Source organism: Tauraco erythrolophus, chromosome 1, assembly GCF_009769465.1.
Source record: "Tauraco erythrolophus isolate bTauEry1 chromosome 1, bTauEry1.pri, whole genome shotgun sequence".
Lineage (NCBI taxonomy): Eukaryota > Metazoa > Chordata > Aves > Musophagiformes > Musophagidae > Tauraco > Tauraco erythrolophus.
This window is the reverse complement of record NC_141465.1, coordinates 109059937-109177863: the sequence shown is the minus strand read 5'-3', so window position 1 is coordinate 109177863 and position 117927 is coordinate 109059937. Positions and strand designations below refer to the sequence as shown.

The 117927-nt window shown below is 40.9% G+C and overlaps 3 protein-coding genes across 8 annotated transcripts; 1 reads left to right on the top strand and 2 right to left on the bottom strand.

Moving 5' to 3' along the window:
• Nucleotides 1–32126: 32126 nt before the first annotated feature.
• On the bottom strand, nucleotides 32127–56309 carry ALG5 (ALG5 dolichyl-phosphate beta-glucosyltransferase). Of its 3 annotated transcripts, none has more exons than XM_086612657.1 (10): nucleotides 56232–56309; nucleotides 55164–55359; nucleotides 53472–53518; nucleotides 52714–52782; nucleotides 51370–51462; nucleotides 49725–49838; nucleotides 48382–48441; nucleotides 45020–45171; nucleotides 34059–34144; nucleotides 32127–32874 (listed from the first exon to the last, which is right to left on the bottom strand). In XM_086612657.1, exons 1-10 carry the CDS (start codon nucleotides 56307–56309, stop codon nucleotides 32762–32764), a joined length of 1008 nt encoding a protein of 335 aa, XP_086468783.1. In that variant the 3' UTR covers nucleotides 32127–32761. The 3 variants fall into 3 exon arrangements, with proteins under 3 accessions (XP_086468783.1, XP_086468793.1, XP_086468803.1); XM_086612667.1 differs by having other exon boundaries at nucleotides 55164–55335; XM_086612677.1 differs by lacking the exon at nucleotides 56232–56309 and adding an exon at nucleotides 55607–55625 and having other exon boundaries at nucleotides 55164–55335.
• Nucleotides 56310–56539: 230 nt separating this feature from the next.
• Nucleotides 56540–70883, top strand: EXOSC8 (exosome component 8). The gene is made up of 11 exons (XM_086620954.1): nucleotides 56540–56592; nucleotides 61340–61376; nucleotides 62479–62542; nucleotides 64301–64374; nucleotides 64939–64984; nucleotides 66012–66117; nucleotides 66205–66250; nucleotides 66505–66601; nucleotides 67609–67729; nucleotides 70145–70251; nucleotides 70658–70883. Exons 1-11 carry the CDS (start codon nucleotides 56576–56578, stop codon nucleotides 70771–70773), a joined length of 831 nt encoding a protein of 276 aa, XP_086477080.1. The 5' UTR covers nucleotides 56540–56575; the 3' UTR covers nucleotides 70774–70883.
• SUPT20H (SPT20 homolog, SAGA complex component) lies at nucleotides 70799–109882 on the bottom strand. Of its 4 annotated transcripts, XM_086620919.1 has the most exons (26): nucleotides 109305–109329; nucleotides 108223–108320; nucleotides 106979–107014; nucleotides 103115–103173; nucleotides 102965–103031; nucleotides 96063–96192; nucleotides 95293–95396; nucleotides 94639–94755; nucleotides 94468–94521; nucleotides 93456–93595; nucleotides 91999–92155; nucleotides 91856–91912; nucleotides 90731–90802; nucleotides 89631–89788; nucleotides 88054–88086; nucleotides 85780–85897; nucleotides 82795–82903; nucleotides 82403–82561; nucleotides 80314–80626; nucleotides 79065–79219; nucleotides 76615–76670; nucleotides 76425–76431; nucleotides 75110–75225; nucleotides 72878–72983; nucleotides 72213–72340; nucleotides 70799–71349 (listed from the first exon to the last, which is right to left on the bottom strand). In XM_086620919.1, the coding sequence occupies exons 2-26, from the start codon at nucleotides 108223–108225 to the stop codon at nucleotides 71215–71217; spliced, it is 2589 nt and encodes an 862-aa protein (XP_086477045.1). In that variant the 5' UTR covers nucleotides 108226–108320; nucleotides 109305–109329; the 3' UTR covers nucleotides 70799–71214. The 4 variants fall into 4 exon arrangements, with proteins under 4 accessions (XP_086477045.1, XP_086477064.1, XP_086477054.1 ...); XM_086620938.1 differs by lacking the exons at nucleotides 72213–72340; nucleotides 75110–75225; nucleotides 76425–76431; nucleotides 109305–109329 and adding an exon at nucleotides 109852–109882 and having other exon boundaries at nucleotides 71202–71346; XM_086620928.1 differs by lacking the exons at nucleotides 72213–72340; nucleotides 75110–75225; nucleotides 76425–76431; nucleotides 109305–109329 and adding an exon at nucleotides 109852–109882 and having other exon boundaries at nucleotides 71202–71349; nucleotides 82795–82900.
• Nucleotides 109883–117927: the final 8045 nt, after the last annotated feature.

The window sequence follows — 117927 nt, the reverse complement described above, 5'->3', positions numbered from 1 at the left end:
CTGGGGGGGCTGCCTGAAGGGTTATTTACACAGTTACGGTGTTAACACAGCAGGCAACTTTTGCAGAAGATTTAGCATCAGACAGCTTGGCAAGTGAAATATAGATCAACAGATCATATAGATCATCAGTAAAACACTCAAAAGGAACAAAAGGAAGAACTTCCAGAAGTGCTTCTTCTCTGGCTGACCGCAGGCCTGGAGAGGAAGCAGCAGCACCGCCGGCCATCTCTGCTTCCTCCCAGGTGAGGAAGCCTGCTCAAATGCATATGGGGGAGATACGTTTCACACACAGAAGGCTTTCATTGTACATCGTGTTAGCAGTTTTCCATGGAATCACATTAGCATTTCATTGTGCTCAAACCCTATCACATTCAAATCTGTTTTCCCTAAAAGGCTTTCATTGTGCATCACTGTGGGAAATTGCTAATGCAATATGATTGACATATAGGTTCTCCTGCATGAACATCCGCAGTAATCTCTGCTAATTGAGCCCTCCGTGGCTTGTGAAACCCTGCAGGGGGGAGGAAGGGTGGAGCATCCACAGGGCCTATGTCTTGGAGAATTGCAAAACTAAGAGTGTGAAGGACAGACAAGCACGAGTATTAGTGTGTTTCGTCCACGTAAAGATCCGATTCAGTGGCAGGGATTGCCTTGGACAAGGGGCCAATGCTCCCAAGCAACAGAACTGTGGCGTTTTCCGTGAAGAGTATCTGGATACGCTTGGCCTCTCTGTGGAAGTTATTTCACAACAACAGGACTAAGAACAAAAGGAGCAAGAACTTGTCTATTTAGTTCCCTCCTGTGGGGGGAAAGGAGGAGACAGCTGGCCATTCTCAGTGACTTAAGCCGAAGACGTGGTTCTCGGCTTCTCTGCAAACCAGAACACTTGCTTATGAGATTAAACAGGCTTCATGCACCTACATTTGAGCCTGGGAGTATAAAACGAGGGCTGGATTCTCTTTAGCATGTAAGATGACATGCCACGCTAACAACTAGCTTCAGAAAATGTGGGCTACTGAGCAAAAGGCAGAAATAGGGCCTTGAGTCTTTTAAAGAAACATCTCTCTCTTCTGCAGACCCACTCCAGGAGTCCGAGGAATATTCCATCTGCCCAGGGCTGTTCTTCCCCTTCATCTCCCCTCCCAGCACCCAGCTCTGCTCCACACAGCCCCTTCAGCCCAAGAGCCCCAAGCAGGTTCCCACAGAAGCCTTGATCTCAGCATCAATCCTGCAGAACATGCAGCAGGGCGGGCATGGGAGCCACAGGCGGCTGCCTCGCACAGGAATGAATTTTGGTTTCTCTACTCTAGATGTCCCTCTGGAGGCCTCATGCCCTGCATGAAGTAATTCAAGATCTGTTGATGAGAGAGAGATAAATTAGCTACCTCATATGTGCTTCAGGGTAAGAAACTGCACATTGGCAGCTGGGCCAGAGTAATTTGACAGAGACAAGTAGGTTTGGATAGACCAGGCCAGCAAGAAACCATAAGGGAGTCTTGAAAAGCCATGTCAACTGCTTGTGCCTCTGGTCAGTTCTGCGCCTACTGTGCAGTGTGTGGGATTGCATCCTGCCACAGGGCTCTGGGTAAATGGTTTTCCCTCAGGTGCCTCGATTTCTGCATCTGTCATACAGGTACCCCGATGAGGACGGCTTTGTAAAGCACTATGAACTCTGCTGATGAGGAACGCTGCACAGGAATGCTTAAAAAAAAAAAAAAAAAAAAAAAGGATTTTTTGTTAAGGAAAGGCACAGCAAGAAAAGACACACACAAAAAGATTAAGTATTGTTGAAATGTGTTGACCTCAGCAGCAGGGTTATTTGCGTTATAAAGGATTCTTCATTACATGATGCTTAGTTATTAGCAGACACCACTTTCTGGAAAGGGTATCACCACCACCACCAGCTCCCTGCCTCCTGTTCTTCACAGCACGGTCGTGTGACTCAGTACACCACCAGACCGAACAAATACAGAACCACCGTTATCAAGAAACGGCCAATCTGGCTCCTATTGTAGCCAGGTAATGAGGGCAAAAGGAAGCCTGAAGCAGAACAAACTGTAATGACCCAAGGGTCTGTTAATTTTCTTTCCTCCTCATTTCTCCCTTTCAGTGGATGGTGAGTTTGAGGCCAATAGTTCTGGGGAACTCTGGAAGTGAGGAACATTTTCAAAGCCTAAACGAAGACCAGGTGTATAGAGGGACTCCAGAACAGGAGTCTGCATGGAGACGTTTCAGAAAGAAACGCCAAAGATGCAGGATTTTGGCAGGGGTCATGCTGACTGGGAATGGAACGTAGGTGGGAGAAAAGAGTTTGTTGGGAAACAGAAGGTTGCAGTATCAAGCTGGAAGGTTGCCACAGTGTGGACTAATGCTTTGGCAGCTGCAAACAAAAGGAAGGAGGAATGTAAGAAGTAACATGAAGAAAAAGCGTCAAGAGATATCTGGGATTTACCAAGACCTGTGAGGAAACCGAAGAGGCAAAGATGATGCTAAGTTTGGCAGAGGGGAGGATGGTGATGCTGCTGACAAGGAAAAAGAGTGGGAAGGAAACAAGTTCTGGAGAGAAGGATGTGGGAAAGATAAGGCTTTTCTCCTCCCAGCGAGAAACAGACCTCAATCTTAATGTTGTCTCAGAAAAACAGAGATCAATTATCAGATTGCCTTCTTCTGTTTTGTTTTGCGTTTTCACATAGGGGTGACTGCTTAAACTGTGAAATCAACTCCACTCTGCGTCCACCTCCACCGTGTCCTTGCTGTGCCCTTGTCCAGAGGAGCTGAACCTCAAAGCAAACTGCCTCAAACCTTACATCTGTCTGAGATGTTGCAATAGTTCTTGCAGAAACCTGCAAGTGGTCCTGCAGAGCAATCTGTCTAAAAATCACAGGTATCTGCACAAAACTTTGGCAGATAACGTTTCTCCTGCCTCAGTTTAAATGCTTACACACACCAGTCAGGATCTCAGCCTGGGCTCTGATCCTGCAGTTTGTTAGATCCACTCACCTGGAAAAGCACAGCAAGGTTTTCAGCTGCTACAATAAATACAAAGGGCCCTAGACTCTTTAATTCATCTCTTCATCTGTAAAATTCCCACAGTATTAACCATTCAAGCATTATAGACAAAATATAAAATGGGAAATAATTTGGGATATTTTTGAAAAATTAATTTCATTATACTGTATTCAGAGTCTAATGCTTCCTTACAACAAATACTCCCAAAGACAGTAATAGAACAGCAATGATTCTCTCAAATTGTCATTGCTATTACTATCTTTTGCTGTTAATGTACAATAACACTAATGATTCTTTATACCTGCCTGCAGCAGGAAACCAGGCAGTCTACCGTAACAACCTTTCCTATGTATGTTTCTGCTGTGCCATTTTCAGTTAAAATATTTACGATTTTTTTTCTTCCTCATCCCTGTAATTATTATTTGTAAGGGGTATATTGCACATGGAATCTCTGTACACTTTCACTATATTTCTTGAAGCAGACAAGGTACCCTGAGCACATACATATTTTTTTTTCTCTTCTGGTTCCCCTTATTCTGTCAAGTTTCTTTGAAATGAGGTGCCTAGTGCTGCTGATGCTGGAATTACTATTAGCCCGTATCAGCACCGGTGATAAACTCTAGCTAGTGTTTTGGTTAGAGGTCACTTGTAATTAGTAGTCATTGTCCTTTGAATTTAACAATGGAAAAATAAAACTTTATCGAGACAGATTAGCCTGGCCATCAAAATTACAGCACTTTAGCATTCAGGAGAAAAGATTACGTGACACACTATCTCCCGGGCTGATAACAGCAGATAGCTAAGGATTCAAATGTGAGATGCAGAAAGTCTGTAAAAGAATAAAAGGAGAAAAAGGAGGATTAACTGTCCAGATGTTATGTGATACGTTACACTGACACTTCTACACCTCTGTTTCAGTGAGTTAGGCCTCGTCTTGTACCCACTGAAGACAATGTGGGGCACTACTACCAGTTTCCATGAGACCAGCTTCCGAACCAGAGGTGCTACACGTTCCGACCTTCTGCAGATATTTGGCACGTGTGTGTGTGTGCCTTTTAGCCGTGGGCAAGTGTGTTAATAAAATATTAATACTCCACTTGTCCACAAAGTTGTGCAGTTGACAGCTTTGTGCGTATTCGTTTCAGTTGCTCCACATGAATAAAAGCTTGTATCTCCAACTCCTATCAATTTACAAATCCCGATTATCATAAGGATTCATGATAAAATACACTTGACCCTTATTCCAGTCATTTTTGCAGAATTACTGTTTATCATTTTACATGCAAATTAACAAACTGAGGTACAAAATGTTTTTAACTCCATCACAAAGGACAGATGAGAACGGGAACTACTGCCAAACTCAGTAAATATAATACAAGATATCCTTCTTGACACAACTCACTTTAAATGTATTTTTGGGCACGTTTATTTTAGCTACTATGTCAAATTAACTCAATATTAAAAGAAAAACAACAAACAAACCACAAACATCCCCAGCTTCTGCTTTAAAATCTAACAGGAAGCAAACACGAACCAGCCAGACACTGGTACTTATCAAATCTGAAAAAAGGGAGTTGTCTGGCTGGATTAAAACGGATGAGGTTTGTCTGAGTGATGACATTTGTCCTACCATTGCTGAGGGGAAGAATTTTGCAGCGCTTTCTTCAGCTTATGCTCCTGAAGAGAGAAGATTACTCCTACCGCACAAATACACGCACGTATAAAGACCCACATTTCCACACATCAGAGATACGAAGTACTGAAACTCGCGTCATCTGCAGCATCCTTCCCAAACCTCCACAAACTTGAATATGTTCCCCAGCTGTGCACATCGTTTCCCACTTCTGCCCAGAGAGAGCTCATTCTTTGAAAAGTTGACCATTCCTGGCTGAATTTTTTTTTTCACTAATTTATAAAACGCGAGTAATTAACAGCGCGCCTGTGTGCGTGCGTGCGCGCGCGTCCATGTGTGTGTCATTTATTTTTATTCCCACTAATGCCTCTTTTAAAGCAGACCTGGCTAGCATCAAATAAATTTACCCATAAAATCAAAGTAGGAAAACACAGAGTTACCGCACAATATCCGAATTGTTATAAATGAGCCGAACTTTGAATTCCCTCCACTTAGAGCTGCCCGGGCATGGAGATAAAATTACAATAATTCATAATTTGCCATATCGTTTGCCATACTGTTTTTGGAAATGTTGGTTACTTGTTAACAAGTATAGTTTTAACTTCAGACCCGCCCCCCCCCCTCAAAAAAAAAAAAAAAAGAGCTGGAATACAAGCCCAAATCCCAGCAATTCAGCTCCGTTTTGCTTGGGAGCGTGTCCAGGAGCGGGATTTTTTGAAGAGAAAATAACCTCTGAAAGGAAAAGTATTTCCAAACGTGTCATGTGGGTTTGTGATGTCGGGTTTTTGTTGCTTTTTTTTTTTCTCCCTTCTACTTAAACGAGAAGGAGAGAAATCCTAACAGCGAGAAGACTTGTCAGCGTTCAGCCATCCATAAAAATTTTTTTTTTTTTTTTTTCTCTTTCCCCGCGCTCCTCCTTTCGCTCGCAGTCCTGGCGTCGGTTTGTCTCATCCAGCCGCTGCCCCGGCCCCAGCCCCCGCCCGCTCACCGCCCGGGGAGCCGCGGGGACACCGGCCCGGGGCGCCGCCGGGGCTGCCCCGCTGGGCGCACGGGAGGATGCTGCGGCCCGCCGCCGCCCCGGGAACCGACACGGTTCCCGGGGCGGCGGCGGGCCGCAGCATCCTCCCGTGCCGGGGCAGGATGCGGGGCAGCCCCGTCGGGAAGTTTGGGGCGGCGGCGGCGGGACTGTCCCCTGTGTATGTGTGTCCTCCCCCCTCCCGGGACGCGGCCGGGAGCCCCGGCTCTTACCTGCCACCGGGAGCGGGCTGGGGTCTCGGCGCGCCGCGGGCGGGAGCGGGGCTGCAGCTGCGCGGCGGGGCCAGGGCGCAGCGGCAGCGGCAGCGGCAGCGGCAGCAGCAGCCCCGGCCGGCGTCAGCCAGGCGGGAGCCGCCAGCCTGTATTAGTGCGCCGGGCTGGAGCGCGGCCAGCCGCGCCGCCGCCGCCGGCCCGCCCCTGCGCGCCCCCCCCCCCCCGCCCGCTCCCGCCGCGCCGCCCCGCGCTCACACGGCACACGCGAAGGCAAGGAGCGCGCCCCGCCGCCGGGCTCGCACCCGCAGGGCACGGGAACGGGCACGGGCACGGGCACCCCCTTCGCAGCGTCCGGCCCGCGGCACAGGCGCGCTCACGCACCCTTCGCACAGCCCCGTCTCGCCTCACGCCCCTCGTCGCACACACGGGCGCTCACGCTCGCCCCCCGGCCCGGCGTCCCGCGGGAGGGCAGCCGCCTCCGGCGCCGCCATTTCACCGCCCCGCGGCTGCCCGCTGCGGGGGCGCCCCGATCCCTGCCCGGCCCGGGGCTGGCGGCAGGGGCCGGGCCCGGGGCTGTGTGGGGTCGGCGAGGCGCATCCCGGTGCCTCCGCAGCCAGCCCTTCCCCTGTGGCCGCTCGCACCAGCCTCCGAGCACCCGAGGGTGGCCACGGTGGTCAGCTGGGGTGTGGGGCGATTTCGCCTCAGTCCTGCACCACCCCAGGTGGTGCCGACTCGGGTTTGGGGCGCGGGAGACAGACTCCGGCTGTGGGGAGAGACTGGGAAGATGCCCCTCAGGGGCGGCTTGACAAGAGCAGAGGGATGCGGGAGCCAGGCTGCGCCTTCCTATGCTGGGCTGCACAGAGGCCCCCGGCTCTCCCCAGGTGTGCCCTCGGCTTCTCCGCCTGGATCCCACATGGGGCTGGCACCACATGGGGCATCCCACAGAAATCACCTTTGCCCGGTATTCACGCCAGTGTTTGGGGCCATGGCAGCCCCAAGTGGGAGCTGGGCTCCCACTGACTGTGGAGTCAGCGTCTTGAATTCCCTGTCCTGAAAATCCTCCTGATGATTTCATGAGCTGGGCTTGTAGGACCTCCATTTAGCTTTTAACAGCAATGAAAAAAAAAAAAAAAAAGAGTAGTTTGTAGATAGTATCAGTAGTACCTGCACAGAAGTTTTGAATGGTCCCATCAGTTCATCGGACTGGTCAGAGAACAGCGAACTGCAGCTGTTACTGGTGAACAAATGTATTTTCTGCTCTAGATATTACCTGTTAAACCCTTGTTATTACCCACGAGTAGCCATTTCTAACTATGCAGCACGTTTTAGTAGCTGTAATAAGGAGAGGCTCAAAAAGAAACATCGGGAAAGTCAAGTGGGTTTAAGGACGCTAGAAATAAAAGGTACTCGTGAAACTGGGGCTCCAGGCAGTGCTGGAAATAGGCATTGGCTGAACTTGACCCTGGTCACATTGAGGGGTTCCAGTTAAATTGCGCTGAGCTTTTTGAGGTCAATCAATAAATATGATTAAAGATACCATCCTGCTGACATTTTTGCCAAAATTTTTTACTTTGTAAAACATGACAGAAAATCTAATGTTGTTTGAGTAGACATCAGAAAGCCACAATGGAATTAGAGCTCCACAGTACAAATTTATTGAGGCATGTGTGTGTGAGGGTTGTAGGGGAACAGGGAGATACAATGTAACATCCCAAGTACCGCTGTTTCCCGCTTCAGCCCCAAACATCCTAAAATACCAACAGCTTTCCCACTCCTGTCTCGCTTCTCCTACAGGAGACTTCTTGATAGATGAGTGACAGAAGAGGTGCCGTTATTTATAAATCACTGTAAACATTTATAAAGTGACAGTCACACATCCTAACTCAGCATGACTTGAGATTTTTTTTTCATAATGCTGTTTATTTTTAACTTACACGCTCAAGACATTGCACTGCAAATGCTGTACGGGCGGACAGCTAGGGTGTCTTTGGCTGAGGTGTGCTGTGTAACTTACTGAGGCACGGCTCTTGATCATGGATCTGAGGGCTCTCATACCCAAGTTCTCCTGGGTCTCACTGCATCTTTTTCAGGTTTTGAAACCTCTGGGTTCTCATGCCTCCGCTCACCATTGCTGCTGCCAGCAAAGAGGTGGTGGGGCAAGGTGAGTCTATACTCTCACCTCTCTGGTGCACAGCCTGCTGTGCTAGCTCCAGCCCATCTTTGATGGCAGGGTGAATTAAAATGCCAATTCTGCTACTGGAGTGATCCCAACCAGTGGGGGATAGCGGCAGAGCCACCATCTAGCTTCATCAGTCAGTTCCTGAATCTGTACTTTGATAGTAGCTTCAAGTTAAATAGGCATAAACTATTTGTGAAATGACTGAATTGCATTCATATTTGTGTGGTGCCAATTTTAACTGCACCACTTAGAAAAAGTCTAGCTACAAGAGATCACATGGGTATATATATGCCTAGAGTTTGATATACTACAGATTATGCAGCAGGGAACTCTTTTTTTTTTGCTTACAGTTGTATTTCAGGTCATGTGGCATGTATGCGTACGATAGCGTCGTGATTTAACCCCAGCCGGCAACTAAGCACCACGCAGCTGCTCGTTCACTCCCCTCCAGTGGGATGGAGGAGAGAATCAGAAGAGTAGAAGTGAGAAAACCCATGGGGCTGAGATAAGTACAGTTTAATAGGTAAAGCAAAAGCCACGCCAGCAAGCAAAGCAAAAGAAGGAATTGATTCACTGCTTCCTATCGGCAGGCAGGTGTTCAGCCTTCTCCAGGAAAGCAGGGCTCCATCGCAGATAATGGTTACTTGGGAAGACAAGTGCCATCACTCCGAATGTCCTTCCATTCCTTCTTCTTTCCCCAGCTTTTTATTGCTGAGCATGATGTCATATGGTATGGAAAATCCCTTTGGTCAGTTGGGGTCAGCTGTCCCAGCAGTGTCCACCCCCAACTTCTTGTGCACCCCCAGCCTACTCGCTGGTGGAGTGGTGTGAAAAGCAGCAAAGGCCTTGACTCTGTGTAAGCATGGCTCAGCAGTAACTAAAACATCCCTGGATTATCAACACTGTTTTCATCACAAATTCAAAACCCAGCCCTGTAGTAGCTACTGTGAAGAAAATTAACTCTATCCCAGCCAAAATCCGCACAAATGGTTGAATATATGCTGTCGTAACTTGTGATCTGCTAAACCTATTGAACTATGTATCTTCTCAGGAGCAGGGCTCGTATATCCTACCTCTCCTTTCCTCTCTCTCCACACGCATTTTCAGACCCATCCCTGGGTCTAAATCCTCGTCCGCGTGGCTTTCAAAGCCTGTGCCCTCGTTGTGAGGCTCCACTTTCCCCTCCTCCTGCCAGCGTGACTCATCACCTGTCACTCCTCTGCACCGCCTGGGCTCTGCTAATTCCATTTCTTATTTGCCATTATCCCTCTTGAGTGCCTCATTTCTCATCCTGCCCCTTGTAAGTGCAAACACCCTCCCTTAGCCTGTACACGGTATAACTTTCCTTCTCAAATCCCATCTTGTAAAACACAGACCAACCTTCTTTACACATAAACCAGAACTCGATCTGACAGTATTCTCCTTTTTTTTTGGTCTGTATTTTGTCTTTTTATGCTGGATAGCTCTGTAAAGAAAATCATCAGTACAAGGATATGTAGAAAATAGTAAAGACTGGGTGTAGCTGTAAAAGGGAAGGAAGGGTTCTAATTTCTTCTGGTGCTGAAACTGTGTAAAACACATAGAATAACATGAATTTTCCACTTGGAGGGAACTGCAAGTTCCTAAGAGCTGTAAATATATTGACTCTGTATGTTCTGCTCCAGGGCTCCAGTGAAGTGCTGGCACTGTCCACCGCTGGACAAGAAATAGCTGTTACAACAGCAGTGTCGTATGCTGCGCGATGGAGGTACCTCCAACGGCTCCAAGCGTGCTGGCGCGGGCACTAGAAGACTTCTACCGCAGTATCATGCATTTACTGTGTGAGTTACATTTTCCTCCTGGGCTTTCTCTAGGTAAAGACACAGCCAGCACTTGCCTCTGGCAGCAGATTCTTGGGAACAGCAACATAGCTGTGGTTCTGCTGCCCGCTTTGCCTGTGCCAGAACCTGGAACGCGAGGGCTGTTCCTGTATCACAGGGTGCAGTCAGACATGCAGGGCAGCGTTGCCGAGAAGGAGAAGCTTATTATTCAAGCAGGAGCAATCACCATCTCACTCCCTCAGTGGGTGCATGAACAACGAGACCAAACTCTGCCAGGATGCCTAACTCCACACATTTTGCTCCTCTTCCCAGGGCAGGACTGGGCCAGCCCCAACCCTTCTCCCTTGGGTTTGGCTAAGTTTGTTTGGTAACAAACAGCACAAGTTGTTTGTGCGGTCTAGAAGCTTGGAGATTGCTCAGTTCTCCTTACTTCTTATTCACAGGCAGTTTGGGTATCTCAGTATCATAATTAAGGTCTGAACAGCTTAGACACACCTGTATCAGGTTTAACAATAAACACTTGAGCCATCAGGGAGTCTTCTGTCACACATCTTTTCCAGCACAAGCAGGATAAAACATTTGCTCCGTACAAATATGTTTCATGTTACTCACATCAATTTCCTGCATGTATGTGGCTTAAGATGCTAATTCTCAGAAGAAAAACAGGTGGAAAAAGCAGCTGCAATCTTGCACAACATGGTGGTGAACACGGCATTGCAGAGACCATGCTGGGCAGCTGGGTTCTCTGTTCCCTCACAGCACAGGCATTAGGATTGCTCATCTCACTACTCTATGCTTCAGACTCTAAAAGCGGAGCTATAAATTCAGAGAGGCAGAAGGAGGAGGTAGGCAGGCAGGTTTGGAGATGGATGCCTAAAGGGAGAGGAGGAAAAAAGGGAATCAGCAGTAGAGTGGACATGTAGCAAGGAGCACCTGAGAAGATTGTAAAGAAATAGTTCACAAATACTGGGAGACACAGAGGTGAGCAGGCTGAGAGGCTTCATGTACTGCCATCGGAATGTAGATTCTGTCCCTTTTGGGTCAGACAACCAGTAAGATCTAAAATTTACCATTTAGCTTCACTTTTCATCCAGAGTCAAAAGAGGTGTAAAGAAGTCAATGAGCACACTCTGATATGGACAAATGAGCTTAAAATATTCTTCATAATTTTCAATTACCGACGAAAAAAGACTCAGGAAAAGATTTGAACTGGCCAGGTCACTACAGTTTTTAGAATCAGAAAGGATAATTTTCTGCCCCGCACTGCAATAGAGCTAAAGATTTTTGTTATCATGTGCAAGTACCTGCTGAAGCAGCTGCACAAGAATGAAGTCATATTATTTGTGATTAAAGATTTTGGGGGCAAATTCTACTCTGAGCTACAACAACATATATTTTAAGTAAATCTGCTGAAATTTGTCATCGTCACCTTATACCAAAACTCTGTAGACTCTTGTTTTTTTTTCTTTTGTTTGATCCACATAAAAAGACCTGACTTTAATCCACCAAAGTTTTTAATGCATTGAGATCCAGCTACCTGTCTTGTTATTTGTGCTGAGTTTGTTCTCTGCTGCAGAGAATAGGACTCTGAGATACTCAGAACAACATGACTCTTGGGATGTCTTTTTATTCCAAGAGATGTGGATTGACCACAGACCAGCTGAGATTAGTTTAAAGTAAAAAACCTTCCCATTGACAGAGTCTATTGCTTTCTCCTCAAAGCTGTGAGACCATGTGGAGGAAGAGGAAAGAGGCAACTTACTTTCGCATTTGTTGTTCCTTTTGCATAACAATATTGATGACTTAATAAACCTTAGAAGGCAAACTCCAGAAGGATTCTGTTCCTCTTCTTTTTAGCCAACACTAGCTGAAATGTGTAATGAGAAATCACTTCCTTGCTGCTTGCTTCACCTGGCTGAAATATTTATGTGCCTCGGTCTCAGATGGCATTGGTTCAAGAACCACTGTAATCCCCTGCCTTCTCTTCACCTTCTGAACTTCATACCTGATGTTGGGAAGAATCAGATGAACTGTCAGCTATTTCACCTGAGTCCACTCTTTATCCTACTAGTTTGAACAGTTTTCTTGTTGTTGAGGATTTGCTTGGATGAAAAGAAACTATGGAAAAGAAACAGTATGTAAGAATTCATAAATGACAAGAATGAACCATTGTCCTCTGACTTCACAGATACCCAGAGGTCCCAGGATTTCCCTGAACTTTGGCATCAAAACCAATAGCCATGGTTGTGCTAGAGCAAATCTTCTGGAAAAACATAGATTTTTAAATCTTTAGTGATGGAAAATCCATTACAAGCCTTGCTAAGTTGTCCTGTGGTTAGGCTGATCCTTGCTGTAAAGGAAAACGGCTTTCTCTGCTCTGAATTTTTCTAGCTTTAGCTTCTAGCAATTTGATCTTGTATCTTTACACGAGGCTAAAAGCTCATTATTATTACATATCTGTTCCTTTACAGCCTGTGCTTATGCTACCTTTTCTTTCATACACTTGAGAATGGACCTTAAGTATCAGGTGATTGAATCATCTTAAGAGTTGCTGGGCTTTCCTTTGAGCCCTTTTCAAATTCTCAACATCTTTTTGAGTTGTGGATACCAAGAACCCCTGGTTCTCCAGCTCTACCAGACATCAGGAGACATACACAGATCTCAGCCAACTTTGTCAGCCTTATTTGTTATGTCTGTATTTCAACCTATCGACATTACATTAGTGGTTTGATAGTTTTGACTCTTGCAGAGATGATGCCCAAGATCTCTTTAGATTCTAGATTAGACTCTCCATCTTCTCATACCTCTGCCTGCAACATTCTTCACTCCTGCATGTCACCTTGTTTTTGAATCTGCAGAAACACTCAGTTTTCTTGCACCAGGCTTACAAGCAAGTACTGGAATAACTTCTCCATGGATGGGGGAGAATTTTTGCTCTTGAAGAGCAGATTAGGCAAAAATCTGTCAGAACAGCTGGTCCTTCCTTGGAAATGGGGAGGGATGGAGTGACCTTGAGGTCCTCACCTGTCCTATTGACAATCTAACTGCATCATCGACTTGATTTCTTTTCTCTCCTCTTTTTATCAATGCCATAATTTGTGTCATTGGCAAAATTCTCAGTAACAGCTTCATAGTTCATTCTGCCTGCCTGTTAAAAACATAGTTAACTACTGCAAGGTCAAGAAACGATCTCTTTGTGCCCTCATTAAAAACCCATCAGCCTGATAAAATTTTCCCCATTAATGGTGACGTTTTCAGACCTAGGAACTAGTCAGATTTTAATCAACTTAGAATAATACAAATTCAATACAGCTTACATTAATTTCCTAATTAAAATGTCAGGTAGCGTGAAGCTGAGTACTTCTGAAAAGTCTGTAATATCAAACCCATTTCCTTTACCAGCTAAACTTTTAATTCAGTTTTAATTTCACCAGGTATTTTTGTTGACTGGTGGTACTTACATTGTCCTCCCTCAGTTCTTTAGCGACTATGACCTGTATAAGCTGTTCCAGTGGTTTACCTGAAATCGCTTTTAGCTCTGAAAGACCTCTAATTATACCACCCATTCCATATATCTCTTTACAAACGCTGGCATAGTATTAGCTGTCTTCCACTATAGTGTTCCCAGTCTTCCCAAATCTGTTGAAACAATGCGCGAGGGTCAGAGAGCTCCTTGACGTTCACTTTTAAAATTCTTGATGATTAAAAAATGTCTTAAGTTAGGATTTGCTTTTCAACATCATCTTCAGTTATTGTTAAATTAGAAAATATGTTATTACCTTGCAGTATAAGTAATGTATCATTTCACTTTTTCTTCCAGGTACTTTTTGAAGTATCTGCCTTTGCTTTATTATTCACAGTTCTCTCATTTTCACCTGGTACTGATACAAATCATTGTTTGAGTTACTTTAATTTCTGGAATGCTTAATTCCTTTCTTACTGTTGATTCTGCTAGCTACGGATTTCTCCTCCTTTTATCTCCATTTTCTTTTTCATAAAATCTCTATTTCTTTTTTATCTCCTGTGTTCTATAGAATATATTTGCCTTCATACCCTTCTGAGTCCGTCTGTTCTCTGTTAACCAGAACAGCCTCCGTTCTCAGTTGGATTGTGGTTTTTAAACATCTCCTAGAACATTTTAAGTACTTCCTATTATTATTCCCTTTTCTATTTATTTTCTTTCTTTTCAGCTGACTTAGCTATTAACTGTTTTCAGCTTTGTGAGACTGGGTTGCTTTGTCTTTTTTTTTTTTTTTAAATTACCAAGAACATGTATAGCTGTCTGAACTATCTTTTGGTCACACATCACAAAAGCAATCAAGTCATGATATCTTGCACTTAAGCAATCTCTTTAATTTAGTGATAGATTTCTCTACCAGTCAAAACTGAGTCTAACACATGTTCCTTTCATGTTAGATGGTGAATTTTTGGGGTTAGGGAAGCCATCCCTAGCGAGCAGTACTTTTCACAAGAAATTATGAACCTGGAAGGATATCCTTCCTGACCCTTCCTGAAAGCACATTTAAAAGCGAGTCTATAGAGAAATTTTTCACTAGGCCATATTATCAATGAAGAAGAGGTACGACAAAGATGAACGTGTTTTGAAAATACTAAAAGTGGAGTCATCTTAACGTGCTAATTTCAGTTCTTGTGGGCCTTTTTCCTTTTGAAACTCAGATTTAACAGCTCCATCTACAGAATTTTGATGTAAAATACTTTTGTCTTTATAATGCTAAGGGATGGGCACACGGAATCCCAAGCTTAGTTGCCTATGAACTTCTTAATAGTTCTCACCATGCTTTATCTTCATAAACCAGCCATAGTGCAGCAGTGTGAAGGTATGGTTATTTGGATCTTCACATGCTTATGTGGTTTCTTCATATCCTTGCTGTAGAACGGGGAAAATAATGGTCACAACAGGTCACTTAACATTTTTTGGTTTAGTTTGGTTTGGTTTTTTTCCTTCCTTTTTTAGTGGACTTACTACCTCATTAACAAATGTCTCTAAACAGAGACTGTAAAGATGTGTTTCACTTTCTGAGAAAGCCCATCTTGGAATGTCATTTGAAACTCTCTTCATTAAATGGTGTCCTCGGCATTCCCTCTCCAGATGAAAACATGAAAAGATGTTCACAATTAATGTTGATGGCAAACATCTTCTTAATATTATATTAAAACACTCCCATGGTTTAAACAAAGACAGTATATATGTCTTCAAGGGGGCAAAAAGACATCTTTATAAACTAGATTATTTAAAACTCAAAGTATGATGAGAGAAAAAACCAACCTCAGTGATATTTGACAGACAAGTATACTGTACTGATAAGCACAGCTTATTTGTTCAGTGTTGGCATTAAAGCCGGATGCAGCGAGTAGAAGGGAAAATGCCATTTGTATTAGAAAACTCACTGTATTTTAATTAAAAACGTGATTTATATGGATCAGATTTATCTGTATTTTCACTATCTGGCAGAAGTAAAAAGAGCCTCATAAACTTAAAGTTGCTTCAAGCAATAGGGGTCAAGCAATGCATCATTTTACCATGTGTTTGCTTTAAAACAAGTTGGGGACTGACTGGATATTTTGCCTAGGGGTTCCAAGAAAACCGTTGTGCTCCAATCCACTCCTTGCAAATACACTAATAACAGTTGTCTTGGAGATCATGAAGTTATTACTACTCCATAAGACCAGTAGCAATGGTCTGTTTGGAGGTCTGCACCTTTCAAAGGGAGATGCATTTGGTAATTTATGCCCTGATTTAAAGTTGACTGCAGTTCATGGGAACTACCCCCATTTTCAATAAGCCGTAGATCAAGCAGTTATTGAGTAAAGATTGCAAGAGTAAGCATGTGATAAATTCACTCCCCTGGGAATCACCTGGCAGCAAATACCAGGTCTCACATTTAGTCAAGTGATCAGAGAAGCTGAGTTAAATGAAAATCTGTTTTTCTGAGTGTCAGATCAGTGACTATTTGTTAGACATCCAAAATGTACATATCTTAAAGAATATATTTATACCAACAAATATCTTTTAACCTACTCAATGCCTAAGACAAAATACTTTGAGATAGTGCGATAGTCTTACAGCTTCTAGTCTTACCATAAAAAAAAAAAAAAAAGAAATAGGGCGAGAAGCAGCAGTTTTCCTATGGAGGAAAATAGATCAACATTTAAAGATGGTCCACTAAAATATACCTCTAGGTATATCACTTTGGACAAAAAAGTATTTATTCCTTAAGTCATGAAGCAGCTATGTATTTTCTAGAATCTTACCACATTTGCATTACAGGAATGTACAGAGGTACATATACTGCTGTTTTTTTATGATGTCTCTTCATCTTTTTCCACCTTCCAGACCATATTCTAGAAAAAATTCCTTATTCCTTCCACAGGGACATCTGCTCAACTGAGTGTAAAATGGACCTTTTTTTTTTTATTGTTTTGTGGCTTCCGAAGTTTTACTTCCCTCCATGGCAAGACTTAAAGGCACCATATTCTACAAACTAACACGTTTAGATTCAGTGAAACCCTATGTTACTGCACACTAATGTAATAATGAGAAATGTAATTAAAGTCACTACTATAATAACATCTTATCGGAATGCACAATGAAGATAAACTTGCTTATTCCAGAGACAGAGGGCTTATTGCATAGGAAGCAGATTGTTCTGATGGATTCTTTGATCTACTACCGGTATCTTTGTTAACTGGAGGGGTGGGGAAGGGCTTGGTATATATTGCCACATTTTCCTTCAGCTGCCAAGGGAAGAATAATTAAAATAAGGGGGGCTTCAGTATCAAAGAAATGGAAAAAGTTACGCTGCCTAGTGAACAGGCTGAGGGAAAAAGTTTTTAAAAAGATTTTCATTAGTAAATATTTAGAAGGCACGCATGCTGAATAAACACCTCATTTAGCTACAGACTTCGGCAGAACAATTACTGTATGAAAAAAATCAAAAGACTCAGGAGAAAAATAAAACTAGGTTGGTGGCAAGTATGTAAACCGTGTATAGAAATACCACAACTATGCACAAGGTATCAGGTTTTCTTCATAAAGGGCAAGAAATTACTCTGACTCATCTCTCCGTATTTTGTACACAAATGAGACTGGCTGGCAACTGAAAGCCTCAGAGACTTTTCAGAAGTCAGTCCCTGGGAACTGGGTGAGATAGATTCAGCATACTGGCCCTTGGCACTGCGTATCTCAAATTGAGATGTTCTACTAGCTCCAGCCTCTTCCAAAGGAGGCACTAACAAGCTCACGGAAATAAAGAAGAAAAGGAGTGATTTCTTTTTTCTGCTTAAGGCTTGCCAAACCTAGAGCACAGCATTAACAGTTTATTCCAAATACTTAAACACTCAGTGCACGGGTCCGTGTTTGCAGAGTCCAAGTGGAAATGACTCAGCATGCAAAAAAGGAAAAGAGCAGGCTGTCCTGTTGTAATTCACATAATTAAAATATTCTGCCTAAGTGCATTACATCTCCCCCCACACATCAAAGGCTTGTGTTTCCTCAGACTCTCCATTTACATTTAGGGAAGCCAGAGTTCTTAAGCTCTTACCAGAGAGAAAATATGACGTGGCTGGGGCATCTCTGCCTTGGTGTCGATAACAAATCTCAACACTGTGTAAAATAACAGGTCCCAGGCAAAGGTATTTATATATAATATACACTGCAGCAGTGCCACAACTCAGTTACCCTTTGCTGCACTAATTGTTGTAGGTCTAACTCAGTTTGTGTGTTAGCTTGTATTGACATATGCCTGCAAGAGGACATCTAGGTCCTCTAACGATCTAGACCATCGGCAGCCCAGCTGTGTAGGAAAACTAGGGTGCAGGTGTTAAGGAATCGGCACAGGAATTTCTGTCCTAGCTGGAAGATTTTAAAGGCTCTCTTTTAGTGAGTGATTTTTTGGTTTACTTGGTTTTTGACAAGTGTGTGGGGAAGTCCTGAGAAGTCCTGAGAAGTGGAGGGCTGCTGTGAAGGGTGGCACTTCTAATGTGAATGGGGCAAGGGCCTGCTGTGCTGCTGTTGGCATTTGGATGGGGCTACCCTCTTCTCCTGAGTGATTAGATAAAATTGACAAAGACTTCCTTCACCAGCATGTGAGGTATTTGCTGTCTTGCCTAGCAGCCTCCACATGGTGGAGAATGCAGGTTGAGAGGTTGCAGTTTAGGGAAATAGAGACTTGGAGATCCTGATGTGGGTTTTGGTCCAATAATGAGAGCGAAAGTCATTGCAGAGGTCCACTGACAGCAATGAGGAGCCAGCAGTAATTCTTGTCTGGGCTGCCTGCACTATGACTAACAGGCAGTGAGGTGGGTCCAGCCTTGTGGGGCTTTGCTGGGATGAGAGATGGATAGGAAAGATGAGGGGCAGGCACTTATCGCTTTTTGTACCCTCTTGTATCAGGTCCAGGACGCCAACTGATGTAAGCAAGGAGAATGATCAAAAGCCTTAGAAGAAAAGTTGGATGCTACTTTCCCCTTTACAGCCCAGTTAGCTGGGCATAGACTGGGGTGGCACTAGGTCAAGGATGCTAAGAACATGAAAAGAGTGAGGGTAGGGGCCAAGGTGTGCTGGTGATACCCTCCATCTCTGGATGGCAGGTCAGATCTTTGCCTTGGCTTAGGGGGCTGTGTTCTGGCTGACTATGTGATGGATAGAATCAGGAGTCTTCTAGTGGGGGCAGCCACTCCATGAGTTGGAGTCTGTCACCAGGCCCATATTCTCCTTGGCTGAAGCAATTTCTCCCTTCAGGTGTCCTTAATGCTATTTGGTACTTCCAGTGGCCTGGTGCCATTTACTGGGTTATTGTATTGTGTATCTTGGGAAGACGAGCCTTATGACTGACTACTATAAACAATTACTGCCCGGTGGTTCTTCAGGGGATGAAGAAATGAGGCCAGGGGCTGAACATATTTTGGAAAAATTTCCTTGCTCAGCTTATTTTTTTTTTTCCCATGATACTCCCAATCTAGTTTTCTCTAGCAGAAGTAACTGATGATTCTGTTGCTTTTAGTCTTATGCTACAAAATAATGGTTTCCCAATTAATTAGGACTTAATGAAGAGTTTGGGAATAAATCTCATTTCCACAACACGGCTGTATAATCCCCTTCTGGTAAAGTTTTGATGGCAGTTCTAACAGTTCTCCTTGCCTGCCTTAGCCCCTCAGTTGAAACTGTTGAGCGTAAGAGTAGGTGCTTGGTTACAGTAGGGTGATTTTCACAGCTGGGCTCCTCACAATGGACAAGACTGGGTACTTCCACAATGGGGTCAGTGCAGTGTGTGTGCAGCTCCATGATGGTCTTCAGCTGATCAAGGCAGGGCTGCTATCAGCAGGTACTGTCCTACCTTCCCTGGCTGTGCCCTCTTGTCCCTTCCCTTGTACATGCATTTATAATTGGGTGTCCATGTGGGGACTTTGACGGGTAAAAGGTCCAGCTGAAAATGAAGCACACTTCAAATGTGTCAGCATTCAGCTGGACAACATGCTGATGTAGGTGTGGTTGTGCAGTAGTGACATGAAGGAAGAGATGAGTATGACAGACAAGAAGATCAAGACCACACCTTACAGCAGTAGGAGAACCTTATGTAGGCTTAGTGACGTGGCGCTCTCTCTTGATGGTATGAGGGCTCCATACACCTCTGTATGGCAATTTCTGGTTTCGTTTTTACGTGTGTGGAAGCAAAGCCATTTGGAGTCAGCTGCTAGAAAACCCATGATACATTTGAAATGCATGTTTCACGAGGCACTCGACTCAGGACTTCACAAGGGACTTGCACCTCTTCGCAGGACAGTAAACACCAGACCATCTTCTAAGGAAGGTAGGAAGTAGGGACTATGTTACCACAGCAACACAGTGGTTACAGCAAAATGGAGCAGAGGGGTTCTGGGTCCTCCTTAGCTTAAAGGAAGTTAATCGGTGGTACCTCCTTTCTGAAATAGCCACTGAGCTATGGAAAGGTCTAGCATGGGGTCACTAAACTCTTGTTGAAATTGGGCTGCTGTTCAGCAAAGAGCGCAGGACTCCTGAGGACACAGATTAAGCGGAGAGGTACACAGCCTGCTTGTTTACAGAGGAATGTGTCTGAGAACGGGAAGTCTTGGTTCTTGTCCATGTGTTGGGAACTACTTCACAACACTTGCCTGACAAGCCGTTGAATAAAATGCCTTTGCAGCACTGGAAACAAGACTGAGGACTCCTTTCCCAAGTGGATATTTAAACTTTTTATTGGAAAAGATTTAAACTTTTCATTGGACGTATTTTGTCAGCAATGATTTTATTACTCAGTGGCTATTAATCATGTGCCTTACTGTGGCATTCATATTTCAAGTCATTAGCCTTTTATTTTCTGGCAAAAATGTAGTAGATCTGTAAGAGTGACTGTTCTCTACTGTTGAGAAAGCCATGGCATCGTAAAACTTGAGAAGCCTTGCACTAATGTAATCAATCTACTAAATGACATCTCTATTTGAAATGCTGCGTTCGTGTGTAATGCCTCACAACAGAAAGAAAAGTACTGGTAGCACTGCCAGGTTGTGGCTCTGTTCCGGCGTTTGGTGAAACTACTTCTGTGCTGCAAACCCTTCTTCTGTATGAAGGTCTGTTTCTTCTGAGTTAGTGGCGCTTATCAAACACAAATGGTGTGTTGCCTCATAACATTTTGATGTCAGGTTTGCATCTTCATTTTTTAAAATTACATTATCTGTTTGATATGAAAGATAATGTTTGCCACTGACGTTACATCCAGTGAATGTTTCCTACAAGCGTTTTTGCTGTGTAAAGCAAAGCCCTGGGAAATGTGAGCCAATTTATTTTGAAGTTCTTTATTGTCTTACTGTCTACAAAGGCAACAGCCATCTTAAGTGCTTTGCTCACTTTGATCTGTCCTCTTCTTCAAGATTGAAGAATTAGTCTATAGAGGACACAGTCCTATCTAGGACTGTATGAGATTCAATTGTGAGTGAATATAAATGCAGATTAAATTAGGGGCAAAACGTTGACAAGTCTGCAGCAGAAACATGGAAAGAATGAACCTTTTGCAGAGCGAGGAATATGAGTTTCCTAAGAAAATTTTAGAGTCCTTGTAAATTATTACCTAGGCACAGCTGAGAATAGCAGTCTACATCCTTGCTGACTTTTCCTAATTCTTAAATATCTGACTTAGTGCAGTAGTAACTTTATGAATGACCATTCTGCAAATGTTTTTCCTAAACATCTTGCTTGATGGAAAAATAAAAGCTCAAAATTGTGCAACTATATTATGCATTAGATTTGCACGTAGTAGCAAAGACGCTATTCTCCACCAAGTAATCACTGTGCATAATAAAACTTTTTTAAAGCGGGGAATGTAATTCCTTGGTGTTGACTGCAGAGCTATATGCATGACGCTTATATTAAGAGAACATCTTAGGAGGAAAGGAGCTAAAACCCCAGGATTTTTAGTGCAGCCTGCAGGCAGGGGAATTAGGGTCCTAGATAATCAACAAAATCACTTCATACCCCCCCGCAATGTTTTGTTATTCACAGTGAGGAGCTTTTATTCTACCATATTAAAATCTTTTGCCCTAACACTGGAAAATTCAGTAGGGGTTTTTTGAGGGTAAATAAATTATCATGCCCATCTTCCAGATTAGGGCTAGACTGATGTACTGTGTAATCTTGAGTAAATCAGAAGTATCCAGGAATAGAAAGAATGCTTCATTATTTTACAACCCAGAAAAATCAGTGCATGTAAAATTAGATTCCCTTAAACATGCACGTCTGTTCAAGCCACTCCTGAAATTCCTTCAGGATGGGGGAGGGTGCCTGCAGCAAGATCAATCTTCTCTCACTACTTTGTCCAAAACTGTTTCAGTATCAAGAGGCACAGCATCCATGGTTTCCAGGAATGGAGTGGGCTTTGCACTGGATTTTCCTTCCTTCCTTCAGTTATCTCAGTGTAGGATGTGACCACATGCTCTCTCCTTTGAATGATTGTTCAGGTGTAATTCACTTCTAGGGCACCTGTGCAGTGACCCTGTATTTGGGATTTTATCATGATCCTCTTCTCTTGTCTGGAGAAGGCAATGTCCAGGATATGAAGTTAGCTCTTCCTTGGTTAGCATGAGGCTTAGGAAGGCACTGGTGAGTACACGAAAGACAAACATGACACATGTAGACAAAACGGTGTTCAACCTCTCTATTCAGCAGTATTTCTGTAGGGTCTGACAAATCACAGCATTCCTTATTCCTTGTTTACCACTTAAAGATGAATGGCTCTTGTAAGTTTTCTAGCTATATTTATTCATTTTGGAAAACAGTGTTTCCCAGTATTTAATCCATTTAATAAGTGAACTGAAAAGATCCAGATTTTTTTTTTGCCATGAGATCATTTACACTATAGGCAGATACGGGCGAGGGTGTAAGAATTTCAGAGGTATCATGGAAGTCGAGGCAATGCATGAAAACATGAATAGTGCACAAAGAACTTCCTTAAATCTAATATATTATTGTGTAGTCAATCTTTCTTTTTTCCTAGCTTTCTAGCAAATACTGGAATGAAACTGCTTGCTGTCTCCTTTACAAGAGTAACTGGTCCTTTTTGCAGTCACATTGCAGTACTCCTGCAGAAACCTGGTTATTTTTCTTCTATTCCTGTTCTTATGAAGCATTTTATTGAGAAAATAAATTGCCAAGAAGAGCAAAATTAAGACATAATATCAGAAAACATTTTTGTGAGACCAGAATTTTATTGTTTGATTAAAAAACAGTAAAGGCCGTTCTAACCTCATCTATGCTTAAACTCTCATTATCATGAAACCTTCTACCAGGCAGAATCTAGCCAGACTTGTAAAACTACCAAAGGAAGAGCTGACACAGTTGATTACCATTTCCAAAACTTATGACTTGGCTTAAAGACTGGAAGATGGCCATGGATACGGTTTTGGTTTTTTGTTTTTGGCAACGAGATACGAAAGTTATCAGCAGTTCTGTTGTTGAGACCTTAAATGGCATCAGACCTAGTCAGCCAAACGGAGTTAGAAATTCCTTGTGGTTTTGACCTAGTTCTTAGTTTGACAGCAGATGACTGAGAGCATGCAACGGGGTAGTTTATGACAGCCTGTGCAACTGAGGTTGTAATCTGGTTACAGGACTAAGCCTGTCCTTGACATAATTAGCTAGATCTTTCTCTACTGTACAAAGATAGGAAGATAAAGATTTGTCCCACATGTGGAAGGCTGCTTTCCAGAGACCACGCAAAGTGAATTTGCCAAAACTGTTTGCAGAACTTAACGATTCTTCATCATCCTGTGGTTCAAACAGCTCTTCTGATCTCCAGTCCAAAAGCTGACATTCAGTATTTCCCTTTGTTTTGTAATGGATCTTTACATAGCTTCAGAATAACCCCAGATGAAACATTAGAACATGGCAAAAAACAGATGGGAATTCCAGAGTTAACGTCACCTCATTCTGAAAGAATATCGTATAGAACATGCCAGAGACAAAGGCTTGGATTCAGTCTAGATGAAGAAGTCCACTCAGCTAAAACAAAAAACTGCTGAAAGTTGAAAGGAGGACAGTGATCTTGGCAGCAGAACACGAAGACCCAAGGAAGGCAGAGCCTGACTGATGCAAAGACACGTACCTGAGAGGGAGTTAAGGTCATGTAGGTAAGAAGGATCACCTGTGGCTAAGCCATTTTGGGACCATATTTGGTCTGCAGCTGTTCCTTGAATATTAAGTGTACATGTAGAAAGAGACTGTGAGTATAAGTTCTTTATATAGTTTGCTGCTTGCATGGGATTGCTGGGAAGCGTGGTAGAGTAAATGTAGACAAAGAATAACCACCTACAGCCTGTCAGAGAGCTTATGGCTGAATACTGCTTGCTGATGGTAGACTGTGTTCACAGAAAATGTCCGAGAATTAGGAGGCCTTAATGCAATACCTGGAAGCTGCAGGAAGTCCGAAGAGGAGTACTCCCTGCTGGCGTGGCTTTCCTCAGGAGAAGCTGAAAGCATTTGCCCTGGGCCTGCTGAACTGCTGTAATAATGCTTACTTTGCAGTTGGCCAACATTCTATGCCCAGCTGACCCACACCCTGTGCTGCTGCAGCCTGCTGGTGGCTGTTTGCCTCAAGCAAGTCAGATTACTTCTAGTAACTGTGAAGTCATGCATTTACTGTGCATGGAAGAGCTACTACTGAGCAGGCTGCTGGTTTGAAATGGGCTACACAGTTCAACTGCTTTCTTTTAAAATGGGTGTCCTATATTTGTCAGGTACGGAGTGCTATTACCAGTGGAATCCACATCCAGCAAGAGTCATCTCCTTCTGCAGAAAGGGAGACATGGAGCACATTGCTTTAGTAAAGAAAGATCTAGAAAGATCTACCCTTTGCACTAACGTGCACATAATAAGGCTGTGTGTGTCTATGTGTGTAGCATAAGACTCTGGCAGATAGATGGACAGCTTACAGACTGATTCACTGTTATGTGTAAAAGTGTACCGGTACTTGGAAGACTTTGCCAAGAAAGAGAGGCTGGAAAAGTTTGGATTGTTTTTTTCGTTTGTTTGGCTTTTTTCACATCAGGGAGTTATCTAATTATGCAGTTAGGGCAGTTGAACAGATCTATGAACAGTATACAGAAAAATGGATTAAAAAACATCCAGGAAAACGGATGCTAGTTAGCTCTTTCTTTTCTGATGGATCTATTAAATAAAATCATATTCTAGTACACCCCTCTCAGCTATGATCTCACAACTATTACTTAAGCTCGGTCACATAAAAATATCATCTCTTTTTCCCGTAAGAAACAAAGGTTTGTCTGTAGCTTCTCCCCTGAGCCTAGATGACCCCTTGGGCTAGTGTGCTTGAGACTCCCTTATGTGCTGTTGGCTAACGCAATAGGCACGACATAGTAGCATCCAATTCTTAACCTCTGGATCCCTATCCCAAAGAGGCAGATAACTTACGGTTCGGCTGGCAGGGTGCAGCCTTCAACAATGCTGGAACACTACTTTAATTCATGTCCCTTGAGCTGTAACAGACATGCTACTGCATCCCTAAGAAACATACACGGATCATAAATAAGGTTAGATGTTATTTTAAGTAATAAACACTGAGATGCAGAAACTTCATCGCAGCCTTCTGTCTTTGCCTGTCTCTGCATTTGACTATTTTTAGTTTCCAGTCAGCATTATGACTACGAACCCAAGGAACATTTGGACAATAGGTACATAATTAATTATGGATAGGTCTCCAGAGCCTCGAACATTAGCGGAGGATTCAAGTTAAATACTGGCTGGGACTATTCGATGGCTTGGAGATGTTGCTGTGCTTATACATATTAACACAATTTCATTTTCCATGGTGAAAAACTAACCTGGACTCCTCTGTATTATCACACGTTGAAGAGTTACCTTGCTTTATGACAATGCTGCAGTGTCACTGAAATCAGTTAGGGATATTGAGTTAACTGCTAGAGCTGTCACGGAAAACATACTGTGCATCAGCAGAACATGTCTGAGAGTAAAAAGAGAGAAATTTTACTGTTTTTTCCAAAAACATGAGTTTAAAAAAATGGCTTGTAAGGATAAAAGCTAAGTGTGTATCAGGAGATTTTACATTGCTTTGGGTTGTGATAAAAAATCGTTAACAGTGAAGAAACTTTGTGTAAACTACTGAACCTTTTTCAGTAACTTGGCTTTTTGCATGTGTTTTGCAAAGAGAAGTCTTTGATATTAGGTAGCCTATTGAAAAAGTCTGTTATGAAGTTCCAATAAAGTGGTGCAGAAAAGTACTTTATGCAGAGATATCAGAACTTTTTTTTTAATTGAAATCCATAGTTATGAAAGCACTAGCTATGGAGGCATTAATGTTGGTAAGAATGTTGCAGAATTACCATGCAGATTTTCTCTACTTGTCTTTATTTCCTTTTCAAAGTCTGTGAAATTACTTTGTTTTGACATGCCTTTGGAGGGCTAGCCCATGCAGGACAGTGAGTAATCTAGAAGACTTGCATCTCCACGGGTCATCCCTGCAAATGCAAGGGTAGGAGGAAATAGTAAAGGTTAAGATTCCACTGAAATACAAACGAGGAGACCTTTTTTATCTCTGCAAGCCTATAAAGAGTAGAGTGAGGACAAGTTAAGCAGAGCGCTGGTTTGAATGGCAGGCTTTGTGATCAGGGAAGTTGCCTACTTACGCTCAGAGGAACTTGGTTCTCTACAGTCTCTGCAATTAAATAGGACTACATTAAATGTGAATCAATCAGCCTTTCTCCTAGTAGGAATGACTGGGAAACGTTCCACTAAAGCCTCCCATTCCATGTTGTAGCACTCCATAAAATGAAGTGGGGGCTCTGGAATACATCAAGAGATGGAGCCAGGACTTTCTTGCTGGAGCTTTGTAATTAAAGGTCTTATTTTGAGAAGGCAACAAGACCTCAGGTCTTTTCTAGGCTTAAAAAAGGAGGAATTTAAATTCACATCTCCTGCCTTAGAAAAGTGTCCTAGCCTCCAGGCGACAAGTCATTCTTTGAGCTTGTGGTGAGCTCACAGCTGTGAGGGGAAGTCCTCCTTTTGCTGCTGTACCCTGTGCCTGCTGGACCACTCAGTGAGTCATTTTGAATCACTGAAATGGCAGAAAACTCTCTCAGAAGAAAAGAAAGAAAAAACAAGTGGAAGATGGCATCCTGCCATTCTAGTGAGCTGAAATGCCTTGAGGGAGACTCCAAGCAGTCCCAGAACAGGTGTAGAGGGAGCGGAAGTGCTTTTCTTTACGGCTTTGTGTAATTCAACCAGCACAGCTGCTTCTGAAATGGTGACTAGGAGCATCTTCCTCTGCTTCTGGGATTGCTGTGCAACAGTTGAGATATGTGGGGCTGAAAGAACACAGAGGACAGTGGTGCTCTCAGAAATGTATCACCCAATATCCCAAGTAAGTACAGTAAATAGACAGTAAATATCCCAATGACAAAGGCTGGAACCCAGGTCTTCCTCACTCTCAGGTGAATGCTATGACAAACGATGTGGAGTTATGTTTCACTACTGGGCTTTATGCGTATCAGTGCACAGTGGAACAGCTTAAATAGAAAGCAGTTAGACAACACCCCATGGGACATACGGGTTTGATCTCCCTCCAGTGTGGGAATCTACTCTTGGTCTCCCATTTCTTACAGATTTGAAATGGCAGACTAGTAAGCAGGCTCCTGCTCTGCTCAGGGAGCTTAGACCTGTTTTCTGAAAGACTTCTACACCTTCCTACCCTAAGAGAAGGGTTCTGGGCTGTGCAATGAGCAGAGAGAGATCTCCTTGCATGCCGAACAGTCTGATGTTAGACAACTCTGACTCAAGACAGCAGGTTGGCCTGGGATGCGTAGTCTAATTTCATGCAGGTAAAAAGTGCCTCGTTCAGGATTCTGGATTCCAATAACCTTAAACGTAGGCATCTGGGAACCTGATGCTTAACTTCTGAAGTCACATATTGGGTCTGGTCCAAAACCTCTGTCACCTGATGTGATCTTCATGGGAAAATCAAGATACATGATTCCAAACTTCCCATTGGTTCAGACAGCTACACTGAAAAATAATGGTAATAAATTAAATAAACTTGGAAATAAACTAAACTGAGTAACTAGTAATTATCTACAAATGTATGGATTTAACAAGAACAGCTACCTCTTCCTTTTAAGGTAAAAGTTTGGGGAAGATCAGGATGTGAATGACTGTTAGATTATGTATTTCACACGAAGAAAGGGTATCTCTGATCTCTGACAGCTACAGATTTCTATTAGATGGGTTCTTAACTTTTAAAGGATCTGATTTCTGGCAATTCTAAGTGAGTTATGTTTCCCATTGCTCTGCCTCTGACATTTCTATAAAACTCTTAGGTTAGTGTAAAGTGTTTTGGTGTCAGAGGCTGCTGCTTGTGTAATTAACATGGTAATTTGGGGTCTCTGCCACGTGGTCATGTCTTACTTAAATAATTCATAGCCGTTGTGAGGCTGCTTTTCAAAATATCTGATTATCCTTCACATTTGCATAATAGTTTTCAGTGCACACTTGTCATTGTGCTTCCTTTTATCTGTATTCAGTAAATATCTGGATTAAGTTAATGTTGACCTACATATTGATACAAGGCTCAAGACACAAGTGGACTTGAGACCTCTGACCCTCTGAAATTTACCAGTGTTCAAAATCTTCACTTTCCTGTAGACTCACCTGAAGAACATGTAAAACCCATGGACTTCAAAATCTTTCGAAGTTTCTCAAATGTACTAGATTTCACTAGGGACAAGCACTTGCACACTTGAGTTTTGATGGTGAAAAGCCACTTTTTCTAATCTTTTATTTGCTCCTTGTTGGGATCCACAATGCAGGCACACCTTTGCTTGAAGAACGTGATGTTTACACGTACCTGTCCAACACAGAAGAATGCCAATAACTGACCGTAAGCAAAAACCTAAACCCAAGCATGAGTCTAACCATGTGCCTGGTGGATACCTAGTCTCCTCTGACAGCCTGTGTGTCTTGTATTTCATAATCTGCAAATACAAGGAGTTGAGTATGCTGCGCAGAAGACTTTTGATCACTACATGAGTGACACAAGGCAAAGCCACCCATCCTTCTCAGCTCAAGTAAATCCTTTGCTGCCTCTGCTTCAGAGAAAGCTTGAAGCAGTTGGTTCAACAAGTGCAGGTAACTGTTCCAGACCTGAGATCATTCCACACAAAGAAAAACAGCTCTCAGAAAAGGAACCAATAGTGTTCTAACCCCAGAACACACTATGGCACACTTGGAACTCTTTTTTTTTTAAACTCTGATCTGCTGAAAGATAGGGATAGTGCCATACCTGCATCACTGAACTGTCCAAATATCCCTTTGAAGTAATTTGCAGAAGGGTCTGGGAATTCTTTCACCATTTCTTAAGATGTGGGCTTGGATGTGGACTTAAACAATAGAGGAACTGAATCTGTACCTCTAACACCCCCTTTGAATGCGTTGACCATTTGGGCAAGAGCGAAAAGAACCATAGCCTGTCTTATTTTAACTTTGTTTGATAAAGGAGAATATACTGCCTCTCTTTAATCCTTTGTCTCATTTATACCCTATCCAAACTCCTATCTTCTAAACAGAAGGAATCAATCAGGTTGCCTTTGCCATACAACTCACTGATTCCAGAACGAGTCCCCATGCCCTAAAAGTAGGTCTTTTAGGAAAAGTAGTCCCTACATAAGCAAGTATCTCCTCTCATCGCACATATACACAACGTGAGAACAAATCAGAAAGGCTACTTTTGTTTCTCATGTTTTTCATACCTGGCTCTCTCACTCTGAAAAGTGAGCTTTCATTGAAATTTAGTTTATATCATCTCCCACATCTTTGTGAAAGATTCCATTGCTCCTGCATGCAGTTCAGAACTGGAGCCTGTAGATCTACTACAGACTTCAGTAACCAGGGCTGGAAGAATAAGTGATATTGGAAGCCAGTAATTCTCTTTATGGACCAGCACAGAAAGAAGATGAGATATGATTTACCAAAGGATTTTGTAGAATCATAGAATCATAGAATCGTTAGGGCTGGAAGGGACCTTCAAAGGTCATCTAGTCCAACCCCCCTGCAAGGAACAGGGATATCTCCAACTAGATCAGGTTGCTCAGGGCCTCATCCAACCGGGCCTTGAACGTCTCCAGGGATGGAGCATCCACCACCTCTCTGGGCAACCTGTTCCAGTGTTCTACAACTCTCATGGTAAAAAATTTTTTCCTAATATCCAACCTGAATCTACCTCCCTCTATTTTAAAACCATTACCCCTTGTCCTATCACAAGTGGCCCTCCTGAACAGCCTCTCCCCATCTTTCTTGTAGGCCCCCTTGAGGTACTGGAAGACCGCTATAAGGTCACCCCGGAGCCTCCTCTTCTCCAGGCTGAACAGCCCCAACTCTTTCAGCCTGTCCTCATAGGAAAGGTGCTCCAGCCCTCTTATCATCTTCGTGGCCCTCCTCTGGACCCTCTCCAACTGGTCCATGTCCTTCTTATGTTGGGGCCTCCAGAACTGGACGCAATACTCCAAGTGAGGTCTCACGAGGGCAGAGTAGAGGGGGAGAATCACCTCTCTCGACCTGCTGGCCACGCTCCTCTTGATGCAGCCCAGGACGCGGTTGGCCTTCTGGGCCGCAAGAGCACATTGCCGGCTCATATTGAGCTTCTCGTCCACCAGTACTCCCAAGTCCTTCTCCTCAGGGCTGCTCACGATCCATTAAATAATGACTGAGAAATACTGAAAAAGGCATCCTGGGTTCCAGCTCAGACACTGAATATCACTATATCCTCAGTCCCAACTTGTTTTAGACAATTTCATAGAATTTCATAGATTTCTAGGTTGAAAAAGACCTTAGAGATCATCCAGTCCAACCGTCCCTAATCCCCTATTAAACCATATCCCTAAGCAGTTCATCCGAACTGTCCTAACTCTGTGCTTGTGGAGGACTTGGCTTAGCAAGTCCCTTCAGATTCCCCTTCCCTCATTAGCAGCACTTCCTTTTTTCCATCCTTAACTGATCTGTCTCCATCCCCATTCCCTTGTTCCAGACTCTTTGCCGAGGCAATTGCTGTTCCACCCCATTCCTCATGCAGTCTCAGCACTTCCCATCTTCCATTTCACTCCCTGGCTTTCAATGTCAGTCCCAGATCAGTCTCCTTTTCTGTTTCTCCCCATTATCCTTCTGTCTCAGTCTACTCTTTTTGGTTTTTTTCATCCCAGTTCAGCTTTTAGCCCCACTGCAATGGAACACGTCAGGCTATGCCTACACAAATGAACTACACTGTGCCAGGTGTCCCACAGCTGCCTATCCCTGCTCTCAAAATATTTTCGGACACAGTGTGGCAGTCAGTGCAGGTCAAGGACTATCTCCAACAGTTTAGATGTAGCAAGCCTGCTTTGAAAGGCAGCTGAGAAGGGACACGTAGGCATACGGATGTGACCCCACTGTCGTGTCTATCAACCTCAGAGCCAGAGAGCAGACTCTGGACTATGAAGACATGGAGTGACCTTTATCCATGGTTTAAATCTGTTGAAAGCATAAGAGAACTTCCTGCCAACAAGTTCTAGCATCCAACTCCACAAAGATCAAAGATGGTAAATCTAGCTTTACCTCTGCATCTCTGAAGTGGAAAATACCAAGTATTTTGTTGGAATGACATATGCAGAGTTGCTAAAGGAGACTGCTCAATAAGAAGAGAATTACTGGAGAGTTTACCTGCAAAGTTTTGAAAAAACTTTGTAGAAAATGCACAAATTAATTAAAAAAACCCCCATAAATTTAGCATCCCCCTTCCAAGCTTTGGCATCCAATTCAAAAGCAGAATTTGTTTGAAGATGTCACCAGATCTTTACTTACCATGCAGAAAATAATGCGTGACCTAAACCTCACCATTTGAGAAACATGAGCTATTTTGGTTAAAATTTCAAATAAACTCAATTTTAAGGTAAGACATGAAGAAAATTTTAGGAATCTGCTTTTGAGAACTGGTTGGCAACTTTCATTAATTATAGGCAGAGCTGTCATTGTCCAGGGTTGATGAGGGCAATTCACTTTACCAAAACTGCGAAGCTGGTATTTTATTCTAGCAATGACAATGAAGTGTCATGTGACTGATTCTGCAGAAAAGATAAGAGATATAAATGGACTAGGCAAGAGAATAAAGCCTGCGAAATCAAACTGAAGATACTTTTTGAGAATTTATTGCAACACTTCAATTTATAGAAAACTGAGGTAACCCTAACAGGGGCAAAACTCAACTCAGCATTGCAGAAGGAATAAGAAAAACCACCAGTGAAATCATATGTGAAAGTACAACCATACACTGTTCATTCTTCAAATCTATTCAAATTTGTACATGTTTCTGAAAGAATGGCTTAGTTCGTTGGCAATCCACAACTCTTTTGAAAGCACTATTGAAACTTGTGCACTGTCACAGAGTACGACATCACTAAGAAAGACTTGAGACCCCTCCCTCTCTGATCTCATTTGAAGCATAAAAACTTAAAATTGGCATTGCTAATGCACAGGCCCCAGTGTACACTGGGTCTCATTTTTGTGTGCTCTGAATTAGCTTTCCATACCTTTTCACTACAGATTTGGAGATGCCAAGGACTCCTAGCCTTGAGCATGCAGTATTAATTAGTACATATGAACAAAACATATTTATAAAAGACGAACATTTTAAAATGAAAAATGCTTTTTCTCTTGGACCTTCTACATTCTGGAGATGATCTGCAGTTTGATCTCAGACAAACTACTTCAGCTTCAGACAAAAACCTCTGGAATGTCAAGGGACTACTGAAAGTTCCTATAACAGTCTTACGAACATTACTGTTATAATTCAGTTTCCCATAACATTTAATGTTTCCCATAACATTGAATCTAAACACACATCAGCATGAACCATGATTGATTATTCCAAGCTGCAACATGGCCACAAATTTCCAGATACTACAGAAACAAATGGTTGTGGTCATTCACAACACAATATTGCACCTTGCAGAATAGAGTGGCTCTTTCTGACACGTATAAGGAAATTCCAAATGTATGATGAGGCAAAGGCAGATATATTTATTTGAATTTATAAGACATGTTAAAGCTACTATTTAATAAAATAAAATCCTGATTACCAGATAAGAAAACCTTTTTGGAAATGCTTTCTCTTTTCAAAACATTGTAAAAATTCCCTGCTGACAATCTTATAAAACACATACATGCTGCAAAAGTGAAACATACAAGAGCAATGAAGAATTACCTCAGCTTTCATCACCACTTCACTTGATTGAAACTGTTCTCATGTTCCATTAAGTATAATAATATATTTGGGAAATGTAAATAACCTAATTACATTTTCTTGTTTCTAGCTGCCAGGCACCAGTCATATATCGCAGTCGTATAAAAAGAAGATCCCTGCCCATCTGCAGCCAGCTCCAAAAGGGAACTAACTTAGAACCTGTGATTAATGAAGAAGAAAATCAGAAGGACATTGTTAGAAAAAATGAGCATCGGCAAGACGCACATTTAATCGTGAACCTCTGCATTCTCAGCACATTCACCCCCACAACCAAGACCCTAACATTAATAAAAATTTATATTGCAAAAGTTATTACCTTATAGCAATTACACTATACCATAAGTGGGAGATTCTAGCATGCAAGCAGCACAGTAATTCCATGCATGTCACAGGATGCACAGTCTTCTCTGCGACAAGGCTTTGTTCAAGTAAATAGGAATTTGAATACCAATAATTAATCAAATGGTTTCTTAGCGACTTTGGAGAAGAGGACCACCACTTGCTGTCTTACAGCAATAACATGAATGTGTCAATCTTCAAGCAAGGTAAGGAACCCACACTGTGAAACCAAACCCTCTTCCACATTTGAGTTAGGTGCAATATACATGTGGGACCGCACTCTAGTATTGGCTTAGGATGTTCTCTACTTGCTTGCACCCTTCATCACCACTGCAGTTTATTATACTTTCTGTTATTCAGAGGTTGTATTGAGGAGAAGAGATTCAGAATAAAAAAAAGAAAAAGCATGAAAGGGAAAAAAAGAAGGAACTGCATTTGATAGGAGGGAGGAAGTGAGCAGAAGCAAGCAGTATCTCTTAGGCTGGCTTTGCTATGAAGAAATATGTCTGGAGCTATACTTTCCAGTAAGCCAGTAACAGATATCTCCCTACAGGTCTGAAAGAACATCACATCTTAAGAAGAGAGGGTGCACTAAAGGAGGCCTTAGTAGATGGGCTGAGAATTTTGGAAGGCAAGACACAGTAAAATGGAGTTCAATCAAGAAACAATGATGGTCAGACTTCCTGCACAGTGTTTTACAATTGCAATATTTTTTTTAACACATTACAGCACGAGGATGTGCCAAAGTAGTGCTTTGTCCTAGCAGTGTAACTACCTACTTTTGTCCCCAGTGAGAGTGCAGAGTTTCTCTCCCTTGCTACTCCGTCATCTACTCTCCCTGGACCATGCCATGTCAGAAGGCTGGCAAGGACATGAAATTGAAAATTTGTACAGAAAGAAGGCTGTTTGTTATCGAAACTGTGTGAAGTATGGGAAGATCCTCAGACATTTTATTCTGGATTGACATGTAAGGAATCTTACAAGAGTACAAACAATTTCCATACCTTCAATTTCAGTCCAGTTGACAGCAACTTCTGCTATAGGTATTCTCAAGCGCTGAGCTATATAAAGAAGTTCCACATCAAACGCCCTGAAGGAGAACAGGAAAGAGCAAATACAGTCACACTTGTTTCCAGAAGAAAGATGGTGGCACTGTTAATTAAATCCCTAGCCTGATTTAAGGAGGTTGGTGTTCTGTTATGAGGTTAACACCAATGCTCTACAGACCAGATACACATGAAAGGGAAATTAATTTCCCTGACTGAACAGCTCAGAACATAGGCAATATACAGATTGCAATCATAGAATCATTTAGGTTGGAAAATACCTTGAAGATCGAGTCCCACCTGTAAACCTAACACTGCCAAGTCCACCACTAAACCATGTCCTTAACCACCACATCTGAATGTCTTTTAAATACCTCCAGGGATGGTGACTCCACCAGCCTGTTCCAATACTTGACAACCCTTCCGGTTAAGAAATTTTTCCTAATATCCAGTCTAAACCTCCTCTGGCACAACTTGAGGCCATTTCCTCTTCTCCTATTGCTTTTTACTTGGGAGAAGAGACCAACACCCACCTTGCTACAACCTCCTTTCAGGTAGTTGTAGAGAATGATAATGTCTCCCCTCAGCCTCCTTTTCTCCAGGATAAACAATCCCAGTTCCCTCAGCTGCTCCTCATAAGACTTGTGCTCCAGATCCTTCACCAGCTTTGCTGCTGTTCTCTGGACACGCTCCAGCACCTCAAAGTCTTTCTTGTAGTGAAGGGCCCAAAACTGAACACAGTATTTGAAGTGCAGCCTCACCAGTGCTGAGTACAGGGGAAGGATCACTTCCCTAGTGCTGCTGGCCACACTATTGCTGATAGAATCCAGGAGGCTCTTGGCCTTCTTGGCCACCTGGGCACACTGCTGGCTTGTATTTGGCTGGCTGTTGACCAACACCCCCAGGTCCTTTTCTGCCAGGCAGCTTTCCAGCTACTCTTCTCCAAGCTTGCAGCATTGCATCAGATTGTTGTGACCCAAAAATACCTCACCATGTCCTGTTTTTGAGGGTATATGTCATGCTGCGCTCAGACCACTGCTCACTTTTCATTCTGCCACAATCATGATTTAGACATTTTTAAAGACAAGCAGTCTAACGTGCAGTGTCAATCTACATCTCTAGTAGCTCATCAAAGCGGACAACTACCTGCTGTGGTTTTACACTGATCTGATGCTTTCTCCTTGTGCTTTCTAAGTCAGGAATGAAGGCAGCAGCACAGAAGTGATTTAAGAAGTGATTTATTTTACTGTGCATAACAGAACCTGAACAACAGTTGTACTCTACCTGGTGACCACCTAATGTACAACACAAAAACCCTCTTAAGACATTTGCCTTTTTTGCTGTCACAATTGTTTGCAGTTTGTGCAGCAAAATGAACTGGAGAAGTGATCCTTCTCTAAGGCACATACTCCCCCCTGTCCACTTTGTCCAAAACATGCTTTAATCCTCTCAGTTCTCTGCACAGAGAATTGTTTGTGTGTTTCATGCTTGAACTGCACGCTCAAGTAGGCCTTCTGGATCTGAGGCACCAAGGCTTTTCATATTAGAAGAGTGTTTTGGCAACTACAGCTTGTAATGCTCATGTAGAAACCAGCATATAAAACTACCAGTAGCTACTACTGACAAGGGTGAACACAAATCACAATTATGAAGATTCTGGTGATTTTGGTTAAATTGCTTACATTCATTGATTGCTAGATCTTTTTTCCCCCCTCTTCTAATCTTCAAATGCCAGTAGGCATGTTCTTGTTCCTTAAATTAGTTCTAGTAATTGGAATTTAAGCTAAGCAGCAGCCTCCCTCCCCCAGTAAAAAGCTTTTTAAAAATACTAGTTTGTATTGGAAAATACTGTCAATGGTCATTCACATCTGACTTCTACTAGACTCAATACATATTCAAACACAGAGTTTTTTTCCCAGGGAACTAAACCTTGAATCGTAAGGAATTTGAAATGTTTTAGCCAAGCTGTTGGTAAGGTTTCCAGTTTGAAGTCAATGGAACAGATGTTCCAAACGAGCTTACACAGGTCTTGAAAATGTGTCTGTGAGGCAGTCAAGTACAATTAAACACTAGTCCACATTTTCTCTCAATAACTTCATAAGTTTAGAATCACCATAAATTCTCACTGCTAAGTCCAAGACAAATTTCTTTTGAAATGAAAAAAAAAATCTTTTGACACTGGAGAAAATATATGCAACAAAAATAACATTTTTCATTCATGCTTCAAGGGTTGCTTGAATTCAAGTCATTGGTAAACTCATCTAACACTACAGAAAGGGTAGAAAGGGACAGATAGGTGATCAAGAGCAGGCAAAAAAACATACTTCAGCAGGTTGCTAGCCAGGTTCAGATGTTAGAATCATACAATGGTTTGAGTTGGAAGGGACCTCAAAGATCATGTAGTTCCAACTCCCCCTGCCATGGGCAGGGACATCTTCCACTAGATCAGGTTGCTCAAAGCCTCATCCAACCTGGCCTTGAACACTTCCAGGGATGGGGCAGCCACAACTTCTCTGGGCAACCTCTTCCAGTGCCTCACCACCCTCAGTATAAAAAATTTCTTCCTTATATCTAATCCAAATCTCCCCTCTTTCAGTTTAAAGCCATTGCCCCTTGTCCTATCACTACACACCCTTGTATGTTATGTTATCTGATGTTACGATATTTCCTTCTACTTCAAGCCACCCTCTCCTTTTAAGCAGTGCAGTGCATTTCTGCAAAACTATTAATGAATGCAACAATAAAAGTCCACTTTGAAATGTGCACTTAGATGTGACACATACACAGAGGTTCCCACTGAAGTACAGACCACAGCACGCTGGCTTGCTGGTGAAATCATTACCAAACGTCCATCAACCTGAACTCACACTGTATGTGTACATCACAGGAGAGCTATTGGTATCACTCTGGACAGCATTAAAACATGCAAAGGCAGCATAAAGAGAGGTTATCTACAGAGATTCCAGTTATTGTGCACAGAGAATTTAGAACCACTTTGTCAATCTGATTTTGATTAGGACACAGGCCTTCTAATTGTCACAAAAGTTGTTACAGGAATAAATGTGGCCTTGCCATTTCACTGTTTTCTTTAAATGAAAGAAATAGTTGAATACTATTTTATTAATTAGGCCATGGTCTCTTCTACTGAAGTTTTAGTATTTAATATTTTGCTGACATTTTACATTTGTAAGCCAAAAACCTCATGTATTCACCTTTGAATGTTTATGAGTCGTGTATTAAGACTAAATCTAATTTTGTAATACTTACTACTTAACTGACTAAAAATCTTAAGAGACACAGAATAATTGCCTGATGAATTATTCTATATGAGCCGCTCTAAAAATATTACTCCATAAAGTATTAGCCTAGTGAACTCATAGTTATTTGCAACAATTTCTATGGACAAATGATTACTGGAATGTCAGCATATACATCACAGTACAATAACATTAAACAGTTTGGTGAACTACAGCGCTCAAAGTAAAAGATTAAAAGCACAGGAATGAATCAGGTTGAACACTAATATTGTTACATGTGTTGCCATTTGTGTAACAGTGCACATATCCTGAAATTAAAAACCTTCTATTCAAAGTTGAAAGGAGAATGATTTTTGTAGCATACCGCTAGGGTACCTTTTTTCTTCCCCTATTCCCCACCACTTCCCAGTACACCTCATACACATATCACAATAGTTAATCAGGGAATATAGACCACAGTGTACTCAATACACCGAGAGTATTACATCCATACTGCAGACCACCAGATCCAGATGGTACAGAAGAATCATACAGGAGTTTCCATTGTCAGGATTTAAGCTGGAGCCGACCACAGAGGAGGTCAAAGCAAGACCAGTGGATGAGCTGGTGAGTGCAATACATGTGTCTTGACACGAAGCCACTTGTGCCTAGTTAACATGTGACAGAACCGCTCTTGGAAACAGCAGGGAATTATTCACATCATGTACTTCACAGGATCCCGCTGCAGAGAGAGAAAGCAGGTGCCTCTGGGGAGGGGGGACACAGCTCCGAATACCTAAGTATGGCTCCAGCCTGAATGAATTTAGGCTCCAATCTAAGTACCCAAAGTTAGACACCCAAAAATATATGGTGTGAACAACTTCCCCATCTATTTCTAATAGTGGATCCATGATGTGTTAACTAACACAAACATGAAGTGTAAAATACAGAAAGAGAAAAGCTTCTCCATGTGGTTGTGTTTATGCTAAGCAGTACTTTTGGTTAAGTTACAATTTAAGATGATGCTGGCTAAAATTCAGTTGAACGCCAAGTTTAATTGAATTTAATTGAACTCAATTCTTAAACTGAACCCTTAAAATGCTTCAGCTTATAAAATATCTATCCTGAAAAACTATTCTGTATTTTAAATTGCATTAAGACTCTTTTTTTTTTTTTCTGGTCCAATATCGTGTTTCAAATATCAAAATTAGGCCTTCAGTTATACTGTTTTAACCAGAATTTAGAATTTTTCTACACCCAAGAGATGTTGTTCCAGCACACTCTTAATAGGCAGAGAAAACTTTCAATGGCCAAAGAGGTCTAAGAATGAAATAGGATGTCAAGAGGGTTAGACTGCCAGTACTGCTCTGGCTGTATTGGGGCTTTTGAAAGTCCACAAAGATCTGCCAGGAGCACGACTTTTTTACAAGACAAAACAGACATAGTTATAACAGCAAAATATTTTTGCATTGATTAGACGTTCATAAACAATTCTACTTCTTGCACACAAAATCAGGAAAAACAAATTCAATCCTTTTAGCAATATGAATGCCTATTTTTCTGTAATTTTTATATAGAGACTCACATTGAGAGATTAGTGACAAAGTGGAGAAACAAACATTGATTTTTTCATATTGAGCTTTTGAGTTTTAAATGTGAAGCAACATGGCTTGTTCAGTGCACAAGGCAATTTTTACAGACAAAAGTAATAGCAACAATTTGATCTAATCAGTGATCTGCTGAGTTGTGTAATATCATTATAAATTGCCACTTTACAAAAACATGTCAATCAAACCAGGAGTAGAATTGGGTTTTGAATTTCCTCTCATTTTATCAACATTCCAGGTAGGACAGCAACCACTGCTAGGTCCAGTTCTCCTAGGTAAGGAAAGACTTTTTCTGGCTGGAAGAAAACTTTGATTTCTTCTGACAAAAAAAAAAAAAAAAAAAAAAAATCATATCATGAAATTTACGACTGGAAAATTCTGCCCATGACACCATTTAATTTTCCAGTTTTCCTCCTGTGCATTAAAATTTAGCATAAACAGTTACATTTCTCAGGTCAAGACTCTAGATGCAGAACTAGAGCTTCTTTTGGAGTCTGCAAGGGAGTAATTCCAACTGTCTCTATTATGTTTTAACAACATCCCTTTTAATTTTAAGTTTTAATTTAAAAAATGTGCTCCATCCATTTCTGAAAAATAGATTAGTCGTGTAATCGGATTCAGAACCTAAAATGCAAAGCATATGCTCTCTGTTCAAAAGGTTGCTCTCATTTCAAACTAATGTCAAAACTCTGCTATTTAGAAAGTAAATTTCAAGAACGTTTGGTTTGTACTTGTATATACACAGCCAGCTCTGCAAAGGACAGTTAAACAAAAAAGTAAACGAGAACACTCACAAAAAAACCACTAGTTTAGGATGTAAGCATGATTTCTTAGTATCAAATATACAAACAGTTTCTAGTATCTATTAATTTTCAAATGCTTACTAGACTTTAGGGTTAGATTAACAAAATATTTTAGGAAATATCTTGATCTCTCTTTAAAAAGTGTTACATCATCCTTATCACCATAATAATAAAACAGTATTTTTCCTTCTGTATTTCAGTTTGCTTTTAAGATTTCCTAAATATAAGCATCTATAAATCAAATTCAGCACAGTAAGAAGAAAAATGTGGTCTCAGTTTTCTAGTATTTTTAACATTTAAAAGGTGATACTCAGTTCAATGTCAACTGGAATAGAAAGAGCATGAAGAAAGCAGAAAAAAGTGAAGGTCTAAGCAATCAGTTTTTCATTCTTAATGCAGCTGATACTGGGTTATTTCCTCACCATTAAACCAATATTGAAACTATCAAAGATGAACATAAGATCATATAAAGGAAGATCTTGATGTTCTCCCCTTCGTTTTCATATGAAAGGTGAATAGGGAAATATAAGACTCCATTTTATTGGTGGTGCTGGTGAAACACTGAAAACACCATATGCATTTATTTTTGGTATCTCCAATAACTTCTTAAGTAAAGAAACACAGAAATCTTTCAGTCTGCCCAGCCTCGCAGCAGGACAGTTATGCTGTTTACATTGACATATCTATTACCAGAGTGCAAGATGCTCAGCTTCTAACAAAGAGACCATGCTCCCAACACTTGCTTTTTGAATGAGGTATGTTATCAGTCTGCTGAGACACAGAAATAAAACTTGTATTATTTCTTGAATACGTACTGCTCTGCCTTTTGGGGCGGCATTGACAATATCCAGCACTTCAGAGGAGTCTCCTACTGCCCAGTGCTAATTCAGCACTGGTGGTCTCTTATATGCAAAGACACTATTGGATTCCTTTATCTGAAGGGAAGAATTCTCTGGGCTTTTTGTCTACAGAAACAATAAGCACTGCCTATACAGCCCAGAAACTGAGCTGCCTTTGATAAAAAACTGCTTCATGTTTTTCTTCTAACCCATTACTTTCAGGATTTACTGAATAGTTTATCCTTTTGATGCAGTTGAGGCACCAGCAACATGATACGTGTTTTTTCCTACATACTACTATGCTGAGTCGAATTTACCCATCGACAGCAGAGAGCTCCTTCTGTACAAATGGTCTAGAGTTCCTTTATAGTCGAGCGCAGGAAACAGGCATTTGTCAGCTGCATACTGTAGAGGCCTATACTAGGATGAAATTAATTATACCCTAAAATTGCCCCTGCTTCTATTGTCCAAGAACCAAGGCTAGATGACAAGTAGATGCATTCTAGATGCGATGAAGCAAATCCTGTCCATTGTGTGTGCGTGTTTATGTTCTAACTGAGCAGTAAGCTTAACAGTTCAGGGCAGGAGTTATCAGATAGTTAAATTTATAGCTGTTTCGTATTAACATCATGAGTAAATATGTTATATATTAATGGTTAGTCTAAATATTTATTATGTCCTCACATAAGAATTCACTTAACACCGCAGTACCTCAAAAAATTTGAGCCTGACAAAAATTGAGCAGACAAGACAGAAGAGGCTTCTGCAAAAACAAATCGTGTTCATTGTCTTCAACAGCTCACCACACGCCCCAGTTCAGCAGCAGGGGAGGCCTTGACAGACCCAATGACTAGCATGCTGGCTCTCAGATGGCTTTTATCCTATTAAATTCTGCTTGTTTGTTGAATATTTTCTAGCGCTCTCCTCTGTTATTACCAGAATAGAAAGAGGATACTGAAAGAATCAGAACTGAAAGAGGGGAGATTTTGATTAGATATAAGGAAGAAATTTTTTACACTGAGGGTGGTGAGGCACTGGAACAGGTTGCCCAGAGAAGTTGTGGCTGCCCCATCCCTGGAAGTGTTCAAGGCCAGGTTGGATGAGGCTTTGAGCAACCTGATCTAGTGGAAGATGTCCCTGCCCATGGCAGGGAGTTGGAACTCGATGATCTTTGAGGTCCCTTCCAACCCAAACCATTCTGTGATTCTATGATTCTAATATCTGAGCACTGACCATACTGAAATGAACTGAACACTTCTTTCAATATATAACAGAGCTGCACATCACTAATGGGATTTTAAGATTCAAAAAGAATAAAAATTTCTTCAGATGTCAAATAGTCCCAGTGCAGTGATGCAGAGGGGGTAATAAACCCAGATTTCAGAGACTCTTGTCCAGTATCAAGATAGTGGTTTCTCTGCAACCCCTTGCTGATGGTCTCAGTATGAATGAGCTATTCTGTGACCCAGTCAGGGACTCCCCATTGTTTCAGGTCAGCAGAAATTTAACACTGACTACTATTTCTTCTTCTTACATCTTCATACTCATGATACATACAGAAACTCCATGGCATAATATCTAAGCAGTTTTTCTTTTCCTTTTTACATATATGCTATGTAATGGAAAGATATTCGGAGCCAGTTTTGCTTAAAATAAGAAATTTCCATCATTGGGCTATTTCAGTTTCTTACATTATTGCATAAAAAGGAATCCAATGTATGGTTCTATGGGATAAATGTTTGATGTCCCTATACAACTTCCAACTGCTATTATCCCAACTATCTGTACAACACAGACATTTCACTTATGACTACCGTTTCCTTTAATATACCCATTTTCCCCGCATACTTATATCTCCACATCTCCCAGTTTACTTCCAGATCTTATAAATATTAACTGGGAAAGGGACAGTACTCTGTTTTGTGCACTGACATGTTATCTTCCAGTTACACATGCTAAATGGCTAGCTGAGAAGCTGACAAGTAACTTTTGAGTCCTTATTGTAGTTTTTTTCTTCAGCACTGGCAACAATCTGAGTTTATCTCCTCTACAGGGGTTTCAGTTTCCACAAAACTTGCCAAAGCTTTCAATCTTGAAATCTCTACTGTTATGTCAGATATAGTTTAAATCAGCCAGCAAGTATGAAAACGAAGGCAGGGAAGCACAGAAACTGCTGAAGGCCAGATAAGGATAAAAACAGGCAATATATTGCTTGTTTTGACAGAAAATTAAACCAAATGAAAAAAAAAAAGAAAAAACTATTGCTCTTTTAGGCAAGTTTGTAACCTGGAAATATCTGAAGAGCTGTTCACTGGAAGAATTTGAGTTATTCTTTTCTTGACAAACAAAACGAACATTCTTCATCACTAACCAGTACATTTTAGATAAATAAGAAAACACTCAGGGGATTAGTTTATGGATTACTGTAAATAAAAGAGCAAGAATAGAAGGCTCATCTTATAGCAGCACATATAAGCACAATGAATTAATACACCAAGACATGAAGATCTGGTGTGTTCCACATGAGCAATATAATTACTATAAAATAAGTTAGCAACATCCCTTTTTCCTTGCCTCTATTCCTGGATAATGAGGTACAGCACAATTATTTTTACTTTTTTGCTCCTTTGTTGCTAGAGAAGCTGAGTGGCAGAAGAAACCTTGTTAATATTTTTTAATAACACACTCAACACTTTGCATAATAGGTCTGACCAATAAGTGCAATTATGTTACAAATCTTCAGTTTAAAACAGAGTAAGATGGAAGACAGCATTTTTACAGATTAAACTGATTGTCCTAATTAATTTCTTTCAGTGTTTCTTCTTGAAGCACTTAATTTTTAAAGTGAAGTTAAAAAGGGTAATTTTGAGATGTACACTCTGGACCTTACAGATGTGTTTAACCATGTATTTAGAAAATTCCTGTATATGAAATTAGCAGAACTTTATAGATCAAGTTTGGTTTTGGAGATAGCAGCACAAATCATACTTCTGGCTCAGCTATAGTTTTCTTTAGGGTAGTAAGCAAACCACTCAGCCAGGAAAGTGACTTTCTAAACACTGACTGCTCACAATTCCAGATTCAATTCATCAGAAGCTCTACGTTCTGCATGAGATTCGTGTGCCCAAACACTAAATTTGAGACCCCATTCTGGAGAAGCAATATAGCTCAACTGTCATTGCCAAAGCTCAACCTGAAACTGGATGTATTGGAACTGACTAGGACTGTAGGATTACACACATTTTTGTATGGAAACATTATTCAGAAATTCTGTTCCCTGTAAGCAAGCAGTAGCCCATGAGAGAATTTCTTGGATGAAGACAATAGTTTGAAAAGATTTGATCATACTTAATTGAGTCATCCTTTTTAGTAACAGCTGTGGAGTAGGAAATTTACAGAAATTATGGTATTTGTGCAGAAACAGTGTTTCAGTCCCGTAACAGTAGTCATGACTGTATCACTCTCATAAGGGAACTGTTCTAGCTAATGTATAATGAAAGAGAACTCTAAAGTAATTCAAAGATCATGTATCATCTTCTACTGTCTTAAATGAGATCTATCAATAGTCCTTTCATGAATTACTCTAGCAAGAAAATGAGCAAAGAGTAGGCATTTCCTTTCACTTTGAGCCTTCACTAATTACCAACATCTCAGACATGGATTTTAGGTAAAATGTTTTGGTTAAGGAGTACTGAATTGTGAGGTTGTAATGCACAAAAATTGACTGACAAAAGTTTTGAATAGGATTAGTAACTTAACTTTCCTTATCCCAATAAGAGCTTCTCTCTATTTCTTACTCTGCCTGCATGGCTCATATCTGTAATAGGAGATAGGACTCTCACGAATAGGGAGTAGTTACAATACAATAAAAAAACGTTTGTTTGGAATTTCTTTTAGAAGTGAAGAGAGAAGATTACTCGGATTTTTTTTTTTTTACTTGCTCCTCTCTTCTAATCAGTTACTGATTGCTCTGACAAGGCAAAACCAAAACGTCCTGCTTAGTATTACATAACTCTTTCTATACCACACGCCGAAGTAAAATGGACTTGCAAGGAGTCAATTGTTGCCACCCAAAAATCTCAGTGACATAGTCTTGAAATCCTTCTTGCAGTTTACGTTGGACGCTATTTTAAAAACAAAATTCACTAAGTCCATTTGTTCCCCTTCTCCCTATCATCACAAGAATAAAATTAAATACTCAACTATTTCCTGAAGTATATATTAATAATAAAACAGAATTCCTAGCAATTACCAGGATATTTTAGCATAACAAGAAATCTAAATTGCCATGCAAGCAGCACTATAGTTGGTTAAACTGACCAGCAAGGATTTATACACAGACATCACATGCTTCATAGTAGCTGCAATATGGAAATTACTTTTTCAAAACCATGCTGAATGAGGAAAAACACCAACAAAAAAGAAAGAATTTACCAGCGTTCTATATGAAGCGTTGAGAAAGTCCGCAAGGCAGCTTCTCTGGTTAAAAGTTTAAATCCGCACTGCGTGTCCCTGATCTCTTTGACACAGAGAAACCACACGAGGAAGTGGAACCCGTACATCAGAAGAGTTCGGAAGTAAGAGCGCTGTGGACAAAAGGCAAGGAGTTAGATGGTTTCATTTAAGTGAAATGTTTGAACAGAGCTGGCTTACAGGACAGTAATCCTGTTTCGTGATAGCTTTCAAAGTTGGTAAACTGTTTTTGTTTTGCACTGGAATGAAACCAGAACTTTTCAATTGTTACAGCGAAACAAAACTACAGCTAAAAAGGAAAGACTTGCCAGTCGAGCACATGGTTAGTACACTGGCCTAGGATATGAGAAGTCTTTTTTCTGCTTTCCCTAATTCAGAGCAGCTTTTCATTTTGGATGACGACTTAGTTAAGTGGAGCAGGAACCTGCACCTGTATTTCTATTAATGAGTGGGACAGCCATAGTATCTTCCGCATGATTCTCTGGGAATTCCCCCAGGAAAAGAAGAGTGAAGGAGGAGAGATATGGCACACTACATGCTCCACTCTACTTGACACTTACAAGCTATTTTTTTCCTCTGTCTAGTCCTGTTGTTTTCCTAAAAATTGGTTGAACGGGTCCAACAAATTAAAAAATTACCAGGACAAACAATAGAGAATAAGCCAGCAGGACTGCATAAAGACTGCTACTCTTAAGAATACACACTAAAAACTAAACAAGTTCCAGCTGCTACTCTGACACAAGTTTAAAAAAAAAAAGTTTTATATTATAAAAAAAACACAATGGGAGCATCTCTTGATGTTTGCCACGCACTTTTTCATTCAAGACTGAATTTTCTCCAGAGCTTGCACATACCATTTTAAGGCACTTAAGGGAATGCAATTAAAGCATGGACTTTTTTGCAGTATATGATGGACCAAGTGAAAACAGGACTAAAGTAATGGCTGCTGTGCAAGATAATACTTCATTTTATAGTTCCAGCGATGTTACACAGTCACCTCTTTTGTTCTTTTGCTTTCACAATAGATTTTATGCTCCTGGTAGATGTTCTCCCAGCCTACTCTTTGGTTACACTTTTGTCCTTGACATAATAATCATATAGATAAGTTTGTCCATGGAACCCAGAGGCTGGAATACGGGTTTGCAGAGGTGCCTCCTAGTCTTTTGTTTGAGGCAGCTCCTAAACAACTAGAATCCTGATCCACAAACCGCTTCTAAACTCACTGCTGGTCTTAAGCTCAATTTAGGTGATTGTATCTAAGACTGCAAGCCAAATACTACGCAAAATCTTTAGGAGCCAACAATTTAACTGGTAAGCATCTCTGCTCTGGGTGATAAGAGATGCCTTTAAAGCTAATAATTTCAAATCTCACTTGAAAAATGAGAAGATGCTCAGTTTATTATGTAATGGCCTTTGGCTTAAGGAAATTCAAATTCATAGCTTGTGCCTCTCAGAAAAGTGCTCTAGCCCTAGGCTAGTGGTGGATCTGGTGTGGATTCTTTGGTTCTTTTGGTGAAGGTGAAACACTGTGTGACCAAGAACACAAGGCTGTGGTCCCAAAAAGGAGGCTCTAAGAGGCTGCATGACTGTCAGCCAGTGAAACTGCACCCTTATTTCACAAAGGGGAGTTCCTGGGTTATGTTCATCACACCCAAGACTATTTATGTATGTCATACTATGGATTCATTAAAGTATGTTAACAATTCTGGAGGCAAAATAGAATCCATGATGTCTTGAGACTGGACTGAAGGCTGAAATTCTGGTCTTAATAAACCCCATATGGTTGCTTATCACAGCTTCATTCACAGTGTTTTAGATGCCACTAAGCTCAGAGAGAAATCCCATCTCAGAGATTGTTCTGCAATTTTTTATATCTATTGCATGACACAACAGTCTCTTCCCAGTATGGTACAGGCAGTCTTTCCTTTCCAATCTAGCAACAGCTGGGTAATAAAATGGGCTACACATTTCAAACAGAGCAGTACTGCCTAACCAGCTGGTGATTCCTTTATCAGAAAGTCAGCAATACGGGGAACGGAAAGCAAAGGAAGCAAAGGATGGACACATCCTAAAAGCTGTACCTTTGCATTAAAAAATACAGTCCTTTTCTAATTCCTCTCCTTCACGTAGCAAGTCCTTCAAAGATGAAATATGAATGCACTGAAGGAAGCTTATCTATATTCAGTACCTCATCATACAATGAAGCATTTTTTCTGAGCTCAAATTTATCAGCTACATGGTCTCCATGTAATAGCAACATTTCCAGGATACACTAGCTGCACAGCTGACAAATACCGCAAATGGTACACTCTAGACTACAAGCATGCAAGCACCATCTCAAAGATTTATCCTAATTTCTGATTATGATGAAGATTTTGGATTTGTTCTTTTCTGTGAGGATGCAAACAAACATGCAGCAGCATTTACAAGAACTCTTTCCAGTGAAAGACTCCAATATTACCTGATAATGCAGAAAAAAAAAAAAAAAGATCTACCAGGGGCTGCACATTACCAATGTAATTTCTTTTGAACTTTTGTAACTATTTTAGTAGTTGCGTATTTTAGTTGTATTTTAGAATCATTTCAAGTATTAAACATCAGCACAAACAAAGCTTACTCTTGAGAACATTCAGCATGATGAGCACACCCAATGATGCTGAAAAAATCAGTCCAGCAATGCGTCTGTTGCAATACAAGTTCCATGCCTGTGCTTTGTCAACTACTGTCTGCCAAGACATCAGAAAACCAGATGCAAGATAAGACTGTGTGCCTGTGCATCACTGTTTATTCCACAAGAGCCACACACAGAACAGTACTGTCTGCGCGTTCAAAACTCCAAAGTTTTACTATGAGTAATGCAGAAAAATTACAGTACTTTCCCACGAATTGAGACACTCTTCAAACAGTTTGCCACTAATTATCACTAACTCATTTTAAACAGGTCTCAAGATCTGCAGATCAAGCTCTCACACTGGAAGAGACTCAATAAAGATGAACTCATCAGCTGCCTTCTTCTCCAGCCCCAGTACTGGGTACTACCTACCAATTGTGTCAGGGATCAGACGCTCTGCTTGTAAGATGTTTTCAACTCGGGAAATGAAATCCATAGATTAGAAAACTAATTGAAACCAGTTCAAGTGCTTGAAATCTAGAATGCATCCTTTGCATATGATGGAGCGTATGCTACACTTATGACAAGCTTTTCCTATTCTTTAGCTTCCATTCTTTTACAAATAGTGATTATTTAATTGTAAAATCTATAGAGCAGAATCAAATAATAGAAGTATTTGAGTATTAGTACACAGCAGAAAAGGAAAACAAACCTTTGCTATTGAGTCCTTCTCCAGATGAGCTCTAGAACCACAGGAAATAGCCATCTGGTTCTGCACAGGAATACAAATTAAAGAGTTATTATTTAAACTAACATTTTCTGCATCAGTGGAATCTTCTGTTGAGAACTGTGCAAGAAAAACTTCAAAGCAGTATATTTTTCTGCTTCCTGTAGCTGCACTCTTTCTACTGATAGATTCTGAGGTTAAAACTAAATCTTTTCTACGACTAACAGATCAGCTAAAGTTTATCACATTTTTCATACGGTGCATACAAATTACTGTAATTTATTCAGGTCTGGTTTATCTTACACTGCTTTTCTGAGGTGTGCATCCAGTAAACGTGTTGAACAGCACAGGAACACAGATGTCTGTTCCTAGGCACTTAATGACATAACATATGTTTACCCTAAATATTGCGCTGTGGAAAGGATAACAGAATAAAGTACTTGTTTCACTAACATGCCTTCAAACAAATAAAATGCCATGGTTCCAGCCAACAACATCATTTTGAATTAAATCAAAAGAAGTGATCGAAACAGAAGATTTGAAATTATTCTCATGCTACTACTTCTCACATGAAATCCCTCAGATCTGCTATATACGAGTGCAGAACAGCTGCTGGAGAACCAGCAGGAGTAGCGGAGAGCGTCAGGCAAACACCGCCACCCCATGGCTCCAGCGCTCGCAGACTGCCACTCCTGACACAGGCGCATCCCTCGCAGCTCCCGCTGGAAGGCTGCGCATGGCTTCTGGCATCTCGGGAAACAAGCTACAAGAACCTCACCGTTCTGCATTTAAGAAGAAAATAAACCTCAGCTCTTTCAAGTCAAGCACCCAAAAGAGCATGACTATCCGGGGAGTAAGTCTTGTTCCACGGGTTTTTGAATTTGTGTTTGCAACAAAAGTTCTCGCAAATACTGTCATTAGACTAACAACTCTGAGAAAACAGAACCTCTGAAAAACAGAGTGAAATTAAGATGCATCCTTAAAGGTATAACCGATGACATCAAGTATAAATAAAATACAAAGAAAAATTGTTTTTTAACTGAGTAGGCAACACATGGTATTTATGCAGAGTAGAACAACCTCAAAGAATGGTAAATAGAACATTATGTACTGTATTGAAATAGGCACAGTGAATGCAAAGCAGCTAAGAACCCTGTGGAAGCTACCTCCTGACAAGACTATTCTTGAAGCTCCTAAGCTTACACCTAGGTCTTCAGATTCACACCTAGATCTTCAACCGGGTTTCAAAGAACTCAAATCGAAGACAACTATAAAAATTAATCTGTATACATGCATATTAAACTAAATTCCTGATAATCTATACTCACAGGCCATGGCTGAAGATTTTTTAGACCTTCTTCTACTTTTTCAATATCTGGAAATTTTGTAGCTCCATCTGCATCAGCCATAAGAATTTTTCTCCCCCGAGAACTAAAGACACCCTGCAATCAAAACAGTCAATAAAAACCAACACCTTCAAAACCAGTATTTGACATAAGTTAGCTGCAAGACACTACAAAAACCTGATGCAGTCACTAGAAGAGCGGTGTCTCAAAGATTCAACACAACAGGCGAGTCTCAGTATTTCTGCTACTAACAACAATTTATCAATTTGTATTGTAACAACATTTGGAAACTTGGCACACTGCATAGTGTCCCACAGTGACAGACAATGCGTGAACACGAAAAGTTAACAATGCTGCTCCTGAGAAGCTTACAAACTAAAAGCTTTACAAACAAAAATCATGAGAGACAACAAGTTGCTACAGTCAGCTCTACAGGGGAGCAAAAAGAAGCAGTGATTAGCAGCTGCACTGGATAGCTATTCTTTGTCATCTGAGCTACGGAAAGGAGGATGCAGTGCTATTTTTTCCTAACATTTTTTTCAAGAGAATTCAAGAGAGAACCTTAAATTAGTTTTGGGAAATAAGTCTGAAGTCACAGTATCGCTGCAAAACATTTGTGATGCATCAGGAGTGACAGCCTGTTTTGCCATATTCTTGGTCAGAGATATGTGACAATTTTTAAACAGGTTCAGACAGGAAAACAATTAGCAGTGGGTTTGACAAACGTGCTGTCATAATCACACATGTGTGACTTTGGAAAAACCTGTCAAGGAAGTAGTGGTAAACACATCCACTCTACACTCTGCAGTGCAAAACTGTATCATGCAGAGAATCATTCTCCTTCTCTTGGAATAACTTAAAAAATTATATCCCTCCACACTTTCATATTCTCTCCATTTGCTGTAGTTATTTGTGTATCACACAAAAATTAAATTGACGTAGTAAAGACAGAGCTTAAAATACAGTCACTGATAACCCATAAATGACACCACTCTTACATAAAACGTGTCATTCATCTCAAGAAAAAAATGTTCCTCCTAAATGTGCAATAGTTATTTTATTTTTAGAACATGATGATTTTATGATAATATCTATGTGAAAATTAATATGCGAAAGCGTAAATTGTAGTGGTAGCATGGGTGACAACAGTGGGCTTCAGTGAACACAATCTTAGCCGTATGAGAGTGTTTGCTCATTAGCCATTTTTAAAACCACAACTATGATCTGGAAAGCAATGTTTGCAAATTTAGCTGTATTTTCTCTACAAAAGCTTTACTTTAATCTGTAAACTTTTTTTTTTGTTTATTTGTTTTTTAAACTCAAGCCTATTTCTAAGTGGAACTAACAGGAATATGGAATTCAAGTCAAACTTTTTTTGTTTGTTTGAATTCTCATTAAAAAAAATTCTTTGTTATTGATATTCCTGGAAAGAAAATACTGTTTCCAAGATCTAAAATAAGCTTATTTTGAAAAAAGTTTCTGCCTTAATTTATAGAACCTGTACTCAGTTTTCTGATCATCATTTTGTAAATGCATTGAATTCAAAACGTCAGTCAGCACAGCTCCATCTTCTGCATGTTTGGGCACAGGTAGTTCAGACAGAGAAGGAGACAAAAGTATCAATTACCATCCTGACTGCTCCTCCTTTCCCTCGATTTTTTACCAAAGAAAGCACTCGCACTTTGTCGCTTCCATACTTCTTGCAGTACTTCATTGCAACCTGACAGACACACAAAAAACCAGCATAAAACAAAAACAGGAATCGAGGTAGAAGTTTACATTTGCTCACCCTTTTTTTAAAATAAATTAATAGCACAGAGCTATAACCACTTCAGTCGGCACAAATACATTGCCAGTGTTTGCTGGAGGAGTCTGGGAAAATAAAAACCAGTTCACAGTCAATGCAGGAAGACTGAAGCTAGTCATGTTCAATAAGAACAGGATATTCCCTCACACAATCGTAAACCCCATTCACCCACGTCCAAAAAACTCAATACTAACGTAATTTATATCATACTATTGCAGACCTTTTATACCAACACCAATAGTTAATCAAACAAAAATAATTTTCTACTACTGCTAGCTATTTCTCACTTATCTTGCTGCTATCTGTGGTTTTAAACAAAAATTCGCAGTGATCTAAAAACCTAATCACATTGCAGAGACGTGCACATTTTCTTCCATGTTGAGGGGAAGAGAAAGCATGAGTCTTCTCCTTTATTTTTTTCTAAAGGTTGTCGTAAGTCCTTCTGAGTCCAGAGGCCCATGGCCATAGTGTGCTCAGCTAGAAATGATGCTAGAAGAAATACAAAGCAGCCAAAAATATATGCGAGCAATCCTTAATGCACAAGCTTAAGGGAAGCAAATGAAAAAGCAGCACTCATTATCGTAGCTAACTCAAACATCTTCCAAGCAGTAGCAAAAAAACGCTCAAGTTGGCCAGCCTTCCTCTCCAGTAACATACATCAAAGTTGAAGCAGAGGAACGCAGAACTATTTTGACAATGCTCCTAGCAGCACTGGAATTTTTAAATGAACAACGCCAGGAAGGGTATGGGAAAGAGCTATACAACACATCAGCTGTTCCATCAATCACAGTATGAATCAGCTATTTTAAAAGGCTTTTAGCTTCCTCAAGTTCATATTTGCATCACTATGCACGTGTAGAATATTTCGTAAGAAATCTGTTGAAGTTAAGATTAGAATTTTCATAATTTCTGGTACAGGAAAACGGCTGTCACAGCTGCCAATTGAGAATATTGGTATTTACAAAAGAATCGTATGTGTATGCATGTGTGTATGTGACATCCACAGTGCATACAGGACAATGACAGAAAGTATTCAGAAACATGAATTTTAGTTGCCAACTACTTCAAGTACCAAAACGTAAAGGCAATACACTGTCACATTTCACAAATGCGGTACAAAAATCCACACCTCTGATTACTTGGTAAGACACCTCTTTTTCTTACCTTTGTGGTTTGATCTTTACTACCATCATCAACCACTATTACTTCGTAAGTGAAGGAAGGATCTCGTTTCTTGAAAATAAAAACAGAAATAATGCATTTCATCCTATTTCTTAAGTAGGCAGTAGGTCTTTCAAACATCAGCATTCTTTTCTCCCTAGCAGTTTCCAACTCATTCATGCTTGTTGACAGGCACCAATATGACGTAATAATTTTGTTAAAGATGGTAATTATAATTAAAAAAATCTTGCCATATATGATGCCTGTTCCATTACATTGGCTTGTCCTAGTTTTCCTCAGCTACCACCTAGAACTGAAAAATCCATCTAGTTTTAAAAGATGAAAGCTCAGAACACTACCACTGTTAAGAAAACCCAAACAAAACAAAACCCACAAACCTTCACAATGGGCTTCTTACCCAGAGAACATATCCTAATGAAGAAAAGATGCTTAAAAAACTTGTTGGAACAAACCAATATTTACTTTAGAAAGTTAAATGTATGGTTAATCCTTAATCTCTGTCTTGCAGAGATATCATGCATTCAAAGATTTTTCATCATATAGCAGTAAATTAAATTTTTGTTTAATTTAAAAATACCTTCTGGCATTCGATCTAAAAATAACTGGTAAAAGACAGAAGTATTACTTTGAAGTGGCTAAGTAATACTGTTTTAATACATACCAAAATAACAAAGTGAACAGATGACTTACTTACTGTACATAATAAAAAGATGATGAATTTTGAAGGTAAACGAAAATACCTGTCTTTTTTCTAGATAATCCAAAGCTTCATCCATCATAAAAGGCACTAGAGAAAAAGTGGAGATCAGGTTAGATTATAACAAAGCACCAAAAAGCACCTGCACAAGCAAGCAGAAAATGACCACAAAGCGAAGCTGAGCAAATTGCCTCATTTGTACAACACTAGGTTCAATAAACAAGTTTAGCACCTGCGACTCTAAGTCCTGTCCTTTCTGAATGCAAAAAGAGCAATGAAAAAAATCACACATGTAAGACAGGATAAAACATTTATTTTAAAGAATCAACTTCCCATTTTGAAATACGTAATTCTCTACCCAATATTAAAGGGAAAAAACATAAATCATTCTCCATGACTAACCCTGGAAGCCAGCACTGACTTTATCTACTTAAGCAGGCTGACAGAGAAGGGCAACAAGAGAAATTCCTAACACTAGTCAGTAACATGACTTCTTTTATTAAGGCTGCTGGCCACGACACTTCAGCCATTGAACAGAACACAACTTTCACAGCTGATTTATCTGCAGGTTAGAAAGACATTCAATCCTATGGCTGTCTTTGCAGTATATGTTCATTCCTGAACACATCTCAGCCTTGAAAAGAGAAGATTTCGGGGGGACCTAATAGCTGCCTTCCAATACCTGAAGGGAACCTACAGAAAGGCTGGGGAGGGACTTTTTACAAGAGTGTCCACTGACAGGACAAGGGGAAACGGGTTGAAGTTGAAGGAGAAAAGATTTAGATTAGATCTTAGGAAGAAATTCTTCAGTACGAGGGTGGTGAGACTTTGGAATAGATTGCCCAGAGAGGTTGTGGATGCCCCCTCCCTGGAGGTGTTCAAGGTCAGGTTGGACGGAGCCTTGAGTAGCCTGATCTAGTTGAGAGGCGTCCCTGCCCATGGCAGGGAGGTTGGATTAGATGATCTCCAAGGTCCCTTCCAGCCTATGCCATTCTATGATTCTATGATCTCAGGCGATTAGTCTACCTCGAAAGAGACAGAGAACTAAATGAAAATCACAGGAAGCATATAAAGACCTTGCTTACTGAAAATAGGTGTGTGAGAACCAGGACTGAAGAATGCACTGGACTTGAGAAAGGGCCAAGCCTGCCTTGTGTCCAGATCCAATTCATTTGTCAACATCTCTCTTAATGGAATCCCAAACAGCTCGGGGTTTTCACTCATCAATAAAAGGAATGACAATGTGTGCTACTACGCCAACTCCAAATACAGCTTTAGAGCTTGATTATTTCTATTGCATCTGAAAGCCTTCACTTTTTAGTATTATGTACTCAGGTCAAGTCAAACAGAAACCAATGAGATCACCCTTTTTTCTGCTTGTCTGAAGCTGCTGCTGTTGTTTACTGAGTGGGAAGCCCTCAAATCAATTTTAGAAGTCTTCTACTTTTTGCCTTACAGCATTTACAGGGGCAATGAGCAGCCGTTCTGCTGGACTTCATTAAAATAAAGAGGATTCTTACATGAGCCCAATGCTATTTTTATCAGCAGAAATCAAGTTATACAACGTCTTAATTTTGAAATCCAATGTACTTGAACTGTTTTCTGGAAACCGTGTCCAAAGTCAGATACATAACATGGCCTGCCGGAATCTACTGCTAACGTAAACTGACCTCTGCATTATTAGAGTAACAACAGTTAGATTTTCTTATTTTTCTCAAAACAAGAAAAATCTTACACCGGTCTTCCTCATTGTACGAAGGCACAACAACAGAGAGTTCCTTTGTAGGGGGATCATGTATACTTGGAACAGATTCTTTCCTGCCTTCGGCATTTATGAAGAATTTCTCTTCTTCATGTCGGTGAAGTGTTGGCATTTTTATGGCAGTTACATGAGCAATCACACAAATCTGTGAAAAAGAAATTAGAAAAATCTTTGAGCATTCTATTAAAGCTGCTGAATGTGCCACAAGGGGCAATTAACTATATTTCAGTAATGAGAGGGCTTAATGGTGCAGTGTTTTGTCCACTAAACAAATTACTTCTCATATCATTTGATTACTCCGTTTCACCTACTGTGACCACTCCCAGCATCATTGGCTTGTTGATGTTTCCACCTGCAAAGCATGTAGGTGCCCCCAAGGCCGTGACCCAAGCCCCACTGCCCCTTCCCCAAGTAACCTCTGCCATAGGAGCCGGTGCTGCCTCTGATCCCGCAGAGCCACTGAAATCACCGGCACTGCTCATGGCCGTAGTCAGGCAAACGCGTTTGCAAAACTGCACGGCTGAAACAAATAGATAGAACTTGTTTTCTGGAGTACTTTTACTTGGGAGCACCACACACGTGGCAGAATTTCACTCTCCAGGTGTCCAACTTGCGCAGTACTTCAGTGACTCGGAAACGCACAGGTCTCCCAACCGCGAAGGCGTGTCACCAGGATATTTTACGAGACGCACTAAAGAGACGAAACGCTCCATTTCCATCCCGTTTACAAGGCGCTTCCCCCCACGCCCTGCGAGAAGACATTCCCCGCACAAACTCACGCACAAGCACGGCCCTGCCAGCTGCCGCAGAAACGCGGCCCGGCGCGACCGCCGCTGCCCCCCAGCCCGGCCAGCCCCGCCGCCTCCGCGGGCGCGGCGCGGTCCGGGGCTCGCTGCAGGCCGCGCAGCCCCCTCGGCCGCCCCGGGGCCGCCGAGCACCCCCACCCCACACGGCGGGGGCGGCGGCAGGGCGGCCCCGCGCACCGCCCCCAGCCTGGAGGCCCCCCGGGCCCGCCGCGAGCGCGGCGCGGCTCTCTCTCACCAGGACGAGGAGGAGGGCGGCCAGGGCCGCCAGAGCCGCCGCAGCGTCAGGTAGAGATAGGGGTAGGGGCAGCGCCATAGCGCGCAGCCGGCGGAACGCTGCGGCGGCGGCGGCGCCCTATCGCGCGGCGACAGCAGCGCGGAAGCGAACGCCTCACCGCCCGCCACCAAGAGCGGCCGCGCCGCCCGGCCAGTAGCGCTGGCAGCCGCTGGCGCTCCCTGGCGGCAGGAGCCCGTCAGCACCGCCGCCTCTATTGCCGCCGCCTCTATTGCCGCCGCCGGCAAAGGCTTCCGGGCGGCCGGGTCACGGGGCGGCAGCACATCCGGAGCGGCAGCGGCGCCGCCATGGCGACGGCTTTCAAGTAAGTGGCGGTCCCGGTGGCCGCCGTCCCTCGCTTGCGCGGCGCTGGGGTGTCCCGCCCGCTCCTCGGCCCCTGTGGCGGGCGGGCGGGCCGACGGGCGCCCCTCTGTCCGTTCCTGAGGGCACAGGCAGCGCTCGGGGGCCGTTGAGATCTTTACCCCGTTACCGCCGCGGCCCTGCGCCGTCGCCAGGGAGGGACGGGGCTCCGGTTCGTTCCCTTTAACTAGCGTAGTGTTCTGTGCGGCGCTGTGTCCCGCTGCGTTGCGATCCGCGCGGCAGAGCCGGCAGCCGCCCGTTCCAGCGCCCGCTTCGCGGCCGGCGCCGGCTGTGAGGTAGCGCCGCGTTACCGGATCGCGGGCGGGTGCCGGGTGCTCCCCGTGGAGCGTCCCGCCGGGCACCCCAGCGCAGGACGCGTCGTGACCGCGGCGCTGGGAAACCGGGCTGCCGGCCGCGCGTTCTGAGGCACCCCGGTGCGGGAGAGGTGTGGGCAGGCGGAGGCGCGCCCGGCAGGGAGCCGCCAGGGTGCCGAGGGGCCGGAGCCCCGGAGTGTGCGAGGAGGGGCCGAGCCAGCTGGGTTTGCTGTTTGTTTAGTCTCAAAAAAGCGTGGCTGAGCGCAGAGATCAGTAGGGCCTTGAGCTACCTCATGGGGTGGAGTGTGGAGAAGACAGAAGAGGTAGACGGTGAAATCAGGTTGAAACATGATTCTGAAGAGATACTGGAGGGGGAGGCCATAGCGAAGGGTGGTCAGCCGGGGAGGCTGTGGTATCTCCATCCTCAGAGACAGTCAGTGCCGTCGGACAAGGCTCTGGGCGATAGATCTGCTCTGTGTGGACCTGGTTTGGGCAAGGAGTTGGACCCAACACCCTCCAGAGGCCCTGCCAGCCGGAGCTGACCCATGGTTCCTGGGGCAGTAGGAGTGGAGGAGGACAGCCTTCTCTGCCGAAGGGAAGAAGTACAGGCAGAATGAGTTTAGTGAAGGATTACAAGGAGCTTAAAACAGTAAGGAATTAAGTGGCTTCTCATTTATAACTGCTTCTTTTAGAATTGTTTAGGTTGGAAGAGACCTTCAAAGATCATTCAGTCCAACTCTGCTGCCCTGGGCAGGGACATCTTTTGCTCAATTAAGGTTTTTCAAAGCCCCATCCAGCCTGATCTTGAACATCTCTAGTGATGGGGCATCCACAACTTCTCTGGGCAACCTGTTTCAATGTCCTTGATTCTTCAGATTTCATAGAATCATAGAATCATAGAATGGTTAGGGCTGGAAGGGACCGTCAAAGGTCATCTAGTCCAACCCCCCTGCAAGGAACAGGGATATCTCCAACTAGATCAGGTTGCTCAGGGCCTCATCCAACCTGGCCTTGAACGTCTCCAGGGATGGAGCATCTACCACCTCTCTGGGCAACCTGTTCCAGTGTTCTACAACTCTCATGGTAAAAAAATTTTTTCCTAATATCCAACCTGAATCTACCTCCCTCTATTTTAAAACCATTACCCCTTGTCCTATCACAACAGGCCCTCCTGAACAGCCTCTCCCCATCTTTCCTGTAGGCCCCCTTGAGGTACTGGAAGACCGCTATAAGGTCACCCCGGAGCCTTCTCTTCTCCAGGCTGAAGAGCCCCAACTCTTTCAGCCTGTCCTCATAGGAAAGGTGCTCCAGCCCTCTTATCATCTTCGTGGCCCTCCTCTGGACCCTCTCCAACTGGTCCATGTCCTTCTTGTGTTGGGGGCTCCAGAACTGGACGCAGTACTCCAGGTGAGGTCTCACGAGGGCAGAGTAGAGGGGAAGAATCACCTCTCTCGACCTGCTGGCCACGCTCCTCTTGATACAGCCCAGGATGCGGTTGGCCTTCTGGGCCACAAGAGCACATTGCCGGCTCATATTGAGCTTCTCGTCCACCAGTACTCCCAAGTCCTTCTCCTCAGGGCTGCTCTCGATCCATTCACCACCCAGTCTGTATTTGTGCCTGGGATTGCCACGACCCAGATGTAGGACCTTGCATTTGGCCTGGTTGAACTTCATGAGGTTGACACGGGCCCACCTCTCCAGCCTGTCGAGGTCCCTCTGGATGGCATCCCTCCCTTCCAGCGTGTCGACAGCACCACACAGCTTGGTGTCTTCGGCGAACTTGCTGAGGGTGCACTTCATGCCACTGTCCACGTCACCGACAAAGATGTTGAAGAGGGCCGGGCCCAACACGGACCCCTGAGGGACGCCACTCGTGACCGGTCTCCACTTGGACATCGAGCTGTTGACCACTACTCTCTGAGTGTGGCCATTGAGCCAATTCCTTATCCACCGAGTGGTCCATCCATCAAACCCATGCCTCTCTAGTTTAGAGAGAAGAATCGCCAGACCGCCACAACTTCTCAAATACAATGGCCAGTGGCTTGGCAACTTCATCCGCCAGTTCCTTCAGGACCCGTGGATGGATCTCATCAGGTCCCATGGACTTGTGCACCTTCAAGTTCCTCAGATGTTCTCGAACCTGCTCTTCAAGTACAGTGGGCGGTGGTTCATCCTCACAGTCCCTGCTAGTTCTTTCCACAGCTTGGGTGGTAAGACAAGAGGCTTTATCAGTGAAAACTGAGGCAAAAAATTCATTGAGTACCTCAGCCTTCTCTATGTCCCGGGTAACCAGAGCACCAGTATCCTTCCGGAGGGGGCCTACGTTCTCCTTGGACTTCCTTTTGTCCCCTACATACCTATAGAAGCTTTTCTTATTGCTTTTTATATCCCTTGACAAATTTAATTCCTTCAGGGCTTTAGCCTTCCTCACCTGATCCCTGGTCACTCGTACAGCTTCTCTGTATTCCTCCCAGGCTGTCTCCGCTTCCACCCTCTATAGGCTATCCTCTTCATTTTCAGTTGGTCCAGGAGCTCCTTGCTCATCCACGCGGGCTTCCTGGTCTTTTTGCCCAACTTGTTCTTCATCGGGATGCACCTCTGCTGAGCTTGGAGGAGGTGCTCCTTGAATGTGGACCAACTTTCCTGGGCCCCTCGTCCCTCCAGGGCCGCCTCCCACGGCACTTTGCCCATCAGGTCCTTGAAGAGGCCGAAGTCCGCCTTCTTGAAGTCTAGGGCACAGAGCTTGCTGTATAGTTTCCTTGCTGCCCCGTGGATCTTGAACTCCACCGTGTCGTGGTCACTGCAGCCAAGGCTGTCCTTAAGTTTCACATTGCCCACCAGTCCCTCCCTGTTGGTGAGCACAAGGTCGAGCATGGCACCCCTCCTTGTCGGCTCCTCTATCACCTGCAGGAGGAAGTTGTCATCCACACATTCCAGGAACCTCCTGGACTGCCTGTGCCCTGCCGTATTGTCTCTCCAACAGATGTCAGGGTGGTTGAAGTCCCCCATGAGGACCAGGGCTTGTGACCGCGAGGCTGCTCCTATCTGTCTATAAAGCGCCTCATCTGCTCTGTCCTCCTTGCCAGGTGGCCTGTAACAGACCCCTACCGTAACATCGCCTATCCGTCCCCGTCCTCTAATCTTGACCCATAAGCTCTCTGTCAGCTCCTCCTCCAACCCCAGGCGAAGCTCCACGCACTCCAGCCGGTTGCTGACGTAGAGAGCGACACCCCCTCCTCGTCTCCCCTTCCTGTCCTTTCTAAAAAGCTTATACCCCTCCATGTTGACACTCCAGTCATAGGAGTCGTCCCACCACGTCTCCGCGATGCCAATAAGGTCGTAGCCCTGCTCATGTGCACGCATCTCCAGCTCATCCTGTTTATTTCCCATGCTGCGTGCGTTGGTGTACATACACTTCAGCTGGGCCTCCGACAAAGCCGACTCGCTGGCTGGAGCGACAGGGGTTCTCTTGGATGGCAGCGTAAGTTCGTTTGAACGTACCTGCGATTTATGGTTTAAATGTGTGAAACAAGGTTTAGCAAATGCTTTTACATGAATTGGAAAAGAACAGGCCATGTGTTGGGTTTAACAGTAGTACAGGACCAACATATGGGAAACCAATAGGGATTAATTCATGCTTGCCATCATGAGTAGTGATACATCTACATATTAGTTTGCGTTGGGAAAACTTGCCTTTTCCAGTTATCCTTTTTTATTTTTTTTTTCCCCCAGAAGTGCTTATTTTAACAAAACTGAGAGGCTTTGTTCAAATATTAATGACATGTTTATGAGATTTTTTTATTTTAATGTTCTCTGCTTAAAATGCTAATACATAAATGCCATTAGTAGTATGTAATTAATAAGAAGCATTAATTATTTTTCAGCTGAAGCACTGCATGAAGCATATTTATTAATTTTGTATTTTCTTAAAGATTCTAAGAAAAACTGTAACATTTCAAACCAATACAATAGTTTTAAACCATTTTGTAAATCTGAATGCAGTCCTTGAACTAACAGATATTTCAAACACTGCAGTAAAATTACCCTGTCTGCATTTCTTCCGAAACATTCTGCACCCTTGCCTCAATAAACACTGCTTTTGAATTAAAACTAATAGTCAAGACTATTGAGGTGAAAGCTAGTAGTTTTTGTTAGATGTATGTGCAGGCAGTTTCCTTGTAAGGAAGAAGCATTTTGGAAGTGAATGTAGGAAAACATCTTTTTCTTAGATCAGTTTAGAGTTTCTTCATCTGTCTGTAACCGTATTACTAAGCAGCTTTGCCAGTCATCTTGATTCTCAAATTATTTGTTGTTACAGGTTAGTGCTTACTTATCTTTTTTGCTATCTCTTACCTACCTGGGAGCTTGCATGTGAACTTCCCTTTCTATTTGTTTTAGAACAGTGGAACCGTTGGAATATTACAGAAGATTTTTGGTGAGTATACCACGATATGCATGTATAAATTGCCTGTAATCAGTTTTTTCTTGCTTGCTTCTGCTTTTCTGTATGGAAACCTGAAAATATAAGGGAAAATCAAAAAACTCACTGAGCAGGAGAAAAATGGTCGTACTCTTCAGAACAGGTGTTTCCATCTGTCTGTGGCATTGTTGCTGCAGCAGGTTGTGTCCCTGTTCAACTGGATAGGTAAATGCTTCCATTGGCCTTGAAAGGAAGGCAAGTTAAATTCAACCAAGATGGTGATGCAAGTTTGTGTCTAGTACCAAATTATGTCAGACCAGGCTTTTAGATGCCACTAAAAATGAATGACAGTGAATATCACTGCTAACCATGTTCACTGTAACTGTGAAGGAAAGCCACTGACTTTTTGGTGTATTAAATTAGTCTATTCATTACTGAGGTAGTATCGACTTAGAAACGGATCCAGTATTATTGCAGTCCGTTTTGGTTCTCCTAATTGAACCAAAAATCTTTGCTTTTGAGAGGCTTGAAATTGTGATGAATGATAATTCAGATCTAACATGATGGTGAATTGATGCAATTTCTAACTTAAGGTTCAGGTATTGTACAGCTTCTGACTGACAGTATTTGAACATTTTTTTAGGGGGGAAGTGTGATTTTTTTTTTTTCCCTTTAGTTCACTCTGACATTAATTTTAAGAGCTCCACTAGGTGGACATGGGAGAGAGGAATGACCTACAAATCTAAACAATGCAAACAGGTAGAAACTAATTTTAACATGAGTGTTCATTCAATGAGTGTTCATTCTTGGATGATATTTTGAATCTAGCCTGTAGTACTTCCCCTTGAGACAATCCATCTGTTTTTATATTTGTTTTCTAAATAAATTACAATAAATTTAAAAAAATAGTGTTTTTGTGGGCCTGCAACAATAAATTATGTATCAATTGATGAAAAACTGGCTAGAATACGATTGAGTTTTCCCTAGCATTTTCGTAGCTGCTTATTTCTGCTAAAAAGAAGAGAATGCTATTTTATATGAACTCCTATAGCATAAATATTGTTGTGTTAGTTAATAAAATATGTTTTCTAATTTGAACTTTGTAATTTTTGTTTAGAAAGAGAACTGTCGACCTGATGGAAGGGAGTTAGGTGAATTCCGGGCAACCACTGTCAACATAGGCAAGTGCTTATTTGGAATAATAGTAATGGGGGAGGTGATCTTAATGGCTTGCTAATCAGTTTTCTTGGTTCTTGCGTTTTGAAACAAGAAAGAGGAAGGATTTTTATTTATAGTTTCAACAAGCATTAAAGAGAATGCACGGTACAGTAATATGTTTGAGCATTGTTACTCGGTCTTGCTCCTGGGTTGGTGTGCACGGCACAGTTTAGGTGGTTATGGAAGCTTGTCTCTTTCTAAAATTGGAAACGTATGTTACAGATGCTGAAGGCAGTGTCCAGGCATATACTGAGCAGTGCAAAGTTGATGCCCTAGCATCTTGAAAGAGGCAATGACTCTTGGCTTCTGCTTTGTTCTAAGCTTGATGAACAACTCTCAAGCAGAGGCAAGATACCTCTTATGCAGTGAGCAGCAGCACCTCACCTGCCTTTCTTATACCTCGTAATTTCTAAAAGTAAAATACAGGTTAGCGTACCAGCATGGAATAGTTGCTGATTATTGCTCAAACTTGACACTGCGGGTCTCTTCTATTACACAATGCTGCCTTCCATTAGGTCTTGCTGGAAGTCAGCCAGAAGGTGGGCTTACAGTAACCATCTATGATTCCTGGTTTAAAAAAGTGTGCCTGGGATCAGTACTGGGTCCAGTCCTGTTCAACATCTTCATTAGTGATTTGGATGATGGGGCAAAGTGTACCCTCAGCAGGTTTGCAGATGACACCAAACTGGGAGGAGTGGCTGAAATGTCAGAGGGTTGTACTGCCATCCAGAGGAACCTCAACAGGATGGAGAAATGGACTGACAGGAACCTCATCAGGTTCAACAAAGAGAAGCACAAAGTCCTGCACCTGTGGAGGAACAACCCCAGGCACCAATATATACTGTGGGCCACCCAGCCAGAAAGCAGCTTGGCAGAAAAGGACCAGGAGTCCTGGTGGGCACAAGGTTGAACGTGAGCCAGCAACGTGCCCTTGTTGCAAAGAAGATCGATATTATCCTGGGCTGCATTAGGCAAAGCGTTGCCAGCAAGTCGAGGGAGGTGATCCTTCTCCTTTATTCAGCACTGGTGAGGCCACACCTGGAGTATTGTGTCCAGTGTTGGGCCCTCAGTACCAGAGAGACATGCACATACTGGAGAGAGTCCAACGAAGGGCCACAAAGATGATGAAGTGACTGGAGCATCTCTCCTATGAGGAAAGGCTGAGAGAGCTGGGACTGTTCAGCCTGGAGAAGAGAACGCTCAGGGGCCATCTTGTCAATGTATATAAATACCTCAAGGGAGAGCGTAAAGAAGACAGAGCCAGGCTCTATTCAGTGGTGCCCAGTGACAGGACATGAGGCAGTGGGCACAAACTGAAACACAGGAGATTGCCTGTGAACGTGAGGAAACACTTTTTTTACTGTGAGGGTGACCAAGCGCTGGCACAGGTTGCCCAGAGATGTTATAGAATCTCCATCCTTGGAGATATTTAAAAGCCATCTGGACACTGTCCTGGGAAACCTGCTTTTAGGTGGCCCTGCTTGGGCAGGGGAGTTGGATCAGATGACCTCCAGTGGTCCCTTCTAGCCTTAACCATTCTGTGATTCTGTGTGATTGTTTAATTCAGAGATTCTATTCCCACCTGGGATTCATCGAGACTTTGCTCTAGCCTGTGTTTAATATAAAATGATGGAAAGTAAGCACTTTCCAGAACGTGGATGTTAATTAAGGCCCTTTGAATGGAAAAATAGATTTTATTGAACAGCACTTTCTCTTTTCAGGTTCAATTACAACTGCAGATGGTTCTGCCCTGGTGAAGTTAGGAAATACTACGGTGATTTGTGGAGTTAAAGCGGTATGGTTGGTTTTTATTTTAACTGAGCTGAACTTGTGCATTTGTGTTTAGAGTGAATCTCCTGCAGAGTTACAAAAATATGCCAGTCAGACACAATTGCAGTCTTTCACCTGAGTTACTTTCAGACGTGAAAGTTAATCTATAATGTAATTATCAAATCCTACCTGTATAGTCTGAGAACATGTATTTTTGTAATGTGTATCGTGCATGGGGAAAGAAATATATACAAAAATAAAGTCTTTGTTATTTTTAGATAGAAGCTATATAATTAAAGAGTTACTGAATATTGATCAATAAATGCATTGCTAATTAGTTGGCTGGACTATTAAATGCTTTGTAGTCTCAACTTTACTGCTGGCCTGCCATGAACTATGAGATAAAGCTTTTCACGTCTCTGTATTGAGTTTTGCCACAGGAAAATTACAGACAGAGACTGATTAAAAATGGCTCTTGGAAATCTTACTGTAATGATAACTGGGAAGAAAATGACCATTTGTATATAGAATAGCTGGAAAATCTTTTTGTACAAAATTCAGCTCTTAATTTTTGTCTTTTTTTCTCCAGGAACTTGCTGCACCTGCAGTAGATTCTGCTAACAAGGGATATATTGGTAAGCTTTTCAGTATGGATCTCACTCAGATCTTGTATTGCTTCAGCTAAAAGGCTGTAATAATGGGACAGGTTGAATGTGTTGTGCAGACTTCTTAAAAAACTGAATTTGTGTAAAATTGGATTACTTTCCTTAAAATCAGTTTCCATATTGACATATACAGAGTGGTACTTCAGAAATTTCTGAATTCCCCCTGCTCTGCTTGTGAGTTTTCCATGTAAACCTACCATCGCATTGCTGATTCCAGGCCGGGCCAAAAACAAACCTGCAGCAGGGGGAAGTGTGTATGTTAAGAGGGGTGAGGTAGTTCATCTATAAAAGATTGTGGCCTGTGAGGTTGTGCAAAGGCACATTAACTTTTGTCTTGAAGTCCCAGTAGGCGAAAAATTTAACTCTTAAAAACGGTTAAATAAACCCTGCTTATTTCTCAGAGAAATGCAGAAGTCCCAGAGGTACATCCTCACTCCTGTTTGGAGTTTCTTTTGAAATAAAATAATTGCATGGAACGAAGACCTTATACTAAATCCTCTTTTTATAAAGTATCTCCAAAGTATGTTGTTTTCGGTGGACTTGATTATGGTTAGGGTTTTTTTTCACAAACGTTTATGCATGTTTTTGCTTCAAGTCTAAAGCATCAGGTTTTAATGGTTGATAAATAGCAGATAACATACCAGTGAAGTCAGGCAGTGGGATGAAAAAGCTGTTGTTTCTAACACTTCAAGAAGAGTTTGTGTGGGGTCATGGTATTCATAGCAGAATTGCAAACAGAAAATGGTAGTTAGGAATATGTGCTTCTCCATGGAATAAGTAGTTTCTGAGTACAGAGTACTGTAAGTTCTTTAATACAAACTCATGCAAAACTTTGTTTTTGAGGGGAGAAGTAGGAAGGCTTGATTGAAAAATTCTTGGCCTTGCCTTTCATTTAAAGTACATAAAATGTGTTAAGAGTGTGTATGGTCTTATTTCTATTTTTGATATCCCATTGCCTGCTTTCTTTAGTTTATGACTAACGATTCTTGCCACCTAGTTCCAAATGTAGAACTGCCGTCCCTCTGTTCAACGAGGTTTCGCTCTGGACCACCTGGTGAAGAGGCTCAAGTAGCAAGCCAGTTCATCGCAGATGTGATTGAAAAGTAAGAGTCATCTTACCGCATTTGAAACACAAATGACTCTGCAAAACAAATTTCTATTTCCTGGTTTACTCTCTCATTTTATTTTAGTTCACAGATAATAGCAAAAGAAGACCTATGTATTGCAAATGGCAAGGTAAGTTGTGTCTCAAAGTGAAGATGAACATACTAACAAGGTCACAGTGCTGAGACATTAAAGAAGGTATTTGGGGTTATAGTTGGTTTATTGTTGGTTTTGCTTTTTAGTCTTCATAGCTTGATTTACATCTGAGCTGTAAAAATTGTATGATAGAAATAAGTGTCTTTGTTCACGTGCCCGGCTTTTTCTCAGATATTGCATCATTTGCTTTGCTGCTGTAGTATCTCACATGTGCAAACCTTTTTTGATAGCTTGCTTGGGTGTTATACTGCGATATCATATGTCTGGACTATGATGGAAACATTTTGGATGCCAGTGCCTTTGCTTTGTTAGCAGCGTTAAAAAATGGTAAGTCTTCTCTAGAGCAAGAGATGCACACTGATGAGTGGTGTTGGAGAAATACGTGAGTTTTGAATCATGATGAATAGGTAACTGGTTCACAGTTCCTTAAGACTGCTTTTTTTCCTCCTTCATTTGAGTGCTAAATTCCTAAAACACAGTGGAAATGATGGTATGGATGCCATAGATGTGTAACATCTGAGGAGTAGGATCCTTTTGTATGCATGTTAACGCTGTCTTACAAGACTAACAGCTGTTGTGCCATGTCTTCTTCTGTGTCAAAGAGCTGAGTCTTCCAGCAGGAGTTACAAACAACTTCAGTGTCTGGATCAGGGTCTTACCTTGTTAGTGTATTTTGTGGAGGCAGAGTAAGTTGTTGGGGGCTTTGCTTATTTGTCACAACAGAATATTCCTAGCTTAATGTATTGTAGTTTGGAAAAACTTGTTTTCATGCATGCAACATATGGATTGATTATTCATAGGCATGTGCCTTACAAATGCACGTAGGAAGCAGTACAAAGGGAAGCTTACAGCAAGGACTCCTTTTCTAACTTAATTGCTTGACTTTCCATTCCTATAGCTACTGTGCTCTTGGTTTTCCTGTCTCCAACAGTGTATGGCTTGTCAGAGCAAGAGTTAACCTGAAGATCAGACTGCACTGTTTTTTATATGTCCAGCAGGCTTTTTTGGGAAAAGTACTTTTTGTTAAGTATGACTCTAAAGGTACTGTAATTGTATGGCGTTTTGGAAGCAGAAAACGCTTCTGTTTAAGGAAGAGCGTTAGCTCGAGGAGAGTACTTTCTCGAATGGCTAGTTCTAAGCTACCTTGAATTCAAGAAATTTTTTGTACAGAACACCAGTAATGTAGCCAAAACTCTGTTCTGATCTGTTTTCAGTGGCTTACCAGTATAGTAAAAGAACAACTTAAATATTTCAGTAGTCTTGGACATCTCTAGGCCTACTCAAACCAGCAATGTTTAATATTATACCGTTGTAATTTTTTTTCATCTCTTCAGTACAATTGCCATCAGTTACTATAAATGAAGAAACTGGTTTATCAGAAGTTAATTTAAAACAGAAGAATCCTTTGATTATCAGAAAGCATCCAGTTGCTACATCATTTGCGATATTCGATGAGTAAGTTTGTAACCCATTTGTGTTTATGGAAACAACTGTGTATGTAAAAGGAGTAAAAGACAGAGGATGCTGCCAGGGATGTTTCTGCGCTTCTGTTCGTGAAGAACGTGCAGTCTCTAGCAGGGCTGTTCCAGTTGATCTTACATCCGCAGCCTCCCGTGTTGAACTGACCTGTCGTTCTGTGGTAGGAAGAAGTGATGGTCCAGTTAGAACAGCAGCATCTCTGGGTAACTGAAAACTTAGTTACCCAAGATGAAGTATGACCAGCACTCTTCAGGCATTGTTCATGTAGGTAAAGAATCTGATTGTGACAATTCCAAATAATCACATCTGATAACTTGACACCTTACCCGAAACTGTTTACTGGCTCTTCATTAGTCCCAAGTATGGCTAAGTATGCATTCTGCTGCCGTTTTGTAAGAAATGCAGTTATTTATGGTGGTATCAATTTGAAAAGTTGAAAATAACAAATAATACGATGCTCACCATGCTGTGAATCTGATGTCAGATTTACGCACATTTAGAGACGTCAGGGGTTTATGGTGCATTAATCTGCATCCGCAGAAAAGATTAATAGGCCCTTTAATTCCAGTATGAGATGGAGCAGGGGGAGCACTGAACTCACGTATTGACCAAGTGATTACCAACATGAACCAAAGCAGAAAGTTATCAGTACTTCAGAGTGCTTCTGTTAGTTGCTTTAATACCAGTTCCTGCAGGTCCGAAGGGCCGATGGAGACTGAGAGAGTTTGGGTAGCATGACAGGCAGGCAGTTGTCAGTAGGGTATTTGCACATAAATGACACATGCTTACCAGTGACACAAATATTAAGTTGCCTTTGGAAGGAAGCTAATAGTCACAGTCTGTTGGGCTTTGCTCACTTCACTGAAACTGACTTTTGCATCAAACAAGTTACTTAAGTCTCCCCTTAGCTCCTAAAACTAACTGTTGAGGGGGGGTGTGCCTGTGTGTGCCTGTGTTGAATGTTTTTTTTTTCTTTTTTTGTTTTTAATTCTGGTTTATTAGTTTTCCTACAGCTGTTGACATAGCCCTCTAAATAATATGCTTAACATACTCTGGCTTCCAGAGACATTTTTCGTCTGCGTAAAAGCTCTCCTTGAATAAATAAAACTTCCGGGTTGCTAGATAGCGTGGTGATGGGCAAGGAACGTTGCAGAGCACAGTGCAGCGCCACAGCTGGCTCCTGTGGCGTGCATGTGGGTAGAATTAATAAAGCAGTATTTTTGAGTAGTGTAGCTATGGACTGATGTTTTTGTTACACTATTGCTGTTAAATGGCAATCTGAAACTATTGGTGAAGTTTTAAATTACCCAGAAAAACTCAGATTGATATGCATTAATAATTATGCTTTAATTTTTAAATATGCTTTAATAATTACGCATTGCATATGAGTTCAGATTGAAAATTGTTACCCTTCCATCTCTTTTGTGTAATGAGCTCCTACAGCCTTGCTCCTGACTCCCCCATCCCCGCAAACTTGTCATTAACATCACTTGGCACAGCTGTACTCCAGCTGCTAAATTGAGTTCAGTTACATCAATACTAAATTTTAGTTTAACAGTGTAAAGTGAGGCTTCATGAAAACTTCAGCTAAAGTCTTCCCTGGCATAATAGCTGCACCTCAGCCATGGTAGTAATGGTAGTGGGGTTTGGTTTTGTTTTTGTTTTTGTTTTTTGAAGAAACTAAGGCTGAACGGTGGTGGTTCAGCTTTTTTTTAAGCTTTTCTTGTGCAAAGTTGGCTTATAGCTTAAATCCTCTTTTTTCTTTTTCCATTAGTTTGCTCTATTTTTAACTTATTAAATAGCAATATTTAATGCCTCAATGATTTGCATCATGTGATGTGCGGCAGCTTATTTTGGCTGCCTTCAGGAACGCAGTAAATCCATTTTTGAGCTATTCCTAGTCTGAGTGGTGTTAGAGTTCTCTGACAAGAAACTGAGCACTACTTTGGTGAATTTACCATTGGAAATGAGTTTTGCCTTAAGGTCTAGTAGAGATTAGCGGAGACTACACCCCAAAAAATGCCATTTTCTTTGCATAGCTATGAAGTAAGTGACTGCATTTTGCAAGTGGCAGTTTAATGGCTTTTTCTTGCAATACATGGGTGTCTCAGATCTCTGAAACTTGGGTGTAAAGGTGTATTTTCAACAGTGAGCATTTTAACAGGCACACGCACTTGAATATGTGGAAACTCCCACTTCACTTTTTGTTGGTGTGTTTTTTTCCGTTTTAAAATTGGTCCATTTTGGTAAGAAAACAGATAAGCCTGAGCGCTAAATCCACCCAGAAGTATGTTGTAAGACTACAGTAAAAATTAGTAAGTTGTGTGCTTTGCAATAATGCTAATGGAGCAACTTATACTAATGTGTCTGCGTATGTTTTTCTTTCACAAGCACATTGCTCATTGTTGATCCAACTGCTGAAGAAGAAGACCTAGCCACTGGAACAGTAACTATTGTAACTGATGATGAAGGCAGACTTTGTTCTGTCCATAAACCAGGTACTTCCAAGTTTATTACAGAGGAACCTATGGAGATGACAGTCTTCTCTTGACCTAGATGTTATGTATCTGCTTTCCTTTATAAAACGTGGGTGCTTTATGATAATGGGCTGTCTGCTCCACTTGCTCTTGAAATTCATTTTGAAAAAGGTGGCTTGACTGAAGTTGTAGGTCCCTTCCAGCTGAAGTAGTCTATTTTGAGTTCAAAAAGAAGTCACAGCTTGACTCACTTACAGCAAAGGACAGGTTTTGAGCACATCTCCTGTCTGTTGTAATTCCTGAGGCTAGAGGTGAAAGTTGTTGGTCATGAGAATTACTGTATTACTTATTACTCCTATTTGGAAAACACAAGTAGAGATACTTAACTGAAGTATAAGAAAATCAAATTTTTCTCTTTAATTTTTAGGTGGAAGTCCTCTTACAGGAGCCAAGCTTCAGGACTGTATCACCAGAGCAATTACAAGACACAAAGAAGTAAAGAAGCTGATAGACAAAGTAATAAAAAGTATAAAGCCCAAGTGAACAAAAGGAGAGATCTTTTCAGAAATGAATTTGTAAAAATTGTATTTGTTACAGTGTTCACAAACCTTTTATACTAAATAAACAAATACCAATACTACATTTACAAAGTTCAGTTTTTCTAAAATGTCTTTCACCCTTATACTATGTACAATGCTGCTGAGTGGTAAAAAATACAAGATAAAAGGTTCTGTTAAAAAATTAAGTGATGTAAGGAAACCAGACCCTAGCTGCTTTACAGATGAAATCTCTAAGTTCTGTAGGGTTGGCTTCCAAGAACAGTTCATTTATTTCAGTGTAACGTCAAAAGTTCATTTTCCACCAGTAATATAAAACAATGATTTGTTTTTAAGCTTTCTCCTTTTTAATCTGAACAAAACAAAATGAAAAAAAATCCCCTTTGAATCACTTTCTTATTTGGGGGGGGGGAGGGGGAGGCAAGTCTCAGGACTTCGGAGGGGCTGGTGTGCCTCTTTTCCTTTTACTTTTTGAGTGGCTGCCTGAATGCTGTCGATGTTGCAGGTGAGCTGCTTGTGCTGCTGCTGCCATAGCCATTTGATGCTGCAAGAATCGCAACTGCTGCCATGGAGGAGAACGGGGAGAAAAAGCTTGTTTTAGTGTTGACTGTACAGCTATGTTTCACATCGGGAAGGATGAGAGGAAGGCAGGGGGAAAAATGGGAAGGGGAAAAAAAAAAAAAGGAAGCATGGGGTTGACAAAAGGAATGCACCATGTAGTAGGTAATGAGTACAGTCAAGCAGCACCAGTGGCACAGAAGCCTGCTGAGGGCACATCTAACATTTCACACGTGTACTTGGGACAGCTTTGTTTCTTTGCCCTTTCTCTCCATTGCAGTAACTGCAGTAACTCAGCAACTTCAGTGAATGTTATGTAGTACACTTTCAACGTACTGCCTTCTCAGTGTATGCATTGAATATATTTTTATATGTATCACAGAGGATATCTCTGCTAAAAAAATATTTCAATATTTTCATAAGGCATCTGAATGACAGAAAGCTAAAGGAATGCTTTGCCAGAGCTGCTGCTTCCATGTACTGACTGTAGCAGCGCTACGTTTGAACTTAGAGGTGCTTGCATTCATGCTGTTTTCACATCTACTGGCACCTGCCAGAGCTTATTTAGGTATGTGCCACAAGCAGTCCTTGAATGTTAGCAAATCAGGAACGTGGATGGCTTAAATGAATAAAAATAAATTCAGTGCTCCAAGCTGAAAGAACCACAGATTTCAAATCCTTCAGGATACAGTTTGCCAAAAATCATGGTTTTTTTTTTTTTTCATTTGTGACCATAAAGACGTTAGTTTTTAAGGAAAAAAAAAAACACATCAAAGGGGCAAATTTTTGGTTTTGGAGCTGAGAATTGTATTTTTAATTTTTTTTTTTTTTTTTTTTTTTAAACACAGAGTGAAGTTGCTGGATTACTTGTATCTGTTGCTGCTGCTGCTGCAAGGCTTGTTGCTGTTGCTGTTGTAAGGCAGAAGACAGCTGGAGTCTCTGCTGAGGAAGGCTTTGCCCAGGTCTGTTCACAGCAGAGCCAAGCTGAGACAACACTAAGAAAGGAGAAGGGGAAAGCAGGCAAGTCAAAGAGGTCAGGTCGAGTTTGTCAGGGTTGGGCAAGGAAGACATAGGAATAGAGTGCAGCAGAAAAGAGGGATCAGTAGAATTAGTTTCAGAGTCAAATTGGAAACAGTGCAGAATAAAATATACACGATATACATACTCTGTTAGAATATAATTAGATTATGAAGTGCTTGTGGAGACACAAAGAGGTTTCTCGTACTGGATGTCAAGCACACAGTTAAAGAAACATTCCTCAATGAAGTTTGGCATGGAAGTTCCCTGTATTTTCTTTTTGTATCAAGTGTGACTTATTTTCATGTGGTATTATCAATTTACCACACTTAACTGCCAAAGCAGAAAAGTGCATGCTTTCCAAGTCCAGCATTTCTTGTATAATTCATGTGCTGATAATAAATAGTTAAGTTGTTCTGATCTAACATAAGACTTCTTTAAGACCAAGCTTCATTTCAGTGTGAATTTACCAAGATACACACTTAACTACAAAAGGAGGCTCAGCAAGCACATACCTGTGGCTTGAGGTTGCATAAAATTCCCTACTCCAGTCAGGTTAATTACAGCAGCTTGTTGGGCAGATAATGCCTGATCTTGATTGGATGGACCTTGGTCAGACCCCTAGCAAAAATGAAAAGCTTGATCCTTATTACCAAACTTTGGTATCAATGAATAAGTAAATAAAGCCAGTGTGAAGGCAAACTTTTCAAGTGCCATTTAAAAACATGTAATTCTACATCATCCAGTGCATGTAGATACAGGCTATAATGTAGTCACTATGAAGCCGAACAAACAGATGTTGAATGCCCCAAAACAGCTGTTTTGGCGCAAATGGTAGTATGCCTGTTACCCAGCAGAAATCCCATGTCATCGTCAACTTCCTTGCAGTCCTTACAACATTTCCTGTCCCACTCCCAACCCCACAGTCTTCACGTAACACCTGAAACCATCCATGTGCAAAAGTCCTTGTCAGTCAAAATGCGAAGTCTGAAACTTACATTCACATGTTCATATTGTGCCACGCTCTCCTTAATTTCATAAAAAATACAAACCCTGATTTAAAAATTTTCAGAACAGAGTAATCCTCACAGTAATCACTCAAATAGAAGTAGTGTCTATTGAAGTCAGAGAGTACTGAATTATGACGTTTTCTAGAAGAACTTAAGTTATGCATTGATTCATAAAGTGGGGAAATAAAAAGTATTATATATACACGATTCAAGAAAACTGCATGGCTGATCAGCCAGGGAAAAAAAAAGATTCTGAGCCTGTACATTTCCATGAGTCGCAATGCTTCTTTAGCATAACCGTATATGAAATAATGCCACTAAGATCTGGATAAACTTGACCAACAAATTGCATGTTAAGACATCATTATTTCCATGAAGATGAAGATGAATAAGAAGGACTTGCAAAGTCATAGAGCCAACACTTAGGGAAAAAAACCTGAAGTACGAGATGAGGATGTGTATATTTGGTTTTTAGCACAGAAAACTGTTGGGTCTTTTTGGGCTTAGGTATTTTCCACTAAGCACCCTAGATCACAGCACTCTGAACACACACACACATTCTTGTCCTTAGTGAAAGCTGAGGAATGTGGTATTTGTAGCAGCTTATTTTAGCTAATGACTCTAGTCTTACTCTAGAATGTGTGATAAGAGAGCTATGTTCCTTTGGGCAAGTCAGGCCATGCACAGAGATTGATTCCTCCAGAAGAACTTTCTGCCACCACGACGACGAGGCTTACATCAGCCTATTTGTAAATGCTCTTAAAGTTCAATGTCTAGAAAATAAAATCCAATAGTATGAGCTTGCATTTCTTTTTTTTTTTTTTAGTAATTCAACCAGTAACTGACATTTGGATTCTGAGAATAAATCTGAAAGTCTCCCATTAAACTGCCTCATGTTGCAGAACAAGGCCTGTGACACAGGAGACGATACACCATAAAAAGATTTTAAAGAGGCATCTTATTTATGAACAGTCTACAGTAGCACAAAAGGCAAACTGAGTATCCAGTGGAGACTATTAGGTAAACAAAAGTCTTGTATGTCTGGGAAGACAAAAGATCAGGAACGGAAAAGCAGAGCTGCTAGTTTTCCCAAAATGCTGCATTAGTGCTGGTAAGACTTTCAGGCACAGGTAGAACCAACCACTAAAGATTTGTCATTTTGGGGACAGATTGGTCTCTATCTAGACTTTAGGCTTCTTCAGTGATTAAAGCCTTTAACACTCATTACAGGCAGCAGTAGAGCAAGTGTCTTAGGAGCACAGCTTTAAAGCCAAGTGATACTTCCTCTGGTGCAAAGAGAACAATTCTGTTAACTGCAGCAGGGAGGATCACCAGCCAGCTCACAGCAAAGAAAGAAGCTCTAGTGACTGGTAATCCTGATTGTTTCGTCTCTGTTCCTCTGATATATCTGCTAGTTACGGTAAACAGGACGATACTAAGCTGATTTTACACCACTTGCACAGCAGGCTGGCTCTCTTCATGCCAGAGTAAGACAGCGCTTGGGCAGGTGTTCTGCTATAGCTCTTCAGTACGGGATATAAATAAGGGCGTATATCCCAGCTCCAGCCATGGCAACAAAGCCACTGCAGACTTTGCAGTCTGAGGTGGTTCTGCAGAAAGACTTTCCTCCCCTTCTGCTTCACATCTGTTGTGCAAAGGTTCATTTACTTGGAGATGGGGAGAATAGGAAAAATGGTTTCACTCGTGCACCTCAGACTGAGGGCTGTTAGCACACACCTGTTCTCCCTGTTGCTGAGGGCTACAGCTTGTAGGCTGCTGGGATTGTTGCTGTGGAGAAAACTGTGACAGCTGCTGCTGTTGTTGCTGGAGTGAGTTAAAAATAAGTGAACCACCTGGAAGCCGTTGAAGATTAAAAACAAAAGGCATAATTCAATCAAATTGCTGAGTTTGCCCGCTGTCCTAGGATGAACATGACATTGATAATGACGTACTCCTTGGAGGTTTGTTTCTTTGTTTTGTTTTTTAAAATCCTTCAAAATGAATCAGTTTACAATTGCTGCTGTTGGTGAAAAAGCCTTATGCTCAGAAAACAAACTTGCTTTATTATAAACTATAGTGAGATATTTCCACAGGAAAATATGTTTTTATTATTCCAATTAAAATAGTAGAGATTGTATTGATACTGGAAATGTAAAGGCTAGTCTTCAAAAGCACTGTATATTATTTTCACTTTCTGAATATTTCACTGAATTTTAACAGATTCCAATCAACAAGATGCAAGGTCTGATGCAAAAAAAAAAAAAAGTTAAAAGTGAAAGAGTTTTGATTCCTCTCCTTTACCCCAGCTTTGACTGCACTGTTTTCAGCCAAACTATTCTTGGCTTATTTGAGTGGCTTGAAAGGATGTACTTCAACACGGAATCACACAAATACAAGCATTAAATTTTATAGAAGAGCTCTACTCTGGCATAACTACCTCCTGTGACTGCCTTTTTCCATGTTTCTGGAGCGTGTACGGGAGTAAGAAGAAGAAGTAGCAGAGCTGCCGCTCATCTTTTACTGGTATTACTTTCCTGAAGCATGGTGCAACATTTGTGGAACACTGAAGCTCCACTGCTGCACCTATAACTTGCAGCTGACTTCAAGATCCAGGAACTACATCCGGTTCCACAAACATTCCCTGATCTGCTTTTAAACGGAGGTCTGACATATCGAGCAACTTTTGCTGAGGTTAGTATTTGTATGTATGCTTAGCAGAAAGAAAATATTTACAGACCTTCTAAACTCCTTGTCTTACATGATCTTTCTATTTCCATACCAGAAGCTCTTTAAAGATATTACTGCACCTACCTGTACATGTTCACCTCAGCTTTTAGGCCTTGTAAGTGTAAACCCTGAGAGATTCCTCTGTACTCTTTTGTACTTTTAAAATAATCTAACTTCAGTTTACAGAATGATTTGCAGTAAAAATTCAGGCAAATCCTTAAAACAGAAGATTGTATTTTAGGATTAATGTAATGAATTCAAATGTCAGCATTTTTAGATTGTTACTGAGAACTAGCTGCTTTGTTTGAGTTAATATAATTTCTACCTGGTATCTTTATGAAAGTAGCTTTTTCTCTTAAGTGTTTTAAATAAGCAATTAACATTTGCAGTAAATGGTTTATCTAATCAACTGGCTTCAATGATTTGTGGGGGGCAATGCAGTAAGCAGCACTAAACACATCTCCAAAGAAAATTAAGAACTTATCATTATCATTGTGTCCAAGTATATCAATTACCTGTAGAAGATTTAAGGGCCGAAGATTTGATGCATTTTTCAAACCAAAGGGGCTGCCTGTTAAAGAAAACATCTTTTTATTAGTAGGAAGTCTTTACTTAATTATATATGCGTATTGCAATTAATACACCTTTCCACTGGGATCATTTCTAAACATTTGGAAGTTGGAACACTGGCAAGTCTAAATTTTATACTTAATACAATGCTGCATTTTCTGTATTGTTGCTAAGTTCATAGTTATCCAGAATTGAAGTTAAAGAGGGGATTAAACGGGAAGAAAACCATGTAACTACTAAACACTGTATCCCATAACCTATAACCTGTTCATGCATTTTACACAAAGGTGAATGTGGGGAATATCACAGCAGTTATTCTTCAGTGATTGTCCTTCTGGCTTTAAAAGGTTTTACAGTTTGTACAGTAAATCCAGAAATGTCCAAGGGCTCAATGAAGTAACAGATTCTCAGTTTCTCCATCATTAACAGAAAACAATCCCACCCAAAATCTTAGCAGCTGCCCACCACCCCAAGGGCTTCTGGCAAGATGTATCTGACTTGTAGAGCTTTTGAAATTACTCCACATGGCACTCTTCAAAGCTATGCTAAAACCCCATGTATATGTAGTGCAGTTGGGTATAGAACAGATACAAACACTCCAGTAAAACAGTGGCTGTCAAACCATCTCCCAGAGGTCTGCCACCGACCTAGCTCAGCTCACTACTCCCATCTGTTACGTGGGTGACAGCGTAGCATGTAAAAATCTGTGACAACAAACTGGTAAAGGTTGATAGTGCTTGGAAGGACAGAATTAGAATTAAAAGTGATCCTAGAGAACTGAAGAAAGGGTCCAAAAATCAATAACATTGAACTAAAAAAAGATAAATGAACAAGTACAAAATTGTGAGTAACTAGCTTTGTGTCTATACAGCAAGAAAGGACGTGAGAAGTTACAGCAGGTCACAAACATACCCAAATCATCTGTATCACAAACTACAGAACACACAAAAGAAAAGGACCTCTTCACAAAGTTTACATTTATAAAACTCACTATCACAAGACGCCGTAGAAGCCAAAAATATAATGGGTTCAAAAACCAATTAGATATATCCACAGACTAGAAGTCTAGCACAGGATATTAAGCACAAAGATCCACGTGGATAGTCTTCAGCTGAGAAAGTCTCAAAGCTGTAGATGGCCAGAAGAGGTACAGGTGTACAGAAGGGATGTTTCTCTTGACACTTTTGCCTCTTCTTAAAGCCTCCTTTAATGGCGACTGTCAGAGACTGGACAGATAAACTGGACAGATTTTTGGCCTAAACCAGTAAAGCCATTCTTACGTTAATGTAAAGCTGTTGTGAAAAATACAAATAAAAAATAGGCAGACCTCATTTGGGGAAATGTTAACAGGAATGTTGTGAAAGAGATGAGATGCATTTATTCTGCTGTGCTCCACAGTAGTAAATCAGCCAAGCTCAGGCTTGTGTCCAGTTTTGGTTATCACATTTTAAGAAGGATGTAAGCAAATTGGACAGTCTAGAAGAGAGTGACAGGATTATGAAAGGTTTGAAAAATACGACCTATCAGAAAGAGAAGACAAATGTGGGACATGACGGCATGTTTGATATTTAGAAGGTAAAGGGAAAGGGTGAAAAACTATTTTTCATGTCTGTAAGGAACAGGAGAAAAAAAAAGTAATTTAATTCACAATTAAGGAGATGCACTGCAATTAGAAAGAAACATTCTGTACGGATAATGAACTACCTCAAACAGCTACTGAGGGAGACTGGAATCTTCTTTAGTGAAGGTATTTAAAGCCAGTTTAGATAAGCATTGCTTCAGTATAGTTCAGGCAGCTTTGACTCTGCCACAGTGTAAGGGATGGATATCTCAAAGTCTCTTCTATACTTCTGATTCCATAATCATACATTAGGGTTGGTTTTTTTTTTTTTGTCTTTACTGTTTTTTCAGAAAAAATAAATTACGAATTTAAATGCTGATTTAATGAATATTGAGGCATACAGATTTATATAGTCATATTTGAAGGCAATGAGGAACTAATTAGTTGTCCTACTAGAATAAAGCAGTACCACTGATAGAATAAAACACCCCGCACGTTTAAAAAGTGATGCCTCTAAGTTCAGTCATGCCTTCTTTCTGGCAGTCATCATTATCAATGTGGCATTTGAATTTGGAGTTTCTCTCAAACTTCCTACGAAACATACCAAACAATCCAGGTTTAGAGTATGTTTCCCCAGTCTAGCTCCTCAAAAATCAATTTCAATCAATCACAAACAACCTACGTTTTGAATGCAAAAATACATATGTTGCTAATGAGCTCCAGCCATCAAATACACAACCGAGTCACACAATGGCTACTTTCTTCCACTGTTTTCACAATATGTTTTCACGTGTCCCTATCTGAGGGGTGGCTTTTCAACTTATTGGCACTAACCTGCTTGAGAGGCAGACTGCATGGCAGCGGGCAGCGCACTTGGTACCAGACCTCCTGACGGTAAAATGCCACTCAGATTTATACCCGCAGGGGCTATGGCACCAGTGTTGCACCCCAACATAGGGTTTGAACCACTCATCAGTGTCTGTGCTCCACTGCAGAAGAGGAAAGACAACACATCAAACCCAAGTGGTACAAGCAAATCTGAGTAACTAAACTTTTGCCCTCTGTCTCATGACAAGTAGATCAATTGTCTGCTGTAATTGGGATTATGGATTAAGTATCAAGGTAGTTAAAAACATCGTTATGCCTAGGGTATAACAAGTATGTAAATCCATATTCTCAGTATATGCATTTTTGTTTCCTTTTGTATAATCCATGGAAAGTAAACCACAAATGGTTCTTTTATTCTAGAAATACTGAAAGATAACAGTCGTCAAAATGGTTGCAACTATGAGAACAAAAAATTAAGGAACAGGTTTGTGGGTTTTTTTCACTATAAAAACAATATCTCTAATTAGTCAACAGTGATCAACTGCTGAACATCTTGGAAGAGTAATTTCAGTGTCTGATACTTGCATTGAAACACTTGTGTGTCCTACACTGACCATCTTATATTGATCACAGAATTTCATTTTGTCCAAAAAGCAGTTCACGTTATACCACACCATCTATTCTTGACAGCAGCATTTTTTTTTTAAACCACAAAATGAGTTTTAAGGATCAAAGAATGTTTAACCTCAATGTTTGATTAAACTGTTAGAAAACAGATTTGTTATTTTCTTTTATTTTACATACAACCTTTCATTGATAGGTACTTTAATATCAAATCTCTTCCCATTTTTCATTTAGAGTGGTCTGCACATGATATTCCACTTCCTCTCTGATTAACAAAAAAACCTTTCAAACTTAAAAGAGCAAAATCTCAGAAACCACTTAAATTGAGGTTAAGCCTTATGAAGTTCAACTATACACATCCAAAAAGCTGAACGCACAATTTTCTTAATATACATTTTCAGTATTCTGTGCCTTATATTTGAGAAATACAAATAGTTTCTAGTGGCTCTTCACTTCATAATTACAAATCAAATTATCTTTTTGATTGCAGATCCTGAAAAATATGTCTCCTAACAGATACTGGACAGTCCTGTACCCCTCCCACCCTTCCCATCCCACCACCCCAACAACCAACCCACCTACCCACCCACCCAGGGCAAACTGAGAAACCATCATAACAAAAAAAACTTACCACACAGAGCCCACTACATTGATGAAGTTAAGTCCTGCAGGGTTTGCCACGACCTGGGTGGACGTTGTTCCTGTAGTAACGGATGTTACCATGGTGGAAAGAGGAATGGTCATTACAGGCAGTGCCTGGCTCAGAGACATTTGCTGCTGAGCAAATGGGGTTAATAAAGTGGGCTGAGGGGTGAAGCCTGAATCTTGGGGAGTAGGGGTGGCAGAAGGGGTAATAGGAGTTGAGCTCTGAGCATCAGGAGGGTGTGGGGTCGATGAAGGGGTGTTGGTTGGAGTAGGAGTAGATGGTTTAGGAGTTCCAGACCCTGCTCATTGAGAAAAATAAAAAGTGCTAGTTTGTTATAAAAGGCCAGTCCTTTTTTGTATAGTAAGGTTAGTGGAGTCTTACTTAGCGCTGACAATTTGTTCCATTTTTGAGACTGCAAGTGTTAATTCCTATTCGACACGAGTGTTGCAGCACGCACTCATTGTTAAGGATGCAGTATAATCACACAGAAAACCCATTCTCCATGCTTAATTCCTTAAGCCATACACTGATTTGTATCCTCCATTAAGTCCTTCCATAATTTATCATACATAAAGCCATAACTCCATTCAGAAATACTTAGATCAAAATAAAACAATTTCTTAGTGACCATTTTAATCTAATTAATGTTTTTGTCCTAAAATGTTAAACATACACTCTATATGCACTGCCTGCACAATAGCATTGTGTTAAAAACATATCATGGAAAACAACAGAATCAACAAAGAACATACACTACTTCAATAATCATAGGGTTGGTCTAAGTTTCATCAGATAGCTAAACTCCCATTTGCCTAATTTTGATCAAATAATTTTTTTTTTTAATATTTAAGAATCAGAGGATAATACTGCATCTTTAAAAGTTACTGTGTAATTCCTTCTGCTTAAATGTAGCATGTACAACTATATTTGTTGTGGATGCAGTAAACACAGTTTATCAGTAGAAAAACAAAAAACCCCAAAAATCTTGAGGTGGTTTGGTGTTTGTTTTTTGTTTTGGGTTTTTTTTTAAGCTTTCATGTCCTGCAGAAAGAAAGGAAATAAATGTGAATGTCCAGCTATTGTGACCAGAGCTTTAAAGTAACAATTGTGTGCAGCAGATTTACAGAATTCATAACACTAACATAAAAACAGAGAAAAGATGTTAGAAGAAAACTTTTATAAGTTTTCTTTTTTTCTTTGTGCAAAACAAGAAGGCAGAAAAGTTACACCTTTTGAGCTATCCAGATTTTAAATTATTTAATGCAAAAGCATATTATAATACTGTGCAGGATACTGGAATGTGCAGTAGACAATTATTCATAAAAAAGTGAAAAACTGCAGCTATGATTTCTCTTTGTACAAATCTGTTCACGGAATGCCTCAAGACGCATACACATTTTAAAAAATGTTTATGATCCATAACTATGATTACAACGAGCCTGTCAGTGTTAATGAAAATACTTCAACTAGGATGTCCCTTATTATTGAAATTTATACACTTTAACACCTGAGAATATGGTGCTATCATCACCAGCATCACCACCACACTTGCAATCAGCAATGATTTGTAAAACAGTGTAGGAGTGTTTTAAAAAACCATCTTATCGTTTATTGTATCACCACCTTGGGACTGATCAGATTATATACATACATAGAGATACAACTGCACCAGCTCCTATAACATTTAAAAAACCAGATGCTTAAATTACGTAAAGGCAAACTGATCTAACATACTGTTTTTACACTGGAGGAAAAAAATCTATGCTTTGGAATTTTTTCTCATCACAACATCTACCAGCCTTTCATAGGTGAGGAGATCATACTAATTGCATAAAATGTATTAAAACGTATACACAGAGGGTGCATACATATATATACAGAAAAAAACGAACACGGTTACAATAAACATAAAATACATACAGTGAACAAGAGACCTGCCTAAAGCTGCACAACTTATACAATTTAGGGTACACTGTACACTTCAGTTTCATCATTCCACAGGTTAAGGAGTTTATCTCAGGAAGCATTTATGCAAAAGCCTAAGATTTAATGGAGAATTTAGGTCGTGACTCACTTTGTGAAGAGCTCGCAGGAGACATGGCAGCTGGAGAGAGCATGCTAACTTGATTAAGATCCATAGATTGTTTCCGAGAAAGACCAGGAGCCTTAGAAGGAGGAGGAGGAGTTGGGGACTTTAGATGGCCACTTGACTGTTGTGGGCTAAAAATATTACCTGAAAAAGCATAATTAAAATATATTATTGTTCTCCGAGTACGTGTTAACTCAAATATTTGTTAGGATACAATTTTGTGAACAATATAATCAGAAATCAACAAAATGATGAGAAGATAAAGAGAAGATACTGATTTTTTTTTTTTTAATTAACTCTTTACTAAAAGGATATCATGTCCTTTTACAACAGGTAGAACACATAGAAAGGAGACACCCAAGTCATTAAATAATTACCTGAAGAGCTACTTCCTGAACTCGAAGGTAATTTGATGGGAGGAGGTCGGTGTTTTACACCTTTCCCCAATACTGAAGACTGAACAGAGCCTGATATACTTTCTGGCTGCTAGGAGGAAAGAGAAATTAACACTACCACAGCAATAATGTGAGCTTCCACATATTTGACAGAAAAGACAATTCAACTAATTTAGATTAGACTTCTCAAAATCATGACAAAATCCCCTTCAAACATTTCAGATTTTTATTTAATTAAAAAACAATCTATGACTGATTCTCTTCAGATAAAATGCTTACCATCAAGAAGGAGCTTTAAAGTGCTAGTGAAATTTAAACCAAGCAAAAAAATAATTAAAAAAATTAAGGAATCTCACTTTTTTCTGCAATCCTGAAATCCTTCTTGGTAATTTTCACAAATTCAAGAGTGACAGATGCACTTTAAATACAGGACAATTTGGCCTTACTTAAAAAATTACATAATTCCATTCATTCACTATCTGTATATATCTGCATTTCCAATCAATATGGATTTAGAGAACAGGATCAGATTTCCTGACTCTGTGGGTAGAAATTTAAATACATTGAGGAAAATACTGAATGCACAGAAATTGACACACATTTTCCTATTGACTTCAGTGGGATCAGAACTTCACCGATCCTTTTAAAGGAAAGGTGTTCCCTTTCCGTTTGTTCTTATAGCCTACTTATCAGGTGGTCTGAACACAAGTTAACTTCAGCTGACCAAGTCTGTAGCTCTCAGTCATAGAATCACAGAATCGTTTAGGCTGGAAGGCAGCTTGAAGGTCATTGAGTCCAACTGTTAATCTAGCACTGCCAAGTTCACCACTAAACCATGTCCCTAACCACCACATCTACACATGTTTTAGATACCTCCAGGGATGGTCACTCAACCACCTCCTTGGGCAGCCTCTTCCAATGCCTGACAACTCTAACCTTCCCTGGCACAACTTGAGGCCATTTCCTCTTGTCCTATCACTTGTTAATTGGGAGAAGAGACCAACGTGCCCCTTTCAGGTAGTTGTAGAGAGTGAGAAGGTCTCCCCTCAGCCATCTTTACTTCAGGATAAACAACCCCAGTTCCCTCAGCCACTCCTCACCCTTAACCAGCTTCGTTGCTCTGCTTTGGACACACTCCAACACCTCAATGTCTTCCTTGTAGTGAGGGATTCAAAACTGAACACAGTATTTGAGATGCAGTCTCACCACCGCTAAGTACAGGGGGACGATCATTTGCCTAGTGCTGCTGGTCACACTATTGCTGATAAAAGCCAGGATGCTATTGGCCTTCTTGGCCACCTGGGCACACTGCTGGCTCATATTCAGCCAGCTGTCGACCCATATCCCCAGGTCCTTTTCCATCAGACAGCTTTCCAGCCACTCTTCCCCAATCCTGTAGCTTTGCATCAGGTTGTTGTGACCCAAGTGCAGGACCTGACACTTCGCCTTGCTGAACCTCATACAATTGGCCTCAGCCCATCGATCCAGTCTGACCAGATCCCTCTGTAGAGCCTTCCTACCCTCAAGTACACCAACACTCCTGCCCAACTATGTGTCATCTGCAAAATTAAAACAGACCCTAAATCCATAATTCCAACAGCTGACACTATCAAAAGACTCAACAGTGAAATACATTTACAGTTATAGTCTATGTATTTTTACCTATAAAGCAGGTATCTCATAAATGACAGTAATATCTAAACAAATATACAGTCTGCGAACCATTGAAACTAGAAAATTAGGTTGTCAATACTGCAAATGAAATATTTTAATGGTGGAGTCTAAATTAGATGTGCATGGGCTAACGAATCAGAGCCTCCACCACTGTGCAGAATCAGCCTTTTCAGAGAGCATAGCTTCCACTGATTCTCAGTAACAAGAGACACTCTCTCTACATGTTTCTAATCTTTTGAGCAAAATTCTGATTACTTTTCTCTTCTACTATTAAAAACTGGTTTCTTCATTCTGAAAACAAAGACTAATGACGCACTCAAAAGGGGACTACATCAGTAAATACAGTAACTTTGGCCCAGCTTTTGGTGGGGGCTTAGACAGCCAGTCAAGATGACTTCCAAAAGTACCTTCCCACCTTAAGTTATTCTATGATTTTTTAATATATATATACACACACACACACGTGTGCATGCTTATGTCCGCACGTGTGTACGCACACACAGAAACACTCATATTCCTTTCTGCAACTGTTGGCCTCTGCATGCTCTTCTGCTGGCTGGCTCCAAGAACTGCCTCTTTCAGAGCAACCTTGTCGCAGTTTAAAAACGGGTATTTAGGGGAAAGATGTAGCAAAGGAAATAGTCCAATGGATACAAAATTCATTTACTAGTTGGGGCCTAAATACAGCTCACCACTAGAGCACGGAATCTGACCAAGAAAGCCAGAAGCAGCACATAATACACTAGGCAACGCCAACAGGCACGAGAATTTGGGAATGCGGAAATTTCTACTCGATGTATGTATACAAATATATGCACTTTAAAGGTTTTCGTGTCATGGATTTTTTTTTTTTAAAGTTTTCTTCTTCAAAGTAAAAAAAAAAAGAATTTCAATAGTTTCTAAAGGTAAAAGAAAACAAGTTCAGCTACTACATCTGCTTCTATATTCATTGACCTGTATAATAAAATGCATGGCTGCATTTTACTATACTGCTTCTGTTAAAGGTTCATCTGAACAGAGGAAATGCTACAACAAAACCTTCAAGATAACTACACTATACGCAGCTAAAAACAAAATAAAAAACAGACAGTTAAAAGACACAACATTTAAAAACAAATGTGCTTTCTTCTAACTTTTCCAATACATTAACTCTGAATGATTACGACTATAAAGCACTTAAAAATTCACTCAATTTTTTAGGTTATTTTACTTTTAAAAGTGGATAGCAAAAATTATTCTAATAATTCAATAATCGAGTGCAAATAAAAGAAATGTACAGCTTGATAAACTCACTTCCATTTCCTTCCCTGGAGAAACATGACTAAGATTGACGGATCCACCTGAATTATGAAATATTTTCACAGGACATTTAGCTTCACTTTGTACCAACTCCTGATACTGGTTCACCACTCTGAAACAAGCAATAAGGACATTAAAAGATTAACAACTTTGAACTTCTAAAGTAGATACACATATGTAAACACGTAACTGTGTATGTTACACCATCATAAAATATTATACATTTTATACATAAGTATTTAAGTACATACATATATAAAATAGAGATGCATCTATACAAAACATTACGTATATCCCTATATATGTCTTCCTGCTCTACGTTCCTGGGCTCTTAGATTTATTCCATTTTAACTTTTCTTTTAATCACTGTCTTTTTTTTCTAATGCAAAATTCAGTTTGTTTAAGAAACAAATTTAAAACCCACTATCTTGGAGGAATATGCAAAACAGTAGGCAGAGCAGTTCCCTGTCAAGAGCAAAAAAAAAGGAGGTGATTGGTGACAGCCAACATGGCTTTGCTAAAGGCCAATTGTGCCTGACAAATTTGGTGGCCTTCTACGACAGGGTTACAGTCGTGATGGATGCGGAAAGAGCAACTGACATCGTCTACCTGGACTTGTCCAAAGCATTTGACACTGTTCCACACGACATCCTTGACTCGGAGAGACATGGATTTGACAAATACAGGCTGGGTGGAGAAAGTACTGAAAGCAGCCCAGTGCAGAAGGACTTGGGGGTGTTGGTTGATAAGAAGCTCAACATAAGCCAGCAATGTGCACTCATGGTGCAGAAAGTCAGCCGTATCCCAGGTTGCATCCAAAGAAGCGTGGCCAGCAGGTTGAGGGAGGTGATTCTCCCCCTCTGCTCTGCTCTCATGAGACCCCACTTGGAATACTGCATTCAGCTCTGGAGCCCCCAACATAAGGAGGACATAGAGCTGTTGGAGTGAGTCCCGAGGAGGGGCACAAAGATGATCCAAAGGCTGGAACACCTCTCCTATAAAGACAGGCTGAGAGAGTTGGGCTTGTTCAGCCTGGAGAAGAGAAGGCTCCAGGGTGATCTTATCGCAGCCTTCCAGTACTTAAAGGGGGCCTAAAAGAAAGCTGGAGAGGGGATTTTTACAAGGGTATGTAGCGATAAGACAAGGGGCAATGGATTTAAACTGAAAGAGGGGAGATTTAGATTAGATATAAGGAAGAAATTTTTCCCTCTGAGGGTGGTGAGGCACTGGAACAGGTTGCCCAGAGAAGTTGTAGATGCCCCATCCCTGGCAGTGTTCAAAGTCAGGTTGGATGAGGCTTTAAGCAACCTGGTGTAGTGAAGGTGTCCCTGCCCTTGGCAAGAGTTTTGGAACTAGATGATCTTTAAAGTCCCTTTCAACCCAAACCATTCTACAATTATTGTTTTAGTTTTCAGCCAACTGATCCCCCAATTCAGCTTACAGCACAAACAGCAGAAGTCAGTATCATCACAAAGGAGACAGGAGAGAAAATAAGCAGAGAGTTTCTTGATCAAAATTATCTATTAAAACAAAGGACATAATTATTTATTTTTTTATAAATAAAAGACTCGTCTCCCTGCCAGGCACATGGCAGGGTGGGGCATAGTGATGAGCTGTAGCATGTGCATCACCTCAAGGTCTCCTATGAAGGCACAAAAATGCAACTGGCTTTGAGAGAGATTGATTTTTATGATTTTTAAAGGTTCTGTGCTCATATGCACAAAGAAACGCAGCTATCTGTTACGTGACGTGTACTGACAAACATTTGCAGAAATTCTTATTTTGCTGCCTCAGTTATCCCAGGATTGCTACTCGTAATCATTCTGGAAAACTGTTTTGTCACTTGCTTCTCTAAGAAAGCTGAATCAAATAATGAAAAACACACAAAAAGAATTTGCATATATCAAGTCCTAGATTACACTCAAATGAAGAACTTCCATGACTGTTAGTTTACCATACAAAGTGTCAAGAGGAAATTCCTGCTAAGTACTCTCAGAATTTCATCATTACCTATGTAATCGAGAATAACTGCAAATAACTGTAAGAACATGCTTGGAATTTAGGTAGCGGGGTAAGCTGTATTCACATTTGCTTTCCTCTATTCTTCCTTTCTTGTTAAATATAGAAATCGCACACCATATCCGACTTATTATGATGATTAATTCCTGTTGTTTTCCTCATCTGCTCTACATGCTTCCAACGGCTAAAAGGAACAAACTTTACTATTTGGCATGAAGCCAAGCGGTTGTACATACTGTATTAATTTACCTTTCAGCATCAGTCTTCGAACCAATAAGGAACCTGAAACGTAAAATGTATAATACATTTTCAGTCGTGAATTGGAATAAAAGAACACGCTTTCATCAACACAAAGCTTCGAAAAAACATCAATGCTGCTCTTTTTTCAGACCTGCTGAAAATACATGAGATATCATATCTATTTAATGGATTGGATATTATTTAGTAGTTGAAATACAAACTTGGCTTCATAAGATATGGCCTAATATGGTCTCCTTTAAGCATAAATTCACAAAGCCAAAGGAAGAATATGGAATTTTTGTATTTTGTACTTTCAAAAAATGGAAGTGAATAACTACTTCAGAATTGTTACCATTAGAAGTAGCAAGGGCAAAGTTATGTATAAATCAACGTATCAATATGCTCATGCTGAAATATAAACACAAGTGTCCTGTAGGTATTTCAAAAACAGGTTTATGCATAATATTTAAAAAAACATTTAATTTTCATTGTTAGATTTCACTTATGCAAATTCTGATTCCTCATGATTTTCCAGAACTCCTAAGTAAGCATTTCTGTTTTGCTTAGTACTTATGGCTTGCAAACCAATTACTTCAGTGAAGTTGGTTTTGTTTTTAAACTACAGACCTTTTCCCTGTTTCTCTGGCGCAAAAAACCAAACCAACCAACATTGTTTTATTTTACAGCAGAAAAACAAAAATATCTTCTGCACCTTCCACTTTCTAAGACACAGTTTTCTCATGAGGAAGCACTCAAATTTTTATGAACTTCAGCTGGCAATGTCTTAAAAATAATGGACTAGAGCAGTGATTTCCAAAAACCCGCAGGCATCTAATACCCTTAAATTCTTTTAATTCCCAGCCTATTTCACAACTGCAAGCTAGTACTGATCTTCCTAGAACAGCAGTGCTAAGTATGGAAACAAACAGTAAATAGCTCAGAGTCTAGGGATAAAACATCCTGATTTGAAGTTTTTATTAAAAAGTAATAGATAGGAATTACATACTAGACAATAAAAATAATTGTCTTTAACAGAAAAATAATCTGGTACACACAACAGAAAGAGCCAGGAATAGAGAATCTTTGTAGAATGACAGTCAACAATAGAAGATTTAAAACAATTCAAAATGACAAAGCTTCTTAGGAGCTCACATTTTTCTTCATCATTTATTTAGCCTAAAGTTCTCTGCATAAGGGTAAACATAATATGAGTCTTATGTTTTAAAAGCATCAAGCAAATTTTGACAACAATCAAAATTATGAGTAACACTGAAAAAAGAGTGCTAACAATGTCTCATGGTGTCTCCACAATTTGAGATTTTTTTTCTTTTTTTTTTTTTTTACACATCTTCAATGTGAAAAACATGTAGACTTAATATAAAAGTACATTTAGGATATGATGGTTGCTTGAACACATTTTGGTTTGGGCCTTTTTGTTAAAAAATGTTTAGGTACATAGCTGAATTTTCCAAACAAAACTTGAATCAGATTTCTAGCTCTGAAGTACTCTTATGACTGAAAACGATAAGGTTTGTTTTCCTTCACCTATCGGATCATAGCACAGTTTAAAAGAATGTGTAACTTACTGTGATGGAGTTAATAGGCTGTCATTTTCCTCATCACCTTTAAGTGTCTGAATTTTACCATAGTATAAGGGATTGCCAAGAGATTGAAAAATGGTCAGCTTTGTTTTTTGAAGCTGATTACCAACTTCACATTCAAACACATAATCATCTTTTATTTCCTAAAGAGACAGAAGAAAATAACCAATTAAGTCTTAAGCGAGTGATAACAGAAACAGCTAGTAAAATATGCCAGTTCTATACAATACAGTAAGAAACACTCTATAAGAAGAGCTGCTTTATCTAAAATGGAAGTGATTTGAGAAGTTTAGATTTAAAGGGATGAGAGGGAAAGAAAAGTTTGTCATCTCTTAAAAATACAAACATGTTGCAAACTCTAAACAATTGTGTTAGATATGGAAAGGCAGACTAAGTAAAAATATACAGAAACAGTTTTATATAAATTATGACAATGTAAACAAATATTCCAAGTAAAACATTAGAGATGAAGATTTAAGTTCTATGGGAAAGTATTACTTTTTGCTAATAGGAAAGTACAAAGACATCATGACAGATGCTGTTAATAAAGACAACATCGTCCCTCTGAAATTACAAAGAATTAACTGATTTATGGCTAATTATATTAAACAACTACTTATCAAATAATAGAATTTGTGCCAAAAATCTTAAGGTTCAACTTAAACATTGCAGAAAGAGCTTTTTGGAAGAGGTATTAAATATTACTCAACTCTTTGCAAATTTAACATTTTAACAGCAGCTCTTTTATTTGAGTATCTGAATGAAGAAAGCAATTTGTTCAGCAGAGTACAGTTCCCTGTAAATTATGCTTTCTTTACTATAAAGTAACAGCATGTTACTTGGGAGATTAAAGTTGCTCTTCCTGGTATTTCTGGAAAACCTGAGGAAATTACAAGACTTATCATATGCATGATGCACTGTATGAAATTAGGAGTATCTGTGGTAATCTTTTTATGTTTATATAACACATGGAAGATTATTTAAATTGGAGGAGGGAAGACTATTCTCACATTACTTAGATTTTGTTGAAATAAGCAGCATTTTAACTAGAGACAGAAGTCTGGCCAAAGGTTCAAACTACTCACATGTGCTGGCCAGACAGTTGGTTGAGAGTCATCAGGTTTGATAGACTTTTCCACTTTGGCATATTTTTCCACCTTAAAAAAAAAAAAAGGAGATATCAGAAAAGAAAGAACAATAGTCAGTCTTATCGGGCCAGAGTTGAAGTCAATCTAGCACAGCTGCTTGTTTTTAACAGTGGCTAATATGATAGTCTTAAAAAGTGAGTGCAAGAAGCAGACAAGGATAGCTTGACGCTTGGTACAGCACCCTCCCTTTGTGTCATGCATTCAGGAAAAGTGAATTGGAGAACCTTCAGAACTTCCCATTTATTCTGTTACACCATATTTGATACATTACACTTAACAAAAGTGTGAAATGTGGCTTAAGACTACAGATTGAAATCACTGCTTGCAATGTGGAATGGTTAAGAAATTTCACAATACCAGTAACTCCTAAAGACTCTGATTAGGTCAGGTACAACTCTGTTGAAGCGCAGAGGGAGAGAAGGTTTGCACAAACTTACAACATCATTTCGTGTGTAACGCGCACTCTTGCCATCCTTAAGCCCAAAGCTACAATCCTGTCTAGTCTACCAAGTCCCTTCTGTGTATGCTAGTAGTGTGCATTTTGGCAGTGCCAGAAACCAAGAACGTTAACGCTCCTGAGAGAAAAATGCACACAGTGATCAGCACAATTCCCAACTAGAATACTCTGTGTAAAAATATTAAACTATCAAAAATATTATGCCCTATAGTATCACAACATATCAAAAAAAAGGAATTTCTATCAAGCTGAGAAGTGACTAATTTTTAAGTAATTTCCTTACCTCATTTCTTTTTCTATTTTTTATATTCTCAGGCAATTTCAGGTAGACATCTGCTCATTGAACCCACAGATGAACAATACTAAAGGTCTGTTCTCACTGTTTATCTCACCCAAACTACCATGTTACAACTGCAACGTACTCCAATGTAGTTTAGCTTGTGTTTATGCCTTTCAGTACATAAAAATAATTTTAAACATTGAAGTCACTCACACTTTTTAAAAGTCATTGTTATGTGACACTGGATACTCTTTAGTCACTTCTTCACACAATACAAGGTTCGATACAATTGCTAGTAATAGCTAATGGTAACAACTGAACTTACATCCACTTCAGAAGGTGCAGTCAAGTAGCAAGGGTTCTGTTTCCACATATCTACACACTGGAAAGTGAACAAAGCAGTATTAATGCATTGAATGTTTTACATAAATAGTTAAAATACATCCACCTATGTCTTAGAACACTTACATTTCCAGCTTTAGAAATCTTGAGGTCATACTGCTGGGCTCCTTTCCTCTCCTTCCTTTTCTGTAAGTAGTCAAGTAGTCTGAGCTGAGGTGGAGTTGAATACTGAGCTACTTCCTGCTGCCTGTTCAGAGACGACCTTGAGTACCTTTTGAAGCACCTATGGTAAAACGACAAGACAAGCCTGTAAAATCACCAAAACGAATAGTAAACTGCTTGTGCATAAACATAAAAATACGTAGGGAAACACTGTTTCCACTGAGACTAAAAGACAGGCTTTGAAATATTACCTTAAAATTGTTATTCTTCTATGCAACTCAAATATTGGTTCAATAATTTTTAAAAATACTAGCATTCTGTTCACGTGTTTCAGCACATGATGGTGCTGAAATATGTGAACAGATGGTGCTGAATAATGTGGTTATTCTTGAAACACATAATTGAAGTACACTGTCAAAATTAGTAACTAACCGAAAAGTTACCAAGATTAAAATATTTGTCTATTCTCATAGATTTCAGTTCTGTCAAACGATCTGTGTACTGCTTATGTAACTATAACGTTACAAACACAGTAACTATCCTTTATTCTTTGTCTCATGCCAAATCCATTGGTACATTAATGCTGTCCTGGACATTCATTTAACACTTCTGCATATTTTTCTCATGGAATGCTTGTTGACCACCAATCTCTAATTTTAGACAGCCTGATCAATTTCACTGTTCATACTTATTTAGACATTACCACTGGTCGTACATTAGTGTAGTATTTCCATGTTAATCTAGCTTTAAATATTCCAGTAATTCTAATAGATCATTAGTACTTTTTTTTCATTCTACAGAGTGCATGCAACAAGTATGAACCATTTCAAGCTTTTTGTGGAAAAAGTGAACAACTATGTACAAAAGTGAAACAATTTCAATGTCTTGTATATAGTGCATTCCACATTACTTCTAAGTTTCCTAAGGTTTTAATATGCCTACACTTCTGGTTAGCCTAAAAGTCAAGCATATAAATAATACCCCCGATTTCCTCGTGTAGGGTTAAACTTGCACATAGCTTTTCAAGAATCAGAGACCAATATGCAACAGATCCTTTTATACATTTTATATTACAGAGCTACCATCTGACTCAGTTACCATCTGAATTATACAAAAAAGGACAAAATCAAAACTGCAATACAACATATTATGTTATGAAAATATTTACACATTCTTTTGATGTATGAAAATAAGCATATTACAATATCTACTACTAATTAAAATGTAGTACAAAATTGAGCACTTTCAAATAAGATATAATTTCCTGACGGCTCCTCATATTCCTAATATTTAAGTAGATACTACTCTGAGCACCGCATATGAGAAGCAAAATTTTCATGTAAAGTATTGCTTGTATTTTTCTTTAAAACACTACACGAAGTTTGAAAGAAAGTCTCGACACACTTGACACTGAAAACTACCGTTTCATGGGGCGAGTATTCATCTTCTGCTTGTTGTACAGGAGTCTGTTTGTAGTACAGGTCACCGCTATTGAAGGATCAAGACACAAAGGCTCTGCTGTAGCCAAAATAAGTTGGCTCTCAAGTAGGAGTTTGTCCTCCTGTAATATAAACAGCTATTAATAAATGTAAAAACACAAAGACTTTAACACTAATGATGTTCATCTATACCTACACACATATGCACATTATTTCAAAAAAAACTGAAAAAATTGTTTGTGGATAGTCAACAAAAGAAAATATTCAACAGTTGAGTATCACTAACCATTATTGTAAGTTACAGAGGTTTGAGCGGGGTTTATAGCAGGAAAGGAAATCCTTCTGAAAAGTAGGGAAGGTGTTCTAGTTTTCTGTTTGTGGTTTTTTTTATTTGTTTGTTTTAAATAGAGTAGCAGTGGCAATGAAATCCATTTTCTGTCAGTGATTTATATTGATGGACGGGCAATCAGTGCCATAAAAATTATCTACCTGGGACTTTAGATCACAAATCGAAATGGATTTGAGTAAGACTGTGGCTCTGCAATACAAATGGGCACACTGAGTACACCATGTTGTTCAGCATTTAACTACCTGTAACTGTACAAACCCTAGTTTCTTAGGATTCTCTTTACTGTAACAGTATCAAAAGCAAAGTGATACTAGAGGAGCAACTGTGTCATTAGACTCCAACTGCTGTTCTGGGGCTTTATGTTGAAGTTGAATGAAGCAAGTGACTCCAAGATTGCCATTCTGCATCACCAAAAATTAAGGTCTGATTCTACAAAACTTTTAGGAACTCCTAATGTTTTCTATGGTATCTTGCAGGAAGATGCTAATAAGTTAATTTGGCAACTCTGAAGCATGTACCAAGCAGCACTATGCACATCACTGCCAGTTTTAATTATATAAAAACATAACCAGCTTTACTTATCAGATTTTAAACTAAGTGAATTCACAGCATCACTGTAAAGTTTAAAAATAACTGCTGACTCACCTGTGTCCATTTGTGGTTGTCACTTGTTATAGAATGCACATCACAAATTAAAGTCTGAGGAGAAAGACATAATGGTAAATTAGCCTTCAACTACATAAGATGTTCAGTAATAGTTCATATCCAGACTAGGAACTACTTTAACAGTGAGGAATGACTTAAGACACTTCTTACCTGCATTGTAGGACGCAAAAGAATGTGCTTGCTTTGGTACGTTGGAGATTTCATATTACCAGACTGCCTATAGTCACGTATTTCTGCTATGACACATCCACAATGAAAAATATTAACCTGGTTGAAATAAACAAAAAAAACAACTTGTAAATACACAAATACTCACCAATCTACCTCAGTCCTTGCCTCCAAAAAGATGTTTGTTATGTATCATATAATATTCAGTGATACTACGAATAAAACTAATCACTAATTTCATCAAGACCAGTGGTCTTTGCTACATACCTAGCCAGACCGAACACACAAGCTTCAAATGTAGTGCTTTCATGTGCCAGCAACGTAGTTTTAGAGAAATTCTCACGTCAAATATTTAATGAAAACAAAGGATATTTTGCTGCAGTACTGAGTCAAAGTCGTTTGGCAGCCTTAACTATAACAATCTCTTTTCCGTCTCTTTCTCCTCAATATTTAATGATTTTTTTCCCCTTATATATCAATAAAATATTTATTTGAGGCATTAAATATTATAGGTCCAAATGCACAAATGCTTTACATCTTGTGGTTGGAATAACCTATGTGAAGAATACAAAAAAAAAAAATCAAGGTCTATCTGGGTACAAACCATAAGTTCTTTTTGAAAACAAATTTTCAAACCTGAGATTTTTCTAAAAGATCAACCAAAATAGGTGGTAGCTCCTCTGCATCCAAATATTCAAGCAGCTCTCCTTCCTCATAAGGTAGCCGAATGGTCTCAGAATCTGAATTTAAACAAAAATATATTGCTTTTATTTTGCCTTTCAAGTTCAAACTTTAACAGTGTGAAATCTAAAACAAGCTCACCACAGGAAAAAGTAGGGCCAGTGGAAACCTATCCAAACTGGCTTGCTTTTTTTTTTTCCCCACAGTGTTGATCTTTACATCCATTTCTGTTCCCAGAGCTTGATTTTGCTCTTACTGTGCCAAAAGGCAACATGCCTTTATAGCTCAACAGGACCAAACTCAGCTGATACACTGTACGCTCTTATTGCGTGTCACGGTATCAGTGGCCTGAAGATACAACTTAACGAACACAGAAGCATTTAGTCAGACCGAGATTTAAGGAAGCAGTGAAAGAAACAATTTGACGGTAGGAACCTGAAGTGAGAGGAACTCAGATAGGCAACTCAGGAAGAAAAGGGAACAGATAGGAAGATAAGAGAAAATAAGAGAATGGAAGGCTATCAAAAAGACTCATACCTACTGATTTACACAGCACCATTAGAGACTGTTTACGAGCACCTGACAGCTTTAGGCAAATTTTTAGTTCAAGTACAGGTTTTTTGGATTATGTTAGAAGAGAAACAGTTAAACTTAAGCAACAATACATTCTAACTATTTAGAGAGCATTCTGAGTATTTTTAAGAATTAAATCGCAAAAATATTACCTGAACCATTTTTTCCCCTGAGCATAAGTGAATAACCCTCATTTCCCGGATAGAGGTTCACTACCAGACATGACAACGTCTCCTGCATAACCAGCTTCTCGAGTAAATTCACATTTCGCCTCAGCTTCTGCTTTAAAAGTAAACATTGCTCATGAACATAATACTATCAAGTAATTAGCAGCAATAAAAACAATCGCTAGCATGTGAGTACAATTTAGATTAATGTTGGAGTACATCTCTAAACAAGCTCAGTTAAATTTAATTTGACTGTATTCAGCAGAGTATATTCATTATGTATTATTATATGTACTTATACACACAGACTTTCTTAAAAAAACACTCATTTCTAAAAAACTCTTGAATTATAAGTTCACAGACAACACAGTTAACATGAATGATCCTCAGATACAATGTTGTAAATCTACAGTGCACTATTATTTGTATCATTTCTATGAGCATCAGTTACACACTACACATTGTTTGACGACAACAACAAAATATTTAGTACTTTTAAGTATTCCTGGCAGAAGCAGATATTTATCTATTTCCAGGATTAAAATATTGAATTACAGCTTTTGGAAGCTTTCTTAATTGCACTGTCTTGTCTGTATTTGCTGAAATCTGATCGAGCAACCGCAGAGACTATCCTCTTATTTAACTGTAAGAATTATCTCTTCCACATGTAAAGGATTTTTAAAAATAATTAGTATGTTTCAAAGACCTCATGTACATCCTACAAATGTAAGCATTTAAAAAGCCCCATTAGAACATAAACCAAAGAATTTTAAACCTCAGATAATTTTACACCTTCTGGCTGGAGGCTAGATTTTATAGCTGAATATCAGGTCCCAGTGCAGCCATTCACTGGCAGTTAACCCTAGCACTCTAATCAGCCTGCCCAGCTACTCATTTCACATAGACTCAGATAAGTAGTAGTGGGGTATCTCTTTTTGAACAAATTTATCTTTCCAGAGATATTGAGAAGATAGAAAGTAGAATCGTTACTTAAAGGGGAACGAACTAAGAGAAAAGAACTGAAAAGTCCCAATCCCACAGCAATATAACCCAACAGATCATTTTAACAGGCACACAGAGAAAAAGAAGGAAAATCTTTTCCATCTCTTGCTACGTAGTTTTGGACCCATTGCCCAAAGTCAACTCTTCCCCAGGCATCATGAATTATGGTGACTACATCTTACTGGCTTTTGCAGTTCAGAAATCGTGGAAGCTAACACAAAGAAAAGGACAAAGTAGCACATAAATCCTGGATAATTAATGGGGAAAGAACTGGAGGAGCAGCGGAGAATGAAGGAAAATATGTCATGGCAATGATAAGAGGTAGAAACTGCTCAGGAAAGCCAATTCCTCACATAGGACTCTGGAGATGCAGCCTGTTATGCCAAATCTTCTTCAGCTAAAACTCCTGTTAACTGCCCTGCAACATCTGCCTCAAAAGAGGAGACTACCCGTACACCACTTCAATCTTCAGACACATCGCTGAGTAGGGGATACAGTTATTGGGCTTTCACTTAAACACAGCACGAAGCAGCCCGAGGTACAGTAAATGCCATTTGAAAGTAAAGTCAACACTCAACCACTCTGACATGTTTTCTCTTTAGAACTGAGAAACTGTCATCTCTTGATAGAAAAGTTTTTGTGGTTTTTTTTTTCCCCAGTGTTGGCCAGATTAATACTTTCATATTTAGCTACGCAATGGCATTAGAAGGACAGAAAGGAATATAAGGATTCTCTAAGAGCTAATTTAAAAAAGGATCATCAGGTTATGTAAGAGAGGTTAAGAAGAAATTAATTATTTATATGAAAGTTATATTTAAAAATAAAAAAGACGGTAATAAAAAAAACAACAAAACCCCATTCCACTCTTCTACCACCAGGACAGAATCAATATTGCTTCAAGAAGTTGTTACTAGTAATACTATTAACATTTCTAATCCAACTTTACTGTTTTCATGAGCTGAAGAAAAAGATCATTTAATTAAGGGCATTATGCCATTTAAAATACAGCCACTGAATAATTTATTCTACCTAGAAACCACTCATGGAATTTCTAAATAAACAATTCACCTTCTTCCCCAGAAATTTGTCTATGCATGGAAGAAATAGCCGTAAGATCTATTTTTATGGAAGGCCTCTGCTCCTTAAACGTCTCATAAGTAAAAGATATAATGGCAATTCAATTGTAATTAAATTGAGTTAATCACATCATTCTCTAATTTAAATTTATTTGGTGAATGACACGTTAGTTTTATCTTTTAATTTTTAGGTTTTGTTCAATAATAGTTGGCCAGTTATGGCTTGGGTTTTTTTTGCTTGTTTCATTTTTTTTGAGCTTAGGATGTTGATGGGGGAAAACAGGTAAAGGAAAGAGGAGAGGACAATCACATAAGCCTAAGACCATTTTTGACACTGCATTCATATGACCTCAACTTCTTAAGACACACTCTATGCACACTTTAAAATATAAAGCCTCTCCAAGACATTGGAGTAAATTAGCATTTTAAGTACAAACTTCCATAAGCAGGTAAAGCTACACGTCACTAAACACAAGGTTTTTTTATGACTGCAAAAATGAGCTTTCTCCTTTGAGCTGGCTATTGGAAATACCACCTGAGACCTGGTACTAGGCATTAGCTCAGGTCTTGTCTGGAAAGACTTTAAAGATCAAAGAGTGGCCTGAGGTGTGTTACATGTCTTAAGCATTCATCGCAGTACATCGTAAGAGTTCAGACGCCAAGCAGCCAGGCCAGTTATGCTGCTCTGTTACATCAGCCAAAACTCCTAACCCTCTCCGATGTCATCCACAGAAAAGCAGCACTCCTCCCTCCTGGACACGCACCGCAGTGACTGCGCAATGGCTGGGAAGCAGCACAGGGAAGGCACAGGTGCTTCCTTTTGCTTCTAGTGACTCCTGATGACTACCACTGAATTCAGAATACCGAGTACTCTTGCCTAACGAGACGAAAGTAGTGATTTTATGCTATCTTTGTTACTCCTCCATCCTTGGCTATGAGCAAAATGTTAATATCTGTTCCTCCAATGGTGCACTTGTGTCAACACAAAATTATGATTTTATCTTTATCATGACTGCTTTTCTTGTCTCTCACTGTAGCATCTTAAATCAACTTTCCCACTTACCTTTATGACTGAAAAGTTGGTCAAAAAACATAAAATAAACAGATCACCTCCATAAAAAAAGCTCTTGTAGCTATTTACTGTATCTCTGAAATATAAGTCTAAAACAACCACCGCAGGTTCTTCCCTTGACTTTGGACATGTTTCATTAATCCCAGCACCACTTTATGAATGCATAGAAGATGCACCTTGGAAGGTACAATTCTGTCTCAACTTCAACAGAACTATGAACTATTTGAAAATTAACTTCAAGAACAATGCTAAGCATTGCTTCTTCAGGAAGCACAAAAAGCAAAGCAGAGTTTTGTCTATATTGACTGAAAAATAAAACCCAACTCGACAAAATGACTTTAGGAAGCACCATTTTTTGGTTACAAAATACAAGGAATAAACTCAAAGATATTTCAGCTCTGGGGCCTCCAACATAAGGAGGACATGGAGCTGTTGGAGTGAGTCCAGAGGAGGGCCACGAAGATGATCCAAGAGCTGGAGCACCTCTCCTATGAGACACGCTGAGAGAGTTGGGGCTGTTCAGCCTGGAGAAGAGAAGGCTCCGGCGTGATCTTATATCAGCCTTCCAGTATCTAAAGGGGCCTACAAGAAAGCTGGAGAGGGGTTTTTGACAAGAGTGTGTAGTGATAGGACAAGGGGCAAAGGCTTTGAACTGAAAGAGGGGGCATTTAGATTAGACATAAGGAAGAAATTTTTCACTCAGAGGGTGGTGAGGCACTGGAACAGGTTGCCCAGAGAAGCTGTGGATACCCCATCCCTGGAAGTGTTCAAAGCCAGGTTGGATGAGGCGTTGAGCAACCTGATTTAGTGGAAGGGGGTTTGGAACTAGCTGATCTTAAAGGCCTTTCCAACCCAAACCATTCTAGGATTCTAGCTGAACTGAAATCAGAGGAGTAACAAACTGAAATTCTTGTGACCTAGCTGAACTGAAATCAGATCCTGAGAGAACACTGCAACTCCTAACCAAGTTTACTTCCACCAGGATGTAACTGGCTGTGTCAATCTTTAGGCTGCCATTCCAACAGACACTAGTAATAACAAGACTCATAGGACAAGGGCCATGCTGCCTCTATAGCGGAGGCAAGAAAACATTTGTTTCATAAGTAACACCTAAGGTAAGTTTTTGCAGCTCAAACTTCAGGAATACTGTGGTCTGAAAGACGTCTGCTTTTTTCAACCTGATGAGGTTAGCTTTACTTCAAAATGCATTCTTACAGTCAATTGTTTCCTCACTTTACATATGCAAGTCAGTTATATTTTCTTCAAGAACAGAAAGATGCATGCAAGATGGTTTTATGCAATTTCTCAAATACATCGAGCCCTGCACATCATTCATCACCATTAGAGATTAATCAAGGACAAAAAAAACACCCACCCAAACCAAACAAAACCCCCTCACTGTTATCTGGCACCATTTGGTTTATCCACGTATCGCAATTACTCATTCCCCACAGTTACCAGGGTACCTCTTGGAAGCACTTCTACAGCAAAGTAGCAGATATGTGCTTTACTATTTTTGCACTAGTCTAACGTGGAACTCAAGTAACTTGCATTAACAGCGTTCTGAAACTTTCATTACTCTATGATGTTTTCATGCTTGCACACTGATGCTACTGTGTGCAGCTGTCAGAAGCACTAATTGAGAATAGGTGACTGATCAGTGATTTTTATTTTTTTTTTTTTGTAATGGAGCTCCTCAAATTTACCTGCCTAGCATAGATCCTTCCAGCCTACAGACCAGATCTGTTTTCACATTTGTGTTTAAGACTGCTTCCAAAATTATTGTTTTGATTTTTATTTCTTTCAACTTTTAGGTACATGAATGCTGCAGACTAGACTCCAAATGAAACAAATGGCTCTAGATAATCACCTCAACATAGTTGCCTCTCTAGTGTGCATATGCACGCATAGAAGATACACTGAGAAGTAATAAAGCTGGGCAGACTGGACTAATAGAGGAAGAATGACTAATTAGTCCTTCATGAATTATTGTGGAAAAGAGTATGAGTGACCGAGTAAACTGCAAGGTAGAAAAGATGAACATGGGAGAGATGCAGTATTATAAGAGCTAAGATAAAGTGAGAAAGTTAAGACTGAAAAATAATATTCAGTGCCGATTTAAAAATTGCTTCTGAGCGAAAAATATAAATTAAAACTTGTACCATCAAAATGATACGATATTAGAATAGACACTGACAGCTCTGTACACTAAAACCTTTAAGCTACATTCAAGTCATTGGCCAAACTCTAGTCAGGATACTATTTCCTTCTTCAGCTTTATTGTGCAAATCTGCCGACTAACCAGTCCTATGCTCATGGATGAAGTTTCGCATTAGCATTATCTTCTAACCTTTGCACCTTGATCTTTGAGCTTCTCATTTTCAATAATTACAATCCATAACATAAGACCAGGATATCTATTAATTATCCACATTTTAGTTCAGTGAATGAAGGCTCTAAATAAATTTTTTTTTCTGTCATAATAGGCTTCCAATTCCTCCATAAAGAACTTAAAATTTTATTCAGATTTGAATACATCAGATCAGCAATAATCCACTACTACTGCGATGTCATAACTCTATTCACTACTTCAACTTTATCGGTTAGGTAAGTTTGCTAAGGGTCTTCTAGTTTAGCAACAACTATTGTATTCAAATCCTACTTTTTTTCCAGATTTCAGTCTAGCCAAGCCTGATCTTCTCTCTGCTGCTCAAATAACTTGTTACTCATTCACTATTATGTTTTAATATTTTCAAGTCTGTAATTTGCTTAAGATCTTACTCACGTTTGTGATTTCAATCACCATCATATGCTAAATAAAACCAACTACATCAGAATCACCAAAAGAATTACAGGTGCTCAGTAACTAATATCTTGTTTCCATCTGTCTTCTCAGAGGTTTTTACTTCCTTGGGAAGCAGCAATACAGCAGATTCCACACTTGTTATTCTCATTCCATTTGATATTCACAGTTTAGCAAAGTAGCCTTTTACACCTTAGATTTATTGTTTGCTATGTCTGTTTGAGCTTCTTTGTTACAGTTAGGAAAAAATTTCACAAAATGCCTTGGCAGTTCATCAGTTACCCGAGAAATAAATCTAATTGGCAACAAAGCACAGACTCTGAAAAATTCTCTGCGTTTTTTCCCATGGCGGCCATGCTAAGCAATTGACTCTGAAACAGTGACGCTGACGACAACGCGTGCAGCATGGACACGGGCCCTGATCTTCACCGCAACTCATTTCAGTGACGCAGGACAAGGTGAGAACGAACAGGTCACTCAAGCCAGCCTAGGCCTTACTATTCATATTGTATCACTCAGTTATTTTAATAGTACTGTGATCTAATAAACTTGTTAGACACATCTTTGCATTCCAGGCCATTCTGAAATTCTCTCTTTTCATATACAGAAAAGCATCTCAAGAGCACAATATTTAATATCCTCTGCCAGCATCCTACTTTATCACCTTTAAAAACAGATTTAGGGTTACCAGGTAGCCGTTGGCCCTCACATCACCTTGTTTTTATTTCAAACTGAACTAAGATGACGCTATTAAATTACAGAGTTTAGTCTACCAAAGTCACAACAATTCTTTGTATTGTTAGCCTTACATGATTACTACAGTAATGAGAATTTACTCGGTTTTTAACAAAGGAATTAAGTGAAATAAAAAAAGTATTTTCTGAACTTGCCTGTTCAGATAGCAATGAAAAGCTTCTCAACAATTTCCACTTACCTTTATCTCAGGCTCTTTTTCACATTCTTCTATATACAAATCATAGAGTTTTTGAAAAACAGATTTTCTGAAATTAAAAGAGCTTAAAATGTAACCAGAATTAAATCAAGCAAGTGCTATTTTCAAGCTACATACTGAAACTATTACTACCTTCCACTGGATAAATATTTTCGTTTGGGAGGTCTCTGGCGGGCACTTTCAATGATATACTGGAAGAGAAAAGTAAACCAAAAAATATCATATATATTACAAAGAAATTTAATTCTAGCTACCACACAACTTTTGATCATTACCAGAGAGTGTTCTATGCATACAGAAAGCAATTAACAGTTATGGTACATGACTGTTTCAAAAGTGTACTAAGCATAGTCTGGTGTATGTTACAGTCAACAAGGACACATCTCATTTAGAATCATAGAATGGTTTGGGTCAGAAGGGACTTCAAAGATCATCTAGTTCCAACCCCCCTGCCATGGGCAGGGAAACCCTCCACTACACCACGTCGCCCAAAGCCTCATCCAACTTGGCCTTGAACACTTCCAGGGATGGGGCAGCCACAACTTCTCTGGGTAACCTCTGCCAGTGCCTCACCACCCTCACAGTGAAAAGTTTCTTCCTTAGATCTAATCGAAATCTCCCCTCTTTCAGTTTAAAGCCATTGCCCCTTGTCCTATCACTACACACCCTTGTAAAAAGTCCCTCTCCAGCTTGCCTGTAGGTCCCTGTTAAGTATTGGAAGGCTGCTATAATATCACCCCGGAGCCTTCTCTTCTCCAGGCTCAACAGCTCCAACTCTCTCAGCCTGTCTTCATAGGAGAGGTACTCCAGCCCTCGGATCATCTTCGCAGCCCTCCTCTGGACCCGCTCCAGCAGCTCGATGTCCTTATTGTGTTGGGGCTCCAGAGCTGAAGGCAGTATTCCAGGTGGGGTCTCATGAGAGCAGAGTAGAGGGGCAGAATCACCTCCCTCGACCTGCCGGCCACACTTCTTTTGATGCAGCCCAGGATACGGTTGGCTTTCTGGGCTGCCAGTGCACATTGCCAGCTCATGTTGAGCTTCTCATCCACCAGCACTCCCAAGTCCTTTTCCTCAGGGCTGCTCTCAATCCATTCTTCGCCCAGCCTGTACTTGTGCTTCGGATTGCCCCAACCCATGTGCAGGACCTTGCACTTGGCCTTGTTGAACTTCATGAGGTTCTCACAGGCCCACCTCTCTAGCCTGTCAAGGTCCCTCTGGATGGCATCCCTTCCCTCCAGCGTGTCCACAACACCACACAACTTGGTGTCATCTGCAAACTTGCTGAGGGTGCACTCAATCCCACTGTCCATGTCTCCAACAAAGATGTTAAATGGCCCCACTACTGACCCCTGAGGAACACCACTCGTCACTGGCCTCCACTTGGACATTGAACCATTGACCACAACTCTCTGAGTGCGACCATCCAGCCAATTCCTTATCCACCGAGTGGTCCATCTATCAAAACCATGTCTTTCCAGTTTAGAGATAAGGATGTCGTGTGGGACAGTATCAAATGCTTTGGATAAGTCCAGGTAGACAATGTCAGTTGCTCTTCCCCTATCCATCAATGCTGTAACCTCATTGTAGAAGGCCACCAAATTAGTCAGGCAGGATTTGCCCTTAGTGAAGCCATGTTGGCTGTCACCAATCACCTCTTTATTTTCTATGTGCCTTAGCATAGTCGCCAGGAGGATCTGCTCCATGATCTTGTTGGGCACAGAGGTGAGACTGACTGGCCTGTAGTTCCCTCGGTCTTCCTTTTTTCCCTTTTTAAAAACGGGGACTATGTTTCCCCTTTTCCAGCCAGTGGGAACTTCATCAGATTGCCACGACTTCTCAAATATGACGGATAGTGGCTTAGCAACCTCATCTGCCAGTTCCCTCAGGACCCACGGATGCACCTCATCAGGTCCCATGGACTTGTCCACCTTCAGGTTCTTTAGCTGGTCTCGAACCTGATCTTCTCCTACAGTGGGCGGTTCTTCATCCTCCCAGTCCCTGCCTTTGCCTTCTGTGACTTGGGCTGTGCAGATGGAGCTCTTGCCACTCTATCAGGGCTTTAGCCTTTAACTCTATCAGGGCTTTGGCTTTCCTAACCTGATCCCTGGTTGCTCGGACAATTTCTTTGTATTCTTCCCAGGCCACCTGTCCTTGCTTCCACCATCTGTAGGCCTTCTTTTTGTGTCTGAGTTGATCCAGGAGCTCGTTGTTCATCCATGCAGGCCTCCTGGTGTTCCTACCTGACTTCCTCTTTGTTGGGATGCACCTCTCCTGAGCTTGGTGATCCTTAAATATTATCCAGTTTTTTTTCCCAGTTATTTTTTTATTTAGCTGTGAAATACAGCATTTCATAGCTATGGTATGAGTTGTATACAAAGTCTTGATTTTACATTCATGTTTTGTAATTACAGTAGTAAATAACTACTGTAGTAGTTACACTACTGTACTTAGTTAAGCACTGTAGTAGTTAACACTGCTGAAGTTATGCCAAGATACAATCCAATTCATGCGTACAGGCTCAACAATATTTACAAACTAAGAACTCCTTCAACATAACCAACTTGAGGAAGTTTAATTTTCCCCTTGTTTCTTGCATTTACACTAGTTTTCTCTATAAAGCTGTCTATTATAAATACAACTCCTGTACATTAAATATTTGTATTAGAAAGAAGAATAAAGATACCATCCTACATTATATGTACTTATATTCTAACGTCTTCCCAAATCTCTGTTGTCTGAGGTATTTTGATTAACAACTTAGATCAGAATTGCAGTGAAGGGAGGTTTTCTCACAGAAACATGTATTTCCCATAATAGGGTTCAAAGTAACCATTATATTAGATGTCAGCATGAAAGAATATGAACGTGAAGGCATTGTCTCTTTGTTCTAACTAGGTTACCCTTGAAAACACAAACTGGATTTTACCTGCATTTCTGCCAGTTGCCTCTAGATCACCACTGTACTGCTCTGCTTATTTCACAGCACACAGATTTGCTGGTTTAAAAGGGGAAAACTCAAGTCCTGCATAATCTACCATTGTTGCATCTCATTATTGCACCTGGGCAATCCCAAGCATAAGTACAGGCTGAGTGGAAAATGGATTGAGAGCAGCCCTGAGGAAAAGGACTTGGGAGTGCTGGTGGATGAGAAGCTCAACATGAGCCAGCATTGTGCATTGGCAGCCCAGAAATCTAACCATATCCTGGGCTGCATCCAAAGAAGCATGGCCAATAGGTCAAGGGAGGTGATTCTGCCCCTCTACTCTGCTCTCGTGAAACCCCACCTGGAGTTACTGTGTTCAGCTCTGGGAGTCGCAACATAAGAAATACATGAAGCTGTTGGAGGGGGTCCAGAGGAGGGCCACGAAGATGATCCGAGGGCTGGAGCACCTCTCCTATGAAGACAGGCTGAGAGAGTTGGAGCTGTTGAGCCTGGAGAAGAGAAGGCTCCGGGGTGATCTTATAGCAGCCTTCCAGTACCTGAAGTGGGCCTACAAGAAAGCTGGAGAGGGACTTTTTACAAGGGCGTGTAGTGATAGGACAAGGGACAATGGCTTTAAACTGAAAGAGGGCAGATTTCAATTAGATATAAGGAAGAAATTCTGCCCTCTGAGGATAGTGAAGCACTGGAACAGGTTGCCCAGAGAAGATGCGGATGTCCCATCCCTGAGAGTGTTCAGAGACAGGCTGGATGAGGCTTTGAGCAATCTGACCTAGCAGAAGGGAGATTGGAACTAGATGATCTTTAAGGTCCCTTCTGACCCAAACCATTCTATGATTCTATGATGTTCTCAGTACAACAGGTAAGATAAATATGTGACAGCAATTTCAGTGAGAATTTTGCAAAAATATGTATGAGTGATTATTCATACACACATATATAATTATATAATATCCTCCACTGCTTTTCAGAAAAAATACAAAAATACAATAGTTATTTTTTTAACTGAGAAACCAATATATTATGTGCAAACAAAAAACTTAATTATTCCTTACCTCTGCACGATCCAATGCCAGTTCTAAAGCTTGTTGCTGCAAGAGTTACAAAGGTTTTTTTAGAAAGTACATGAACTGTTCAAACGTCCTCAGACGTAAAAACCACTACAAAAACTCCATTACTACTGATATGAATTCGTAGTTAGAAGATGGGCTCAAACGTTCTTTGGCACATATTAAACTTAGCAGCTGAAGCCTCATGTAACCACATCAACAGCAACTAATCTCATTACCAAGTGTCTACACTTGCAAGGTTTTGACTAAATTATGAAATCTTAAAACAATGAAAGGCAATTAGAATTAAACATAGGAATAGAAAATACACCTAATAAAAGTAATAACAAATGTTAACCAAAACAATTAGAGACTAAAATGTAGGCTACGCTACTCAAAAAATACAGAGAAGTGTTTTGGAGAATCTTCCAATTTTCAGAAAAGCTTAGAAATTCTTGTAACAAGCAGTCCTTCCCACACATATATTTGTGTTGTTTCCTCAGTTTAACCCATCCCTATCAGCTGTCCATGAAAGCAAGTACCTTTACCGGAACCTCAAGGAATGGAAGGCATGTGAGCCACATCTGATACATGGCAGTACTGGTAATTTCATACATTACAACAGAATTCAGGGGAGAAAAGCATACAACAGTGACAACAAAGAAATATACTGCAAGAGCTTTTTACCATTCACCTATAGTGTCTCCAATACAAAATTTCTTACCTGTTCATAAAAAAATAGCATTTAATGTTACTCATTAGAACCTGCCACTGCAGAACATGAAAATTTTAAACTGCTTAGGTGTTTATATGAACATGTCAAATACTCATGCTTTCTATATTGGTCTAGTGGATAATTGCATGATTTCAGACATTCAATTCGCTGACTGTTTGACAATTGGGAAAAATCCATGGCAATATTGTCACCTGTAAGTAGAAGAATACTATGCGGAGGCAGGATTTATACTCTGTACTCAACTGTCTGACACTAGTCATGACTGAAAACACACCACTAGCTTTCTATGAGGATTTCTGTGATGCACTGGACAGTAAATAAGTGTTTAGAAGCATTTACCAGCTATGAAGAAAGACATCCCTGAAAAAAAAAATCAGAACTCGGGAGTGACAAGCAAAAATTTTTTTTTTTTTTAAGAAAATGAGAAATACTAATGGCATTCTCCTCATCAGCCAGATGGCTAGCAGACTAGAGTGAAAAGATCTGAACATATATTATCTGAATCATAACTTACCATTGTAGTTGAAGCCAGGTGACCAAATGGTAGAAGAAATACTTAAGAAGTTTGGTGCGGCAGGCAAAGAATCATATTTTATGGTCACACGTAGGGTACTGAAAAAAAAAATCCAGAAGAAAAATATGACAAAGAAACTAAACAAACATTTTATTTAAATACAACATTTTCAGTGGTTAATTGTAGTTAAATTTCATTTGCATAGTATCCTTTCCTCCAAAAGTAGAATCAAAAGAGTTCCGTTCTGTGTAAGTGCAGAGGTTCCTATTCTAATGACTACCACCACAATGCACAGTTATTTTACACCAGTTATATTAAACAGTAAAGTGAATAAGTTATAGTTAGTTACAAGCATATAAGTGAAATTATATAGCCAAGTACTCTTCTCTATTGCAGCAGTCTACCTAGACACCCCAAATATCACATCCAAGATGCACAGAAGGCTAGAATATTTAGCATTAATAAGCAGCCATAACATTTAGCATATCCTATTAGGTTTTTTGTTTTGCTTTTACAAAGGTATTATTCCATGGACAACAATTCCACTAGCAGTGCCTTCTAGCACTATTTGGAGATGTTTAATACTGACTCACAGTAGGCTGTCAATTACAAAGTGAATAAAATTTGCACAACACTAGCATGTTCCTTAGATGTCCTCGCCCTCAGATACTATATCCCTATGACATTTCATTTTTAAATTCAGCTAGACAGTTGAATGAAAAAAGAAAAACCTAACTCAAACCCCCCAACTTTAAATCCTGTCCTTAGTATCATTCCTAATGAGATGCGAAAACTCAAGTCAATGTTGCTTTCACCTTCGAATGCTATATACAGTGCCTCACTATATTTGAAACATTCGCCTGAGAAATTCCACCACATGTAACTTTGATTTGTGAAAATATTTCTGTTGCAGCTACATTCCACATCAGCCATGGCTTTGGCAAACACCTTCCTAGCTTTCAGATGACAGATGCCTGCTACCTCACACCTCCCTCAACCTTACTCAGCTGTTTCAGCGTGAAACCAATTTCAATAGAAGAAAACCCAACACAGTGACTCAGAGCTCCCTGCAAGGCTGAAACCTGTTGGCTTCTGGCAGAGACCGAGGTGGTGGGCGAAGAACAGACTGCACAGGACGGCCCTGGGGGGCGTTCCTCCGTGCCATCCCACAGGCCAGCTGCTTTCCGAGCAGCTCACGCTAGAGCCAAGTCCTAGAAGTGGGAGATCGAGAGAGCACCCAGCCCGACTGCGAGCGAGGCGCAGGTGCCAGCCCCGCGAGAGGCGGGCAGCCCGGTTCGCCCAGCCCTGCTGTAACCGCCCCGCTGAGCGCGGCCAGGCGGGCTGCCGGGCCAACCGCGCCTCCGCGCCCGCCGGAGCAGCCGCCGTCTCCGCGGACACGGGCCTACCTGCGAGGGCAGAGAGCCACCGACCGCAGCAGCCAGCCGGAAAGGGCCGGGCCAGGCCGAGCCGCAAGCCGGGACGAAGGGCACAGGCCAGGCCCTCAGCTCCCGCGGCCCACCCGGCCCGGCCCGGCCCAGCCCGCCAGGGCGCAGGGGGTCGCCGCCACCCGAGCAACCGCCCCCTCCCCGGCGTGGGCGGGGGGAGACCCGTGACGCCGAGCGCCGTTACCTGCCGGGCTCCCGCGGGGCCCTGCCCCCCGCACAGCTGGCCCCGCCGCCCGCTCATCCGCCCCCGCCTCAGCCCACCGCGGCGGCACCCCCTGCCGCTTCCGCCCCGCCGCTTCCGAGTCGCTCCCGGAAAGGGCGGGAGCAGTCGCCATGGCGACGAGGCGGGTGGGGGTGAGGGCGGGAAGCGACTGGCCGCGTCGCCATGGAGACGGGAGGGCGGGCTCCTGAGCCCCGCCTCCTCGCCGGCGGCGCGCGGGCCCGGCTCGCGCCGGGGGCAGCCGTTGGGCGCTGAGGGGCGGAGCGGGGCGGGGCGGGGCGGGGCGGCTGAGGCGGGCGGTGGCGGCGGCGCTGTGAGGCGGGTGTTAGTATGGATACCTGTGCGGGCCGAGGGTTTGCTGCTGTTGTGACCACCTGGATAGTTTTTCTCGTGTCTCAGGGGTGCCCTAAGAATATTTGAAGATTTTTGGTGTGTGGCTCCCGGGCGGGAGTGCGTTGTGGAAACTGGTTTATCTGAGGGCAGAGAGGAAAGGTGGGGTGGTGGGCGGTGGTGTAACAACAGTTCAAGGATAGAGGTGGATTACTTGGGAAAGGTGTGGCGAAGACGTGGCTGAGGAAGCGTTTCTTAGTGTGAGCTCGCTGCCTGGATGTAAATTTCAGTCGATCGTAATGCTCAGTATTTTCATAGTTCCCGTTTGCGGTATACAGAAAATATTCTAAAGAATGATACTAGCAACATTTAAGCCTCTTTTCTTTGTAATAGATTATTGTAAATGTTTTAGCAGATGCTTCTGGGAAACTTGCTTGTGCTGATAGGTGTTTCATCAGATCATTTTGCAAACTACCATCAGTTTGAAGTGACAAAAGCTGATTTTAAAATTGCATTAAAAACCTGCTGTTTGTAAAATAAAAAAATGACTGCCTGTTTGGGGGTGGTGGTGTTTGTTTGTTTTTCTGGACTGTTCAATTTTCTGTAAAATTAGACAAAATAGATAGAACTGCGCAGCAGTTTTGTATATATCTGTTCAAATACACACTGGAAATTTCTTTGAAGTACATAGTAAACAACAAAGAGGTTGGAGGCAGCTTGAGAAGAAATTTACTGTAACATCTCCCTCTACAGAGGTTTAATGATGCCTGTACTGTTATGGGCAGATACTTGTCTGACAATGATCAGATCTGTCTGCAAACAAAGTTAAATAATATGTTGTTACAGATTAACAAATATCAGGATTACTGGATAAAATATCTTTTGTGATAAAGGACTGAAACATAATCATGTTAAGAAAACAGTTTAAAATAGTATATGTATTCCTAACAAAAATAGCAATTGAGAAAAAAAGTATTTTACACTCAGTGTCCCTCAGCATGGACAGGAGAGTCAAAGGACGTGGCTAAAATAAGATATTGCCGGGTTCACTTGAAACGCCTACAGTGCTGTCTTGGGTCACTTCTATGCGCATCCTCGCAGGAGGGTTCCTGGTTGGAAAGTGCTCCTGGTATGTATGCTCTAAGTATTTCCAGGCTCTCCCAGGCACATCTACACTATACATTGCACATACTGTCCCGGGGCACAGCACCTACCCGGTTTGTTGCCAGTTACTCCCAGGCCTTTCTAGCACTTCTGGCTGAGTCACGATTTATTTGTCCATAGCAATGAGCAGGCGTGCTACTCTGTGATTCAGCAGTCAGTCGTATATGAAATACCACACCTAGCACTACCTTTCAATGCCTTTGTTAACCTTGCAGTGCTGGCATGTCCTAACAGGAGTGACTTGAAAACTCAAGGAAATTTAGACACAGGGAGCTCCAGGGAGCTCTGGACAAAGAGCGATGCTGGACTGCTTCCTGTAGGACCAGCCAGGTACTCTCTCTCTTTGGTGCTGACACTGTTTTGGTTTCAGCACCGGATGCTTCTTAGGCCTTCTATGTCTCACAATCAGATCATAGCCAGAATGCTGGAAGTCATAATTGCCTATAATCTCTCAGAGGTTCTCAGTACCTAAGGTGAAAACCTCTGATGGGATTAGAGTTCTTTGGATGTGGGAATAAACAAGATGGGCACCTAATCTCAGCATGTGAAAAGCTACTTTGGTGGTTTGTCAGGAGCCTATGTTGCTCCAGAACACCAGAGACATGACCAGGATCTCATCCTGGTCCAAGAGCAGATTGCAATTCTTCCTGGCGTGGTCCAGGCACCTAATAGATGCATGGTACAGCAGTTCTGGAGCTGCGTTTGATCCAGCTTTGAAGATGGCCTACCTTTGAGCAGGCAGTTGGCCTACCTTTCAACCCAAATTTTTCTATAGTTCTTGCTGTATGCCATCTGCTTCACATTATGCTATAACTGTAAAAGTTACCAGAACTTTCATAATTGTCATTATGAAAGCCATTTTTGGTCACTTTTTTCTGTGAACTGAAGAATCCTGGGACTGTGAGAGTGTTAAATTGTTAGCTAGGCTTTGTTTCAAAAGGATTACTCAGATATATTTTTTAATTTCTGCTTCAATCTGTGAATTTCTTTATTTAATACAGTTAGTCAGAGTTGAACATGGCAAAATACAGGCATAAATTAAGTTTTATTTCATCTGAGCTTAATCTGACTCTTAAAGCAATGTTGTGGACCCTTGGCTCACCACCAGAGTGGCCATGTGCGGAAAGCTCCTGTGGTTTTGAACTCTGTTATAGTTTACTTGGGATAATCAGGCAACCTCTTTCTGCCCAGCAACGTCATCATCTCCTTTGAAGGACCCACAGACTACCATGTTCTTGTTGCCACAGTCTGGCTTGGTGACCACAATGCCAGCTCTTAGCTGACTACACATTCCGTCACTGCTCAGTGCCCAGAGCAAGCCTTCAATTGGCTCATGTGGTGCTGCCTTTGAGAGCAGTTCTGTGCCAATGCACTGAATACATAACATTCCATAGGGATACACAGTGGAGAAATGGCGACCTGAGTGGCTGCAGGAGAGCTACACATTTCATAAGACGTCCTAGGCAAAGGCTTAGTTAATAAAGCCAATGACGTGCTTTCCTGTCCATTCTCATGAAAAGGTTATCATTATGTGAAAAAGATTCTTACTTTACGCTCAATTATTCACTGTCTGGCTATAGAAAATGAAAGAGTGACACGAGCTAAATTCTTAGCTTGTACCACCAGGACTCAAGTTTTGAGGGCCTTTCTTCCCCATTTCGTTTCAGGCTGGAATGAGGAGATCCAGCCTCTCAAGAGTGACGAAATGCCTAGTCACGATCTGCCTGAAGACTCCCCAAAAAATACTTTGAATCCAAGGCAGAAATGTCTTTTCAGTCCTAGACAGTAACCTGTGCTAGCCTGTTTCAAGAGCAACGAAACTAGTGAAGGGTTTAGAGAACTTGTCCTATGAGGAGCGGCTGAGGGAGCTGAGACTGTTTAGTCTGGAGAAGAGGAGGCTCAGGGGGGACCTTATCGCTCTCTACAATTACCTGAAAGGAAGTTGTAGGGAGATGGGGGTCGGTCTCTTCTCCCACGTTATGGACAAGAGGGAATGGCCTCAAGTTGCTCCAGGGGAAATTTAGGTTAGATATCAGGAAGAATTTCTTTACAGAGAGGGTTGTGAAGTGTTGGAACAGGCTGCCCAGGGAGGTGGTGGAGTCCCCATCCCTGGAGGTGCTTAAAAACCTTGTGGATTTGGTGTTGAGCAACATAGTTTAGGGACCCTGACAGTGCAGGGTGAATGGTTGGACTCCATGATCTTGAAGGTCTCTTCCAACCAGATGATTCTATGATTCTATGATTCTATGATTCTATGATTCTATGATTCTATGATTCTATGCTCGGCCTTCTGGAGGGCCAACAACCTTCCTCCAGAGCTGCCTGCAAGTCAGGTTGTATCTGGGCTGGAGAATCTGGCCTCAATCCACCTATTTGCGTGTGGTTTTCACCTTGCCTAACATAACACTGCAATGGGTAAGAAACTGCATGTTACTGTTAATTCAGTGTGAACCTTGGTTTGCAGAGGCATCTCAGTGTTGGATTTGGAAATGTGCTTTCTTCTCAAAAGAGGAATGAGATGCCTTAGGATCACAGATGGTTTGCGTATTCTCTGACCATATTGTCTCTTTATGCCTTCTTTATCCCCTTACCAGAAACAAATTAGTATGCATTCCTTATTGCACACAGATGGAATAAATGATAAACATATGGCTGACTTTTACACAATGATTATAATTCTAAAGAGTATTATAATTACGGTGTTTTGAACACTTGCTGTTGCCTGTTCTAAGTCTATTATGGTTAATTGACCTTCTTCTGCTTGACTTGGCATGTGTTAGCCATATGTATTTTACTGAAAATGAGTCTTTTCACAGCAGATAGTTTGTCACTGGAGCTAACCAGCTAAAAATCATGTATATGACAATAATGTGCCTGAGATCATTAAAGCTAGAGTTATAAAGCATCCGTGTAAATAACAACTATTAATTTATTCATAATTCTGTTAAAAATATGTAGCAAGAGTCCCCTGGGAGATTCTATCAGTGTTCTTATCCTCCTAGAAATATTGCAGGATGTGTGATGATGGTTTTGGGACAGGGAAGATTTTGTGTTCTCTCTGTGCTCTCTACAATCCACATGGAAAAGCCTGAAGATTTTGAACTCAGGTTTTCAAACAAAGCTAGAGGTACAGAACTGATCTGGGAACCTGCTGACTTTTCCAGTAAGAAAACTGGAAAATCAGTACTGAGAGTTGGTAGTCCATCTTTAATGCCTTACAAGTTGTTCCATCTATCTTTCAATTTATTAATCTTCTCATTTTCTTCTTTGTGCAGCATGTGTCATTTAAAAAGCTGTCTGTTAAAACTCATTGATTACCATTCTTCCTGCATGTGCAGAGCATTTGAAGACAGATACTGTCCAAGAAATCACACTATGAGTCACCTTGCAGTTTACTGACTAAACTTCATTGAAAGTTCTTGCTACCAAACAATGAATGTGCTTTATTCTTCAGAACAGGGAATGCTGACCATAAATAATTAAAGCCATTTCCCCCTATCCCTTCTGTGCTTTAATTGAGCTCTCAATTTTTTCATGCGTGTGTTTTTGTATTCCTTTTCTCAGGAACCTGGTAGCTGAGAACAGCCCCGATACCATATTTCGGGCTGAATCACTTTAAATGCATGGTTGTCGTGGGCCCAGGTTTGCCTCTAGCTTTGCTCTGCTATGTTTGCACTGTGAAGGGAAGGCCTTGGGGAAAACAGGCATTCTGCATCTTTTCTGCAAGCCCTTTTAGTGTCGACTGACATGCAGGGTAGGGAGGCCCTTCAGAGGGATTTGAACAGACTGGATCGTTGGGCTGAGGCCAATGGCATGAGCTTTAATAAGGCCAAGTGCAGAGTCCTTCACTTGGGGTATAAAAACCCCAAGCATCGCTACAGGCTCGGGGAAGAGTGGCTGGAGAGCTGCCTGGCGGAGAAGGACCTGGGGGTGTTGGTTGACTACCGGCTTGATATGAGCCACCAGTGTGCCCAGGTGGCCAAAAAGGCCAATGGGATACTGGCGTGTATCAAGAATAGTGTGACCAGCAGGAGCAGGGAAGTGATCCTGCCCCTGTACTCGGCACTGGTGGGGCCGCACCTGGAATATTGTGTCCAGTTTTGGGCCCCTCGCTTTAAGAGAGATATTGAGCTCCTGGAGCGGGTCCAAAGAAGGGCGACTAAACTGGTCAAGGGGCTGGAAAATAAAAGCTATGAGGAGCGGCTGAGGGAATTGGGGCTGTTTAGCCTAGAGAAGAGGAGGCTGAGGGGAGACCTGATATGGCCTACAAGTACTTGAGAAGGGATGGTGGGGAAGTGGGGGAAGGGCTCTTTACATTAGTGATGAGTGATAGGACAAGAGGAAATGGGTATAAGCTTAGTCAGGGGAGGTTCAGGTTGGATGTTAGAAAGAATTTCTTCTCTGAAAGGGTTGTCAGCCACTGGAATAGGCTGCCCAAGGAGGTGGTTGAGTCCCCATCCCTGGATGTGTTTAAGAAAAGAGTGGATGTACTGCTTAGGGACATGGTTTAATGGGGGATTAGGGACGGTTGGACTCGATGATCTCTAAGGTCTTTTCCAACCTAGAAATTCTATGATTCTATGATGCTATGACTTTTCTTTACTGTCACATCTGCAAGATCACACCATTTTCTATACTGCTGGACTGTCAGTACTAGCAAGGCATAGGTCGAAATTAGTGAGATAAACGCAGGGCAATGGGTGAATTTAAAGAGCAGGCTTTCTAGAGGTTTCATATTTGGCACCTTCAACTTCTGAAAAGTCAGGTAGGATTCTTCATTCACACTACCATTTTACCGCTCAGTCACTTTTGGATGTGAATTTATCTTTACTACTCTTAACAATTTGGTATTAGAAATTTTGCCACATTGTTGTTCACCTACTTACCCAGATGGTTTTGAATGTGTTGAACAGCACAGGTCCATCACAAATTCCTGTGGAGCTCTACTGGTTTGCTGTGGAAACAGGCTATTTATTCCTGTCTTTTGATTCTTATTTACTCTTTAAAGTCCATGCCGATGCAGTCTCTAAATCCAGCCTTGAGTCCTCTGAAGTCCTTTGTAGATGGGCCCTACGAAGTGCAACTTCTACAATTTTGTCATTCGCTCTTAGGCTTCAGTCATCACAGCAACATGAATTCTATCATCCAGCTTCAGAGTTGTCCATCCATAACTTAGTCTCCCAAGCCCCTTCTCCTGACAGCAGCATGCTCCTTTTAGACCTAAGTAAGAAAGATGATTTTCTTCTGGTTGAGTCGAGAACCTTGTGCGGTGTAACAGATAAGATGAACAGATTAGGTGCTGTATACCCCATGCTTCTACAGACCAATTTGCTTTATTACATAAAGGGCTCTGCAGTGGGGATCCATCACTTAGGTTGACTTCAGGTGAATCTGGAAAGATAATCCAGGTTTGTTGATAACTGTTTGAATTCTCATATTTAAACAGACTTCCCCTTAAGGTCCATCCCTTTCTCATCCCTTTCAGTTGTAGTGTGCTGTGTCTTTTCTGCTTTGGGTCTGCAAAATTGGTTTTGCTCTGTAATATTGAGAGAACAATACTTCTTAATTTTCTCAGCATTGTTTCTTCACTGAATTAAGATGTGAAATCAGCTGATCCTATGCTCATAGCCCCACAGAAGGAACAGGGAATAGCTATGCTGCTGTAAGGCTGTACTGGAGGATGAGCTATGATAGAAGTATTTACAATGCCCCTTTTGTTCCCGTCTGAGGCTGATGGAAAATTTATCCTTTCACTCGGAAAGGTACTTTCCTGCACATGCAACCTCAGGTACCTTCCTGGGACAAGAGCCTAAGCTTTCTCAGTTTCCTTTGTTACCTACCTGTTGTCCTGACTGGACAAAACCCTGAGCAGCCTGGTCTGCCCCCATAGCTGATCTTGCTTTCAACACGAGGTTGGACTCTTCAGGTCCTGAAGTATCCGATGAGCAAATGGCTTTTGCAGAAAGGATGAACAGCAGCTGCTATGAAGCCTGCTGTGCCTCTTGATGTTCTGGCTTGTAAACCACATAGGTTACAAGGAACAGGGAGCTCAGTCGTACATAATAAGATCAATTAAAGACTAACTCTGAATCTGTGATACTTATTATGAGATTAAAAAAATATTTTTTTTCAAAATTTCTTAGACAGGAAGCAAATTTTAATATAAATGTTTCACTTTGCTGACTGTGTAGAACAATAAAAATACAAACCAGAAATGGCAGATGAAAGTGGTGTCATGAGACCGTGCTTTTTTTTTTAAGCTTTAGACGTTCTGTGCAGGTGAGAAGTCAGTCTCATTGTTAATTTACCTAAATTAGATTATTCTTTAACAGTAACAAACCTTCATTGGTAATATCTATCTATGAACAGATTTATATGATTAGTGTATTTGATGCATTCATAGGAACAGAGTACCAGAGATCTGTAGCCATAGTGATACGCTTGTCCCAATACAAAATAGCAAAGCTGTTTTTCATTCTCCTGTGCTGTTTCAAAATCAAATGGCGTGCAGGCATATGAATCTGAGTCAGATTTATATACTTAGGC

Bases quoted from the DNA above. Each gene is read 5' to 3' on its own strand.
- ALG5 (XM_086612657.1), bottom strand. From the start codon at position 56,309: ATGGCGCTGCCCCTACCCCTATCTCTACCTGACGCTGCGGCGGCTCTG. The intron at 55,360-56,231 runs GTGAGAGAGAGC...GAATGCTCAAAG, and splicing joins CCGCCCTCCTCCTCGTCCTG to ATTTTTCTAATTTCTTTTTC. The intron at 32,875-34,058 runs GTATGGAAATTG...CATTAATCACAG, and splicing joins CAACTGGACTGAAATTGAAG to GTTCTAAGTTAGTTCCCTTT.
- EXOSC8 (XM_086620954.1), top strand. The intron at 62,543-64,300 runs GCAAGTGCTTAT...TTCTCTTTTCAG, and splicing joins GGCAACCACTGTCAACATAG to GTTCAATTACAACTGCAGAT. The intron at 70,252-70,657 runs GTACTTCCAAGT...TTTAATTTTTAG, and splicing joins TTGTTCTGTCCATAAACCAG to GTGGAAGTCCTCTTACAGGA.
- SUPT20H (XM_086620919.1), bottom strand. The intron at 94,522-94,638 runs GTAAGAAGTGTC...CTTTCTCCTCAG, and splicing joins TTTTGCGTCCTACAATGCAG to ACTTTAATTTGTGATGTGCA. The intron at 85,898-88,053 runs GTAAATTAATAC...TGCTTGTTTCAG, and splicing joins TCGAAGACTGATGCTGAAAG to AGTGGTGAACCAGTATCAGG.